Source organism: Drosophila novamexicana, unplaced genomic scaffold (genome assembly GCF_003285875.2).
Source record: "Drosophila novamexicana strain 15010-1031.04,08,12 unplaced genomic scaffold, DnovRS2.1 tig00000770-arrow-pilon, whole genome shotgun sequence".
Taxonomy (NCBI): Eukaryota; Metazoa; Arthropoda; class Insecta; order Diptera; family Drosophilidae; genus Drosophila; species Drosophila novamexicana.
The window spans coordinates 92,730-236,385 of record NW_020824821.1 but is presented as its reverse complement, the minus strand read 5'-3'; the positions used below and the strand labels follow the sequence as shown (position 1 = coordinate 236,385).

The following is a 143,656-nucleotide window of genomic DNA, read 5'->3' as shown; positions in this document are numbered from 1 at the left end:
TGTTTGCACATTTCTCTCATTTCTTTCGGGTAGTTTTTTGATTTTGTTGTTGTTGTTTTTTTTTGTTGTTGTGTTTGCTTTGCATTAATTTTATGGACCTTAACACAAGGCATTATACGCCCTGTTGAACGTAAGTGAATATGACTGAATAGATCCTTTGGCTTGTTTTATTATGTATATATGTCGATTGAATTGTTCTTCTCTCTCTATTCCACCCTCTAATTTGTCCCACAGTTTATCCAATAATCGTAAATAAAATGGCCTTGTAATAATTTTTGTATGACCCTCTAACGAGCTTTACGTAAGCATAACACGAATTGTGATTTAGGTCCTGCCACCCAGACCGTACACATATTCCCAGATTTGGGCCACCTGTTTTTAGATGGCGTTCATCTTGAGTGTTTTTGTCCTGTCGTCTGCTTGTATTCGGCTTTGTTTGTTTTGATACCCAACACCTAGGGAACTACTCCCTTCCTGTTCTACTATATTCATATATATATTCTTTTATGTTCATATTTATTTTTTTTATTTTTTCAACGCCGGATAGTTTCTTCTCGGTCGTATATTACCTACTAATTTGTAACAAGTTACCTTTGGTTTATTCCAGCTTTGCATTCGCTTTTATTTTCTTGAGCAGCTCGCAATAGATTCTTACTCTAGAAAACCCTCACCAGCACAATTAAAATTCAGTCAACCCCAAATCCTCACAGTCGAGTTGAGGCTAGGAGTCGTATCAATTGAATACAATTTCTATTAGGCTGAGCAGGAAAGGGCATCCTTTGTGTTGTTCTGGAGTGTGTTTTGTTGTTGTTGTAGTTGGGGCATTTTCTCTGTTTCAGCGTCAGCTTCATAAGTTGCATCGAGGCCCGTATTGATTATGAAATCACAAAAGCCTTAACACAACAGACCCAAAGCTGTTGCTTTTGTTGTTGTTGACCAAAGTACGTAAACGAGTTAACTTTAAATGTTGTCGCATAATTTGTGTGTTTTAGTTGAATGCTTGGCTGATTCTCGAGCTTAAAACTTGAGCATTTATCAAATGGGAAGTACTTCGAATTTTCCATAGCTGAAGGCTTCAAGCAGCAGGCGATTGGACAGCGTGGGCTCTACTCTAAGTCAAGCAACACCTAGTATATAAGCATATATGTGTGTAATATATTTATATAAATATATATTAAATAAAGGGTCCCATCAATCAAGTCAAGTGAAAATTTATAGCACTTTTGTTTGTTATTATTCGTTTATGCATGAGTTAATTAGAATATTGGCGTTAACCTTTCCAGCGGGTTCGTCTCGTTTGTTGCAATGCTACAAGATTTATGAGAGACCTCTCTCTTTCTATCTTGCCCTCTCTCTCATTCTCACTGTGTATGTGCATTAGACATACATATGCTGGCTACTGTCTGTGTCCACTGAGAAGTAGCAGCTAGTATGTGTGCGTGCGTGTGTATGGGCAATGCGTGTGTCTTTTAACACAACAAAACTTGGCATGAGCCTCGTACCAATAGTTTTGTCGGCTAATTTTGTTAATTTCCCTTAGTTTTCAATTTAATTACGCATTTTTGTGGGTTGATTTTAAGACAATAAACTTTTCTGCTTCACTTGGCTCAAAGGTTAGAGGAAGTGAGTTGGAAATATGAAATGATTTTTAACACTTAAAGGGTTGCAATATTGGGATATCACGTTATATGGCAAATAGCTTGAGCTTGTAAAGGTTACAAAGCTCTTCGGGAACGATTTTGTAAAGTACAAATACATATGCGACATTTTTTATATAAATTTATACAAGAAATTACAATTTATGCTATATTATTTATTTCTTAATCATGTCCTACTTTTTATGCCCTGAACCCATTAAAAATGGGAAAAACGGGTATAATATCTTTGTGCAAATGTATATAACAGGCAGAAGGAAGCATCTCACACCCCATAAAGTAAATATATTGTTGATCAGCATCAGCATCAATAGAGTCAACGAGTCGATCTAGTCATTTTCCTCTGTCTGTCTGTCTGTCCGTCCGTCTGTCCGTATGTATGAACGCAAGGATATCTATAGCCTTTAAGAGCTAGAGACTGTAGGTCCTCTTAGTGCCTGCGCAGATCGAGTATTTTCCGAAAATCGATAACTTACGCCGTTTCCAAGTAATCGATATAAATCGATATCGACATTCTGTTTTTTTGAGAAAATTGGCTAAATATTGAGAGCTAGAGTTACAAAACTTGATATGTTGCTTCTAAAATATTCTATATATATCAAGTATCTTGCATCTTATAATATATGTATGTATAATATATAATTATCGCCACCTCCCGTTTACCACCGCAGAGCTATAATTCAAGTTAATAACCCAACTTTTATTGCCAACCAATTTAAACCACAATTTATATGCAATTGATTTTTTCAGAATACACAAATATTCTATGGTACAATAAGATATACTGTTTCATCGGTTAAGAAAAACCCACAATTTTTTAGGTTTTAATGCGGAGACACACACATTTATGATCGGTTGCTTCGAATTCTATCAACAATTGCAATTGCGATTGTGTTCTGTGCTGCTATTTTAATTCGTTATTTTTTAAATATTATTGGTGTCGCTCTGTCGCGAGTTCGAGCCCTACGGGGGAAACTATTTTTTTTTTGGGTGGTGTGGCTGCTGAGTAGTAATGTGTTAGATGCGAGTTCGAACCCTGCCAAGGAACTTTTTTTAAATTTATCTTGATTATTTCAAGCGAGCGTGTTCTGCGAACTGCATTTGGTGTTGGAATAAGAGGGTTCAGGGTATTAGCTAGTCGGGAGCTCCCTCTTACTTCTTACTTGTTACTTTTATTACATATTTATATTGTGCAAATCCAACTTGTATGTAATCAATTTATTTTGTCTATCCAAAATTTGATTTTATATGGTTTATTAATTATTTATATTAAAATACCAGTTAAAAGTTCAACTATTGCCAATTCAAAGTTGAGTACTCCTATCCGAGTTAGTGCATTTGGGGGCACACGCAACGGCAATTCCAATTAGAAAATATGTGTCAACGGGCCAATAAGAGTTGCCATTCGCCAACAGCCGAGTGTCGAATGTTAACCAACGAGAGCTTAACAGCAGCCTAACAGCGCAGCGAACGCATGCGTAACAGTTGGCGCTCTCAGCCGTGCTGTTAACTCAGCAGCTGTTAGCACCTAACAGCGGGCGGTCGCTCTTGAAACGTGTATTAGTGTGTGAGTATCGAATTTACGAGCTGTCGAGACATTTGAATAATGCTGTAAAAAAAAGTGGCAAATTGTCAAATTGCTTGGTAAATGGCGAATGGCAAAAGACGCGGCTAATTTATGTCAATTAATACATTAAAATTTCATTGTGCCATGGCAAAAGCGTCGTCGGATGTAGCGATTTTATTAATTTCTGGCAATACAACTAAAAAGTTGTTGTCCATAGAAATTAATAACAAATATTTGCACAACAATTTGTTTGCTTGGGCCCGCCCGTGCGCTCTGGTCGGCGGCTTCAAAGGTTGTACAATAATAATAATTAAATATGTTTTCTCAAAACAGCCTAGCAAATCAAGAACAAGCCCATAAAAAAATTTCAATAAAAAAGGAAGCTTTAGAGACGCTAAGCCAGCTGCAGCCACCAAACAACAACAACAACAACAACATGAAGTTTATAGCGATTTCCGGTCTGCCTCTCTGTCTGTCTATGTGTGAGTGGGTCTGTGTGTGTGTGTGCGTATATGTGTGTGCTGCAAATGCTATCACAAATCCCCGCTAATAATTTGTCAATATTACGTGAGCTGAAAATTGAATAAAAAGCGTTTTTGCATTGAGCGCAAAAAAAGTGTAGCAGATGAAGCCAAAGGCAAAGGAAAAAATGCAAAGGCAAAGACCAGGAATTTCCCTAGAAATCAAATAAATTGTTACAAATGAGTGCAACTTTTGACTGTGGCCCCAAACTGAAACCCGCCAACACCCGTCTCACGCCAGGCCCTCTTACAGACAGTCAAATTTTATTTATGTGCTTCTCTTTCGATTTTTCATTTGCTAAGCTGATTTGCAACTTTTTGCACTCCTTTCCCCTCTCGCTCTCTCTTTCTTTCTCTCTCTGTTTTTTTGGGAAAACTTTGCTGCCCATTGCTGGAAAAATTTATGAATAATTCAGCATACGATGCTGCTCTTGGCCGCATTTTCCGGCACTGTTTTGGCCAGCTTGTAATAAATGCAAATGAATTGATGAAAAGTCGCGTATTGCGCTCTCTGTTTACATTTTTACTGATTTGATATGCGCATCAATGTCAGCGCGAGCGAGCGGAGGGGATAGCATGTTGCATATGCGTTTTTATATATATCATATGATCCATATTTTCATCATCAAGCGGCAAACAAACATTATTTTATTGTTTTATTTTATTTTCGGTATTTTGCATTTTCAATTGCGCAAAGAACTGAATTTCAGCAGAAGTTGCAAGCACATCGAACTAAGCGTATTTCAATATGATTCATTTATTATTCAACATTCGAAGTTCCTCTGGAATGCAACATATTTCATTGGCAGAGAATGTTTAACAAATTCTGGGGAAATTTTTAGAAACCATAAATCTAACTTAAGCTAAGAAAATATGCGTTGAAAGCAAAAAAAAATTCGACTTTAAATCCAAGCGAATAGAATTAATTGTCTAAAAATCAAACATAAATTCGTTTCAATTTTGTACAATAAATATTTGATCTAAGCAAACAATCTCTGAACATGTAAAATAAACTTAATAAAATGTTAAAATACAGTCAACTGCATTTATTTGCTTAAATTGGAGTAAACAAATGCGAGATATAATGATTCACGAAGCAGATCATAGGAAGAAGCTTTGGCCATGAATTGAAGCACTTGAAGTTGTCTTAGTTTCCAGTATTTAAAAATCCAATCTAGAAATCTATCACAATTGGAGTGAGTTCTCCAATGTTTTTCAGCTGATATTTGTGTTTTTCTCGGCTAATGTACTTTAAGAATTTGCATATTTTAATAAAAGTCTAATTGAAATATATAAATATTATTTTATATCAAATAGCTACTTTAAGGATACTTTTTAAAAAAATCAGCCATTTGTTTACTAAATACAATTTTTTTAAATAAATATTGTAATATATTAGCTAAGGCTGCTGTTGACTAATTTTAACAGGCTTACCAATTGTATTGTCTATGAGCTTTGCAATTGAAGCAGAATTGAATTCAAAGGCATTCATTGAGCTCGTTTCGATTGAAATGCGACTGAAAGAGCGCGCAGCTCTCCCTCTCTCACTCTCATTCCTTCTCTTTCCGACTCCCTCTCTTCACCACTCACCCGCTTGCAATCATTTTATCCTATAAGCGCCCACATTACACGCTGCATTGAGGAGAAGCTAAATGACCGCAAGAAACACACCTCCCTACGGCCACAAACATCAAACCATTAAGCACACCAGCCCCACTCCCCATAAGCACTGCCAAGGCCCTGCCCCCTCCTCTTCCCTTCCTTCTTCATTAACCCACCAGCTGGGTCGACCATGCCATGCACGCTCGGCAACTCTGGCATACTCTGCCGCAAAGTAGCAAGGCAGACTTTACTTTAGCTTTAAGTAGTCAGTCATCGGGCAGTCTGTGCGCTGTGGGCGTGGCACGTCAGCAGCAGTAGCATTCTCTGGCAGCTGAACAAAGGATTCTAAGCACACCCACACACACACGTGCACATGCAAGTGCAAACTGTTTCTTCTCTTGGCTCCCCTACACGCCGGAAATAGCTTGCTCGGCACTCGAACTGTTTGCATTATGATGCACTGCCTCCTCGGCACGCGGCACCCCTGCATCTCCTCCTGTCTTCATACCCTCTGCCCATATGTTTTATTCTACTTCCTGGGCTTCTGTTTTCGTTGGCGAAACAGCCGCAGCGAGTGGCTCGATCAGCAACTGCCCATTGGCAAATAGCAGTCAGTGCCTCTACTTACACACACACACACACACACCCTCTAGCTCTGCCTCCTCGCCCCGCTGCTGTCAATACTTGCAATGAGCCAAATGGAATTTGTCTTGCCTGCCACTGACGACATCGAGTGACGTACGGCAATTTGTTGCATGCTGCCTCAACTCGAACCTCAGGAAGCCTTTGAGCGGTAATAGCCTCAGATGACTTTCGCCAACTACTTAAAGCCACCTCCGCCACTAGCTTTGACAGGAGCTGCTCCTCCGAGAGTCTTTCTTTGATCCCTTTGGCATGTTTTGCCCACAGCGCAGCCCTTTTATTTCCCGCTGTAATTACTATGCATAATTGTTATTTCACACACTCGTGTGGCTCCCATTTTTGTGAACCGCAGTGCGGCGTATTTAGTGGTTTGTTTTTGTGTTTTCTTTTCTTTTCTTTTTTTTTTTTTTTAAGGCCTTTAAATAACATTATGCTAAAGACTATCTATATGCTATAGTATGTGCGTGTGTGCGCGTGTTTTGTGGTTTTAATAAGACTTTAGTTAATTGCGTAGATAAAGTTCAAACCTCCCAGATTTTGTTGAACTTTAAATGAATTCAATTTATAACTGTTGCTTAGACGACATCAAAAATAATTAAAAACAAGTAAGAGGTTCTAGTCGAGAGCTCCCGAATAGGGGATACCCTGAACCCTCTTATTCCAACACCAAATAAATTAATAAAAAAAAGTTCCCTTGGCAGGGCTCGAATTTGCAACTGACCGCATAACTTACTGTCGACTCTACTCAACAGCCACACCAGCAAAAAAAAATAATAATACTTTTCCCGGTAGGGCTCGAACTGGCGACAGACCGCACCACTTGCTATGCCTCTACTCAGCAGCCACACCAACAATTAAGTACTTTTGATAAAAAAAGGAACTAAAATAACATCACAAAAAAAGATGCAATTACCATGCTATTAGAATGCGAAGCAGACGCGCATGAATGTGTGTGTGTACATGTGTACAGAAATTCTTAAAGCTGCTGCCCCATTCAATTGCGTAGTTGCATATAAGTTTGGTTTTTCTTAACCGATCTTTATAAAATTTTCTACATTGTACCATAGAATATTTGTGTATTCTGAAAAAATCAATTGCATTTAAATTGTGGCTTAAATTGGTTGGCAATAAAAGTTGGGTTATTAACTTGATTTATAGCTCTGGGGTGGTAGCGGGGAGGTGGCGATAGGTATGAAATGAAAGATACTTGAAATATCTATAATATTCTAGAAGCAACATATCATGTTTGGTGGCTCTAGCTCTTATTATTTACCCAATTTGCTAAAAAAAAACAGGATGTCGATATCGATTTTTATCGATTGCTTGGAAACGAAGTAAGTTATCAATTATCGGAAACAAACTCGATCTGCGCGGGAACTCGGAGCATCTACATCTAAAATTTCAAGTCTCTAGCTCTTAAAGGTTCTGAGATCCTTTGGCTCATACATACGGACGGACGGACGGACGGACAGACGGACGGACAGACAGACGGACAGACAAACGGACATGGCTAGATCGACTCGGCTATTGATGCTGATCAAGAATATATATACTTTATGGGGTCGGAGATGCTTCCTTCTGCCTGTTACATACATTTGGATTTTGCACAAATACAATATACCCTTATACCCATTTTTAATGGGTTCAGGGTATAATAATAATGATATATTTTATATACTGGCTTTGTGCAAAAGTAAAGATGTAGTGTTGAAAAATGCCATCGCTTGAGCTCGAATTCATTTTCAATTTCATTTGCAACTTAGTACGAATACATTCCCGACGTGTTTCACACTTTTCGTAAAATACAAAACTTCTGGATGCAAAATGCAAGTAAAAGAATCCAAACTCATTATCAAATAAATATATAAATAACTGTAATAGAAATATCTTTAGATAATATATTGCAGGCAGCTTGATATCTCCCACGAAATGTACGTATCTTAAATAAATAAAGCTCGGCAAGGCCAGGTAATACCAGCTAGTTTATATATACATTCCCATTATCATAATCATCTGTCAGTATTTACACTCACAAATAGCAATGAAACAAGAATTCCCGCTTTAAAAGCTCAGTCACAATGTCGGAAAACTAAGTCCGAATTGACCGCATTTTCCGAAATTCTGTGAAAAAAGTGGGTGACCGAGCTCAGTGTAGAGTACCTGATACGAACTGTAACAGACACCGAAAGCAACAACTCAAACAGCAAATCGTTTGACTGAGATTAGATTTCGTGACTTGCACTTTTCGTTCCCATTTCCACGAGCACCACCCACTTTTACAGCCGCCAACCTTTCCCGCATTCAGCTGGTTTTGTTTATGGCTTCCTAAATACGAGACAATTGCGCGCTAACAAGAGAAATCATACGCCCCGTGTGACATGGCCGTTGTCATTTGTTTATGCTTAACTGTGTGAGTCGCCTGTATGCTGTCTCACTCTCCTTTTCTCGCACCCTCTCTTTCTCACATGCGCCCCATCTCTATCAGTCTGTGTTACAATTTTGCCTTTGGTATTGTTTGGCTGGCAAAAAGTTTTGTATTGCAAAACACAATCAGACGCAGATGCACTTTGGGGGCCAGGCCGACACAAGCAGAGCACAAAGTTTAAGACTCTTTGTGTCACTTTGCCTGGCAATGTGACAACAATAATAAAAACAACAACAATAAAACAGAGCAAAAAATAAACACAAATAACATAAACAAGCTATCAAGTAGCCTACAAGGACTACAAGTCACGCCCTGGCCTATTCTGGGTAGACCAAAACAAAGGTAAACAGAAACTCGAGCGCTGGAGCCCAGTCAAGAGATAACCAAATTTGTAAAAATATTATTTTACGATTTCTTTTTATATTTTCCACATAATTTTGAAAATCCTGAGACTGTTATAAGTGAAACGTTGCCAAGTAAATATTAAATATACAAAAAATATTTAATAAAATAAAATACATTTTCACGGACAAAATTTGAGCACCTAAGCAAAATATATTTAGTTTTTAGATTAAGTTTAAGTTTAGAAAACATTTTACGTAATCGAAGTGAACATAAGGAAACTCGAGAGAACAAAAAGTGGAAAATAATAATTCAATATAATATTTACTCAAAAATAAAGAAATAGTTTTATTTTAAAATAATTTTAATATGGAATGAAAATAGGGAAATATGTTGAAGTATATCTGGAATCACGACTAAAACATGCAAATGTAAACAAAAAACATATATGTTAAAAATAAATATGTAAAAATAATAATAAATGAATAAAAAATCAGTAAATAACTAAAAAAATATATAAAATCAAATTAGCTGGCTCGAGCCAAACAAGGATTTTAAAAAGAAAACTTCGCCAAATCTAGCACTAAAAAATATATTAAAATATTTAAAAAGGATTATTACGGCAGCTGTATTTTGTGGTCTAGGACAATTAATAATTATTTTTTGTGAATATTAAAAAATACTCGTTTCAATTTATTAATGAGTTTTAAGGGGTATCAAGAAAAATGTAATTTCTTTTCCGCTTTAAAATACGCGTTTTTCACTAGCAAAAAATGATATGAGTATATATTTTTTTTACTTTAAATGACCCTTAAAAAAGTGGCATAAAATTTTAAATTCGTTTTACAGCGTAATTCGATTAACTGAAGTGTTAAGCAGACTGCAAACAGCAGGGTATTAAAACCGCCGGCGGCAAACGTTTACAATACAAACTAGGCAGCTGCTGCTGCTGTTGTTTTTTCTGCTGCTGCTAGTTGTGAGGGTGCGGGAAAAGGGGCGTGGCCGGAAATGCATACATCGGCCGTGGGGTGAAAGTCGCCGTTGCAGCATAATAATGTCAGACAGGCGACGTCTTTTTCATGCTGTAAATTGCAAAAATGCAGCCAGCGGGTCACAAACACAAACACACACTCGCACACATGCACACTGGGCGAGTAAGTTGCATAAACACATGTGCGCCTTTTTGCAGGTTTCAAGACCAAACGGAAGCGAGCGCCGCTCTGACAAGCGGCATGCCACACAGTGAGCGGCAGAAGTCGCGCGGGGGAGGACGAGTGCCACAAGCGAAACAGGCTTGAAAAGGCAAGGTTTATGTACATTTAATGCGCGGCTACAGCAGCTACAGCGACAACAACAAGGAAACAGCACAATAAATCCAGGATACATTAAATAACACACAGCAATACACGCACACATACACGGAGACACACACACTTGCACAGTCGCAGAAATGTAGGCGGCGAGCGGTCAACTTTCCTTTTCGTGTCTATGCGCTTGTTTTGGCCACGCCAACTTTTTTTTGTAACCAGAGTGTAGTTGCTTATGTGTGTGCGTGTGTGTGAGTGGCATTTCCTGTTTGCTTCTGTGTGGGTGTGCTTGTGTTTGTGGCAGCGGAAGCACAACATGGCGCTGCTGCTGTTTGTGGCGCATCAACGTCGCTTCAGCCTGCTCATAATAATTTCTTATTTAGTGAGCGCCAGAGAGCAGCCAGGTGATGCGATACACACACAGATAACCACACACACAACGAAACACACACCCACACACACACTAATTTAGTCACTATGTCCAACATATTTTTCGCTTATTTTCGCTTGATTTTCCTTTTTTTATTTTATTTTTTTATATTTTTGTTTTTCGTGGTAGCACAAACTTGCCTCAGTGGCACACAAACACACACAGCCCCCGCTTCCCCTCACTCCGTCTCACTCCACTATTTGCCTAATTTTCGTGTGTCAGATTTATCTACCTTGTGCTCCTGTGTTTTAGTTTTTTCTGGATTACGTTTTTTTTTTGTCGCTTGGCATTGGTGTTGTGCACAAGAAGGTATTTAAATTCAAATTAAGCAAATGTCATGTTAAATTCAGTTGACAGGCGTCACCAGCGACGCCACCGCAACTCACAAAAAAACCTTGAAAGATCTAGACTGGTCTAAAATATATATACCTTATGGGATCGGAGATGTCTCCTGCTATGCTTTAAACATTTCATGACAAAGGCTGTAAAAATGTATCTAAATAAATTTTCGACTTAAGACCCTAAATTGCCAAATAGTTATATATACATGTATATACAAATATATAAATATTAAAACCTTTTCTAATATACTTTTATATTTGTGGAACAATAACAATAATTATTTGTAAAGATTCGTTAAAGTCTGTTGACTCTGGCCGGAATCAATTTTTCAATCGCAACTTTACTTTTAAATTAAATACAAGCAATAAAGTATATAAATTTAATGGCTAACAATAGAATTTGTATCAATGTGATGGAAAGGTCAGCAATCTGAATCCTCCTGCTTATGAAAAGCACTTAAAACTTCTTTATCGTGTGATAAAATCGTTATAAATTATACAGCCAAAAGTAATATGGTTAAAAAGGAACCCATTAAACAAAAAGTTATTTTTTGTTCTCCCTTAAAAAAAAAAGAAAATCAGCTCACATTTTGTGTTTGGCAAACTATTTAATCAGTTAAGTCATAATTAAATGCTCAAGTATGTTGTGTGTGTGTGTGTTTTTTTTTTTTTTTTTGCTTACGGCACGGAGGTGAAAATCTTCGTAAGATACTGATGGCCCGGGCCAACCGCATGCACGATTTGCTGACTCCGTCAGCACCTACGTACTAAACTCACCCCCACTCACACATCACATTCCCCGCGTATTACTTCGCGGGAATGGGTTGCCTATTTTAGGCAGTATCCATTATCATCGTCTCAGATCCCTCTGGATGCGTATTATGAGCTGGCTTATATTTCTCCACTTGTCCTCTCCTTCCAGCATGAACGCTACCAGTCCCTCCGGTGGAGGTAGAGAGCCCACTACCGTCTGTACCTCGACCATTGGTACAGCACGTGTTCCGGGTCTTCGTCTAGATTTGGGCAGTTCGGGCACTCTGGAGAGTCCTCATGCCTGAACCCATGGAGGTACTTCCTATACCCGCCGTGTCCAGTGAAAAACTGTGTCTCCTAATCCATTGCTCCAGATTGGGGATCAGTTTATGTGTCCATCTCCCCTTGTTCGCCGTGTTCCATCTCTCCTGCCAAGTTGCCATTGATGTTGCTCTCTCCAACCGGATGACGTCCATTGAGACAGCGTCTCCCGTGGCTATTCGGGCCATGTAAATTTTCTTCATTTCCTTGGCCAGTATATCTACTGGCAGCATTCCTGCCAATACTGTGGCTGCCTCGTTCGACACCGTCCGGAATCCAGAAATGTTGCGCAGAGCACTGAGCCTATAGGGGATTGACATCTTCCTTCGGAGGCCTTTCTGGCTTGCAACCGCTGAAGCCCATATCTGTGCAGCATAGAGCAGCACGGAAGCTATAACTCTCGCGAGGAGCAGGCGTCTACCTGCTTTAGGTCCTCCTATGTTGGGTAGCATCCTCGAAAGGGCCGCCTGCATTTTGGCTGCTTTCTGGCTAACGTAATCTACGTGCGGTCGAAAGCTAAGCGTGTTGTCTAACATGACCCCCAGGTACTTAATGGAAGCCTTTGACTCAATACTAACGCTGTCTACCTGAAATCTAGCAAACTCGACTATTTTGCGGCTTGTGATGAGGACCGCCTCTGTTTTATGGCCTGCCAGCTCCAGGCTAGTGCCACGCATCCAGCTGGCCACGATCCTTATGGCTGCATTCGCAGCTGCTTCGACGTCTTCTATTTCTTTGCCCACCACTACTAGAGCTAGGTCATCCGCGAATCCTATGATTCGGCATCCCTGGGGCAATTGCACTATGAGCACCTCGTCATACATTATGTTCCACAGGAGTGGTCCCACGACCGACCCCTGTGGGACCCCTGCTGAGACCGTGTAACTCCTGGCACCGTCATCCGTATCATAACTCAATACCCGATCGGACAGGTAGTTGGATATTATACGGAAAAGGGAGGACGGTATCCTTATTCGGTCTAAGGCTTCCAGTATACGAGACCAGCTTGCAGAGTTAAAGGCATTGCGGATGTCCAACGTTATCACCGCGCAATACTCCTTGTCTCCCCACCTCCATCTGGTTCCCTCTATTGCTTTAGCGGCAATATCTACCACCGCCTTAATTGCATCGACCGTAGACCTTGCCTTGCGAAAACCATATTGCTGTTTGGATAGGGCCTCTTTCTCTTCGACGACACTAAGTTGTCGGTCATACACAATCCTTTCCAGTACCTTTCCCGCCGTGTCCAGTAGGCAGATTGGCCTGTATCCCGAGGGTTCCTCTATTGGCTTGTCCCCTTTCGGTATAAGGATTAGTTTCTGTCGCTTCCATCTCTTAGGGAGATGTCCTGTAGACATCTAGTATATGTCTCGGTGAAGGCGTCAGGTTTCGTTAGCATTGCTAACTTTAGCGCTTTATTTGGCACCCCATCTGGTCCTGGAGCCTTTTTGTCGCCTAGTTTTTTTTCTTGCCGCTAACACGTCGTCTGCCGACACCTGCTGAACTAGCTCCGTGTTCAGTGAGCGGTTGGCTACTTTCAGTCGTGGGTGTTGGGGGAACAAAGCCTCAACTAGCTCTATTGCGAGCGTCTTCTGATATTTCTTCCAGCATGGTCTGGAATTGCCGCTGTTCCCAGCTTGGGGGTGCGTAGCAACTGTAAACGGTGATTCCATTAATTTTTGCTCTCACGAATCCGACGCTTGCTGCTCTGACTTCCTGGACCGGTGATTTGAGAGACCAAATGGCCGCTTTTCCACATTAACTTGTCACCCAGCCACTTCCAGCGATAGGCTTGTATGGCTCGCAGATTATTGCGACGTCCGTATTTCTCTCCCGTATTGATTGTGTCAGCAGGGCCTGAGCAGCCTCGCACTGGTTGAGGTTCAGCTGTGTCCACTTAATTTTCTGTTGGCCAGGGCGCTCCTAAACACGGGGCATCTGCCGCTGCCAGCAATGTGTTTGCAGTCGGCATTCCTTTCCTTACAGAGCATGCACTGTGGCTCTTGTTTGCAGTCCTTAGCCAGATGGTCCTTTCCTCCGCATCGTCGGCACAGGTTCGATCTGTCTAGATCACTTTTACAGTGTCTTGCTAGATGTCAAAACTCAAGGCATCTGAAACATCTGGTGATGTTAATCCGTTTGCGGATTCTCGAGTTGACCCAGCCTACTTTCAGGAAACGTACTGAAAGGGCCTTTTTCGCACTTGCAGCTGGCAGTCTTATCGTCGCCGTCTGTGTTTAGCCGTACGCCTTTCGGAGGCTGATATTCTCAGGGGCTATGTCCAGTATTTGGATTTGACCCCTCAGCGCCTTACAGATATCCTCTCTGGTCGTGATCTCGTCCAGGTCCTTGCACTCAACGGTCACTCGGTGGGACAGCGTCCGGACCTCTGCATTTTCGCCTAACGTTTCGCCTACCAGGTTTCCAAATGCTTTGGTATTCTCTCCCGAGTTGTTAAGCTGGAGAAGTAGGTCTCCTTTTTGTGTCCTCATTATCCTTGTCACCGCTTTTCCGAGCTCGCCCAGTTTTTCGTCCGCTTTAACTTTCCTCAGTATCTCTGAGTAGCTCGTTTCACCTTTTACCGAGATGACTATAGTATCCGGTCGCGCCTTTTCCTTGAGCAATCCCTTGCTGTTTTTCTTGATGACCTCCTTCCTTTTCTTGTGTGTGACCTCCTTCCACTTATCGCCATCCGCTTTGGGGCTCGGTGTCTCCTGCGCCGCTGATACGGTAGCCTGGCTACCGGCTGGTCCTCGGATTCGTTTTGTTTGTGGTGTCCGTGCTGTGGTTTGCTTCCGCTTGACGTCTATCGTCGTCCTGAACAATGTTTGGGATGACTGGTGCGTCCTGATGATCTCCTTGGCTCCTTCGTAGTGCAGCTGGATTGCCGCCAGCTCGTAGAGCACTCTGATGCTCTCTATAGAGTCACACATTGGCTGGTGGGTGGAGCGTCGCTTGCCATCTTCGAGCATGACTACCAGCTTTGAGATCTCCTGCCCAAGTTCTCGTAGTGCTGAGCTGCTCTTGTTTGCCGTTGTTGGCACCCGTCCTGAGTTCGTCTCTATCGGGGCGGCTGTTGGAACACCTAGTGGTGATCTCGCCATTCCGCTGTTGTTTGCAAAAGCATGACAGCTCTCCTTCATTTGTGGGGTTTCATTGTTACTCATTTTATTGGGTCCCAACTCCTAAGCCGTTGTCCTTGGTCGTTGTACAGTCGCGTTTAGATCTCATGGTTGTCTTTGCAAGCAGTCGTCTTGGGGTCGGGTGTTCAGAGCCAGATCCTCGTTAATCAGGAATATCACATCTGAACCTATACTGCCAATTTAATGGCGACGATTCGAAGAGCGTGTTAGGAGAGTTGCCATGTTTTAACGGGACGGGGGCGGTAACAGCATTAACCTAGCAGTCATTTCGGCCAGATTTCACTCCGCTTACTGAGATGCTAGAATACTGTCAGCCGTCAGCCCAGGGGTCCTCTTGTCGTGTAGGGTTGTCCAGAGTTTGCAACCTAAGACGTTACTGGTCTCAGTCTTAGTCGCCTTCTTGTATTAGCTAGGCGCGTCACGGGTGTGCAGCGCCTACCCAGGGGATACCTGGCCACTGCCAGAGGTCACGAGTTGTTTTAATTGCCCAGGAACGGAATCGATCAGGCCATTGCCAGGTTAATGGCAGTCAGAACCTTTTCGCCTACTAGAGGGATCTCTCCGAGCAATTACATCCCCGTATCATATCAGTCGCCTCGTACGACAAGCAATGACAAGCTGTGGTAGTATTCTGTGGGCCGCTTGCCACACGGCTGTGTGTGTGTGTGTGTGTGTATAAATATGTATGTCACCTACATTTGAGTACACATGAGCACCAGAAAGTCGTGTACTTAGAATGAACTTGGCTTTTAATGCGCTTGTGCACATAAAATTTAATTCAAATCAGATCATTAAGCGCCCACTTGACACATTCATTCATGCGTCGACAGAGACATAAATGAGCGGCCATTGTGGGCGGGGCGGTTAAAGCAAGGCAGAGAGAAGGGGTGTTGCAGAGCCAAATAGGAAGTGAGTCGTGGCATGATTTTGTTTTGGCAAGGAGCGTAAAGCAGAGTTTATGTTGGACATTTAAGCGCGGAAGTAACTGCCGCAACAAAAAGCAAGTAAGAGGTTCTAGTCGGGAGCTCCCGACTTGGGGATACCCTGAACCCTCTTCTTCCAACATCAAATGAATATATATATTCTATTTGAGCAGCTATATGTAAAGTTTGGGGACTCTAGCTCTTATTATTCACCAAAATTGCCCAAAAAACAGGATTTCGATATCGATTTGTATCGATTGCTTGGAAACGGAGTAAGTTATCGATTATCGAAAACAAACCCGATCTGCGCAGGCACTAGGAGCAGCTACATCTAAAATTTCATGTCTCTAGCTCTTATAGGTTCTGAGATCCTTCATACATACGGACAGACAAACATACGGACAGGGCTAGATCAACTCGGCTATTGATGCTGATCAAGAATATATATACTTTATGGCGTCGGAGATGCTTCCTTCTGCCTGTTACATACATTCGGATTTTGCACAAATACAATATACCTCTATACCCATTTTTAAAGGGTTCAGGGTATAAAAAAGAGAACAAATACAAAAATAACGAAAATAAACTAAAAATGCAGGAGAAAAATACTAACAGGACGAACAAGAAGAAGCAGCAGAAGAGCAGCAGCAAAAATTCAGACACATTAAATATGATATATTTGCGAGACGGCAACCAGGACACAAGATAAGTTTTATGGCTGGGGTGACCAAAATAAATGGGTATACACTCATAGGTTGCAAGAATTCATGTTATTCACGCTATTCACTTTATTTACGTTATTTACGTTATTCACGCTTCAGCTGCAAAGACGTTTTTCTTTTATGAAATTTAAATTTAGTTTACAAGCAATTATCTAGTCCAATTGGATTTTTCACCACATAAAATACTGAACACAACTGCAAAAGAGTTGTTGTTGTTAACATGGCATTCTTCATATTAATAGTCCTGGGAGTGCCTTTTGTGTTTTTAAGATTTATGATCTTAAGGCACATTTCCGATTAGATTTTATTTTATTATATATAAATCAGGAATATATCTGCTTTTAAATATCTTAGGATTGCATAAAAATAAATAGTATCAAAGGTTACTCAAGCTCAAACTAAACTGAAAGCCATCCTTTCTGCTTCGGGACAAAAGGGATTCGAATCTTAGACAAATGGCAGTAGCTGTTACTTGATTGAAGACTATTTTAATGTTAGGTAGCTTCTCTTTCTACAAAAATATCAATTGATTTTTTAACACTCAATTACTTTCCATTTTTATGTTATTATACCCTTTATGAGGGTATTTTAATTTTGCCATGAAACTCATAGACAAAGACATTATCCACCCCATTAAGTGTATTTTCTCGATCAGCATCAACAGCCCAGTTTATATATTCAAGTCCATCTGTCTGTCCATCTGTCTGCCCATCTGTCTGTTTCTATGCGAACAATCTTTCAGTTTTAAAGCTATCGTCTTGAAACTTTTCACAGGCCCATCTCTCCATCTCCGGCTAAAGCATATCATATAGCTGCCATAGGAACGATCGATCGAAATGTAGATTCTCGTATGACAAAATATTATGTTTTCCAATATATTTTCATCAAAATCAGCATTTACGAGCTTCACTATTTTTAGATAGTTGCAAAACCGTAAGTCAAATGTCAACACAAAAGTTCTTTATGTTGAACAGGCAACCTCTAGCTTTATAGTTCGAAGTTCAGACGCTAATATATTGTCAGAAGTAAGTGCCGCTCTCTTCACCTCTGTCAAATTACGTTTACTCCCAGATAGTACAATACGTTTGTTAAAATTATTGCTAGAAGTGCCGACCTTTACCCCGCTGTCGAGCCAACTTCTTTTCGCTATTTGCATTTCTTAGCACACTCTTATCCAATATATTAAAATGTTCATATTTTCAGCTACCAAGTCTTGTCACATGATTGGCAATCTGTCAAATTTGCAGAATATTTTAGAATAAATGGGATGAATGCTTGCAAGAAAAGTAAAGTAAAACAGAAAACTATTGCTGAGTGGACAAATTGCAAAAATGCTATTACAAACACCTACAAAACCCCTTTTCCATTACCAAATGCAGTAAAAACAAAAAAACATAAAGAGAAAGAAAAAGAAATATGAAAGAAGCATGGTATGGAGGGGACGTACAATGGGGCGAAAATCTGTGCAGCTGCCAAGAGCTGTTCACATCGCTCGCGTAACTTTATCAAAATCAACTTGAGATGCATTTTTGTGACGCCAACAAGTGTTGCACTTGATCTTTTTCTTGACACTGGCCAATGGCAAAGGAATGGAGTGTGTGTCCACACACGCATACACACACACCCACATGGAGGAATCGAGCACACGGCTCGCACCCGCCCACCCTTTAGGGTCAATTTTGCTGCAATGATGGGGAAATTTGTGCCAGCGCAAGCGACTTGCAACTGCCACAGATTGCAGCGAGGTAAAGATTGAAGATTGAAGATTGGGTCGAATGGAATTTAATTTTGTGCGAAACTTTGTGCAAATACGTTGCACAAGCAATACAAGTATCCGTATCTTGTGTTGGGTTAACATTGTGACCGATACGAGAACTTGGCCAAGAACAACAGCCAAGTCCATCCGGGACTTTGTCATCGCATCAGCTGTTTGGCCAGGACAAAAGGGAGTGCGGCCGTGCGAGTGCAAGTCAGAAGGGCAGCTCTCAACACTGACAAGGACGTAGATGGATAAAACCTAATTTTTTGCAAATAAAATAAAAATCAGCAATAGGAAACTTTATACTTTCAGTGTGCTGCCGAGTAGATGCCCTAACAAACTTTGCGATCGAAAATAAATAAAGAAATGAAATGATGAAGAGATACAAATATCGGATCTAAGCGATGTTATATCTGTGACCGAGATACTATTTTATTAAGCAGCTGTTTATACTTATATAAGTCTGTTTATATTTATCTATAGGTGATTAAAACTAGCTTTTCTAGGGCATTATTGGTAGAGCATATTTGGTCGCAGGTCAACGATATACAAATACATTTCTGCTTAAGGTTTCTTGCTTAAGATATTTGTGGCACGAATAAAGTTGTGCTCACAAAATCGCACTTTGCAGCTACTAATACATTTGACAACTATAGTAGATATATAAAAAAAGCTTTAAGGTATAAACAATAGAGATTTATAACTGGTAAATCCAGACAAACAATCCGTTAGTGTAAAATGTTCTACACACAAGATCTTTATATTCCGAGAATTGCTTCTTTGAGAGTTATACGATCTTGTGAGTTTACAGATATCCAAGCCTGTTATGCTATAGTTGATCATTGTTAAACAATGTATGAACATTAAATCCTATTTATAGACTCAAAACTATCCTTTTCTGTGTTAAACAGACTTTAAAGATATCTTAGTATACCCTTTAGAAGAGCATTGGGGCAATAGAAGCCAAGCGGGCGGGCAGCTGGCCAAGACACAGTGGCAAGACAAAGCCCGTCAATGGCAACCAATTGAACAAAATCATTTCAAATTGTCTCTGTGAAAAGTTTTTCAGCCAGTTGCACTTAGTGCCAATGTCGAAATCAACGAGTTGTATCTGATGGATTGTTGCCTGGCTGCCAGCTGCGAGTGCCGTTATTTATTGTGATCTGGCAACGTATCTGGCAAATCTGGCGCCGCTGGCAAATGTTGCCAATCCGAAATTAAAAGAAATCAAATGCCTTTTAAGCGGCCCTCACTCGCATTTGCATACGAGATCTTGAGGCGCAAAGATGTGGGGTGTTTTGCACGAATCAAATATATACTTATTCGTAATTTAAATGTTGTTTTGTCGTATATATTCGTTTATGCAAAGTCTACTTACTGGAAAAACAATCAGCTTTTTGCCTTCTCCCTCCCCCAATAAGCCAAAATATTTGATGCGCTTCGGTTAGGGCTCGCAACGCCACAAATACACACGCATGCACACTCATACACACACACACACACACACACGTACACACACACACACACACACACACACACACACACACACACACACACACACACACACACACACACACACACACACACACACACACACACACACACACACACACACACACACACACACACACACACACACACACACACACACACACACACACACACACACACACACACACACACACACACACACACACACACACACACACACACACACACACACACACACATACGGACGCACTTGAGCATATATAGGTATTTTCCATTCCGCACAGGTAATCGATTTTCGTGCTTTTGGCGAAATGCACAAAAGAACCAAACAACAAAAAAAAGAAAAGCGGACCGAAAAGCAACAACAAAAAGTAAAGCAACTTTGTTGTGTGTCGGTTTTCCTTTTTACCTCTGCTACTACTTCTCTTCTTTGTGCATTTTTGTTTTATACTGCGTATACTTAATATTTATGTTCAAAACTTTAAGCAGTTAAGAGCTCGTCGTGCTTTAAATATTCCAACGGTGTGCGTTGAAGTTCGGCAACTTGTTGATTTAGTTTTACCTCAATTTGGAGCACATACTGCTGTGCTATGCGACCCTTGCCGCATTAAGAAATAAATAAATAAAAGTAAGAAAAGGGAAAAAAACCAAAAATCTGCTTGGCATAATCACCATATCAGACGATATGGAATGTTTTTGATCTTCTCCCAACTAAAAAGCAGCTCAAAATTGGGTAACGCATTTTGATATTCTCGGAAAATTACTTGCGACAAAGTTTACTTTAGAGGAGGACAAATAAAGTGCTTGAAATATACAAAACGCCAGCTTTTAAATTCCTTATGTGAAGCAATGAAATATAATCAATGAAAGCAAAAACCCTTGGTTATGGAAAAATAATACATATATTAATAAAAACTAATCTCAATTACCAGGCATATCGGGGTCACAATGCAAGTGCTTCTGTTTATTCTTTAAGGAAATTAACAAACTGAGTAAATTTGTAAACCAGCGACTTCTCGTTTGTTAGTTCGATACGTAGACATCTCAAACACGCTGGTTCATAACGCCGTTGTATATTTTGTAATTTTTGAAAAGGATTTTGATATAAGCTTTTACCACAATATGTAAAGATGTAAAGATTGCAAATGCCTTTCCAATAAAGTTTGCATTCAACATATTAAGCAAACAAACGTCTATCATTATCTATTTGCCAGACTTTCACTTCCAGATCTTTACTTCCCTTTTTTTGACTCACCTTTAGTACAGCTAAAGCTCAATTTCGGCCGAATTGCCACTCAACGACTTAACAGATTATTGAAAGGAATAACAATTGAAAAGTGTCGAACACTGCGACTGTCCCGGGAATCGCACCAAAAATATCTCTAAAATTGCGTGTAAAATTATTCAAAAGTGCAAAGTGCACATGTGGCACGAACAAAAATCCAATTACGAGCATCGAACTGCGAATCGAATATTTTGACAAGTATTCAATGAATTTAATTTGAAATTTACGAACATTCAGAGCAGCTGGCTAACACTCTGACCCAGCCCCAGCCCCAGTCCCAGTCCCAAATTCAAGCCCAAACCCAAACTGAGCCCGACTCGACCCGGCACTCAGATCAGCGCCAGTCAATAGGCAGATGCAGACAGGGGCAGCCGAATGGATGCCAATGCCATTGGCAACGAACTTGCCAAATGCGCCGGCTGCAGTCGCCCTGGGTTCTGTGGCTAGTGTAAGTGGAATAAGAGGCGGGCGGGGGGAGAAATGAATTAGAAATGTATAGAACAGAAGTTACTCAATTGCCAGTTGGAGGTCCCAGCAGCAGCAGCAGCAGCAGCTATGAAAAATGTTTTGTGGCCATAAGAAGCTGCGAACTGGGAGCCGTTAGCTGGAAAATCTCTGTGCGAGACGCAGCCGGAAAGCAGGAATGATTTCCGGCCTGGCGGGCGATAATTCTTAGGCCATCATGCAATGGGGCGGGCGGTTGAAAACTTTTTGCAGCCATTGTGCCGGGTGTCAGTACAATGATTTCGCAGGCCCCCCAGCCCGAAGCACCCGCAAAAGGGTGTGACTAAATATGAATGATTTAAACAGCTGAGCTGCCACCTCACGGACCCACCGCCTAGTCTGCCCGTCGAATTATATTCACATCTTTTTATATCCTTGCAGAGGGTATTATAATTTTGTCGTGAAATGTGTAACGCATAAAGGAGACATCTCCGACCCCATAAAGTATATATATATTCTTGATCAGCATCAACAGCCGAGTCGATATAGCTATGTCCGTCTGTTCGTCTGACCGTCTGTCCGTCTGTCTGTTTCTATGCGAACTAGTCCCTCAGTTATAAAGATATCTTAATGAAACTTAGCAGAACTCCCTGTTTCTGTTGCACGCAGCACATATGTTAAAACCAGCTGGATCGGACCACTATATCATATAGCTGCCATAGGAACGATCTGTCGAAAATTAAGTTTTTGTATGAAAAAACATTTTGTTCTTCAAGAACCTCGGCGTTTATTAGTTTTACTATGCTCCTCATACATATGAAAAATCCTATTCAGATCGGACCACTATATCATATAGCTAAAATTAAGTTGTTGTATGAAAAAACATTTTATTTTTCAAGATATCTTGACCAAACTCGGCATTTATTAGTTTTACTATACTCCTCATATGCATGCAAAATCCTATTCCGATCGGACCACTATATCATATAGCTAAAATTAAGTTGTTGTATGAAAAAACATTTTGTTTTTCAAGATATCTTGACCAAACTCGGCATTTATTAGGTTTACTTTACTCCTCATATATAGGCAAAATCATATTAAGATCGGATCACTATATCATATAGCTGCCATAGGAACGATCGGTTGAAAATTAAGTTGTTGTATGAAAAAACATTTTATTTTTCAAGATATCTTGACCAAACTCGGCATTTATTAGTTTTACTATACTCCTCATATGCATGCAAAATCCTATTAAGATCGGACCACTATATCATATAGCTGCCACAGGAACGATCGGTCGAAAATTAAATTGTTATATGAAAAACATTTTGTTTTTCAAGATATCTTGACTAAACTCGGCATTTATTAGATTAACTATACTCCTTATATATGTATATACAAAATCCTATCAACATCGGACACCTATATCATATAGCTGCCATAAGAGCGATCGGTCAAAAATTTTTGATTAAAAAGCTTTTTTGGTTATCAAGATATCTTAACCAAACTCGGCATTTACTATTTTCCCGGTACTTCTCAGGTAGGGGCAAAGCACTTTGAGTATTATGAAAAGGTTGGGTCTGCAAGGGTATTAGATCTTCGGCGTGCCGAAGATAACCCTTCTTTCTCGTTTTCTTTTCCTTTCATATTTTTTAACACTTCTCAGTACCTTGCACGTTGAACATCAAATTTGAGCATACCGCAAACTTTGTCAAAATGTTGGGCAAAGTTTTCTTCCTCTTTTGTTTTCTCGACGGTCGGCTAAGAAAAATTATCACTATTGTTACAGATTCGTAACTGTACGGTAAAAATTTGGTTGTCATTTCCGGTTCCATGTGGTTTGTTCTGTTGCAGTTTTAATAGAAAAATCAATGACTAGTTTACCTTTATAAAGAAGTTGGAATTCAAGCATAACTAATTTCATATCATTTTTGGATATTAATAAGACGGAGAAATGTTTGATGTTAAGATTGAAACAGGCTGATTGACTAATCAGATAAACACAATTTTGTATAGAAAACAGAAATACAATCATTCTTGTTCAACAAAAATTATCATGCAGCACACACAACATACCCGTTGTCTTTGTTTATTTCGTTAATAGCAAATTTATGTTTTCAATATTTTGACTGATATCTTATACAACTGTGCAAACTTTTATTTCCATAGCTCTAAACGTTGATATTTCTTATCAACAATCGCTAGTTCATGCAGCAGCTGGATATCTTCGGGTACTCGGCAACCAGCCGTGAGAAGCCTCTTTAGCTCAGTGGCAGAGCACTGGTCTTGTAAACCAGGGGTCGTGAGTTCAATCCTCACAGGAGGCACAGATCTGGTTAATATTTTGTAAATTTATTTTAAGATTTTAATTTTTTGTATGTCAGAGTTACATTAACTGCATATTTGAGCGCTCAGAAACAAAATGAATTTTATTTATTTTTTTATATTTTTGAAATTCATTTCAATGAGTTTTATTTATTTTGGTTCTATTAAATTTTATTTTTTTTTTGTTTATATTTATTTACGATTTATCTGTTCGATAATGAATAAATTATGTGATGTAGATATTTGCCAGTGGTTTTCATGTGTATTGGCACTGGTATTTTAAACGGTTCACCATTCTTTAGGCGGCCTAAAAGGCAAGTCGAGAAGGTTTATTACAAGGTAGCAGCGGCAGTGGCTGCTCAGTCGGTCTACGTTCTTCTTTTTCGTTTAAATTCTTCCGGGACGGACGGGACTTCGAGGTCGTTGGGTATTACACTGTTTTTTACGCAATAGCGGGCCTTAACCAGCCTGCGCAGAGTATTATTTTGAAATCCTTGCAGAATTTCAAGATTAGAATTTGAGGCTGTGCCCCACAACTGAATCCCATAAAGCTTCACATTGGCCTTATATAAAACCACTTTGTTTGTCAAGTTGTACCCAAGTAGCCAGTTTATCTGCCGGAGTTTCAGGGTGAGCTGCTTTCTTTTGGCTTTAATGTGGGTTGACCACGTCAATCTTCTGTCTAGAGTTAGACTGAGATACTTGACTGTGTTTTCTGTTGGCAGCGTGTTGCCGTTTAGGCTAACAGAAGGGCAGGTTTTACGTCTTGTGGCGAAAAATATGTGTGTTGACTTGTCTTCATTTACCACAATATTCGATCTTTGGAGCTATGGTTCGAAGCTTGACACCTGAGCTTGCAGGATGACGGATGATCCGTCGACGGAGCTACAAGTGCAGTGTCATCTGCATAGGTGGCGATGAGCAGGTCATCTCTGTCGATAACAGGATGGTCAGCTGTGTTCAGTTTGTATAGGACTGGGCCCAACACGCTTCCTTGCGGAATACCGTCATTGATTTGGCATATTTCGGATTCGGCCCATTCGCTTCTCACGTAGAACGTTCTCCTATGCAGGTATGACCTAAGCGTTAAATAAAACGGGGCTGGAAGTAGGAGCTCTTTAGCTTGTGCAGCAATTCTGGATGCCGCACTCGTTCAAAGAAATGTTTTATATCTAGAAAGGCCGCTGAATTTTTAGTATTTTTAGCTTTATAGAAGTTTAGAATTTCTTGTGTTTTCATGTGACACTGTTCTGGAGTTCCGTGCTGGCTCCCAAATCTAAATTGATGATCAGGTATCAAGTTCCCCTCTTCCAGCAGTAGCAATAAGTGGTCTGAACAAGAATAATCTCTCGAGTACTTTCGACAGTATTGCTAACAAGTTGATAGGACGGTAGGAGGGAGGATCTTCTTCCTGCTTTCCAGGTTTATTCATTATTTTAATTTTCGCGCACTTCCTTTGTGAAGGAAAGTGGTGGGGCCTAATGGGGGCAATGCAGATGGCCTTAAGGAAGTCCAGAGCACGTGGAGGATGGAGCTTGATGGTGGCTGCGTCAATGCCGTCGGAGCCAGGACTTTTAGCTGTTTTTAAACTGGACACGACATTTTCGCCTTCTTCTTCTAGTATGGGTCGTATAGGCAAGTCCATTTGGCAAGCTGCATTGAAAAATAGCTGTGTGGCTATTACATCCGAGGCAGAACATATGTTGAAGGGTGTAAAAATACGGTCCAAATGGAATGCAAAAGTCCAGGCTCTCTCCTCGTTGAAACGACACCAGGAGCCAGATGAGTTGAGAATAGGTGCAACTCTTTTAGTTGGTCTCTTAAGGTATCTGGTGCCATTCCACAGGTTATGCTCTTGCCTATTAGGTTCAGCAGGTTATGTAGAAGCTCACGTGTTCACCAAAATTCTACATATAAGCATTGTAGCTTAAAGTAGGACCATGCGTCCTTGTTACTTCTGGAAAGGTTTAATTCTAACAGCTACCCTTGGTCGAAGCTGCTTATGCCAACAGCATTCCTCTGAATCTTTTTTTTTTGCCTTTCCGTGGATTGAGAAAATTCTTCTCGAATTCCACACTTGTGGTGGCAGACACTTGAGGTAGATTTTTACTCGTGGCTGTGGCCACACGCTCTAAGCTTCGCCGGCTGTTGAGTTGGCCAGTAGATCAGTATTCGGTTGGTGGTAAATTTCTTTCACGTGTCTTTAGACGACTGAACTTTTTAACTTGGAAAAATATTATTTGATGAGCTCTTAACTGCCGAAATTAAAAAGAAATCTCTCAATGCGTGCTGGCATAGAGTAATAAATCTGTTTATTACTTTACGGCCTTATAACGTGCTGGCTTCGTCTCAGCATCGGTATTCCAAAAAAAGCTCTCCTATCAACGGTATTCTTTAGTAAGCTTTTGATATTTAGCGTTGCCACATTAACTAATTAACAATATTCTCTTAAGGTTGCCATTTGAATGTAAAATATTAAGCTATCATATTCTGCGAAGACGACGCTTAGTTTTCAGTTGCTCGGTGACTTGCTCTGAGTGCAGATAACGATCTCTCCGCGGTTTCTGGATGTGAGCTGACCTGGTAGAGTACGAAGGAATGCAAGAGTGTGCAGCGTCATGTATTCTCCGTGTCAGAGTTTCCACAGCTTTCCCGATATCCTCACCAGAGTCTAGACTGATGGTGGGATCCAATGTCTCCTACAGACTTTCCTTGAACCTCTCAACATTTGAGTTCCTAGTTAGAAGCTTGGAGATTCGCTTGCTGGTACTTATGGTTAAATAAATACGAAGCACTTAAGCTGTGATTAGATCAATGTCATTCTCCCCACTTGTACTTGATTTGAGTTCACGCCATGGGAAACCGCGAATTCGAGAAGGTCGGGTACCTTCCGAATATTCGTGGACCAGTAGGTAGGATGTCTGGAAGAGAGAGTGGTGAAATGCTTAGCTTGGATGCTGGATAGCAGGGCAGTTCCCTTTGGGTTGCATAGCCTGGAGCCCCAATAGGTGTTTTTTAGATTGAAGTCACCCCCAATTAGAAACCCAATTAGAAACCTGCGCTTATCAAATTGAATCCATAATTTGATGAGAATAGCTGCACCGCCTAGAGTTGCCATTCAGGTGGTTTGCGAAAATTGGGCCACATCCGTTTATTTTAAAGTATATATCAACTTCAGGCCTACTTTTGCATAGGCCGTTTGTCCATAGAACCAACTTTAGACTTATTTGCATAATAATGATATAATAGTGCCAACATCTTTTGCGTCATCTGAGCAAATTGTGTTTGCATTAATTGCATCATGGCCTGTATTTATTATTTTTTAATTTTTTTTTTATCAAATTTATTGAAATGAATTTTATATATTTCTTATATATTGGCTGTATTCATTTTATTATTTATATTTTTTTTTGACACTTTATACTTATATATGAAATATATGAATTATATGAAATATATATATTATATGAAATTTGACCGCTGTTGAGACAGTTGCTGCCCCTGAGTAACATAACGAACAAGATGAACTCGGCCAGGCTATATTACATTTTTGTAAGCTGTTAAATATTTCAAATGTTATATATTATTATATTAATTTATATTTATTTTCCTTTATATATTTTAAATATATATTTATATTATATATTAAAAATATTTCTTTTTATTTTCTGAGTTTTTTTTAACAGCTTTTAGACTTCCCATATATCTTCATTTATTATATATTCAAATTTTACTCTTTATTTATTTACTACATATTTTGTTTCTTTTTTTCTTTTCTTTTGTTGTCCATTTCAAGAACAAACCCAGCTTAAGCCCTACACAACTTTTCCGGCCCATTAGAGCCCACTTAAGGATAACTGCAACTCCCCTTCTGTCCACCGCACACCTTACACTTTTGCCGCTGGCCTATTGGAGATGAAAAATAAAAAGTTTCTTCTGACAAATTATATTTAAATGAGCTGCATTCAAAAAGTTGCGAGCGTTTGGCCAAATTGACATGGCCAATGTCTTGGGCCCGACCAAAAAAAATATGACAGAAGTCGCCAAATTAAATATGCGAAAAGTCGAAGCAAATGCCAGTGAGAGATATTCAAAAAGTTTACATTCGCCCAATTCTAAACTCTTTTTCAGCTCGCTCAAAGGTACTTTTTGTTTGCTTGAGGGTTCCTTAGGTGAGGGGCTGCGCTATGGAGGGAAGCAAGAAAGAGAGAGAGAGATGCTTAATTTTGACATTTTACAGATTTGTTGCTTAAACGATTAAATGCCCGCTGGCTGTGCAGAGCGCTTAAATCTTTTCAGGCAAATGGACGGTGGGGATTGGGGAAAGGATATTCGGTTTTGAGGTTTTGTGTGCTGTTTTACGAAATGGAATTAAATTCCATTTTCAGCTTTGGGCAAAAGTTGTTGTGCGCATTTTTATTTACAACTAGTTTCATGTGTGTGTGTAAAATGCAAAAGAGTTTAATTTGCAATTTGTCGCCCTCATTCAACGCTTAACTTTTCATCTCACACTCGGGCGCCGCTTGCGGTTCCATAAGCAAATGCCGTCGGTTGAGAAAGCCATACCTTAACCAGCCCACCCTCTCCCCCTTTAAGCCAGACTGTGCGTTAAATGCAGAGAAAAGTTTCGCATTGAGGCGCCACTTGAGCTGGCTTCGGAGTTGCCGCTTGCCGCAGTGCCAAGTGCGCAGTTTGTTAAATGCCTTTCAACGCCGTGGTTAGCCAAGCGCAGACCTTGAAATGCAACGCCCGGCCCCGGCCAAAGCAGGCCAAAAACTCTTAGCGCATGGAGCCCAGTAGTTGCCAACGGCCACTCGGGCAGCTAACCAGGCGCACAACTTTTCTGTGGGCAGCCGCACATCGCCTGCAACCAACAACAAAAGTCATTTTGTAGTTACTCCGGACATGTTGATTGCAAACAAAATGTTTTAATTGAATAACATAGAACAACCACTTTTTTTCTAACTTTTCTACAGCACTTAAAGCATTTAAATGCCAATATTGCGTATGCTTCATTTTCAGTTTGATGATGCTTAAGGACATTTATTAGCTTTGAATTGGATTTGATTTTTTTATGGACTTCTAAATTTCTGAGAATTTGTGTTTATATTTTTTATTTAGGCAACGGTGCGTATGCCTAATATACGCATATGTTAGCATCTACCATATATAATATCATCTTTAATATACAAGTTTGTTGTTGTTTCTAAATTGCATAGGTTTGTTGAAGTTTTGATTAAATTTTTAGTTTTTTTGAAGGGCACTGTTAGAGCTGAGGGGCTAACCGTGCGTATACTTGAGTAGAAGTAGCACAGCATATTAAATGAAGTGTTTTTTATACAGTGGACATAATAAAACTTCATTTTCTCTATTTTATATATGAATCAATCAACCTTTTATATTGTACGTTGTCGTTGTTAATGTGTTTTCTAAGTTACGCATTTAGGCAAAAGAACAAACGGAATTAATATAAAATTTTGGGCTGGCATATGAATATAGAATACTCCATTCCTATTAAAAAAATATACCAAAATATAAAGTCGTATTCTTTATTTTAAAATTTACATACATATTTAATTGTTTTTAAAAGTTACATTTTATGAAAGCTACAAAATAGAGAGCAACAATTCCCGCTATATGTGCAATTAAATATTAATTGTAATTGTAATTGTACAACAATTGCAGAAAAGTTTCTCAGATACTTACGCATTCTTCAGCATTTATTTTAATTATTAAAACGTATTTAAAATACCAACAGGCTTTTGTCCGGGCAATTAAACAATTTAAATTAAATGAACCAACAAACTTGGCTAAATTAAATGCTCATGTTTATGTTTTGATTATTATTTTTGATATTGTTGCAACTAACAAATATCCAATTTGATAATTTAGTTGTGGCCAGCAAATGATTTGCATGCAAGCGAACTCCCAAGGGCTTGCGATCAATTAGGGTCGTAATTCGAATACAATTTGCAATTTGTGCCAATGTTAAATCCCAAAATTTAATTAAAATTTTAGCACACAAGTTTTTCAAATTGGGCTGCGTCTAATGAAATTGCTTTGAAATTTGCATTGATTGATGCCATTTTGTGATTTATTGTAGCTGAGACGAACTTGAGCTAAACAACAGGCGAATATCCTGAGTTCAATTAGTCGCTGAGTCTTTGTGGGTGTGTATGTATATTTGTGTATAGGTGTGTGTGTGTGACAATGTCAAATGTCGCACACACACGCACACTCAAACACTGACAATGTACATTTATTTTACTTGGTTTCATTTCGTATTTCTTTACATGCCGAACCACAATGATTGATGCGGATATGTTATCATCAAATAACTGTGACTCTTGTCAGATCTCGAGGGGGCTGCCAGAGGATTATCTACAGGGAGTGGGCGGAAGTATACCCATGTGCATAAGCCGACATATGTTCTGAGTGTGCGCGCGTGTGTGTGTGTCTTTTTGTGCTTGGTCAAAAACTCAATTTAAATTGTATTTATTTCCATTGTTCTGCACCAGTCGAGCGCAGTTGCCATTTCTGATGTTGGTTACTGTCAGGAGCTCATTAATCTGGACCCAGAGCTCGAGGGTGACTAACTATCAGTCAAACCACCACAACAACAACAACAACAACAACAACAACAACAACAATAGCAACAGCAACAGCAACAGAAGAGATATGTATGAATACATTGTATTCAAATATTGTACGTACACATTGATGAGTTATTGACAGAAGAATTGGAGGAAAAAGCTAGTTCACGGAACGAACCATGGATGAGGCAGTAGTTTCAAGCGTGAGCCGAAAAGACAACAAATTTTCTAAGGTTTCCAGCTGTGAGTCTAATGAAGCTTGCAATTGGTTATAATATCTTAAGGCCATAAAATATTTATCATATTAAAATTCAATTTTTAACCGATATTGGTTTGATATATATTAATAAGCTTGCCTACAGGAGCAAGGCCTCAATCGACTCAAACGCAATCGAAGCTGCACCCATCGTCTTTTCAACTTAGCTAACTTAGCCCTAGACACAACAGATATTTCAATTCCCTGTTCGCCACAGATCATTTAATTTTTAGTTGAACACACAAAAACAACTTGGATATACATAATTGAAAAGGAAACAAATGCTAATTAAATGTGAATCTAATTACCCAAAGACTTGAGGAACGGTCTGTCATCGCTGGTCTCCTCGTCGTCGTTGCCCTCCGAGTCGAATGCGTTGTCAGGAATATCGTAGAGACGTATCATGGGCTTGTTTGGATCCTTCATGATCAGATACTTGCCATCCGGCTGCTTAAGCACAATGTCAACCAGGCAACGCAGCACGCCCCAAGCATTATCCATATTCAGATTGATTTGAGTGGCAAATTCTTGTGGCTTGAACTGCTGCATGCCCAGGATGACATGACGCAGATGATCCTTGCCTGTGTAATGCGCTCTATATATAGGCTATATCAGAGTGTTATAATTACATTAGTATAATTACGATTCACACGCGAGACATAGCCCAGCTTGAGCTGATCGGAACCGGCGAGCACCGCCTCCACGGTCCACTTGGCCAGCTTGCAGGCATTGTTGCGCAGCTCGGAGGCGAGCACAGCCCCGCGTTGGCTGTCCAGCTTCTGGCGCCACTCGACGCTGTTGGCCGCCTTCGAGTCCCACTCGTTGAGCGCCTTGATGGAGAGGAACTGCAACTCGCCGGCGGGCGATTTAATGACGCCGTTGTGTTTGCAGCGCGCTATTAGAACCACATCGTCGCCCAGTTGCCATTGCTTGTAGCGATAAGCAACGGAGGCGAGCTCCACGCCGGGCTCCTCGAAGGGATTGGGCTCATCGAACTTGTGCTTCGGCTCCTGTTCGCCAATCTTGAGTACCTGCTGACTGAAATTGTGATTGATCAAAGTGGCCTCCAATGACAGGCTCTGCGGCGAATTGATGGAGCCTTCCTCATCCTGCGGCGGCTCCAGTGCCGTCTCATTGACCGTCAGCAAATCGAATTGGGCATTATCGCGCTTGTCCAGAAACACCTTGGTGCCCAGCTTCTCGATGACAATGTCCCAGGAGTAGTTGGAGCGTGTGCAACACATCAGCGTGGCAATTATATCATCTGTTGCAAAGACATTGCCCATGCTCTTCGAAAGACGGCGTATGATGGGATCGTCTATAGTGCCCGGCACATTGATGATGCGATCGATCTTCTGCAGCGGCCGCTCGTTCTTAACATTAATGCGATCGCATTGCTTATCATAGTACTCCAGCGTACCGCAGGTGACCACATCCACACCGTCCTTTATATTGGGCAGCGACAGCTTGAGCAAGCGAGGAAAGTCAATCTCCTCTATGGAAACCCAGTCGGACCGCACCACCACAGAGCTTTCGCGCAGACGCACTGGCGCATTGCGCATAAAGCGGCGACCCATGTTGCCCCGTCGCATGTCCCGTCCCTTGCCATACTTGTTGCCCGCCCCTGCTCCACCGGCACCTCCGGCACCACCCTGACCTCCACCTATGGCCGCATTGCCACGCACATTGCGACCGTGGACACGCACATTGTTACGCTGATTGGGACGATAGCGATTGCGTTGATAAGGCTTGAGCGAGCGCGGATTGCCGCCGTCGACCAGGTGAAAGGTGGCATCGTCGTCCTCATGGAAGTAGGCGTACTGGCTGTTGTTGCTGCCAAACGTCGAGGCATATTTGTTGGCGTACTTCTTCTCCTGCACGGGCATCATCCAATCGCTGATCTTGCCCAGGCGATCGCTCTTGCAGAATGGCTGATAGGGCACCTCCATGTCTGGCATATCGCAGGGTCCCCAGCCGAACTGGTTGTATTCAATGTAGGGCTTGATGAAGGGCGCGTATTGCGACATGATTAATACTGTTTAACCAAAACACACTATTGAAATTCAGATCTGGAATTGAATCCTTGATCCTTTTACTGAAATTATTCAAATTCGAGCTAGATTTATTTATATACGTTTCTTGATTTTTGAGCGCTACGGAAATTGTGATACGTTTTCGGAGTGTGACAAGGTGGAAATGAATACTCAAAATTGATTCAAGTAGGGCGGCTACGTGATGCAAAAATAACTCTTAATCGAAAAAATATATAGAACAGGATATACCCATAAAAATATATGGATGAAACCATGAAAATATTCAATATATGTATGAAAATTAAAAACCGGCTTTTTTTAAGTTGAAATAATTTTAGCTTAAATTATTACTATTACTATTAGATATTGTCAATAGGTATTTATCGGTTATTATGATCGATTATTCAGTTAAGAGCATCACAAATCGAAAAAAAAATTCGAAAAATTGCATAAAGAAAATGCAGAAAATATAAATTTCTTTATTTGAATTAATTGCATATTTGTTCCAGGCTTATTTAAATATCTAAGTAGCCAAACCTTCTAGTATGTCAAAACAAAAAAGGTCCCTTTTTTAACATAAATCAATAAATGAACTCTGACAAAAACGATGGTTGATTGTCTGACGATCTATCGTTGGTGCATAAATACAATTATACTGTGTTTATGTGCCATATTTATCTTTCTACGCATGTTAATGGCTATCATTTGCCAAGTCGGCGGAAACGTTTACCGGTAAGTGGCATATTTAAGAACCATAAAACCAGGCTGAAAGCAAAGCAATCATTTTTCTTTCTGCTAGGTGACACCGAGTGCTAAGCTAAATACAGCTGAAACCTTGCACCTAGCGATATATGGATAAGCAGAACCGGAAGCTGTATGGAAACTTGACACATAAAATCATATTTATATCTTTAATTAAATTAAATGCAACTCCCTATTGAAATATATACTTTTAATATAAATAATATATTCTAAAAATGTTGAGCATCAGAAAAGTATTTCTTGACCTTTTGAATCGCCTCAATAACAATTGTAGTTTAATTCAGAAGCACATCAAATTAGTACACTTCATAGGTCTAACGACGTTGTCATGAGAAGCGTCTAGTGAAAATCTGATCCAGGGAAATGTACCCAAATCCTTTACGAACACCCAAAACCCGCACATTTATTATTATAACTTTAGTCCTTTGGCCATTGTGTGGCATTGAATATGAGAAAATGAACAGCAGAGAAAATGCAGCACAATAGAAATGCGAGTACACGAATTCAAGCACATATACTCGGATACGCATGTGAGTACTCGTGCTCATCTGAATGAATGCGAATGTGAATGTGGATGTGAGAGAAGAAAGAGGAGCTGCAGAGCATAAACAGGAGCAGGGAACATCCTGCATTATATGCTTGAATGCGGCACGTTTCAGTTACACAGAATGTTGGCTGCTCTCGAGTTGGAAAATCTGGCAACAATCTCGTTAAAAGTAAAGGCCAAATTATAGTAAAACTAACAGATGGTAAAGGTAATCACATAAAGAGCTTGTTACATAACAATCTCAGTTGCCGGGGCAAGCGCAAACGGAAGCGGATATAAAAAAAAAACGTCGAGCGTGTGAATGTCTCCCAGGGGGTGGTGTAGTGTTAGAAGGGAGGCGTTCACTGCATATGTGCGAATGGACTTGGAATTCTGCTTCCTATTTTTTCGGCTTGGCGCTGGCTGCCACTCAGCTGGCTGCTAAGCTTTTGTCAGGCCGACAGTGTCATGTTGATGTGTTCATTGTGTGCCAGTGGCAGCTGCTGTTGCTTACAGTGGGCGCCCAACCTCAGCCCCAACCCCAACCGTCAATCCCGAACCTCTTAATCCCACCCCTCGCCCTGACACCCTGAGCTACAGTTAACACGCTTAAGCCACATACGCTCGGTTTGGCTGTGCGTGCAAGTTGGGTGGTTGAGTGGCTGCTCGCGTCTGTTTGTGTGGATTATAATTGCCATGCGGCTGTCAGTGAGTGCCTGCACCTCAAAATGCAACCGCTCTGCCAAGCCTCGCCCGCACGCAGCTGCGGCTCATGTTGCATATCATTTTTAATGCTAACCACATGCCACATTATGCAGCTGCATTGCCGCTGTGGTCGAGCTCCAGCTTCAGATCCTGCGCGGCTTGGTGGCGGCTACTGCTAGAGCTTCGGCTTTGCGGCCCTCCGCCTTCTAGAGAAAGTGTTGTTGCTGCTGCCGCCGCTGCTGCTGCTGCTGCTGCGGTTGCTAAAGGCACACGACGAAGAATAATGTTCACGCATAAGCAAGAACCTCTTCAGGAAGCGACAATCTGAGCACAGGTATCACTATCATTATTATATCCTGGGAAAGCTATAATCAAACTTTATAGAACGAGTTCGAAAGTGTATGCTCATTACTTTTATACGATTCCTATATTAATTATAATAAGCGTATTTTTCAATGAGTATTCAATAATAATGATAAGATTCTCAGCATTTTATGGGAGCTGACCACGAGCAGTCCAGCGTAGTATTTAATCTAATTAAAATTTTCGTAGAAACAAATTGGATTAAAAGCAGAAGAGATATACGCATACAGAGAAACCCGTGGGACGACAAATCTCTTAAAATATAAATGAAATGCATTTATATAAACTTAAGCCAAATAAAATGTATAAAATTATGCATTTAAATAATCAATAAACAGCTATTATTTTTATATATATTTTAAAATATCTCAAGAGCAAACGATTGGATTAAGACCAGACTCAAGCTAACATTTATATCGTAGCACACCATTCCCCATTTGGCTACTTAACTATAGGGTATATGCGTAACAGCAGCAAAGTGAAAAACCGCTTGCATACTTTGCGGCGCGCGCAGGCGATAAGCGACGCTTGTTGCTATTGTTATTTTTGCTGCTGCTTCTTCTGCCGCTGCTATTGTTGCTACTGTTGTTATTGTTGTTGTTGTTTCTGCTCCATTCGGTTGCATTGGCGCGGCTGCTGTTACCGCGTCGGCTGTTTTTGTTGCATAAAAATTAATATTTATGCGAGGCAACTTGTGCAAAGCACTGCAAATGCCATTGTTTTCATCTGCACAACCCTCCACCAACCCCGATGCCCTCCTCTTCGAAAACCGCCCCGTCAGCTACACGCGTGGCAAGGACGTTCCGGATGGCCGCAACTGCATTCTCAGCTCGTCAAGCGCAACGCAACGCCAGCTGACAGGACATACATATTTGTATGAAGGCATTCAATTACCTGCTCCAAGCCACCCCACCCTCAGCCCCCCACCCCCTCCATTGCATACTTAGGCAGGTGAAAATAACAGTGCTCACACCTCGTCAGAAAGTGAAAAGCCTCCATTTACCAGACCCTACGCTCCGCTGGCCCACTCACCACAGCCTGTCGTAATGGCGCTTAAATTGCGTATAAAAATGCACGACAAGATGCAAATGTAATTAATAGCATATTAAATGGACCGACCATTAATAAAACATGATTGATTTATGCGGGTAATTGAAGCTGAAGTGCAGTCAGGTGCACGACTAGCCCATACCCTGCAGGAAATAAAAAAAGTTTGTACTTGACAAACTTAATTTTAAATTGGCATTGGGTTAATTAGGCGAACAAAAAATGGTTAAGCAAGAGATTTACGAATATGTTTAGCTAGTCGAATAGGCAATATCCTGCAATAGGGTACGAAATAAAGGAAAATAAAATGCATAGGCTAAGAGCGTCAAACATAAATGGAGAAGAATAGTAAAAAGGATTCAACTTTAAAATTGTGTAAAACAAATAAAAGTTATGCATGCAGAAAAAAAGAGGCCAAGTCCAATGTATATATTTACTATATATATTAAAATTTACCTGATTAAAGCAGTAATATAAGTTAATTATAAAAAAACTAAAATATATAATAATTCTAATAATTTTAAGAATTAGAAACATTTTCGTTTAAAAAACTGTTTAAAAAAAAACTTTGAATTTCCATTCAGGGTAGGGTTGGTTACAGTATGTTCCAGAAATTCAAATTCAATTCGAAAGCAGGTGCTTCTAAAAATTTTAGATTTTTGCAGTTTGTTGTTAAAGAAATGCAAACAAGCTGTTTACTACCGATGAGAAGTGACGTTTAGTTTGGGCACAGGCTATGCGTCGTCCTGGGAGCTGGATCGTCATAAGCAAGCAACTCTCAAACCAATTGGGGCAAACAGATACAACTATAAGTTGTCGTGGCAGCTGGACCCTTAACTGCCTGAAAGTGGGCAATATCATCGAAAGAAGAGCCTGCCGTTGTCCTCGAACTATTAGGAGATACTCAAAAAGGAAAATGGAGTTGCCAGAGGGTATTCTCATTGGTTTCGGTAATCCGCTCCTGGACATAACCACCATTGTGGACGACACAATGCTGCTCGAGAAATACGATCTGAAGCCCAATGCGGCCATCATTGCCGAGGAGAAGCACTTGCCGCTTTTCGAGGAGCTGACCAATCAGGAGAATGTGCACTATTCGGCGGGAGGTGCCTGCCAGAATTCGATGCGTGTCTTCCAGTGGATAGTGGGCACACCCTTTCGAGCCCTGTTTTTTGGGGCCGTGGGCCGCGATAAGTTTGGTGATACAATTGCCAAGCGGGCGCTATTCGATGGCGTCCAGACCCACTATCAGGTCAAGGACGAGGCATCAACCGGCACCTGTGCGGTTATCATATCGGGTCAAAATCGTTCCCTGGTCGCAAACTTAGGCGCCGCGGCTTTGTTCAGTGAGGATTGGCTAGACATTGAGGAGAACAAGTGTCTGTTTGAGCGTGCCCAGTATTTCTATGCGACCGGCTTCATTGTCGCCGTAAACTCACCCAGCGTACTCCGCATGGCGCAGCTTTCCAGCGAAACTAATCGCTGTTTTGTGCTCAATTTCAGCGCTGTCTTCGTGCTGCAAACGCACAAACAGGAATTAGACGCAATTCTGCCATACACTAATATGGTTATTGGCAACAAGCAGGAGGCCATAGCATTTGCCGACACACATGAATGGAACACCACGGATATCTTTGAAATCGGTCGAAAGCTGCAAAGCCTGCCCAATGAAAATAATCGGCCGCGCATTGTCATGATCACTGATGCCGTCTGCCCGGTGCTCTGCTTCCAGGAGAACGATAAGGTGCTTGAGTACCCGGTGCCCAAGGTCGACAAGAAAATAATCGTGGACACCAACGGCTGCGGCGACGCCTTTGTCGGCGGCTTCCTTTCGCAGCTAGTCCAACACATGCCCCTTGACTACTGCATCCGCACGGGCATCTTTGCCTCGCAGCAGGTCCTGCGCATCGTCGGCATCCAAATCGACAAACTGCCCAAGTTTAGGGAGAGTTGCATTTAAGAGGCACATGTTCATCTTCAACCAAATTCAAGGGTAAATTTGTATCTATTTTATAAATGGGAGCACCAAAAATTGAAGTTGATTAATTTATAAAAGGAAGAAACATTTCACTTAGACAGATGTGTGAGTTGACTTTGACCATAATATTTTGCAAAACACGACTTTTTCTCTATACATGAACTCAACCTAGAGACTTGTAGTGCGATATTGATAGACACGACTAAAGATATATAAGGGGAAGAGGGAAAGTTATATGGGCCGAACCAATTAGATATCTGACAAACGATTAGGTATTTCATAAAAAATCTTAGACAGATCATTCCCATATAATATATGGATCTGATCCAACCGGATCCGAGATGGACAGACGGCTACATGAACTCGTCTGTAGATTTTGAATAAGAATATATAATCAATAAAGGGTCGCAGGTGCCTTTTTCAAATTGATTTAAATCTTGTTAAGTCCCACTCGAATTCTGGAACCTGTCTGGAAGCGCATTTAAGCTTCAGATATTTTTTATCAAAATATTTCGTAATTTTGTAAAATATATTTAATTTTTTAATACATTTAAATAGATTGCTACCTGCCTTATATTATATTATTAAATGTAAATCATGGTAGAAATAATTTCTGATTCAATGTTAATTAATTTTTAATGCAAATCCCTGCGTAAGCCCACGTTACAATTTAATAAAAAATAAAATAATTTCTGCGAAATTAACAATCATATTTTATCAAAAACGAAAAAAAACGAAATGCCTTAATTTCCTGCAACTTTTAGGGCACATAAACGACCCTTAAGCCTTGATGCAAGGCAGCGTTTTGTTGTTATATGTATGTATATATATATGTATATATGTGAAAACAAACGAAATGTTAAAGGGGTGGTGGGGCTGGGCGAGTGTGGGTATTGAGCATGTATGGTCCACTGAGCCGAGCGCAGCAAAAAGAAGTGGAGTACAAATATGCGTCGAATTTTTTGTAGCAATGTACATTTTACCACCCCCACCACAAGCTACCCACCCGCCCCCTCACGACACCTCGTACCACGTTACTTGTCGCGCTTTGCCTTCTTGCAGCCACACAATCCAAGTGCCAGCTGTTGACTTTGGCCTGGACAAAATATTACGAGTGGCAACTGAAGCTGAGGCTGGAGCTGGCGCACGTGCCCGTTGCTAGCGGGCAGCGGGGCGTGGCGGAGGAGGCGGCTGTCGCCCACTGATTAAAACGATGCGTCCAGCGTTCGCATGACAGCGATTTTTTCTCGTTAAATCCTTACACGTAGCTTCGTTTTTTAACACTTACCAGCTTGTAGCCTACCACCCTCTCCCACCCTCTCTCACTCTCTCTTTTCTCGCTTTCTTCGCCTGCCCACTTTGATTTCTTGCTAGCAGCTAGCAGCTCCAGCGCCAGCTCAAGCTTCATGCTATAATTTATGCATATATCCATTGTAATTTATGGCTTGATGCGCGCTTACTTCTTCTACTGTAGCTGCATTGTGTGCTCAATGGCTTAGCCATTTCTTGCCACATCCTTCCACTTGGCCAGGACACACAATTAGCCGGGAAACTGAGCAGCGGGACAATAGATATGCCTAAGCCACAATCAAACAATGCAGCGTCAAGTCACAAGTGTCTTGTGCTAACCCATCAGCCCGCCCTTTCGCCCCACATTCTAAGGTTACACACACACACACACATAATCACACACACATAATCACACACACATGCACACAGCTTTGCAGTGGGCAACTGCAAAAGTTTCTTGTGGCAAACAAATTTAAATAAAACTTTATTTGAACCAAGTGGCTGAAAACTTTTCAGATTTGTCATATGCACATCTTCAAGCTAATATTCCTTCACACTTAGTTGACATCCAACAAGTCGCTCGGAGTTATGTGGAACAAAGACAAAGATTCTTCATGCCATACTTTAGCAAATGCTTGGCAGCATTTTCTGACAACTTCTGCCAGAGGGCTTGCATAAAGCATCAAATTTTATACATTTTTCTTATGTATGTATATCGAAATATCTGTTGGCCAATTCAACCACCAAGTAGGGGAAAATTGTAGTTAAAGTTTGTCTGAAAAATATCAAAATCAACGAAATCATATAATTGCACTTCGCAAGCATAACGTAGTGTGCCTGTGTGACCGAGTTGGGTGGTTTGAACTTAAAACCGAGAAGTCGTCGGTTCAGTTTCAGCAACTATTTAAGATTTTGACCTTATATTTATTTAGTTTGTTCTTATTCACAAAGTAAAAACAAATAAAATGAAGTTCTTTATTTATAGGTTTTCCTTTTCATAAGGCTTTAAAATACATTAAAAACAGACAAGACATACATTGTTCACAATTTTAAAGTCATTCAAGGCATTCACAAGGCATTTTTTAAATGCTTCAACAATTACTTAAAATTTACGCATGATAAGAGTTCCTAGAATGCAATTACTTAGGCAGGCTTGTACCCAAGGCAAATTTCTGCCACTAAGTGGACCCCTAATTCGATTAAGTTCAATGGCAGACAAAAATGCAAAAGACGAGTAGGAAAAATAAAACAAGCCATAGGCGAGGCAAAAAATGGGTCGCTGGCAAATTACCAGGGGACCTTTGACCTGAGCGCCGCTCATAAAAATGCACAAGAGCAAAGGCAAAATCAAAGTGTATGATAAAACGTGGAGCTAAACAGTTAAAACGAACAGAGTTGAGATGCAAGGCCAACACAGACAGCAAATAGTTGCATTGAGGTTTGGCTCATAAAGATTACTCCTACGCACTGGCGACCTCAGCAGCGGCAACGACTTTGACTTTGACGGTGACAATTTTCAAATGCTGCTTGTAACTTTGCTCCAACGAAAACAGCTAAACATAAACACAACAACAATTGGCAGTAAGTGTGTGTGTGTGGCTGCTTTTGTATGGAACGGGATAAGTTTTCTACTTACTTTGTGTGCAGCGCTCTTGGCCCGGCGCAGACAGCCATTTAGCCCCCTGGCCAAGCCGTCTATTCCCCACAGATGTCGCCTGCGTCGCCTGCGTCGCTTATAGAGTCGTTCGGTATTCAGTCAAGTTCGCAACAGATCCTGCCCGGCACCGTAAAGACCTCAGACGCGTTTTGTCCTTGGCTTCCGTTGCTGTTGCCTGTCTGAAGTGCTGATTGTCTGAGACATTGCTGGAGGTTAACATTGAATCAGCACTTCCATTCCGTCTTTAGCTGCGCTTATGTGCGTGTGCGTGATTGTGTGTGTGTATAGATTATTTAAAATTATTGAATAATGGCAAATCGTGTTTCCATTGTTTTTTCATTGCTGGAAATTTGATAGTCACTCGACACTGATGACACCAAGGATTCGAAACATGTATGTGAGCATCCATGACATTAAAAAGGCTCTGCCGCTGACAGACGCTAAAAAATTGTATTAACTTAATTCGATTGCCATGTTCCAAATGTGATACGCGTATTATTCAAGTACTTTAACTTGATTGCTTCAGTTATAAAATTGTTAAAATTGTTTCAGTTATAACAATGGATATCCTCTAAAATATTGTGTGCCAGTGATAATTCACCTAATTGATTATGGATGTGCGGATGGGGCGTGTGCTAAATATTTGAAATTAACTTTGAATAAACTTCAGTAACTAACTGGCAGCGCTCTATTGAAACAGGCCAGATTATATTTCTTTAAATTTAAGAAATGAGATTCCGTTTAAATCGCTCAAGCTAATCTAGTTATTCAATTAGGGAGCCAAATTAAGAAATGTATATATAATCAAATATATTTAATTAAAAATATATAATATATGCTACAGATTTTTGTTGAATTTTGGCAGAACCGACTACGCACAAAATATTTTATAGATTTTTTTCGAAGAATCAAATCGATAAGCAGTTAATATACACACCCAAAAAAGTAAACATACAATTTGCATTTATGTAAATGCATGTTAAATAAGAGAAAAGAACTATAAAATACCAAATCTGTTTAAGCTAAACTTTAAATATTCTCCGTGAATTTTCGTACAGCTCTTCTTGTCTTTAACTATAAATTATTTATTTACTTATGGACGACACAAAGAGAGTTTCATCACAGCAAAAGAAAAACTTTTCCATAAGCAATCTAGTGCGATAATTTGCAGCAATAATATGTTTTATGAATATTTTTGTGCCAGTTCTTCTCCTTGTCTGCACCAATATAAAGCAAACAAAACTGACAGCAATAAAAAAAAGAAAAACAAATGTAAAGGAAACATCACGCTACTGGAAGAGGGTTGCGGGTTGGGTTTTATTTTCGAAAACTTTGTGGAACGCCATTTTGTTTATATTTTGATTGTCAGACAAGAATAAAAATTCGATGTCAGACGATAGACACAAAGCACCAAATACAAAATAAAATTCGTTTGCTTTACTGACTACAATAAGTAAGGCAAATGAAAATAGGAATAAAAATATCAACGATATCAAATTTTGTAGCGATTGTAAATAAGATAAACATAATAAACATATCTATACACATATAATATGTAGCTAAAGAGACATTTTGAGCTGCAGCTGCAGCGATAAACATGACTCGAATGCTACGAATTGCAAATTGCGCATACGCCATTCAAGTGTTGCTCCTTTTGGTGCCTTACCGCTGCGGTTGCTGCTTTTGTTGAGCCACTTGACGCTAATGGACTTTAAAGTGTGTTCTCAAGCGTTCAATACCAGATTTTCAACAGACAGTTGCTAAATTTAAAGTGCTCCGCACATTGTTGTCACACATTGCGCATACGCCCCATTGCTTCGGCAGCTGCCAAAACTCCCCTGATAGTCATATAAAGGAAGGCAATCGCTTGCAAATGTATATACCACCACATAATTTGCTGTGCAAATAATAAAATGTCCTAATTCGGAATACGCCAAATCAGGCACACACAGCCACACACAACAAAATTCTACACAGTGCTGCTCAGCTGGTACTTTGTTGGTTTTTTCCAATTTTGCAAATGGCTTTTATCGCCACACGCAAAGACCAATGCTCCCTGTGTATCCGTGTGTGTGTGTGTGTTAATTAGGAATATCAACAGCTCTTAAATATGCTACCGATTATCAGAACAAAGTTTTCTTGTCTGAGGCTTGAGGCCAGCTAAAACGCTGGTTTTTGCTCTCAGCTCATTGTTTCAACTCTCAAGACAATCGTTTGGCCCATATTTTTCGTCTGGCCAGTTGCTTAGTTTGAGTGGGGATAAATAATTGGATTACATTTATAATTTATAATAAAAATTCGAACTCTTCAGACAAGACTTTAGAACATAATTTAAGCATTGACGAATCGATTCCCAAATACTTGTAGCTACTCAATTCATTTTAATAAAACAATTTTAAATATAACAGTTTAGTAATACATTAATATATATATTATATTTCCGAAGAATTGTATAACAGTCAAGTATAATACTTTACTAGAAGAATATGCGAATATATTAGAACAATGAAGGAAAAAATCTATCGTGTCGCTGAGTAGTGTAACAATTTAGGTATAACAGTTAAGCTTTTCAATATAGTAGAACAATCTAGTAGAACAATGCAATGCTGCAAAGTTCAACAGACAGAAGAAGTAATAGATTGTGTATCAGAATGGTATAACAGTCAAGTATAACAGTATTATAACAGTCTATTATGACGGCATAGCTTAACAGCCAAGAATAGTAATAAAGTATCGCAAAATGGTACAACAATTACATATATAACAGTGTATATAACAATTAAATGCAGCAATCAAGGAAACAGTGTAGCTTAACTGCAGAGCAAAACAGCTAAGAGTATAATAGTTCAAGTAAAACAGTCTAGGCAAAAGTCTATTTTAAAAATAATCAAAAATTAGATCACAGGTCACTCAAGTTCTCCCTACTTCAGACTTATTGCACCTCTTTTTAAGCCAAGGTTTAAATAATTTGACAACAACTCTCAACGAACGAGTGGCCCATTTAAGCTCCATCCGAAAAGAACTGCAAGCTCCCGGTTCCAGTTCCAGTTTCCTTAGCCCAGTCATAAGTATCAAAAACACATTTGCGCGCATTACACGATGAGAAGAAAATGGGTGTGTAAGTGTGTGAAAGAGGGGGAAATGAAATGAAAAAAAAAAAATAAAGAAAAAAGGAAAATGGCAGCAAAAGAAAACCAAATGCGCATTTAGCAGAAATGAGCTGCGTTTTCCGAAAATTAACTTTCAACAACATGTGTTGAAATGCATTTATCTTCCGGACTCATAACGACCATGCCCCTTCCTACCCCATGTCTCAACCGGACACTAAAACTTCGTTTAACAACTGCAAAAAAGGTGGAAATTAATTTTTGCCTAGGGAGGGGCCAAACGTCGAGGAATTGCTGCTAGGAAAACCTGCCAAATTGTGCTAAATGAGCGCCAGTTGAAATTAAAAAACGAAATGGGCACACAAGAGCGCACGGCAAGGCGGCAGGGGACTAAGGGGACCCAGGGCAAGACGCAGCCGAGCTACCGTGGCGTAGTTGTAGCAACTGCCTGCAGCAAGTAGCTTCGCATTATGATTGCATCATTTGGGGCTAATTTGCATTTAAATACTTGGGCTCTGTTATTGTTCGAGTGCAGCATGGAAACTCTGCCACCACACTCTGTGTTGCAACTGCTGCAAAGAAGCCAGCGGCGCAGCGTGCCAGGGTGCCGCCTGACTTGGCGCAAAAGTTATGCCGAGTCAAGGATATCATGAGATTGTCGTGCACTCGTACCGGCCAACTTCAGCTTCAGTTAATGCGTTTGAATAATGAATGCAGGACTATTTTCAGCCGGCGTGCACCTTGCTAGCAAGCCTCCCCCCCAACGACCATTTCCATCACCCCGCCTCCTTGCAGATAACAATGTACAAACTGGCGCCGTCGCGCGGACATTATTTAGGGGGCCGTCCGGAGCAGAGCTTGGAACTTGCAACTGGCGGCCATCTGGCAGCAAAAACGCGTTAAGATTTATTGAATGCCAGATGAGCTATTTTTCTTCATTTTCTGATACCCTGTACCCATGGTTTAAATGAAGGGCATGCTGCAGTTCTTGCAGGCTTTACATATGCCGGCGGAAGATGTATGTACAAGCAATGTCGCCTGCCTTTAAGTTCCAAAGTATCCTGAAATTATCTCAATACACAGATTAAGCTTACATTAAACGATCGATAACTTGCACCCGTTATAAATAATCAATTCGTTTTGATTGCAAGAAACGGTTTATTTTATCGGAGATTATAAAGATTAGATATATGATAGTTTATGAGTACCTATGGATGCCATATATTTTCTCAGATGGTGAAAGTGTTGTGAAAGTGTTTATATTTTAGGAAAAGACTTGCAATATTTATAAGAACAACTTAGAGGAACGGGCTGTGCACAAGGTATCTCCCAGTTGGACACTCGTATATAAAGCACTCTTAGTTGATCTTTTTTTTTGTCCTCTGGCGCAGAGGAAACTCTTTGGCGTTAAAGACCTCCCCCGTCAGCCCTTCGTAGCAGCACCCCACCCGGCAACCCTTGTTGCCCCACAAGCATTGCACTTTTAATAACTTGCATAAAAGTTTTATGTCTCTCGCTGCATGTTCGGGAAAAACTTTGCGTGTGTTTGGCACTTGAAAAGTTTGGAGCGAGCCCGCGAGCACTGTTTACCGCGTCGCGTTTGGGGAGTATGCAAAACAAAATCGCTGGAAAAATAATCGCATCAAGTATTTAAACTGACATTAAAAATATTGAAAAACTCGATAAATACTTGTTAAGTCTGGCTGCGGGCAATGTTACCTCCAGCTTTCTCTCCCTCTCTCCCTGTGTTTGAATTGCTGCTGCTACTGATTATCTGTAAGGTGTACAATGGAGTCGCGTACAGCGCAGCGTACACGTGTTTATGTGTCTTTCCTTAACAGACTTTAAATAGATTTGCAACTCCTTAACAGCTCGCAACGCGCAATGTTTTAATAGTTCAGCTGTAGTTAAAGCGAAAATTTGCAAAGAAATAAAATTGTTTTAATGACAGTACTCAATGGGAAAGCAATACAAAACGCGTTCGACATAGATATTACAGAATATATTGATCAATGCTGGATCAAGAGCAAATCTAAGGAATAGAGAGTGCACTTAAAAGACTAGAATTCTAGATATATTAATTTGTATCAAGTAAAGACCGTTGGCGTTGAGTTATCTTAACAAGCCCATTTGTTTCAAAGACAGCTAGTTGATATTGTGATGCGACCTAGCCGAATGCGAAGAGCATATGTACTGCAAAAACAAGTATATATACCAAATTTCAAGAAGACAGCTGCCCAACTAACAGAGTTCACCTAGTCAGTTTAAGCTGTAACCACTTGGATTGTAGCCACTTGAAAGAAATATTAAATATTTGATAATTAAACAATTATACGCTTCACAAATTATGCGCACTGCATAAATGAAATCGATTCACTGAAATCGTATCATGAATAAATTACATTTACTTTCCAAATGGAATAAATAATCTTCCGGTTCAGTGCACACAAACTCTCCGATGCTCAAAGGTCTTTTTTCAGGAGCTTTTCAGTGTCACCGCTTGTGACTGCATTTCAATGTCTGATGTCAGGTGCTTAAAGGGTGCTTAGAAATGCATTTTGGTTCGCTGTCAGTACTCGTGTATTTAACTGTAACCTGTATCAGACAAATTCAATTCAGTTCCATTACATTCTATTCATTTTAATTAATTGAATTCAGTACTCCAATTACTTTTGGTAGCCGAGGAAAGTGCGAGGAAAAGTCATATATATTTGTAAATGTGTACGTGTAGCTGCTCTACCCACACCTGCACCCGCACCGCCACCATCACCCCTCGCTGACATGCAACAGGAGAAATTGATATGCCGAATTTGAGGTAAATGTTTTACACTTCAACAACAAGCTAATGGAAAGCTGTGGGTTTTTGGAGGATTTACCTGGGCAGGTGCCCAAATTAGCTTCACAATCAGCGTCCCCCCTCAGGCAATTGATTTGCCAATTTAGTAAACCAACGGAAATACACACGAAACGATGCGGTTCAGTGGGTCGTGCAATTACACATCGATTGAGACGAACAATACGAGGAATAGTCAAATGTACTGACGGATTTGATTGAAGGCCGGATGAATGAACGGATACATTGTCTATCACTAATATAACAAGGAACTCAATTAAATTTAGCATCTGATCCATGACCCAATTATAGGAAATTATAGACAAAAGCTATTAGTAGAAACTTTAATTGCCAGGAAGCGTACGTAAAAATAGATTATTGGGGAAAAATAGATTATATAAGATGCACTTTAGAAATTTTTCCCATAATTAAAGTTAATCCCACAATAAGCTCTTCTGCCAGGTCAAGAATGTCCATGGAGTAAACTAGATTTTAATAACAAAAAAGATAAAAACTAACGAATTTTCCATAATTTACTAGGTCACTAGAACTCCCATAAGAAATAATTTAATAAATTTATATAAAAAAAAAAAAAAAAAAAAACATCCAATAAATTTTCCTGTATTTATAAGCCATTTTGGATCGCATCTCATATTATGAATTTATCTTTTTATATCTTAAATAAAATGTTATTAAACAAATAAAACATATAAGTATAACTTTTCTATACCTCTTTTTAGAGTCGAGCTCTTATCAAAGTGGGTTCTTTCTACTTTTATAAAATAATATCTCTAACTACAGACAGTTATCGTTGCGCGGAAAACATTTGCCACTCGCACTCTTATCTACGAGTTCCTAAGTAATTAATGTCTTTGGAGACCCTATTTGCTAATTTTTTGTTCTCTTCTTCTACTAAAAATATTTGATCTAAACTGTGCAGTGGCAAAGGACTGGTCTTGTAACCCAGGGGTCGTGAGCCCAAGGCAGAAGTGGGAACCCCAATAAATCATTTGTAATAGTGATACCAACGTGTAGATATCTGAGAAACAATTTTATACTTCAATCAAATTTTCAAATATTATGCTTTTAAAATATTGTGTTCAAAAATTAAAAGAAATAAATTCACGAATGGTAGAGAACTGCAACTTCTATTTCTGATATAGATAGATAAAACGCTAATATAGTTGGAAAAGTTTGTATTCTTCCCAAGAAAAAGCTCATCTTAGGAATCTTTTTAATCAATATTTGGACATATCAAGTCTATATATAATAAACATTCTCGTTTAAATATTTGATTTTAAGTGAAATTTCTGCAGAAATCAGAATCTAAAGACAGAGCTGTGATGCCTTTGGTGGGACATGACAAGTCAATTGACAAACAACAATTTGATGCTTGAAAATGCGCTTAAGGCGATGCAATCGAGAGGATGCAATAATTTGTAATGTCGACTGCCGAATGCTGTTGTTGTCCGCCCACTATAAAACCAGCAGAACCCGCAGCACCACGGCACCACAGCACCACATGCAGCGCTTCAAGCTGACAAGAAGCATGTAGCATCCTTTGTGGCACACAGACACAGACACAACCGCATCCTGCTGCCATATAGCACAGAGCAAAAGGTCCTTTCATGACGTCCATATTCACAGTTCATAAAATTGAACCACTGGGCGGGGCGAGGCGAAGCGATTGCGACGGCGGCTCAGCAAATCGAAATAAAAATTTATGTGCACATGTTTGAATTTATTGCCCATCTTTGGCCGAAGAAGCGACTGCCTGGATATGGGCGCACATATGTATGGCTATGCGATAGCAGGACTCGCTACCGTAAACAGGACTCCGGCGTTTGCGTGTGTAAATGTTATTCAATCAAATGTGAAATCATATGAACGATTGCGTTCCACTCATAAACATTTTATTTACCTTTAATTTCGTGCGAAGCGTCCTTTTGTGATGCGCCCGTGATTTAATGTGATTTAGCCTGCGACCCAAAGTCCCCAACCCATCAACCCCTCGAGCTCCTCCAACTTAACATGTGTCAGAATTATGGGGCAGATCTCCCTCGCTACCTCTCAACCCCCCCCCCTCCCCCCCTCCATCAAGCAATTGTTGAATTAAACGCGCGCGATTTTTACGACTAAATAAGATGCTATTACGTTCCTGCGCCCTCCCTTGCAAGCGGCATTTGAATGAGCATCCCTTCTCCGGTTTATTTGACTCAAAATGCCAATTTCTGTTTACCCAGCATCGAATTGTATGAACGGCGCACACATGAACTTGAAAGTCGTTAGTCATAAATAAACACAAAAAAATGTTCTGTTCGGCTCCTGATTTATGGAACTTTACATATATTTTTTATATGCGAAATGTTCGGCAAATCACGAGTGACAATTGTTTTGTCGGGCACTTTATTTGTTTAGTATTTTAGGCAGTTCATATTTAATCTATTTATTTATGTTAGGCGTTTGGAAAGGGCAAGTAATTCATATTTTTATTTTGTTTGAAATTTATGTGGATTGAAGTAATAAGGGGCTTCTCTGCATAAGAGAATGTATGCGACTTTACTCGCATATTTTATTTATTGATTACAAGGTATGAATATATTTTGTATGATTAAGCAATTCTCCTGACTTGTCTCTAGTAGGTAGTTTTTGGGAAACGAGAGCTGATCTAGTTCCGAACTCGTTCACGACTAAGCTATGACTTATCGATTATATATATTTTATTAGGGCGATGAGACTGCCACAAATGTATCCCTTATAGAGATTTGTTTAAAATTATTGTCAGCAAAAAATATATTGCCGAATGTCTTAAGCTGTTACCTTGATATTAATATAATACAAATAGTATAAAGTAATAGAAAAATAATAATAACATGGATATAAGTAATGTTAATAGCAATGCTAATATATTTGAATAATAGTATTTTTAATACCAAAAGGAAGTGTCTAAATAAAAAATAATAATTAATATTTAAATAAAAAGTCTGAATAATAAATAATAATTTATATTAAATAAAAAAAAAACTATTTATAGCTCTGTATATATAAAACTGATTGTCCTGACTGATTGATTGGCGATCAACGCACAGCCCAAACCGTAAGAGCTAGGAAATTTTCACTGTAGTTACCTTATGTGATAAAGGTGCACGTTAAGTCGGGGAAAAACGTTTGTATGAAACTTTTTTGTTTACTCTCCGATCGGCCTCAATCTCAATTTTAAAAATTCTTTGTTTAAATTCATTTGAGGGATGTTTCGCACTTTTCGGTAAATCTATCACTTCTTGGAGGAAATTTGTGTCATTGACGTTGGTGGTGACTGAAGTTTCGCGCTTAAATTCATTTCCAAGGATCCATAAAAAAATCATTTGAGGCTTGTTTCACATTTTTTGCAGAGTAAAAGCATTCTCGGTAAAAATGCAATTCAAATATATTTTTGATGTTTTAATTTTTTCCAATTTGCTTAAAAAATATTTTTAAAGCTTTACATCCAAACTAAATGAATACGTGTTTTAACGATTTGGAAAATTTCAACCGCAACAGTGGTAAATTGGCGGAAAATGTTTGTATGAAAGTTGTTTTTTTTATACCCTGAACCCTTTAAAAATGGGTATAAGGGTACATTGTATTTGTGCAAAATGCAAATGTATGTAACAGGCAGAAGGAAGCATCTCCGACCCCATAAAGTATATATATTCTTGATCAGCATCAATAGCCGAGTCGATCTAGCCATGTCCGTCTGTCTGTCCGTCCGTCCGTTTGTCCGTATGTATGAACGCAAGGATCTCAGAACCTATAAGAGCTAGAGACATTTTAGATGTAGATACTCCTAGTTCCCGCGCAGATCGAGTTTGTTTCCGATAATCGATAACTCACTCCGTTTCTAAGCAATCGATAAAAATCTATATCGATATCCTGTTTTGTGGGCAATTTTGGTAAATAATAAGAGCTGGAGTCACCAAACTTGACATATAGCTTCTAAAATAGAATATATATGCATTTGATGTTGTAGAAGAGGGTTCAGGGTATCCCCTAGTCGGGAGCTCCCGACTAGAACCTCTTACTTGTTTTACCGTATGATCAGTCAAAATCAATCAAAGCTTTTTGAGAACATTTATTTTATCCATGCCACGGGCAAGGCCGGGCTATACCCGCTTGTATATTTATATTTTTCAACTTTAATCTTTAATATTAAATATAATTGGGAGTCAATATAGAGTTATTGCAGCTGATGCGAAGAATGCAATAAATATATTCACTCGCATTTATAAATGTCCATTCAGAAATCATTCACAATTATGTATATTCGGCTCAACCAAATAGTTTAACGCATAAGTACACACAGAAATTCGTACTTATGTAGTATATAATGTTCCATTAGAGCTATTGAAAGCTCGGCTCTTGCCTGTCAGATGAAAAGCCATGGCATATCCTTTGAATTTTCATTACAGTCAAGTTTCTGCCATGGAATAATCTGGCAATTCAATGATGCACTTGAATAGTTTTGGTTTCGCTTTTCTTTTTCCTCACTTTTTCCATGATTCCTTTTTTCCACGTTCTGGACTTTACATTTTTTTCTCTGTTAATTTTGCGGCTGTCGAAAAAGTTGTTGGAGCGCACCTTTATTTAAATGCCTCAGCCAAAAGTTTTCTCAAGATATTTGCAAACATCTGTTTCCTGGTTGCCTGCACCCGCCCCTTCGCCTTCCCCCTTTGCTTTTCCCTTCGCCTTTCAGTCTAGTTCATCGGCAGAGGTAAAAATCAAGCTGCAGCTTGGGCAACATGAACCAAGTGCAGCACCAGCAGCTGCCAGCAAAATCGCTGATGATAAAGTCCAATGCGGTCTCTCCAAAGGCTTAGCACAGCGACAATTCTCAGACATTCATTTGACAAGTTAGCCGTCTTAAAATACCCTATTTTTCTGGGGTATATCCGGTGGGAACATAGGGTTTTGAGGTTACCAAAAAATTATTGTCGAAATAATTTATTAAAAATATGCGCTTTGTTTATTTAAAGAAAAAAAATTAGATAAAACTTGAAATTTTCTTAATATGATTTAAAATGAGGTTTACAAAATTAACTTTTTTCTATATATATACGCAGTCTTCCTTTAACACATTTTCTCTGCATCCACATGTTGGGTATCTTTACAGTCGACTACCGTAGTGTTAGCTCACTTATCCATAATCATTTCCTTACGGCATGAATATAAAATGTTCTATTCAGTTGGCAGCTGCTGTTGTTACTTTTATTTTATCCACGGTTTTTCCTAAACTTTCTTACTGTGTTTTTGTCACAGTGTACCGCGACACAGCCTTCAGTCCGTGCCGCTTCCTGTGCTGCTCGGACTTTCATATTAGCTAACTAGCCGGGTCGGGGCTATAGTGTATTTTATTCTGTTTAGCTTTGAGATCAGCTCAGGTATTCTCTCTTCCGCTTTTTGACCATATCTCTCGCTCTCCCTCTCTCTCTCTCTCTATGTCTCTCTATATCTCTCTCTCCTCCTTCTCTCTGTCTGTCCTAATGCAAGCTATTCACATTCTAGTCCGCTGCTGTCCCACCTTTTGCTCGGTGTGTTATTATGCTGCCAGTTTTTCTTTTTTAGGTTTTTATTTACCTTGTTTTTTCTACATTTTATTTATTTTTTTTTTTGGGTTTCCTGTAGTTTGCACACAAGTTTTTCATTTGTAATTCAAGATGTCAGTCAGTTGGGAGAGCCAAAACTTAATTAAAGTTCCGCACTTTTCCTGTGCCCAGACGCTGCACTCTCGCTGCTGCTTCTATGTCCGTATGTATTTAGCTAGACCCGTTACGCCCACCCGGTACGCCCACTTTTCCTCGGTTTGTCTGTCGGCATTTTATATAGCTGGGTTTCTTATTTTTTACTGTACGCTGTACCCAGTGAGAATGCTCAAAAAGGGTATAATGTTTTTGTGAAAATGTATGTAACCAATTCCGACCGTATAAAGCTTATATATTCCTGATCAGGCTGATTTGAGAAACTACAAAGTCTAGAGACATGATATTTTAAATATAATAGTTTATTTTTATAATATCGATAAATATCTAATAAGGAATTAATTTATCCAACATATCTATAAGATATGCCAAACTTTCTGTGTGGTGGTGCTCGTATAGTCTATAGAAGTTATAACTATTTCACTTTTTAGATAAGCTGCACATTACACAATGATCGGACTACGAGCACCAACGAAAGAGGCGAAACCTATTTCATCGATAGATGCAGGGTATCTGCTAGCCGGGCACAATCGGTTAGAGCACTCTTGTTTATTTTTTTTACATTTTTGGGTGAGTGGGTAGTTTTGAGCTGGGTTTATCTTGCAGCTGCACCTGCTGCAAATGGTCGAATATTGCGACTTTGTTTCCATGCTTGGCATACGCTTTAGTTGGCACACCCCACACCGCCCCAACCTCCCCCCCCCCTCTCACACTGCTGCCATAGTCATGTATGTGTAATTTTATGAGCTTATTTAATACTTTTCAGCTCTAATTTGGTTTTATGTTCATTGCTTATAAGCCATGAACAGATTTCAACTTGTTGAATTAACAAAGTACTCGGCGAGTCGACTACAGTTTTATGTCTAGTGAAATTCCCCTTTGGTCAGCTCCTGAGGTGGTTTTTGAACATTTGGGGCCATTAGTTGGCACAGTTCTCGCCACATGCCGCAGATCAGTTTCACTTAGCAGCTGACCGGCTAAACATCGCATTTAATTAGCCAACCAGCCAGAGGACAGAGAGGAACAGAACGTTTTACTTGTTCATTAGCTATGCATTGAGTTTTGGTATAGCCAACCCCATCACATGAGCTGGCATCAACGCCAGAGCAACTTGATAACTCACATATAATTAGCATATGAAGAAATCCGACTATCTTCACAGCATTTTGTCCTTTTGAATGGACCTGATGGGTTTTCTGGGCAATCAGGCACGTGGAAAATTTATTAAATTGGCCAGCTTTGGTCCCCCTACCCCCCTCCTAAACATGCAGCATCTGTTTGTGCACATGCATGTAAATTTAATTGAATTACTCGTACATGCGAGTTGCTTCTGTGACCAGGACCTTTACAAATTTCAAGCCAAGGAATATCTCACAAAGTCAACTAGAGGCAGCATTTATGCAGATGGGTAAGCAAATTGTTATTCAGGGCATATTTAAAACAATTAAGGGAATGTTCAAAAATTACAAACGAAATATTTTATAACATAAAAACATAAAAAAAAACTTATGATTATGGAAGATTGAAAAAAAAGGCTTTGGATTTGCGAATTTCAAAAGTCAACAATTTTGTAATTTGTGCTATGAAATGTGATTAAGAGGGGATCATCTATATATAATTAAGAATGTAGATTTTTTTTGATAAAAAAAAATCAAATTCAGTTTCCAATTAAAAAATAAGTTCAGCTGCAGAAATATAGTGAGTCTTAACTATGCTTAAACTATTGAACTTCATGAAAATTGGTTTAGCTTAGACCTAGTTTTTAGATTCAGAAGAATTTACAATAGCTTATTCTTTTAAATTAAAATGCTACCACGCCTAAAAGATTAACAGATAAATTAATTGATAATAATAGAGTAAATGTATGAATTCTTATTTATATTATAAGTTAAATTTATAATATATAATTTAATATTATAATTTAAATACAAGTCGGATTATTTCTCCATCGAGTATACGCAACATAAGCCCAAATTTACGAACAAGTGCCAGACGACGCAGCGCTTGTTGTTGCCGCCAGTGCTTGCAAAACCTGCGCTGCATTTTTATTAGGCCCCCAAGGTGAGAGCCGACATGAGGAAGAGACAATGTCAATGCCAACGGGCTGGGACATCAGAGTGGGCCAGAGGGGAAATGCCGAAACACAAAATGTCAAGTAGAAAGAACTACAAAATAATCCACTCGTTCGCCGAGAGCAAACACAAATACAGCCAATGGCCCGGGGGCGATTGTGGCTGAGAGAAGGGACGCGGGGCGAATAACGAATGGGGCGCGGGGCATTGGTGGCAATGGGGCCAATAACTAAATCAGTTAAGAGAGCTGTTGGCGTCCGTCGGAGGTCGAGAGGCGGCTGCTCGCCAAGTGCTGCCCCGCAGCCCGCACAGCCCTCACTTTTCAATGATTCGCATTTCTCTTGGTTTTTCTTTTCTTTTCGTTTTGTACTTTTGCATTTTGTTTTGGTTTCATGGTTTATTTCGTTTTTCCCTTGCTTGCGAAATTATTTATGCATTTTGCATTTTGTTCTTTACGTCGAGCGTTTATTAGTTGCAATTTGCTTGCGGTAAAAGTTGTTCGCCAACAAGTCGAACAAATTAAATAATTTAAACAAAGAAAGTTGCGAAAATGGGTAAAAATAAAGGCGGCGGCGGTGGAGGCGGCGGCGGTGGAGGAGGAGGAGGAGGCAGCGGCGGCAATGTAAGCAATATTTGTGTTATGCAACTCGCGTTTTAATTGTGAGTCTAAAGATGTCATCGTTAAAATTAGTTAAAGACTCATTCTGATATAGACTAAGACATGAAAACCTCAGACTATATGGATATATATGTACGTATAGAAAATGTACCCATTACAATGTACGGCAAATAAGTTAGAAATAGTTTTCCTAATCATTTTTTAAATCACCTATAAATAACTTTGTCTAGACTTATTTTTAGAGGATACTTTACGAATATCTATAAATAAACCTATTCTAGACACAAACAATATTGAGGATACTTTACTTATATTAAGACCTTTTTAGAAAATATCTGTAAACTTATTCTAGAGTCATTTATAGAGGATAGAGTATCCGTTATTTTTATTTATTTATTTAAATTAAATGTATTTTTAATCGACATGTATTTATAAAAGTCAGACAGCAGGAGCTGCCAGACGGAATATACAGATAGATAGAAAAACAGCGGAATAGACAGATAGACGAGCAGCCAGATAGAGAACTACTTAGACGGACTAATAGTCAGACAGATTAACTGCCAGTTATATTTGTAGACAGACAAAAGACTAAGTGATCAGAAGATAAGAACAATTGATGTTTAGTCCAAATGGTATTTTAAATTAACATAAATTCAAATTTGGTAAAGTTCTCTACCTCTTTGATAAGCTCTCTAAGATCGAAGCTTAAGAAAAGCAAAACGGGCAGAAAAACAAAGGGATCGACAAAGAGCTGATTTACTGATCATGACAATGTACAGAAATACAGAAATATTAATATATGTTTAATCAATTTACAATAAAATGCATAAAGGTCTGCATGAATTTTATAAGAATGTTATAAGGACTATGCACTACTTTGCTTTTGATTTAATATGCTAATTAGAATACAACCTAATTAACATTTTAAGCTCGATGATTCCAAAGTTTCATAAAGCTTAGCAAGATAATAAGCGCAGTTCTCTTGAGACACACGCTAAGTCCATGAAGAATAGCACAATTTATGTACTTACCTGTTGCCATTGCTTTTTCTTTATAAATCTTTATTATTATTTGCACTTTTATCACTTTTGTGTAATCCTTTTTTATGATTCCTGGTAACAGAAAAAAAGTGGTGGTGGTGGAGGCGGCGCAGCAGGTGGTGGTGGCAAAAACAAAGCAGCTGCTCCGGCCGCAGACAAAGCTGGCGCCAAGAAGGGACCAGAGCCCAAGGCAGGCGGCGGCGGCGGCGGCAAGAAGGGCGGCAAAAAATAGGACATCACATTGCCAGGAAAGCGCATTAAATTAAATATTAGAATAAATATGTATGCAACTATTTTTTTTAAGTTTAAAACGTGATATTAAACGCGAGAGTTTTTAATAGCCGACTGTAGTTAAATTACGTTATTTGGCTGCATATTGCAAATTGTTTGCATTTAAAGTTTAGCGCTCGGAATGCACTATTAACACACACTCACGCACACACACACACATACATACACACAGCTGAGTGCAGTGGCAGCTGCTGCACGGCCTTCCGCTTGGCTGAGCGCGTTTCGTGCTCTTCACTTGGCCACTTCATTAGACGCATCTCAGCTGTGGCGGCCAGTGGCTGTTGGCATCGATGGCATACGCGTTCCTAGCGGAACCACTCCTGGGACATACCAAAGAATGTGGCGGCGCTTGACTTGGATTTGTTGTTGTTGTTGTTGTTGTTGATGCTGCTGTTGCTGCTGGCGCTGGCGCTGGCATCGCTTTTGCGCCCAAGCGGCTTGCGCGTTGGTGTCGTCGTCCCCTAAAGCATTTCGAAAGATATACGTGTTATTAATGAAGTGCGTAATTTTTGTGATTAATCTATTCATTTACGGCGCACACGGTGCACAGATTTATGGGGCAAAGCAATAAACATGGAAGCAAACATAATTAGAGTTCAATTTATTTGCTGAAACATGCGACTAAATGTGTGCAAATAAACAACAGTCAGCGGCTATAAATTAACATTTGCCTAACGATTTGATTTCAATAATGGACCAATTCATTAATTAGCCTTGAAGGTACACTCTCACGAACTCACACACACACTCACGCTCACACACCCGCAGCAGAAGGAGAAGTGTACGGCAGCTGCCTAGTTGCAAGTTTTTTGGTTTCTGTTTCGGTTTCTGTTTTTTGGTAACAGGCAAAACTTTCGCCGAGCATTTATAAGTGGCAACTGCTGCTGCTGCTACTGCAGCTAATTATAATTTATTTAACGGCAGTTTTGGTTTATTTATTGTTAATTGCGCAAATTTGTGAAACGCTCTTCAGCTTGAAGATGCATTTACGCAGCTAATCAAATGCATGCTAATGAAAGTCCAATATAATTATAAAACAGTTTTCAAAATGAAATGAAATTATTTGTATTTTAAAATAACCAAAAATAATAAAAAGGACTAAGCATAAAAATAAACTAAAGGTAAGTAAAATGCCAACAAATACAACAGCTGGGTTATGTTTTGGCTAATCTACGACGGAAACGTAGGAAATTCAAAGCAGTGCAAATAAGCAGTTACTTTTAACACATTTAACATACAGCAAAGCAGTACAAGCAGTACAGCAAAACTGTTCACATTTCAGTCAGTGAAAAATTACTGTTCACAAAAAAAAGTAAAATGTAGATTTAAAATACAAAGTTGAGGCTTACTAAAAATCAAATATTTATAACGTAAAAATTCAAGCAAAAAATGTTAGAGCTGACGAACGATAAATAAGCAGTAAGCCGACATATGACAAATTCATTTTTAATCTATCTAAATATATAAAACCCCAATAAAAAATAACAATCATGCAAAATTGTTAACATATCTTGCGTACACAATGCCTACCCAAAAAGAATATACGATGATAAATTTTAGAAAGAAAACTACAATTCAAAGAGCGCCTATAAAGAAATATATATATAAAGATGTATATACCATTACGATAAGTTAGGGACAAAAAACAAAAAGAGTTATCTTCGACGTGTCGAAGAATGTATACTCTTGCAAACTTATAGGAGATGTACGGTATCTGTGCCTATACTGAAGTTTTTCTTGGCTCGAGTACAAAATTCGACCTTCTATTTTCAACAGTCTTTATTCTACCCAGGTAACTCCGTATTATTTATTGTAGTATGTGATGTATATAGTAGTCCCATATTAATGAAAAAGACTGAAATATGGCAGTTTATAAAACAGCTGAGAGCTAGGCGGACCGACAGACTCAGATATGTATATAAAGACGCGGTTGATACGAGCCGCGATATAGTTCAAAGTTATAATACCCTCTGCAAGGGTATAATCAAGATACAAATGCAAGTTCTCGTGTAATTCTTTATAATTCACATGGGTCGAGGACTTTGCATTTGCTATATTCCATATTTTAACAGCGCGGTAAAATATTTTCAATAAAAAAAAAACTTACCTTATCCAGCTCTGAGGCAAGGGATTTGCGCTCAGCTTGAACAGCTGCTGTTGCTGCCGCCGCCTGCGGCATAACAATGGGCAACAGGGGAAACCATAGCGACGTGGAGCCAGTGGAGCTTAGACAAAGCACATTAGGGTCAGCTTCATGGGATAGAGCGCTGCCACTGGCCGCCTGCGTGTTATCCTTCGACGGCGTCAGGACGCCCAACTCGCCATGCAGACGCGCCGTGGAGCGTGATACCTGAACTGTAATATGCTCGGCGCACAGCTCAAAGTCAAATGGATCGATGCAGTCGCGCAGGCTGCGTTGCAGCGCATGGAACTGTTCATAGAGGCTGCGCTCCTCGCGAGTCACGCCGAACACATTCTCCAGAAACTTGAGATCAAAGTACAGCTGCAGCGCAATGTTCTGGCTGCTACGCGTGCCCTCCGCAGCAGCCAGCTGTTCGTAGTGGGCCAGGAGTTGGGTGAGCAGCTGTTGATTGAAGGCATGCAGCACTTTAGGAGGCAACGTTTGGGGCACAGCATCGTTTAGGGCTTGAATCAACCCGTGCAAATACGTTTGCAGTGAAAGGCGTGGTTGGCTAGGTATGCGTATGGTGGACTGCACATTCTGGTCGTGCTCCTCATCGCGCTGCTCCAGCGTCTGCGTTTGCCAGAGCTGCACAGAAATGGAAGGTGGGTTAGCTGGCTGCAACAGGAACTTGGGGCAACTTCAAAAACTTACAGCAAAATCTCGCAATACAACATCGTGTGTAATGGGATGGGGCAGCTTCTCTGCGCAGTTGTGCCTGGCCAGAATGTCATCGACAATGTGCAGCCACAGCTGCAGCAACTCCTCCTCGAACTGGGCACACAGCCGCTGCCACTGTTCGACACCGCCAGCTGTCAGATTGCCCGCCCATTGACGCCAGTTGCTGGGCTGGCAGAAGCAGAGCTTCAGATGGGGGCACAACTCTATCAGCGCGAGTGTATTGCGCAGCGCTTGCAGCAGAGCATGACGCTCCTGCAGACGCAGCGCCTTAAGCTGACGCAAATATTCCGTCATCTGTTGCTGTGCCGTTTCTCGTAGGAATTTGATCAGCGCCAATTTGTCCTCGGCTCGTGTTGTTTGCTCCTGCAGCAGCACATTCAGCTCCTGCACTATGGCAGCCAGCTGGGCATCGAAGTGGCCGCACAGCGCTATGGTCGCCGTTTCGTAGCCCTTGGTGCGATTCGCCAAACGCTTGGGCTGATCGCTGAGCGCCGCAGCCAGACTCTGCGGCAGGTCGTCGCTCTGCTCGCGCCAGATCTGCAGCGGTGCTGGCGGCGTGCTGTTCTCCACCAGCTTAATCACCTGTTCGTAGGTTTGCTGCAATGCCGCCGACCAGCTGCTGCGTATGATCTCACGCACACGCGCATTAATAAGCGGCATGTATTTGATCCGGTAGAAGTCTAGTTGAGCCAGCGGCAGCTTCAGCTGCTGCTCGAGCTCGGCATAGCTGCGATTGGCCGTCGCGCCTGCTGCCAGCTTGATGTCCTGTATGGTCTGCATGTTGCCGACTAGCGCGAAGATTTGCTGCAACTGCTTGGCTGCCAATCTGTCTATCTGCGACATCCACTGACGCAGTGCATCGCTCAGCTGCTGCGTCTCCAATTTTGGCGTCTCGAACTGCGGCTTATAGCCGGCTATAATGTCGGGCAGCAGATGCACCAGCTGCCTCTCGCTACTGTCCATGCGGCTGATGCTGGGCGGCGAGGTGGGTAGGACGCACTCCGCCAGGCGCACAAAGAGCAGGCCATTGGCTAAAATGAGAGAAATATGTTATTAATTATGCTTCCAATTTAACAAGCCTGATTCTTAAGTCAATAATATACTTTTACAAGGATCTTTGAAAATGATTTTAGAAGACATCTAATGAAAACCAAATAGAAATGGACTGTTATCAACACGTAGAAGGTTAAATACCCTTGTAGAAACATAGTCTACTTTTTTCAGATATATGAGGACAATAGTGAATCATTCATTCAATTAGTCAATCAATCTGTCAGGCAATCAATCGAGTCAATGCCGGCTAAATTAATCTAGTTCTCGGTTTGGACTGTGTCTGTCAAACATTCAATCAGTTCATCAATCGATGTCAGCCATAACACATACATCTAGTTTCCGCCGCTCACCTAGCAGACAGGTGTCAAGGAGCTCAATGGTGCCGTTGAGTATATGCAAACTGGCCAGAATGCGCTCCTTGACACGCCTCGGCTTATCCTTGTCCGCATCGCTGCTTTGGCTCTGCAGGCAGTTCACGTATGCCGTGGTACGCAGCTGCAGAAAGGTTTGCAGCACCTGACTCAAATCGCATTTGTCCAGCAGGAGCAGGCTCAGCATGCAATCGACGGCCATCTCAGCGCTGAGCTGTTCCCGCTCCAGCACTGCGAGCACCGACTGCTTGATGGTCACATGAAACGGACGCAGGATTTCCCATTGTTTCAGGGCGACGGGTAGCCGTTGCATCAGCGCATTTTTCGCGTCCAGCTGGAGCCCGGTGCTAATGTGCCGACTGAATATAAAGAGCTCGGTAGCTGCATAGAACTGTTCCCGATCAATGTGCGTCCAGATGAGCTCCGGCAGGCTGCTCAGCAGCTTGATCTGCACCATGGTGCTGTAATAGTTGCTCAGCTGTTTGTTGGCGGTCCGCTGCTGCAGCTGCACCTCGGCGGCTGTGGGCGTGGTCTGAAAGCCCAGCAACTGTTGTTCGTTCAGACTGCGACAGTTGCTCTGGACGCAGTGCACCTGCTCGATGAGCGTGCCGGCCGATGTTTGCATGGCTGCTATGGTGTCGGCTGCCTTAAGCAAGTCCCGATAGCGTTCGCTGAGATAAAGCCGCAATTAGTTATGTTGCGCTGGCTGCCCAAAAATGCCACATCACGATATGGTCCCAAGACTTACCCGACCATCGTACGCAGCTCTTCGCGTTTGTTTTCCACCACCGTTTGGATTTTCTTCTGCACAGCATCGATCTCGGACACGCCGTGCTGCTCGAACAGCGTGTCCACATTTAATTGCAGTAAATCGGCGCTCATTTATTCTTATTAAACACTTAATTATAAAATTATTTTCGGCTTCTCAATTCTTTAACTACGATAACAACTATTGTGCAAGTCATCAAATGAGGTGGTCGGCCGATAAGTTGCTCGGAACAAGACTATCGATAAAAATAGCTGCTGACAGCTGTTTGACATACGATTATTTATGGCGGTTGCGCGATTTTTTCAGTCATCGCCCTCAGTTTTTAAAAGCATATCGCTCTTAATGCACAATATTTTTGTTTACTATTATTAATGTATTTAAAAAAATTGTAACTGCTTTGCAATAAGTAATTGGCAATGCCAATAGATTGTGTTTCTGAGAAGCCTTCGTGGATTTCGTTTATATTAGCCGTTTGATGATTATTTATGGCAGTTCTATATAACTTATCGCCCACCAACTTAAAGTGGAGATGGCGATAGAAGCTCGACTCAATTGTTAATATCTTATTTGTTTATTTTAAATGCTTTGCATTACACAATTAGCAATCACAATGCGCTGAATTTCGGAGGTGCCCTCGTAGATTTCAGTGACGCGGGCATTTCTATAGTAGAGCTCAGCGGGCAGATCTGTTGTATAGCCCATGCCGCCCAGGATTTGGATGCACTGATGCGCACAGTAGGTGGCCGTTTCGGAAGCGTGCAGCTTGGCCATGGCTGCCTCCTTGGTGATTGGCAGTCCATGGTCCTTAAGCCAAGCGGCGCGCCAAGTGAGCAACCGAGCGGTCTCAACGCGTAGCGCCATGTCCGCCAGCTTCTGCTGAATCATTTGCAATCGCGACAGCCGCTGCCCAAAGGCTACACGCTTCTCCGCATAGTCGACGGCCAACTCGAGAGCCGCCTGCGCAATGCCCGTGGACTGTGCGGCAATGCCTATGCGACCGCAGTCGAGGGATTCCATGGCGATCTTGAAGCCTCCGCCGGGCGTTCCGAGCACCTGGGATTGCGGTACGCTCACATCATCGAGCGTCAGCTGGCACGTGGAGCTGGCCCGCATGCCCAGCTTGCTCTCCTTCTTGGCTACGGACAGGCCGGGCACATCCTTCTCCGTCAGAAAAGCTGTAATACCTTTGTGCTTCTGGGATTTGTCAATGGTGGCAAAGATAAGTCCGCCGCTGGCCTCCTTCGAGTTGGATATCCAGGCTTTGGTGCCGCTGAGCTGGTAATCCCCGTTGGCATTAAATTTGGCTGTGGTGCTGGCGGCGCTGGCATCTGAACCACTGCCCGGCTCCGAGAGCGCATAGAAGGCTATGTGGTGGCCCTGGGTGTAGGGCACCAGAAACTGTTGCTTCTGCGCCTCCGTGCCATGCTGCTGCACTGCGCCTAGATACAGATTGTTCACGCCCATTACAATAGAAACGGCGCCATCGCCGCGCGCCACCTCCTCCATGCCTATGGCGTAGGCCAGATAATCTAGCCCGGCGCCACCTGCAAGTAGTCGTCGTTCAGGCTCTGCACAATCTCTGGACCACGTGCTCACCGTACTCCTCCCGCACAGCGACCGACATTAGCCCCAGCTCGCCCAGGCGGCGCACCTGTTCCGCCGGATGCAGTTCCTCGCGATCGTGGCGTCTCGCGTGCGGCGCCAGCTCCGCATTAGCGAAATCGCGGCAGGTCTTTTGCAGCATTTGATGCGTTTCCGAGAGCGCCGCCAGGGAGGCGATGCCTCTGCCGCCGAAGCCGTTGCCAGTGCCAGTGCGTTGACCTACAAAGCCGCAAAGCTTCAACTAATATTTTTGTTATTGTTATTAGTTTTCTTATCTATTACCAAGCGCCCATGCGCTTCTACAGAGCTTTTGCATTGTGTCCAAGCTTCAGCTGCGTTGCGTGTGGAATGCGAACAAAGCTTTTGACGCCGTCTGCTTCGGGCAACAATTCGTCACACACTGAAAGCCTTCGAGCAATCGTAAAGAATCAGCAATCCATAAAAGCTTTTATATACATTGCAAAAAGCTCTGACATCAGTTGAAGCTGGCGCGTGCAGCCAGAGGCGGCGTTGTGGGTGTGCGCCAGGGGCTCTGAAGCAGGCAGCACTCCTGAAGTCCTTTGAAGACTTAGGTACAGCCCTGAGAAGAAGAAGAAGTTGATCTAATATTTGGCAGTTGCGTGAAGATCTCGTTAGATTTGGTTAAGCTGTTCTCCTTATTGTAATTAAGTGGGAAAATATACCGGTTAGGTATAAATAAACAAATGAGAGCCAGTTTCTTTTTAACGATCTTGTTTTATTGGCAAGCAGTAGAAAGCCAAACGTCTTATTGGAATTGTGTACAGTATCCCTGATTATAGGCTTATAAGAAACTAACGAGATTTACAAATATTTGGTAGTTGCATGAATATCTCGTTAGATTTTGATAAAGCAGTGGTAAGCTGTTGTCCTTATGGGAATAAAATAAACAATTGATATGCAGTTTCTTTAAACAATCCTGTTTTATCGGCAAGCAGTAGCAACGGGTATTTTCGCCCTGATTAGGCCTATAAGAAATTAACTAGTTTTTCTAACAGGAAACCGCATTTTTGATTGTAAACACAAGAGCTAACGGTTATGGGTTGGTACCTTGCTAAATATAATTTCAAACAGATGAAAACCCTTTTTAAGGCGCCACTGTCCTGATTAATATACACTGCGCCTACTTCAAGTTGATTCAAGTTTGCATATTTGATTACTTCTTTGTGTTGAGCTTTTCATGCCGCATGCGCCAAGTACTCAATGGGGTATACACCACTCACTAGCCATATAGATGCAGCTCTCAGCCTAGGGTATCTGGCTAGTCGTGCACAGCATCACATGTAAAAGTGTTGTGCTGGGTAGAAAGTTCAGCTGCTCGAAATGGAAAGCGGTTCAACGCTTCACGGAAACTGTTCGCACCTGACGACAAACTTTGCAATGCAAATTAAAACGCGATTGAATGACATACGATATGCGAAATCCAACACACCCACTTTTGCAAAGGAAATGTATATAGCTGTGGCTATTCCGTAAACTATTTTCATGGATAATTAAAAGAAACAAAATCGATTTTCAAATCACAAATAACTTTCAATGGGAATAGCCTAGCGCTTTGGTATGTACACGCTGTTGTGTGGTATATTTAAGCCCACCAAATTTCATTCAGATCGGACTATAAACACCGAAGTTAATAAATAATTGCCATACATAGTGTGTGAGACAGTTAAAGAAGAAGCATATGAATGTATAGAAGGAAGTGTGTAAGATTTGTATCGTCAGCTCTGTTCGAGGTTCAGAGTATCTCATTGTCGAGCACGGCCAACCAAAGTAGTCGTGTTAAGTATAAATAGGAATTATCCCAGTAGGACTTCCATTCCAACTCAATAGCTCGTAAATGTGTATATATATTTAATTTAAAGGCAATCTATAGATTTGAACACAACTGCGGCAACAAATAGGTTCAAAATTATTTTGACTGGTTTCTTTTAAAACGTTTCCAAAGCAAAACTTTACAAAAATACCAACATGAATTATCTCATACAGCGCGGCAAGATACGCCAGCAGGCCATCAACGTGCCCGAGGGTCTGCCGGAGCTGCTCTCCGACATAACACGCGAGGTTCTGCGCTGCCAGCCGACCAAGGAGTGTCTCTGCCAGTTCATCATAGACTATTTGCACTCGGTGATTGTCACGCGCGAAAAGGCCCTGGGTGAGCTATATCCTACATAAATGATGTATATATGGCAGACTACCTCGTATTTCCCGATCCTGCCCTCATTTTTCGATCGTTGAAAATTTAGATCTACTCACTACCTTGAACTCGCGCGTCTTAGTTATATATATATGTTAGATATAATTTCAATTTGAGTTTAAAAAAGGCGCCAAAGTTCCGGGCGGAATTCCCAAAATCGCTAACGCACACGCTCGGACAAAACCTAAAGGTCATTGGAAATGAGTTCGAACCAGTAACTTTACTTTCCACTAAAAAAAACAGGTGGATTAGGGGAATACTGTGAAATAGCTCTCAAATGAATATTTATAAGGAATGAGATGGTAGACAAAAAGGGTTCAACAGTATTCCGGTTTGGGCTGTTGATCACCGACAGTTAATCAGAACGAACGGACTTGAATATATATATATATTTTTTGACAAACATTTTTCGCAGTGGCTAAAAGCATATTGGATCGCGCTCTGCGCCAGGTGGACAGCATTATATCCGATTTGTGTGTGTGCGATTTGTCCAAGGAGAAATCGGATGAGATGGCCCAGGTGATGGAGGATTGTTTCCGCAATTTCCTGGAGAAGCGTCGCTGTGAGATGCGTCGCGGCAAGGAGACGATTAAATTTGCCGACATTGATATGCTCGAGGAGCTGATCAGAAAATGCCATTTCTCCGAGCAAGAGCTGGACGCCTCACGACCAGCCATTGAGAGCGCCTACAAGCGATTCGTGGATGCGTACATGGCCGCGGGCAAGGACTCCCAGGGCACCGAGATACTCTATCAATACTTCCGCGATCGCGAGCTAAAACGCATTGAGGAGCTGATGCGCAGCCAGGCTGCCATCACCATACAGGCCGCCTTCCGCGGGTATCTGGTGCGTCGCATGATGGCGCAACATGTCTGTGTGTGCACCTGCATGCTCGACGAGAAGGATGACGATGAGTACATGCGCATGGACAAAGCTGCACGCACTTTGCAGCGCTTCTTCCGTTGGGTTCTATCGGTGGGTTGTCGCTTTAATTTTTAATTTTAATGGATATCAGCTAATACCTTCGACTTTGCCCTACAGCGCCAGGCCATAAAGCCGGTAAGTCTTGTAGATGCCATACTTTGTCCTGTTTTTGACCTCCAAGCTATCCTATTAGATCGAGGATCCTTGTCATGAAAGCGAAACTCCTCACTCCAAGGGTGAAGGCTCACCGATTGCTACAGAAGCCACAGCTGCTGAGACAGCTCCCGCCACTGCCGCTGGCACAGCCGCTGGCACAGCCGCTGGCACAGCCGCTGGCACAGCCGCTGGCACAGCCGCTGGCACAGCTGCTGGCACAGCCGCTGGCACAGCTGCTCCTACGGCAGCTCCTACAGCAGCTCCTACAGCAGCTCCCTCCGAAGCTAAATTGAAGCCCGCTGCAGAGGAAGCTCCCGCTGAAGAGGCTCCACCTGCACCTGCTGCCGAGGAAGTGCCCGCTGCCCCAGCTGCCCTAGAACCTGAACCTGAACCGGAACCGGAAGTGCCCAGGGCCGAAGAACCTGCAGCGGAACCAGCTGCAGCTGAGGCAGCACCACCAGCTGAGGAAACCGCCGCACCACCGCCAGATGAAGAGGCGCCACCACCAGCACCAGCTGTAGAACCAGCTGCAGAGGAAGTACCACCAGCCGACGAAGGAGCTGAATAGTATTTTTTTTTTTTTTTAATGTTTCCTTTTTTTAACCGCATGATTCTTTCTGATTCCCTTGGCCTTTGGGGTTTTGTGATCTTTAGCTTGTAAATTAGTTCAACGTGTAATTGTATATATTTAAAATGTCTTGAGGATAGCCGTCGGAACAGCCAGAACGATTAAATGAGAAGGTTGCAGTTAAAGTTTATTCTTATTTAAAAAATTTTTACAGAATCTTCCATTTGGGTCTGAAACAACAACCTATAAGTCGGAATAACTGGCTGTCAAAATTTCTATGAAAAAGCGTCGGACCAAAAAGCGAGAGGTCGCTGGTTCAAATTCATCAAAAATTTTCAATTATATAATTGTTTATTAAAATTGTTATCCACATTTAATTAAATAATTAAGAAATTTCAAAAACAGATTGGACGTGGCCTGGTCTACTTTATGCGATCCTGAAGCCAGTTGCTGAAGGTGGATACTCTTGTGTAGACATCGGGCGATATGAAGAGTCCGCACACGACCAATCCATAGGACACCACTCCAACCTGCTTTAAGCCGTTATCGTTGCGGACCAGTGGACCACCGGAGTCACCCTGTGTGTGGGACTTTCATCTTAATATACCTTTAAACCCCTTTCCTGCAGTTGCTTACCGAACAGGCGCCCCTGAAGACTCCTCTGGCACAAATCTCGGTGTCTGAAACATCTGCCATGCCCATATCTCGACACTCTTGATTCGTAAGCGTACTGTAGCTCATGCGCTGCAGCGTATTTGGATAGTTGACGCTCTCTAGGAATGGAAAGGCGACCGGCAAACGCAAGCCCCAACCTGTCAGGGTAACTGGCTCGCCGCCGCCCACAAACTCTTTCGAGGCAAACTCAATGGCCGCCACGCTGACATTGTTATAGACTAAAGGAGGTTCAATGCTGAGCACTGCAATGTCGCTGGTCACTAGCTCCCTGTAGTCGGGATGTATGTCATAGGAGAGCACACGAGAGCGTGATCCGCCTCGATCGTCCAGATTGCGTATGCCGGCAACAACGGACATGCGCATCGCATTCAGTCCCTTGCAACAGTGGGCGGCCGTAAGTATGCGGTTCGGGGCTATAATCGAGCCGCCACAGAAGTGCACATGTCCGTCGCGAACTCTGTACTGTAGCGAGACCTGGTAGGGCACGTAGTCGCCATGCGGCACATCCGAGCCGCCCACGACTCGTGTGGGCGTAAAGCCGATGGTCCGGCGTGCTGCTGGCAAGTGTTGTAAAGTATTGAATTGTTTCGTCCATTTTTCATAACCTCAACTTACAATTGGAACGCGCCGTGGCGCCACCTAGCATCAGAGCTGTCATCAAAACTAGTTCGACTATAGACATGCTTGGTCTGGTTTCTGCTGAAGTTACGGTCTATACGGCAGGCTATTTATAGGATTGAAACCCACCTCCATTGGGTTGCATTTGCATAGATAACGCAGCGGTTATGCCATTTATTTTGATCTTGAAATTAAAAATTTAACGAGCTTTCATGGCGGTAATTGGCATATGCTTCAAACGTCACCCTAACCCAGAAAACAAATTTTCACAGCTGTCTGTGGGCTAGCTAAGGCGAATTGCATGAGGAATTGTCAGAGGGGGCAAATAATTAATTGGCAAGACTCCAAGATCTAATGGCTCAATGAGCAGTTCTCGTCTTAAGTTTCCTCTCGTACTTTTCAGAGTTCGTTGTCAACATTTTACATTTCTTCACAGAGCTGCATACCAGATAAATATTGCCGTTGGTTTGGTTCACTTAAAACAGTCTTTTTACTTTTATAAACAGAGATTTTGGTTGGAACCTGTGTCAATATTTCCTATAATTTTGTGCGCTTCTCTTCTATATAGTATTGTTTTGTTCATAACTTGATTTTCGTATATTCTAACATTCTACTCTTTCTCTCAGTTTAGTCAAGCAGAGCAATAAATTCTCGAAATAGTTTTATATTATCTTTCCATTAATTTTGACCTAATACGTCTCACATTGTCTTTGGATTTTAGATATCTTTTTATGCTTCTCGCATTAGCATTCGATAGCATAAGTAGGCCAGTTCTCAACTTGGCTCCCGAATGCTGGTCTATAAAACTGAGTTGTCACTATATCAGTCTGCGGCTCACAAAATCAGCTCGCGAATTTAGAGAATAACTAAAGAGTCTAACCCATCCCAGCTCATAAGCGACATTATGCATAAGTAATAAGATGCCATTCAAGTTGGCCACAATTCCTTGACACTGATTATATCTTTGGTCTGCAACTGGGGTATTTTAACATATTTCGGGACAGTATTATTTTTGCCAATCAGGAACAAATAGATTTTAATTTTATTATATTATATAATTTATTTTACTCTATTTTCGAGTGTATTGTACTCCACGGATTGCGTCATGCTGTTCGGGAATTCAATTATGTGCTAATATATGCACATATGCGTCTTAACATTTTAAAGCATAGTATAACGAGAAGTAAATATTATCTTTGCTATGTGGAAGATTAAATACCCTTTTGGAAATATTGGCTTACGACTTTGCAGACATGTGGATGAGTTTCGTAAAGATATTTTAAAAACAAACAATATTTTGTCACATTATAAAAATAACTTATCCTTCGACTGCTTCATCCTTTATTTGATCTGATCTGATCAAGAGTTTATTTATACTTGATGCATATATATCTCCTTCCAGCCTTCTACACAAATAGCTTGCCCAATGTATCATACTCTTCACAAGGGAATAGAAAAATAAATACTAGGGAATAGAAACAACTGTAAGCTTTTAACGGTTTCATGAAACTGGGAATCTCGCCAGCATTCAGTTCGAAAGATTTGAGATTGAAATTTCGCAATAAAAATAAGCATAAATAAATTTTGTTGGGTTTGAAAATGGAGATGTTTCGTATAAAAGGAATCAGTTAATTGATAGTCATAGCATTTGCGATTTAGACATGAAACTGTGCATAACGCTTTTTTGCCTAGGTAAGAATGCTCAAATAAACACTTTTGAATAATACAAATTCCTCCTCCTAGGTCTGGTCCACTTGGGCGGCATCAGTTCTGCCGACACTTACCAAGAGGCGGCCGGCAGAACAATTGCTATTCATGTGCCGGATCAGAGCTCATCGAGTGGAAGCTACAAAGGAGAACCAAAATACATTCCGCCGGTTTATCTCTATCCCCCACCTGGAATTGATTGTAATTGCCCGCCGGGTCCACCAGGGCCGCCCAGTCGTCCAGGTAGACCGGGCAGACCCGGAAATCCGGGCACTCCCGGCAGTCCTGGTCCAGTTGGACCCAAGGGTGATGCCGGTACCCCAGGCGAGCCTGGCGAAAAGGGAGACAAGGGAGATACAGGCGATATAGGCCCACCAGGACCCACGGGTCCACCAGGCATAAGTTTACTTCGCCTGAATGGAGATGCGCGCTTGGTGACTCTGTCCCTAGACGAGGGCTTCGATTCGCTTGAGGACGAAAACAATTACTCTATTGTAAAAGGCATACGAATTGGAAAAGAATCCAAGCACGCATCATTGGATGATAAAAAAGATACGATAAGATTAGCCTGCAGAGCTCTCTGATATGCAGGATACAAATTTTTAACTGCTTTCTGTTAGAATTTTTGCACTGCTTGACTAAAATAAACAAAATTAACTTGAAACCTGCTAAGAATAATTTGTTCGATTTTATTTGCTTATATTGTTGCTTATATTATTTTATTATTACTCTATATAATATATATAATCTATGTATACTCGAAACAGAAGGAAGAAGTTCCGACCCTATAAAGTATTAATTCCTGATCGACCTTCAACGAATCGATATCAGGCACTGTTAGCACTAAAAAACTTAAGATTTCGAGGTTCTCAATTTTTTAAGCGTCTAACTCAAGTTTAATTCAATTTACCCAAAGCTCATTCACGAAATCGATCAGTATCGATTTCCAGACTCGATTTTTTGAACACATCTCGGGGATTATAACAGCTAGAAACGGCAGTATTTAGTATGTACGTTTTTAAATAACACAGAATATAAAAACTTTTGAATAACTGTTGCATTTTCCGATAGAATTCCCCATGGGATTCCCTTTAGAATTCCCGACTACCATCCGAACACTTCTCTTGTTATGGTTATTATAATTATTTGGGAGCCGTTGAAAAGGCAATATATACTAAACACAGACTAGTTAACTCTCTTAAGATTTGTATAACTAAGAATCGTATGGGAAAAGCTTGCATCATTACTTAATATACGACAAGTAAACAAACATAAGTCATCTATTATTTACTAGAGATTCATTGATAATGACTAATTTTATACATAATTTATATTCATATTTGTTAGAATTACTCATTTTAAAATTATAATTTCATTGAGGCTTTTAAAAGCTAGCCCATTCTCTGTTTTCATTGAGATCTGACCTTTATCTAGGTTATTAGGCACGCGACTTTGCATTGTTGTTGGACGAATCTTCAGTTCATTAAATTCAATCTTTATGATCAGTTTGTGAAGTTAACAAAATAGATAACAAAGAACTAAAAGCTCGTGTAACTTATTATGCAAAGTTCATAAATATATATATTCAAATCAGCAAAAGTTACTACACATTCTCATTCTTTGGCAAACTAATGACGTTCAAGAGGTGTGGGCTTAACATCATAAGAAAATATATAATTACATAAATATTATTTTGATGAACTAATGCCAAAAATCCCCATGTTATTATCAAAACATTTGGTTTAGATTCCAATCGAGTTGAGCCCAGAGCATATTTATACATATTAATTGTGGGACGATGAGGCGACCATATGTGGAGGTTGCTATTAAAAGAACAGTAAGATAGTAAAAGATGACGATTAAAATAAGATATCTTGACGTATATTATGCTTAACGGTTCCTTCAAATCTGGATTTCAGAAAGTGATCTCATTTGTGTGTATATGTTATGCATATCTACAACCGATCCATTTCTTTGCTATAAAAGAAAGCAATTACTTGTCGATCCCAGCAAATAAGTTTTAGCCATGGCACAGATCGCTACGCTTTTCTGCCTAAGTAAGTGGCCTTTATCTTTGATATAATATTTCCATCCTGCAATCTCAACCATTTCACAGCACTGGCCATCTCTGGCGGCATCAGCTTGTCCACCAGAAATCAGAACAACAAAAATGCTGGCAGACATCTTTCAGTTCAGTTGCCGGTACCTACACCCGCTCCTGCGCCATCTCCGCCGAATGTGATTATCAAACGGCCCGTTCACTATCACCCCCCACCACCACCACCGCTGCCACTGCCACACTTCTACCCGCCACCGCCACCGCATCATCCTCATCCCTCGACAAAGTGTAATTGTCCGCCCGGGCCACCTGGACCACCAGGTCCTCCAGGACACTCAGGTATGTATTCCTGACAATGACAATCTTAAGCCTCTAATCTTGCAATGCAATTGTATAGGCGATCCAGGAAAACCAGGATATCCAGGGTCGAAAGGTGACAAGGGTGATGAGGGCGAGAAGGGTGAAAGGGGCGACAAAGGAGAGAAGGGCGACAAGGGCCACACCGGTGCGCAAGGAGCTCAGGGACCACAAGGTACGCAAGGACCTCAAGGCCTTCCTGGAGCTCCAGGTCCACAAGGTTCTCAGGGACCGCCAGGCTCCCAAGGATCCCAGGGAACACCAGGCTCACCAGGATCTCCAGGTTCGCCAGGCTCTCAGGGACCTCCGGGACTACCAGGCTCTTCGGGATCTCCGGGATCACCGGGAGCGCCAGGCTCACAAGGACCAGCGGGACCGCCAGGACCTCCAGGACCACCATCGCCCACATGGCCCATACCACCACCTCCACATCATCACCAACCGCCGCCAATCATTTACCCTTACCCTTTACCGCCATACAACGGACATCAATCTCATAAGGGAGACCATCATCATCATCATCACCACGACCATAAGCCGCATGATCATCATCATAAAGGAGAGCATCACTCACATGAGCATGAGCCGCACGATCACAATCATAAAGGAGAGCATCACCCACATGATCCGCATGACTCGCATGATTCTCATGATCCGCATGATCCCCATAGGCTTCACAAGCCCACAAGGAAACCTATGACAACTGATCACGAAGTAAGGAAATTCCATACCCTGGAATCTGCTCAGCCTGCGCCGCAAGAAATTTCAACAGATTCTTCTAAAACTGAATCGGAAAATTTGCAGCGAAATGAAGAGGAGAATATAAATAGCGAAGAAGTCGAAGATAATGCTGTGGAGGCGCCTGAAGAGGATGCGGCGCAAATGAAAGATTCTCTGAGGCACGACTCCGCAGAAATAAAATCAGATGCAGCCGAACAGGCTAAAGAGAGCGATGAAAAGTTTGAAGATCAAGAAGACGAGTATGAAACGAATAGCGAAGAAAACAGCGACATAGAGAACTCTGATCCCGCCATTGAAGGCTATTTAGTTCAGGAAAGAAGTGGAAATAGACCTTTGATATTATCAATAAGCAAACGTCGCGATCCATTTCATATATATAGAGATTTCGTAGATATTTAAACAAAAACGAAATAAATGTGAATTTGTATCTTAAATAATTTTCTTCTGCCAATATTTAAGCATAATCCGCACTGCTTACCGGCAATTTTGCGTCAGCTTAAAAGTATGCAGCAAAAATCGCACTATATTGTGCACTGCTTGCGTTCTTTTTATACTGCTTGAATTGAGCAACTGTCTTAATTTAATGAATTAGAATTTATTTTGTTAGCTTTCTTTTAGTAGTAAGGGTATGTGTCATGTATGGTATGGGCATGCACCCGCCTAGGCCATGCGCTCTTTAATCCAAGCATCAAACATGGAGACGCGAGTGTACACATCGGGACTGTTTGAGGCGCAGAAGGCAGTGCCATATGAGACGACGCCCACCTGCTTCAGCGACTCGCCGTTGGCCATAACCAAAGGACCGCCCGAATCGCCCTGCACAGGAAGAATAAGTCGAGGAGTGATTCAGTCAGATTTAAAATTGTCCAGCCCTTGGCTACTCACATTGCATGCACCCTTGCCAAAACGTTCCAGCGCACAAATCTCCGTATCCGTCAGCTGAGTCATCGTCTGCTTACACTTAGCATTGTCGAGCGTCTTGTAGGAGAGTTTCTGGAGTATGGTCGGGTATTTGGCAAAGGGTCCGGTGCCAAAGTGAAACACAGAGCCCCAACCGGTAAGCAGCACTTCCTGATCAGCTCCAACCAGCTCATTGCTGCTTACATCGATGGTGCCCACGCGCTTGCCATCCAACTCAAAGGGTGGATCAATCTTCAGTATGGCTATATCGCTGGTCACCAGCTCTTCGTAGTGCTCATTCATCTCGTACGACTGCACCAGGGCGCGAAAGCCGGTGTTGTCATTAAGATCACGTATGCCCGCAACCACGCTGATCCGGCTCGCATTCTGCCCATTGACGCAGTGCGCCGCGGTGAGCACCCGGTTGGGCGCTATTAAGGAGCCACCGCAAAAGTGCCGCATTTTGCCGCTGCGCGTTAGAAACTGCATGGACACCTGGTAGGGCACATACTCATCGTCGGGCACATCGTAGCCGCCCACCACTCGCTCCTGCGAGCTGCTGTCCGCCATCTCAAAATAGGCATCCACTGTGTGTATTGACTAGGTAAGGCTGCTCATTTGTTATTATATTTCTTGCACTTACAATCTATTACGTTGCCCGCGGGGTTGCCAGCTGCGAGCTGCAGCAGACCGAGCAGTAGCAAGACCAAATTCCATCGAGCTTCCATGTTGTTCTTGTGCTTTGGGATTAGAACCCTCTACTGTTTGGCTTCGACTAAGCATTGGGGTTTTTTATACATTGTATTTGGGCTCATTAGAATTTTATCGGGGCGATAGCTGTGGGCGGTCTGACCGCATAGAATAGTTAACAAGGTCGTTCCATAAAGCAAGATAAGCTTGTGAAGCTAGCCAAGCTTAGGGTCTGATAACTGGCAGCTCATAAAATGTGACATAGTTTGTTTGTTCTTGTTAAAACCAGCTGCGATGACGGCTTCGGTTGCAATCCAGAATTTCGTTTGATTCAAAATAAAAACTTTGGAATAAACCGTTTTCAAACCTAAACAGTTTTCCCAGCCAGTTCAATGGAATTGACTACCGCATTTAATCAGAATTTTGTGCCAGGGCGAGAACAAAGCCTAATGAGTTAACATGCGGATTAACCTGTCAGGGCGAGTCGGTGAGCTCACATGCAAATTAAAACCGGCAGCTTAATATAAAATTCACCAAGATTCAAATCCTGTCACGTTGTGCGGTTGTGTGTTGTGGGTGGTCCAATTAACAAATACCAAAGGCGGACGCAACTGAAGTATGGCGCCAACGGCACATCCTGGCCAAAAAAAAAATAATAATAATAAAGCCATTTGAGGATCAAATCGGTTCAGGTAGTCAGCGCCAAAAAAAAAAAACAGAGCCAACAATTAACACAGTAGTCCAAAGATCAAGACCTCAACATGCGATTCCAGGAGAAGCTAAGACCAGCCAGAAAACGTGGAGGTGTGCATAATTAATTTTCGTCGCTGCCACACACTCTGGCGAGGCACAGCAAAATGATTCATTAGCCGGCCTCCAATCAGGCCGGAACTGACACATGGCAGGGTTTCGGAGATAGCCCAGGTCTGTGGGCCCGCCCAGGTTCGCAAGTTGATTTGCATCGAACATGTGCGCCCCAGCAACAGATACAGTCTGAAATGCAGCCGGAAAGGTGTTGATTGCTCAACTGGCTGCGGTGCTCCAATTGCCTGTGCCGAGCACCCGCCCTACCCTCAATCCCCACAGAGCGCCACCCATGCTCCGCTGTCTACAATGAATTAAAAGAAATGTTCGCAGCCAGCAGCAGCAGCAGCTTGTTTAATCAGAATATTTAAATTATTCATTGATTAAAACTGCAACCAGATCAAGCTGCAGCCACTCAACCTGCCTCCGACTGACACCCCCTCCACTCTACCATCCGCGCTGTATGTTCCTCTGTGCTGCTTGTGCCACTTGTGTCTGTGTCTTGTCGTTTCAATTTGGTTGTAGGTGTTGCTGCAGCCAGTCTGTAGGTGCCATTCCCAGGAATTGAAGAAACCGTCTCCACCTCCCCCAAAGACCAGCTCTGCTAAGCGCTGGCTGTCTGTCTGCGCGCGAAATGCCACCCAAAATGAAACACACAAGAAGCTGCCCACAACAAAGCGAAAGCGAATTCAATTCCTTGTCATGATTAATGCATTTGCCAAGCAACTCACTGAAAGGGTATGCAATCAGTGCTGCAATTGAATTTTCTAAGCAGCCGTTACAAAGCAAATGCAATTGTTCAACAATTGTTAAAGAACAAAGCATATTTAAGATTCATGCTAGGCCACGGCCCAGGGCTAAAAAGGATTTGTTAAGCCTGGAAACTTCAAGTGTTCTATATTTCAATTTGATTGCATGCAATGTATTGGGTTTTGGTCGGCTCTAGGTCCTGATCTTTAAAAAATAAGAATACAAACAAATACCCACAAATATTTTGAAAGTAACATGAAAGCTGAGTTTTCAGAATTCCCATAACTCTATGGCAATTATGAAATATATTAGACTGAAGCTTTTAGGATTTAATTATTTGATATGATAGAATTTGATATAATAAAATAAAGTATGATATGAGATTAAAAGGAGAATGGTAACATATAGCTCGTATTATCCAACTATGCTTGAGATGCTGGAAAAACAAAAGATTTTCATATGCAAAACTGTTGCGATCGAGTGTTCCCTAGGAGTTATGGGAGATTGGAGATAATATGATGTGATATGATGCTACTGAAAGATTCACATATTGCTCGAAATTTTCAAGTATTTAAAATATGTATATATTTACTACAAATAATCATGTACTACCAATTGTTCTATTGGAAATCATATGATATTATCGATATGATATGATATTAAAAGATGTATAAACCGTAATTTTAAAATGTGCTTGAGATATCTTGGAAAAATATGTTTGGCATATAAAATGTCAAGCTGTAAAATATTATTCCTTTAAAAGCTATATGATAATGAGAAAAGACAGACAAATATATTTTATATTTACTTTAAAAATATGTATATCATGTCTATGCTTTGGACCAGGGCACACAAGTAAAAGGCTCCAGGAATATATATTTCACAAATATTGAATTCTCACATTTCACTTCAATCTGAAGTTCCTGACTTGGTCGCAGTGGGACAACTGCTGCCGCCCGCTGTTTGGCTGTGCGTGCCTGACAATCATAAGAGATATCTTGCAGATGAGCTCGCTGCAATCATATTCTCTCACCGGGTTGACAGAAGCGCCTACCTGTTGTCATCAATTAGGTAACAAGCACACGCGACCGATAAATATTACGAGGAGCGAGAGTATCCAGGGTATCCAGTAACCCGGCGGAGTCTCCTGGCTGCATATCTACAAATGGTTCAAGCTGCTTGCTGTGATCTCAGATCTCTTATCTGATTTGTAAATAAAAATGTTTTTTATTTGGACCCATCGAAGGGGCTCTTAGAGTAAGAGGCTGAGGGATCTGTTGCAGAGGGGAGGGGTGGGGGGGGGGGGGGGGGGGGGGGGTTGAGCACTCGACTGCAGTCATAATTTATAGTGTGTGCATATGGCAGGCTCCTTGGACGGGGGCTGCCTGGGTTGGCGCACCTCGTGCTGCTAGCAAATTAAGTACTAAAATAAACGACCAATTTACTGATTATGCAAAACATGCAATTAATTTTTTTCCACTCTGCCAACATTTATTCCAAATCTTCCATGCTCGGTATTAACTAAAACTTGTTGTTGTTTTGTTGTTGTTGTTGTTGTCCCGCGAAATTGTCGTAACGAGTGCGAAAATTAATTGCCACAACAACAAGTGGAAAATTTGAAAATGCGCTGACTAACAGGCATGTAGAAAATGCCAGGTCTTATTTATTATCCATAACTTTAGCTTGACTAATTTGCATATTAGGTTAACTAATTGTATTAGAAATCGAAATTAATTTTACTCTAATTGAGTTTGTGTTTTAATAGTATAGAGGGATGTCCCGACGAAAGAGGGGCAGGGGGCCCCTGTGACCGAAACGGCGATGAAGGAGAGAAGCAGCTTCGATCTAAAAAATGCTCTCATCATTCAGCTACGTTTGTCAATCAGTTGAAATCATTTAAATATTGTCAACAAATAAGACATTAAGTAGTTATAAAATTTTCGCTTTAAAATATTATCTTGAATCCTCAAAGGGAAATACCAATTCAGAGCAGAGCACACGTGCAGGCCGCAATGAAATTCCCAGCTCCAGGCTGGCTACTGTTTTTCGAGGGTCCAGCTTGACGGCCGCCAAGTCGGGTCATAAAATGAGCGGCTTTGCTTTTGAGAACCGGGCATATAAATCAGATTGAAGAAACAGAAACAGGCAATAAAAGTTGCAGTCTGAATATTTTGTGAGGCCCTCTTCTGGTGGCTGGCCGGCCACACGCACAATTCCCTAGAACTTGGCCATCGAACAAGGCCGACAATGAGGCGGGCAATCAACCAAAATGTCATAATACTGATGGCGTTCCGGCGGTTCTGCCGCCACGGCGACGACCACAGGATGCTTATCTTGTTAACACCGTGCCCGCAACCCGACTGGTCCAACACAAACCTAAAATCGGGTAACAAACTGACAACGGATCTGCAGAAATGCTTATGAAATGCAGTTTTTATACGCTTCTGGAGGGTATTATAACTCTGTAATGAAATATACATACATTACAGATTCCGTATAAAAATCCCGAGCCTATATAGCTCATTTGCTTTTTTGCCAACTAACTAGTTGGGTTTCGTAATTTTCTTGCATTTTCCGTCTGATCCAACATATTACATAGCCGACGATTGAAAATTAAGTTCCAATATGAAGATCAGTTTTATTTATCAAGATATATTTCTCAAACTAGGTATTTATTAGCTTGTCATATCAATATCGAACTACTTTAACTTATAGTTTCATAGAAAGAATTACACAAAAATTCAGATTTTGCATGGAAAGCTTAGCAATTACGAGCTTTACTGTTCTTCAAGGGTATTTAATCACCGGCCTGTTAGTCTTTCAATTATATTTCTTTTTTTTTTAAAACAAGCATTTTATTCGGGTTATTTGTTGGGAATATGCAACTGAATTGACTGAAATGAATGAAGAACTATGTTGGAACTGAAATTGAAGTAAGAATTTCGAAAATATGTTTATGCGTCTTTCTGGGAATAACCCGATAAACTCGAAAACCTAAAGAACTTGTTCCAATAAGAGACATAATTATAGTCAATATAACTGAATGTGATCAATCATTTTGTAAAAGCAATTAATCCGCGAATCGTGTCAACTGGCAACGCGTTTAAAGCCCTGCTTAAAAGGCTAAGCCCCAGCTGGGCCGCAGGTGTCAGTGCCCGCGTCTGGCCCGAAAGAAGCATGTCAAGAAGCTTGAGTACAGCTTCCTAACGTCTTTAAGCAATTAAAGCCACAAATAATGCGCGAGGCGATAAATTTTGTTAAGTGCGTTCACATGAAAGTTGTCAAAAAGCGTTTGAGAAATTTTCACCGCGAACGCCACATAAAAAATAAACCTAAAAAAATCCTAAGACATGGCTTGGGATGTTTATCAAACACCTCTGCCAATGCGTGAGGCCTCGAGGTGTGGCACCAAGCATGCCGCACGGATCCATGCTACACGCAAGACCCAGACCCCAACCCATAGAGCAGAGACAGACCCCATACTTGGAACGACGACGACATCGTCTGATAGCCAAGCGATAAGCAACATTACCGTACAATTTTCAATTAACACGAGGCAACTGTAAAGAGCTCTCGGCCCAGGTATGCCACATGGCATTCCGCATGGACCGATAGCCCGTGCCTTGACTCTGCCACCACCAGAGTGGCGCTTCCAGGCAAAGCCTGAAACGGCTCCGCAGCTTTCCTACAAATTGTCTAATCTCTGCGCGCCTCCGACTCCAGTCGGGCCTGGTCAGTCTGGTGATGGTGGTGCATCGATCTCTGGTAGTGAAAACTTGTCGACCAGCAGGCACCACCAGACCAGAACTGGCCACAGTAGACAATTTATCATTCGAGCTGCCGCCTAGTGGCGGTCGTAAAAGCTCTTTATGGCTGCTTCTGCTTCTACTTCTGCTGTGGATCGCTCCAGCCGTATCCTATCCACCTAGCTCCATATACTTTTTCAAATGTCTCTTAGGCAATTGGTTTTTTTCGTTTGCTTTCGGTGTCCACGCTTCAGTTTGACAGTTTGCATTGAGCTGTCGCTCGTTTTATGCTTGAAATGATTAGGGGTGAAGGCATTATGCAACAGTAGCTGAGGCTATTTCAGAGAACGTATGGTCCCCCCTCTTGGGCTTGATACACTTCACGTGTTCCAGCGGAGGAAAAATGATCGTCAGAGCTCTATATTGTTTAGGGGAGCTCACATACCATGTTTGATAACTCTAACATGTCCTGTCCCAGAGTTGAATTAGGTGCAGCCAGACTTAAGAGCCAGCAGAAATTGTTCTTTATTAATATTTAAATCTCATTTTCTTTGGGTTGGTATCCTTGCAAAGTGTGTATTAGGAACAATAATTCATTACCAAATACTAAATTGCCCACCTGTAGCATGCGTAGTTCCTAAGTTAGCAGGTTTCAGCCGGACTCAGAATACCATAATTCAAGGTGACTCGGAAGAAAGATAAATACTATTCTTAAAAGAATAAGAATAGCTTTAAAAATCTGCTAACACTTCTTATTCTTGGAACATACATTTGATTTGCTAGGGTTCGACAGACTTACTTCGATAGACTTATTAGAAACCTGCTAAATTTGTTATAATTTTGTACTGAAGAAGTCATATACTCAATTTACCATCTTCAGATCCTGTAGTTCCTGAGTTAGTTGAGTCCAGTCAGATTAAAAAAGTCTGTATTAATTATAGTTGCGTCCAGTCAGATTAAAAAAGTCTGTATTAATTATAGGCGGTACAGTAGGCAAGAATACATTCAACCGTTTGTCAGACTTTTATTTTCTCAGACTCTAAAAATTTTAAATTGTAGGCAATGTCTGGGCTTTTAAGACTCGGCTACGGTGGTCACCTGCTGAACCTCTGCTTTGGCAGCAGACAGAACAGGGGCGCCTTTTTGGAGCCACCCATATGGATATCTCGGGAGCTGCAGCGAAAATACTCTCATAATTGTGAGAAATTCACAGTAGTTATGGTGCGGCATGGGGAGTCCGAGTGGAACCAGCAAAATCTCTTCTGCGGCTGGTACGATGCCCAGCTGTCGGAGAAGGGGCGCAAGGAGGCGAGTGCTGCGGGCAACGCCATCAAGGATGCCAAGCTGAAGTTCGACGTGGCGCACACATCGCTACTGACACGAGCCCAGGACACATTGCAGTCCATACTGGAGGTGACGGGACAAAAGGATATATGCATACAGAAGACGTGGCGTCTCAATGAACGCCACTATGGCGGGCTGACGGGACTGAACAAGTCGGAGACGGCCAAGAAGTATGGCGAGGAGAAGGTTAAGATCTGGCGACGCAGCTTCGATACGCCGCCGCCCCCAATGGAGCAGGATCACAAGTACTACGAGTGCATAGTCAAGGATCCCAGATATTGTGATGGACCCAAACCGGACGAGTTTCCCAAGTCCGAATCCCTCAAGCTGACCATCGAGCGCACTTTGCCCTACTGGAACGATGTAATTGTGCCGCAGATAAGGCAGGGCAGAAAGCTGATCATCGCCGCACACGGGAACAGCCTGAGGGGCATAGTGAAGCATCTGGATCAGATTTCCAATGAGGCCATTATGGAGCTCAATCTGCCCACGGGCATACCCTTTGTCTACGAGCTGGACAAGTGCATGCTGCCGCTGGCGCCCATGAAATTCCTGGGCGATCCCGAAACCGTCAAGAAGGCCATGGAATCTGTGGCCATGCAGGGCAAGGCAAAGTAGTATGGGGACAATCAAAGGTTACGCACAGCAGCCAAAAAAAATTGCGATAAATACAAGAAAAAGGTCAAAATAATAATTCTTACCCAATGCACTTGCCTGCCCCAATCTATAGCTGAATCTGTATCTGAATCCGAATCAGAATCGAAATCGCAATCACAATTCAGAGAGTAAGCGAAATAAACGCGAATGTCAAGCAGCAAATAAATTTATTTGATTTTAATTGACAATGAAAAGTCAACAAAGGCTGCAAGACAGCTCCTCTGCTGGATGTATCTACATATATATGCATATAGCTATATATATATATATATATATATATATATATATATATAAATATATCTCAGAGTTAGCTGGCTGCAGGGTAATAAGTATGTCTCAGTCTTTTGTCTTCGGTCTGCAGTCTGTTCAGAGCCAATCCCAGACTTATTTCAACGTCGATTTTAATTGTTGTTCGGGTTCAGTTGGAATTTCTGTTGCGCGACATTCAAATGGGTCGAATTTTAATTTGTTTAAATGAAATACTCATTTAGGTTTTATTGACAAACAAATTGAATTGATTGATCTAAATGAATTTATGCGGTCAGCGACGAACGTCTAACAAATGCACGATCCCGCTCTTTCTCTCACTCTTTCTTGCTCTTTTTACCCCCACCTTTACCCCTATGCCATGCACAAGTTCCACACTCACAATAGCTTATATTCATATTCATATTCTTATAAGTCAACACTGAAAAATTTTTGAGTCAATGTTGCTTCTGGATATTAACTTTAACTGCCGAAACAACATGCGTCAACAACGGTTAGATTTCTCAGACAACTTATTAAACAGTGTGACCATATTGATTTAATATGGTCTGGCCAGTGATCGAAAAGACTAAAAAAATAAGAGTATGATACGAGATTCCTATAGGTTAAACAACAGTTAAAAATATGGAAAATTAAATGGATGATTCAACTTTATATTTATATTATAAATTTGAAAAACATAATTCAAATAGTTATTCAAGATAAAATAATTGTTAACCCCAATTCAAAAATTTTGATTATGCCATTTCTTCCGTTAAGTCTTCTTTATTAAAACAATCAAAAATAGACAAAATAATTTTAAATAATTAAAAAAATATATACAACTTGTTGCAGTATTGCAGATCATTTAGTTTGTTTTTCCACTTGATCTCCGGATAGGTTTTAGGTATTTGGCATGCACAAATCGAAAAGCGTGAGCTCCACATTATTTGAACTTAATTATGTAAAAGAAAAGAAGAGCTCTAGGTGCGCATCTTTGGCATCTCTTGCGCGAGTTGGTTCTACTACAAATACGAATGCAGCATAGAAATTGAGGGAACATAAAAATGTTTGCACTTCGTATTTGTCGCACATAAAATCTAATATCGAATTACAAGAGCTTGAGCGGAGACCTAGTCGCCACGGTTCGGACAACGAGTTTCATGGGGCAGCAGGCCGCATGCGGCATTTGGCATGCAGCAGGTCCATGCAGCGTGCGTGTCAGCGAAACTTTGTCTGGCCGACTGGCTGGCAGGCGTGCCCCAAGCTACAAAAGCTGCTGCCCAAGGTCCCGCTGCCCCGTCTGTGGCTGCCCATAAAGAAACTGAATTGAGTTAAATGTGCGATAAATTGCTTTTTGCATTTATCATGGTGCGCGCAGAGCGGGCCAAAAGCTGGAGTCGAGCCAGACCAGGCCAGACCAGCCCCGACCCAGGCTACAGGCCAGACCTAGGCCTAGGCCCAGTGCCGGGTTGAAGACGCTGCCAGGCCAGGCTGCCAACGGCTGTGGCGAATATTGAACAAGATTTTTAATTAGCCGCAAAAAAAAAAAAATGAAAACAAGCAAATATGCTCCAGTCGCGGGAGCCCGGCTAGGAGATGCCCTAGACCCAGCGCCAAACTGCCGACACAATCCTTAAATAATGACATTTCTCCAGCTTATAGAAAAATGTTTGGATGTATCCAAAAAGTTAAATATTACCATTTAGTATATGATTGCTATGAGATATCGATAAAGAAGATAAGATTCCTCTGCGTTTTGTATAGAAGAATATATATTATATATAGAATATATATTATATTATATTTATATTTTGCAAAATCCGAGATCACGTAGATTAACCCAGTTCGTTGTTTTCATCAAGAACGTACATATACATATACTTTTTACAGTCGGAGCTGCTTTCTTATGCCTGTTACATATGCACGTGTGCACAAAAACATTATACCCCTTTTCATCACATTCAATGACTTTAGGGTATGAAAGGAAACGAAATAATGAACAGTAGAAATGAAGGCAAATAAAATGTGAACCACAAAAGAATTTATCGCTTATTCGTAGCCTGGGCCAGATCCTGGCTAAGGATCTTGTTGATGTAGGGCAAAAAGCTGGAGACACACGTATAGACATCGGGCTTGCCCTGTGTGCAGGTGACGCTGCCATAGGACACAATGCCCACCAGCTGCCGTGGACGGCCGCTGGCCGTCAAGATCAGTGGACCACCCGAGTCACCCTATTGGTCGGAAATGCCAGTAGTCGAATTAAGCAGAGCAAATCTTCAGTCTAACGCGCAGGCGCCCTAGCCGGGCGCTGAGAGTGCTCAAATCTCGTTGGGTGTGACGCGAAAGCCAACGGACGCATTCCTCATTCGAGATGGTCTGATAGTTGGTGGGTGTTATGGAGCCCCAGCAATGTCATTGTTGATGCGCGGACTCATAGTATACTGCGGATCCACGTGCTTGGCCACAATTCTGTGCCGATGGCGTCCATCCAGCTGCCAGTTGACTGTGCCGCCCAGCACGCTCGAGTTGCCCACCTGCAGCTTGTCCACGCAATGCGCCGCCGTCAGGACATGCTGCTCGCTGACGATGGAGCCGCTGCAGAAGTGCCGCCAGCGTCCACGGCGCAGCATCTGCATGGAGACCTGAAACGGCACCGATTCGTTCATCAATTGGCCACCATTGATGCGGGCTGCACCCAGCTCTCCAGTCAGACCCTTTACAGACTCGGGAATATTGCCTGCAACTGCGCCTGCTAGAATCAGACAGAGGATAATCCTGAAGAGCAGTTGATATTTTGGGATCATTTTGTCAGTTTACACTTTACGAATGTGTGCGTATCTGTAGAGCTGTATCTTTTATACGGCATCTTCAATTGGGGCTTGATAAATATGCCTGAATTAAGAACAAACAAATGCTTGCAATTTTTTGTTGCATAAAAATAATATTTATCCTCACACAATATATTTTCATATGCATATATATCGATGATTATGAATAGGGGCATGGTTAAGAAATTCTCACCTAAGGTAATCATATAAAAGTCAAGTTTATTTACACGAGTTCTAGGCTAAAGATATTTTTATATTTGCTGTAATCAGAATTAGTTCCTCAGATTTAAATAAGAAATCGATAGCTCATATTTTTTATAAAAACAAAGTCCAACTTTCATATATTGCTGAGCGTCCTCACGGAGTTAAGGAATCAAGCCCCTGTGAAAATAGATGGCAGTAAATGCCTTTTGAATTCGAAATTAAAATATCATAATAATTATATAGTGGAATTAATTATATATGGAAAGATATATAAGAGTAGCGAGCCCATGTTCAAGAACTACCGACATATCTGTAGCCATCGATCAACTTTCTAAACGTATATCTTTAATTATCTATCAGGTTCCGTTGCGCCTAATCATATTTCGTAATGAACTTTTCTTTTTGCCGAAAAAAAATGAAATGGCGCTTACAATTACGAAAATTTCAAGTGACGCGTGAGAAGGTCAAAAGTTTTCCAGACGCAGTGAATGTGGCCAAAAGACATGACGGGAAATTGAGACTGGAAGCGGCAGCCGCATAGAAACCTCGACCGCGACCGAAACCCCAACCAAACAGTGGCCAGCGTTGGGGCTACTGCACAGCTGCAGTTGAAATTGAGATGCAGTTGCAACTCACACACACACATACATACACGCACACACATGCAGCACGTTCATGAACTTTGCTCGGTTAACCTGCGCTTGTGGTTCCTTTTGCTGTTGCAGTTGAATTTCGGCTCGCATAGCTTGTACCCGTGGCAATTTAAGCACCTGGGGCTGCTCGCAGGCTCCTCACACATGCGAACTGAACTCATTTTCCGTTTTCCCTCGGCTAATTTGATTTGTCTTTGCGTAAATTGAAAATGAGCCTCTCAAGGATTTCATACACACATTTACATAAGTAGTGTAATTTCAAGCAGCTGCAACACTTATGTGCTCATATGTGCTCCATTTCGAGATTGATTTTACAATTTGAAATCAATGCAAATTATGAAGATTGCATTTGGAACTGTAACTGAAATTTGGTCGGACCAAGATTAAAGACGAATATTCAATATAATGAAGTCGTCAAAATGTTCTTCAATCAGAACTAATTGAATTACTATTATATTCAACTGATTTTATATTATATTATATGAAATTATTATCATATAAATAAAAAAAATATAATCATAAATAAATGTTGTTTTTAATATATACATATGTTAATAAATGGTAGCTCAAATTTTTTTTATTATATTTAGAATATGTTATCAAATAGAAGACAATAGAATATAGGTAAGGTCCAAAGTTAAATTTCTGAGGTATACAATGGACTCAAGTACATTTTATAATTGTAGTCAAAAAATATAATAGTGTCTATGACTGTGCATAGTCTTTATTTTTATATATTTTTCTAATGCCTGTACTTTAGATATAGCATTTATTTGAAGTTTATTCCAGAGAATACAGCATATAAACTTAGAAGAAAGCGTATTTATGAGTAGGAGTACCTGTGAGATGCATATTTACGAGTGTGTGTAAATAACAATGTACGTATCTATGAGTATACCAAACTGTGCGTATGAGTACATATGAGTATTCGTATCTAATAGTATGCATATGGGTGAGTATTGTGCTTTTCTATGAGTATGAGTATTTCTGTGTAGAAATCTATGACTATACGTATCTTTGGTATATATGAGTATGCATATATGTGAGTATTTGTAGCTATACGTACACATAGTTATGCGTATGCGTTTCAATGAGTATGCGAGTTAATTCCAAAGTTTATTAAACGATGAAAAAAATTATTATTTTTAGGGAAGCAAGACTTCCTTTATTTGATGGTAATTTGCAACTAAATAAACTTAAATCAATTCTAGCCCTAGTAACCTGTGGCTTAGCGGCAGCGGCGTTGGCAGCGGCGTCGCTGCTGATGTTGTTGGCCCGTTGGGCAATTCTTCTTGGAATTTTCGGCGGTTGCCAGTCGGCGCGTGGAGGAAATGGCACAGACACCAAGTCAGCATTTTGCTGCACTTCTTATGAGGTGTTGCAATGCTTCTTATTGGGACTGTGTGAATTTATTTGTTGTTAACTCTTCCCCCTTTAATTTAAGCTTGTCCTCAAGCGATCATCAGAAGAAAGGTATGTTGTTGAACCTGAGGTTATTGGCATCTGTATTTTGTATTTGGATATGTGCTGGTTCTTTTCTGGGTCTCTCTTGTTCTTTGTTCAGTTGCAGTATTATATTTTTCTTATTTTTCTTCATTACGTGTAATACACAGGTAAGAAGGATGGCAACTGTGAACAGAGTTATGAAAGCGACTCTATTTGCTATAGAGTGCGTCTGAAGTTTTTGCATGTTTTTTATGTTATTGATGTGCAATTCTTCAAGTGCTTCCAGAGAAAGAATCTTAATTCTTTCGTTTTCTATTGGGGTTATTTGTATTGTGGGATTTCCTGGGGTCATAAAGGTGACCTCTAGGTTGCTGAACTCTTGGTTGTTGATGAATAAGGTTTCGTTCCAGAAGTTAATCATGTAGGTGCCCCTCACACGTTTCTTCTCTTCTTGCCATCTAATAGTGCCGTTGAAGTCGTTCACTAGTATAAGTCCATCGTCGATTTCCTCGATCTCCGGGATATGATCTGCATTGCTAAAGCCACAGAGCGCTTGCTCTCCACTAACTAGCTTAGGTATACAATTATTAGTATTCAAGTTTACAATTTTTGATTTGTTACAAATTTTAATATTATTGTATCTTTTACAATTGTTGTTTATGCCATAGATTGTTTTATTACAATGAAACAGTTCGTTAAATTCTAAATTTATTATATTGTTGTTTTTCACTACTGGCTTTATTAAAGTATTTTTGCATTCTATTTCTTCTAAATTTGGAATTTTTACAACATAAAACAGAGTGGTTCCATTATGCAAAATGGATACATCTGCGAATTCTAGCATTTCTTCAATATTTAAAGGTGGCATGTTACTTTTTTTTAAAATTATCATTTACTATCTCTATTTCTTTTTCGCCAAGTAGGAATGTGTTTATTAAATTCAATTTCGCCCATTGTATGGCGTACTTAATATTAATTATTTCTTCTTTTATGAGCCTAATTTGATTTTGTAGGCTAATAGCTATCTCATCACTTATGAGAGATTCCTTTCTTATGCTATTGGTTAAATCATTTGAGATTTTCGTGAGTTTATTAATTCGCTCTTCTAATTGCCTGTTTATGATAAGCTGTTTATTGTCGTTTTCTATAAGTTTGTTTATGTTGTCGGTAAGCATTACTAAGTCGTCATTGTCCGGGCTGCCGGCTACAAACTTCCAAGCTGTGCCTATAATGTTGATCGCTCTAGTCTTACGTTTATGAAAAAGTGATATTGTGTTGAAAGTGACAATAGCTTGCGTTATTTCGTGCCGTAAAGTGTGGTATAAAGTATTGGTTCTTAAGTCTTTTTCGATGTAAAAAAGGAGATTATCTAATGCGTTTTTGATCTGTTCTAGCTCTATGACTTGTACGATTCGTGTTGTCGATGTCTGTAGTTTCCCTATTCCTTTTAGAATTGTAATTGTTTGTGCGTCTGTGTAGTTCAAGATATCCAAGTGTCCTTCTGTTGCCTTTATTGTCATCACTAATAGGAATCTGTAATTTTTATGTATTTTTTATGTTGCTTTTATGTATTATTTTGTCAGTTGTTGTTAGTACGGTTGTGTTTCTATTTTCTTTAACTATTTCCTTTTTGTATCTGGGTGACAGTTTGGTACCTAATCTGGTATTGACTTTGACGAATATTTCTTGACCTGGTATATAAGTTCGTATGTCGTTACGTTTTTTGTTATGATTCTGCATGTCGGTCGATTGTTTCTGTTTGAGTCTGTCAATGTTCTCCTGCCTAGCTTTTTCGTATTGGTCTGGGTCTGTAGTCACGTTTCTGCCGAAGAATATGTCTAATGGTCTCTTGTTAGTTGTCGAGTGTATGGTGTAGTTGTAGTCGTATATTGATTTGTTAAGTAATTCTTCGAATGTTCTGTGTTCCTGTTTTCTTTTGTTGCATCTCATAATATCTGATAGTGTTGAATGAAATCTCTCTACCTGACCGTTTACTGCGCTTTTGTAGGGTGGTGTTTTATAAACTTCTATATTTAATTGGTCCTGCATCATAAAAGTGATTGAGGCTGAATTAAGGGATTTTTCGTTATCTATTACAACGGCTTTAGGTACACCAAAATAAAAAAGGATTTCATGAAGTGGGTTTTTAATGTCTTCTATTGCCCTAGATTTGATTATTCGTCCCTGAGCTAATTTCGAAAATTTGTCTACTGCCGTTAGTACTAAGTTTTTTTCTGTCGTGTATATGTCGATGTGGATTGTATGTCCTGGGTATTCGGGGATTGGTGTTTCTTTGAGTTTTGGGTTAGTGGGATGCCTATCGTATTTTTCTTCTTTACAAACCTGACACTGTTTAACTAATTCTGTTATTCGTTGCTTCATTTTTGGGAAATAGAATCTTTCGGACAATTGCATTTTGTTTTCTAGTGCGTTGCGGTGGGCTCTGTTGTGTGTAACCAATATCTTCTCATCTTGTTCGGTTTCATTTGTTAAATCTTTTACTTGAGACTGTGTGAATCTAATCTTGAAGTTACTAAAATGTTGGGGATATATCTGCTGAATTTGGTTCATTATTTCTTCTGAGGTTATTATTCCGTTGATTACGGATGGGTTTAGATGAGCTTTCAGTATTTGCGTAAGGTCGTGTTCTGAGAAATGTGGTCGAGTAATCGTATGCCTGTGGAATGTTGGGAATGGGATATGGAATTCGTAATTTGTTTCGTTGGCTTTACTGAGAAATATCTGGTTTTTGAATACGTTAATTGGAGCTTCTATGCTCGGAATTAAGTTGTGGCTTGAACTGTCTGCACTGTGCTGGGTGGAGGCTACAGATCCAATATTATTGATCTCAGGGATACGTGATAGCGCATCGGCTACAATGTTATCCCTACCTGGCTTATAGAGGAGTTCATAATCGAACTCTTCTAGGTAAGCTTTCCACCTCTTTATCCTAGCGTTGCCGTTCCAACTGCTAAGAGAGTGGGTTAAGGGTTGATGGTCGGTGTATATTTTTACACTCGCTTTACCGTAGAGGTAATTCTTGAGAGCTTTTAAGGCCCAAATTATTGCCAACATTTCCCTTTCATTGGTGGCGTAGTTCTCCTCTGTTTTAGATAGAGTTCTAGAGAGGAAACAAATGGGTCGCTTGTTCTGGGATAGGACAGCCCCAATAGCAAAGTTGGATGCATCTGTTGTCAGATGAAATTCTTTGCTGAAGTCCGGGTAATGAAGTATTACCTCATTTGAAACTAGGGAATTTTTTACTTTATTGAATGCTTCGATCGCTTCTGAGTTGAGATTAATGAGCTTTTTAGCTGATTGGTTTTTGGACACACGTCCATCTTCCCCTCTTAAAAGAGAGGTAAGGGGCTTTGCCAACTTAGCGAAGTCTTTTATAAACCTCCTATAATAGCTGGCGAGGCCAATAAACGATCTTAAATGTTTGAGTGTTTTTGGAAGTGGGTACTTCCTTATTGTCTCAATTTTGCTTGGATTAGTTTCTATACCCTTGTCTGAGATGATAAATCCCAGGAATTCTACTCTGCTTTTAAAGAACTCGCATTTGTCCAACTGACATTTCATGTTGGCTTCTTGTAGAGTTCTGAATATGGCGGCAAGGTGCTGCGCATGCGATTCATCATCTTTGCTAAAGATAATGATATCGTCAATATAAATGAAGCATATTTTTCCAATATGCTCACGAAGGATGTCGTCAAGAGCTCTCTGGAAAATTGAGGGCGCATTCTTGAGACCGAATGGGAGTCGTGTAAACTCGTATTTTCCGTTGTTAACGGAGAAGGCAGTTTTTTCTATGTCTGACTCCTTAAGGGGTATTTGATGAAAGCCACTTTTCAAATCTAAGACAGAGAAAACTTTGTTATTGCCTAGCTGTGCTAGTACTTCGTTGATTTCGGGTATAGGGTATTTGTCAGCGGTAGTTTCTTTATTTAGTTTTCTGTAATCTATAACCATGCGATATTTCTTTTGCCCTGAGGCATCTAATTTTTTCGGAACAATCCACACAGGTGAATTGTATGGGGATCGGGAGGGTCGGATGATTCCGTCCTCTAAAAGTTCTTTAATTTGGCTGTGTACTTCGTCTTTTAAAGACATTGGAAATTGGTAAAATTTTGAATATATGGGGGAATTGGTTTTTGTTCGAATCTCTGCTCTGACGTTGGTTGTGTATGTCAGTTTTTCGTCCGGATTGGCGAATAAGTGTGGGTGCATTTTAGCTAGTTGATTAAGGCTATTTTTTTGTTCGTTTGTCATATGTTCTGTCCGTGGTATTACCGTGTTGACCGCCTCTATTTTTTTCTGTTTAATTGGTATGCAAATATTGTTTTTGATTATTAGTAGATTCTTGCTGCTTTGTATCACAGCATCTAGTTCCTTTAGACTGTCGTTACCTAATATGGCGTCGAATGATTTTAAGGTGGGTAAGAGAAAGAATTTTATTTTTATGTCGTTTCTATTGAAAAGATTAGCGAACTTGTGGTGTGTGATTTTAATGCTTCCGCCGACTGTGACGGCCTCAAAGGGTTTTTCGTTTGCGATAGGTTCGGACACAAATTTCGGTTGGACGTAATTTCTGTTTGATCCTGTATCTATTAGTATTTTGAGTAATTTTCCGCTCCCCATCTTACATTCTATGTAAGGAAGAGAGGAGCTTTTTATCCTAAAAAATTAATGTCTGAGAGTTCGTATTGGGTATTTTGTCCGTCATCTGATTCTTCAATTTGTTGGGCGTATTCGTTTAATGGCTGCTCGTATTCAGTCTGCTGTTCGTGGTTTATCATTGATTGTACGTATTCTTCCATGGTCACATAGTTGTCAGTGTTTTCTGTCTCGGTCTGTTCTTCTCCTGTTTGTATGTTAAAATTTCTTTGTTTTTTGTCCGTGGCGTTTGTTGGAGGTGGAGGTCTTTTCCCTACTTCAAAATTGGGTCTGTTCATGTAATTTATCATCCTCGTGCGGATGCTTTGGTCCACGTCCATTGGCTCTGGACGTGGTTGGGGTTTTGGTGCAGAAGGTCTATTGGGTGCGTATACTTGTTGTGGTTGTGTCTGGTAGGTTCGTTGGTTGGGGTATTGTGGAATCTGTCCGTTATTGTTGTAAGTCGGTGGTCCATGGTTTGTATTGGTTGGCCAAGGTGTATGGATCGGGAGTTGGGGCCTGAAGCTAATAGGTGGTGGCCTAAAAGTTTGGACGAAAGGAAGCTGAGCTGTTCGGGGTGGCAGTGTAGGTGGTGGTATATTTCTATTTGGGTTTCTGGCATGTGTCTGTTGATTTCTATTCAAAGCCATGTTAGTGCGATAGCTTTGATTCTCTAGTTTTAAACAATAGTGGAGGGCTGAAGGTAGATCTGCTGGCTCCTTTATTCCAAGGATCCGGGGTAAATCTCCCTTCAAACCTCTAATGAAGGTATCTAATGCTTTATCTCTGTAAATTTTTGTCATAAGGGTTTCAGATTCCCTATTTAATTCCATGCAGCCGACTTTATTTAATATCAGCGACAAGTGGTTATAAACAACCTGGTAGAATTCTTCTACTGTTTGGTTGTTACCCTGCACTAACATTGTCATCTGATATTCTAATGTTCCCAGATCTCTTTTGTCTGCGTAGTGCAGCGTGAGACATTTGGAGATAGCGCTCCAATTAAGGGGAACATTATACGACTCGAGGGCCGTGTCTGCATTGCCAGTGATTTTGTTTCTCACTGTATGCAATATGCCAAAGTATTTTGGCGAACCTGCCTCGGCTGCATAGGCGGAGAGTATACGATCTACACTCTTCTTCCATGAGCTAAATTCCGCTGGATTACCGGAGAATTCTCTGAGGCTTTTTACAATGTCCGGAACTCTGTCTAAGTCATTCAAATTGTGGTTGGCAGTTATTGTTTGGTCGTCTACGTCACTAAACTCTCTAGAGGGGTTGATTAACTGCTTTACTAATGTCGGCAGTTGTTGTGTCAAAATCTGGCTAACCGTGGCTGCTATTATCTGCTCTGCGTTATTCGCCATGACTCTATTTTGTAAATGTTCGTTTTGTCTGTCGATATGTCGTTGTTGCTGTCTGTTCAAGTTATGTCCGCCTACCTGTGGTTGCTCTGATACTATTGGGGGCCTAACTAAATTGCTTTCATTAGCCATAAACGAGATATATTACTTATTTTGTATGTTTTAAGATGTTTTCTAAGTATATTTAAATCTAGTGTTAATTTCTTACTCTATATTTTAATTGAATTTTTGATAGTTTTTATGTTCTTTTTTAAAACCAGTGGCTGGTTTCTTCCTTTTACTTTGGAGGGTCCCTTGGGAGTCGCAAAGTTGGAAATAGTTTATACTACGTTCGTAGTCTTTATATTTGTTTATCGTTTTACACTTTTTTATCTTGCTTATTGTTGTTGTTGTTTGGTATTTTTTTGTTCTTATAATTATATTTTGCCTTTGTGTTAGTTTTTTGCTTGTTTTCTTTTTCGTATTTCACTTAATTTCTAACTTACAGTACTATTCCTGATGTGGCAACCTCCCCTGCCGGTCCGGATTTCATCCTTTTTGAAGCCTTTGGGTATCTACTGGGGATCCTGCGACCAGTCTTCGTCGAGAGTATCCTGCGGGCGGGCCTTACAGAATGCGTTGTCCACCGATGGGCCAAATTGAACAATTAAGTTCCAATTGCCTTTCGCGAATTTCACCAACCGTTGAATTTAATCACCGCGAGTTGCACTTGGTTTTTTTTTCGCGTATAACCGACTAACGCGTACGTAGAAGCGTTTTGTTCTTTTGTATCGCGAGCCGGTCCCTGCTCGGGCGCCAGTTAATTCCAAAGTTTATTAAACGATGAAAAAAATTATTATTTTTAGGGAAGCAAGACTTCCTTTATTTGATGGTAATTTGCAACTAAATAAACTTAAATCAATTCTAGCCCTAGTAACCTGTGGCTTAGCGGCAGCGGCGTTGGCAGCGGCGTCGCTGCTGATGTTGTTGGCCCGTTGGGCAATTCTTCTTGGAATTTTCGGCGGTTGCCAGTCGGCGCGTGGAGGAAATGGCACAGACACCAAGTCAGCATTTTGCTGCACTTCTTATGAGGTGTTGCAATGCTTCTTATTGGGACTGTGTGAATTTATTTGTTGTTAACTTGCGTACTTGTAAGTATGCCTATCTGCGAGTATTCCAATTTATGAGTTTTCACATATGTGAGTTTCCAAGAGTATGCATATCTTTGTGTATTCATTTATAAGTATGCATATCGTTGGGTATGCAAATCTCTGAGTATTTGTGTGTGTCATTATGCGTATATTTGGGTATGAGTATATTTAGCAAACAAGAGGATACTTTTATTTTGTCCGACGAATGCTTATCAGCATTAAGAGAATAGAAATCATTATATAACTTTGAATTGAACTTTATCAAAATCAAAAAACATAAATCATTTATAATTTCAACTTGAATTTTCGCAAATTGACCTCAAGCTAGTCAGTCACTACAAGTAAGAGGTTCTAGTCGGGAGCTCCCGACTAGGGGATACCCTTAACCCTCTTCTTCCAACATCAAATCTATATATATATATATATATATATATATATATATATATATATATATATATATATATATATATTCTATTTTAGAAGCTTTATGTCAAGTTTAGTGACTCTAGCTCTTATTATTTACCAAAATTGCCCAAAAAACTGGATATCGATATCGAGTTTTATCGATTGCTTGGAAACGGAGTAAGTTATCGACTATCGGAAACAAACTCGATTTGCGCGGGAGCTAGGAGCACCTACATCTAAAATTTCAGTCTCTAGCTCTTATAGGTTCTGAGATCCTTGCGTTCATACATACGGACGGACGGACGGACGGACAGACAGACGGACATGGCTAGATCGACTCGGCTATAAATGCTGATCAAGAATATATATACTTTATGGGGTCGGAGATGCTTTCTTCTGCCTGTTACATACATTTAGATTTTGCACAAATACAATATACCCTTATACCCTTTTTTAATGGGTTCAGGGTATAAAAAATGGATGTGTGTCCCGTTTCCAGCTGTACTCTATTAAAGACACACAAAGGCCTCAAAATTTTCTTCTTCTTCCACAATTACTCATGCTCCCAGGGAAGCCACCCAAGAAATTAGTCGAACTGGTCAGCTCACAGGCTTAATGCAGCGAGTGCATCACATAGCAGAGTCCAAACTTAAGAAAGCAATTTCAGATGTGCCCAGGCCCGCACACCTGTGTACCTGCCCGCCCCACACCTAGAAGCCGGGCAGCTGGAAGTGGCGCTGCAGACGAGCATCGTTCATGTGGGTGTGTGAAATAGGGCTAAGAGCAAAGAGCTGGGAGCTGAAAGCTCCACGAGTTGCGACTGCGTGCTGGACAGGGACTTGCCAATAGGCACAGCGAGAAACAGGGCGGGGCGAGCGGGTTGGGGGCGTTACGGTGTGGGTTGCATGGCACTCAGCATGCGATTTCATTTTGATAATAATGGCAAAGTCAAATAATTATAATGATCATGATTACAATCATCGATGCGAGCAGCGCTGTCGAGGCGGAGGCTGCAGCCGAGTATGAGACGGTGACTGAGACTTAGACTGAGGCCGAGGCCGAGTCTGTGGCATCATCAACGCAGCAACTTGGCCAAATGACTAAGCAATTTACCGTTTTGTATAGATTTCAAACTCATGCACCCATCTACTACTCCCCCTACCTGTAGCTCTGTCCCAGTATCATCCGCTGCCCCTGACCATGGCCCTGGCTGTGGCTGTTGCACGGACGGCGCGCATCTTCAATGAAATTTCAGGTCAATTGTGTTCTGCGGCTGCGTCTGAGTCCCAGAACCCGCCTGCAACTACTTTGCCAGAGCGAGAAGGTATGCGAGTGCGAGAGACGTGAATCGAATACGAGTCAACCGCAAACGCAGCTCTTGCCAATTTCTATTTTGGTACAGCATTCTAGACAGTATTTTGTGTGAGCAGTGTGTTTGAATACCCTCCTCGCTCCATAGGGATAGTTCGATTCATGGCGAAACTTGCAACATTCAATCCATTAAAGTTTTATTTAGACATATGCCACACTTCGTATCCTCTAAAATATATAGATACAAAATGTAATGCTCGAAAAATGTTTATATTTTCAATTAACTTTTGCAAAACGAGTTAAACTGTATGCTGGTGCCAAGCTTAGCAGCGTTATCTTTTACCAAAAAAGTATTTAAATTCTTAATCATAACATAAAGAGCCCAGTCAATGAGCTATGTTGATCTGCTTATTTTCAAATCTGTCCCCCAGCCTTAAAAATGTCTAGATGAAACTGGGCAAATGACAAACTTTTGTTTATCGCATGCTGTGCATGAGTCGAGGCCCGCTGGCTTGGGACTATCGGTAAACTAAACAAAATGATGTTTTAAAAATGTTCTTGGTATCACGATAACTTAACAAAGCTCAACATTATAAGTTAATATACCACTAATATATGATATACATAGGCATCAACATCGGGAAATATTATACTTACTGATATAAGTATCATTTATAGCATAGCACCAATAGAAATCAATGACCGTACACCATTTTTTTTTTCTAGTAATTTAACATACCTTAACTTTATTGAAGAAAAAAGATCTTCAATATGTTGCTTACAGCTAATTAAATTACATTATCGGAGTACTAAATGATACAGCTTTTATAAAACAATATACATGCTTTTCTATCTAAATTGAGCCAAGAAATATATCTAGCATTTGTATCTGATTGTGGGTGGAAGGGTATATTATGTGCAACACTTTCCCAGTTAACTGTTTTGTCTGGTTTTTTATTATTATTATTTTCTTGTTGCACCCATCCCCCCTTCCCTACGCTCTGAGAGCCCGCTGCGTAGGCGCTTTCCACAGATTAATTGAAGTCATAAGCAATTGTAAACTTATCGCTTTGGTCTTTGGACGGGGCCAGACGCTGGTTGCGAGCAGCAGTCGGATAACTTATTTCGCGTCTCTTAACTATTTTCATCTTCTTCTATATATATATATATATATATATATATATATATATATATGTGATACGCTTGTTTTGGGGACAGACAAAAGGTGGGACTTTCGCTATGTTTTTCTATTAATAAGCCCCCAAATAATCATCTCTCTGAGAATGGGGCATTTTGGAGCTTTCTGTTAAAAAATATGTGCCTTTGGTCATAGAGAGATTTATTTGGGGACACGATATGTAAAGATTATTTCTGGGACCGAGTCTTCAAAACTGACTTTAAATACTTTGCCAAAATATTATATATAATCATAATCCATTAGAAAGCTTATTTTGGGGACAAAAATTTAGAGTTGCCACCTGGTCCAAAGTCTTATTGGCTAAAGCTATTTTTAGGGACAGGGAACGGTGGAATGAATTGGATGAGTAACGATTATTTCGGGAACACTATATGAGACGTCCTTATTGGGGACAATGTCCCTCAAATAACTCTAGCGCATATTACCGAATATACAAACATTTTAATATGGAATTAGAACACGGAAACTTTTACTTACTCCCATTTGAGTAAGTATTTGAGATTTTTATTTTTTGTTTACCGCCAACCCATTAAAAATGTATGAAAGTGGTATAACGAAGTTTTGCTTATTTAGCAGTGTAAAATAAATTTAATCTATATCTATTATTAACGAAATAGTGTCGATTTAGACACGCCCGTCACTCCATTTGTCTGTCGGATCAATATTAAACGAAATTATTGATCATCATAAACTTGTATGAAAAGTAAACATGCATATTTTATATATTTTGTTATAAGATTATTTTATTTTATTTTTATTGTTTTAAAACATTACAAAGATTTTTTCCTCCCCTCCGCTTTTCTCTGGTTGTCCAGAAAAGTCTTTAGTTGAGCTGAAGTGCGGCCGCGAAAACATGGATTCTCATTTATTATTTGGGAACATTTTTTAAGCGATGGCAACTTTTCCAATGTTTCTAAATTCCCAAATATGTTTTCCAGTTGCTTGCGTTCGCCTGGGCCCCATCGTACACGGCGCGTTTTTCCAAACGGTGACGCTGCAATAAAAAAGTTTATTTATATAAGTAAATGAATAAGTTTTGATTTGTCATGCCGTTAGTAATTGATCTGTTAGAGATTGAGCTCCATAAAAGTGAAGGACATGAGCTTTAACCGTGGGACTCTTTGTATTGTTATATTAAGTATTATACTGAAATTGATTACTTGTTGGCTATTCCGTAATACTTACTGCTTCGACGTTTTACCATTCTTTTGGGAGGCGAATAATTTGCGTCATCTGACGTACATACAAACTCCGGCGGCTCTTCATCATTTGATTCATTTGAGCTTTCTGAATTATTAATTTCAGCTGTAAGAAAAAGTACGTTAAAGCATATATAATTTTTTTAAATATTTTGTTTGTTTGCTTGAGGTCCGGGTTTGTTTAAATAAACAGTTGAAAAAAATTTAACTTAATATATTGCTTGCAATAAAATTAGCAAAATATTAAATTAAATAGTTTTGAACTTCGGACTAGCCATACCAACAAAATATTTTAATTATTTTAAACCATCACTAATTTCTTAAATAGTGAAAGTATCTTCGATTGTATCGAAGTTTCGATTCTTGCAAAAATTCTTTTGAAGTATTCTTCTATAGCATTGCAGCTAGGACTAAATAAATTAACTCACTGTCGGGATTAGCTTCTACAATTTCAGCATTTTCCTCTTCCATGTTCATTGCTGACATAAGTAATTGCGAAACTTGGGTCATCTCTGCTACAGAGGCAGGAACACGATAGTAATTTTTATGGATGTCTTTATGGTGACCCATAAAGCTCGCCAAATAATCAATTTGAATGTCCTTAACATTAGATAAAGAGGTATGTGTGGCCAATTGCTTTCGCAGGTTTGTGCCTCTAAGGGATTCAGGGCAACGTGCACCACATTCATTTGCGAATTTTTCTAGTATTGGACACGCACGAATATATTCTTTTCTTAGTGGCCGCGGGTTTGGCACACTAAAGATATATGTAGTTGGTTTATTTATTGTGCGTTTTCCATATTCCAGAATATTGTCTATGCAATAACGATCCCATGGTGTAAAAAGAACTGGAACTGTACGGTTTTTTTTGCCACGAATAATCACCCTGGTGAAATTTTGAGAAATGTTTCTCATTTTGGCAGACATGTCTTTATACAGATTAGAATTAGCTCTATCGTCGATGTCCCCAATAGAATGAGCAGTTCTGTAACTCTCAAGAGTAAGCCTTTCCAGTTCGCCAACTCTGCGCCGATTGAAAATAAGCAAACTGATCAAAGTGCTCTGCTTTAACGAGGTTAATGACAAAACGTTGAATTTGCTGTTTAGCTCATTCAAAGCTTTAGCGGATAAATCATGAACAAAATCATACAGTAATTTTATGTCCTCCACAGTAGGTATTAATACTTTGACAGCTCTATGTTTTTTTGTTTGATCCTCAACAGCTCTTTTATTTATGTTTAAATTTATTTCTGTTTCCCACAGAGATAAGAAATCATTCACTAATTTTTTCCTGCTATCATCGCCATCTTTAATACTCTGTGCTCCTAATATTCTCGCACATTTTTTGACCAAGCATGTTAGTGTTGTCGCTGCAGTGGGCTTCATAAAACTCAAATTATCGTAATTAAACTCAGCAACAGAACGAATTCCAGAAATCACGGCATCATAATATTTAGGGCAAATGACATCTTTCAGCTCTATCACGTCGGGGCATTCCGATTTTATCGCGATTAAAAGGCGACTTAGATAACGCATATTTGCCCTTATCATATCGTGCTGTACTTCCGTGTGTTTCATGGCTTCTGAATTTCCGAACAATATTATTAGATGATCATACATGATTGTCCTACTGATAACATCGTCATTAAGGACAGGCATTATTTTATTACGCAATATAATATTTGCAGCACTATGCATATAGCCTGTAGTGCCTCGTCCAGATTTTAGTATATCCCGGTTGCCTTTTTTATGGATATTACTGCTACAATTTTTTATGTGATTCCGAATAGTTATCTTTGGAAAATAGGCCTTACATCCAGTGCAGCAAACAAAATCTAAAGCACCTCTTTTTGAGTTTTCCCTCAATTGACGAGGCACTATAAAAGTCCCTTCATTGTAATTTGCATCAGTGTTATAAATGAAATCGCCTTTTTTTCGTAAAGCGTCAAGCAATTTTATTCTTTGCTGGCTGCCTTTTGGTAAACTGCTGATCTCTCTAACTTGTGGTTCAACCTTATGTTTAAGTTCTATGTGGCGTGCAAATTTTGTTTGCAAAGTTTTACAAAATATGCAAAAGTGCCGTTTACATTTTTTCTGGTTCTTAGCAATTGGGACAGTAATTTTTCTAACATCATACAACGGTTCCGTTGGTTCGTAAGAAACGGATGTACTATCCATAAATGACGATGATTTATCTGGGAAGTATGTCATGTCTGAAGCAGCTGACTCCATCGTTATATTGGAGTTTAAAAAAGTTGAGTCTACTGTGCAATAAAAATATATAAAAAAGTATGGTTAGAAATTTATTACGTACACCTATTCAGATGATGAGGAAATAATACTTAATATATTTGCAAAAAAAAAAAGATTGTTTCTCTCCGGGCTACCTAGTATTTTTTATTGGAAGCTTTAAGAGGATTGACGTAGAGTTTTTCATGAATATATTTTAAGAGAAAATTGTCTAAGTATCCGTCCACTGCATACAACATTTTCTTCTGGCAAAATCACTAAATATTAATTTTTATTTCTTGTTTTATTTTTTCATATTTTAACACAATTATTTAAACAATTGCCAATACTTTTGTATCTATGAAAATATGCAAATCTAATGTTTTTTATTTGTGAGGGTTGAAGCAACTAAAAATGTTCCTTTTTAAATGCGATCAAATAGGTTGGGTATATAAAACAACATATAAAAAACATATGCAATAAAATAATAATTAAGTTATTCTGTAATTTTTATTTTTTAGTTATCAAATTAACATCCTTCTGCTGACTTCAGCAGTTAAACTAGTTCCCTTCTATGACAAACTATGAAATTTGCACTCACCCTGTACGCTGCAATCAGTTTGCATATCTGCTCTTGCATCCAGACTATTTTGACCAGCGCCTATTGAAAAAAATGAGAAAATATTTGTTGTAAAATAATACTTATAACACATATGTATGAAAAAACAAATATAAGTTGAATTAAATATTTATCCTTACCTTTGGCGCCCCAGTTTGTGGCCATATCTTCTCCAACATCAGCACTTTTTGGATTATCAGCTTCTGTAAAAATAAAAAAAAAAATTATATTTTTTATAAAATTTTTAGCGAATTTGTGCAAGAAATCCAATTATTTTTATAAAAGCTGTCGGCATGGCTAAATTTCATAATGTTTTCATTCTATAGACCCGTAATTTTATAAGAACAAAAGTATTTGCATTTTTTCATATATATAGTTTTCATTTTAATATTATTTTTGATATGGTGTTATTTTTCTTTGTCAAAATGCACATCTGTAGGCACCGTAATTTTAATCTCAGAAAATTTATTAGAAAAAATTGTTTAAAGATCAATTTATTGTTTATTTTGCAAAAATGACCGCCAAGAAGTGTGAAACCACCGTAGAGCAGCGAAAATATATTAAATTAAATACATATAATAAATTAACGCAAGCATGGCAGATCCTTTTAAGAATTTGCCGAGCTATTGGACAAAAGTAAATCAGTTATAGACGAGCGGCACAAAATTGATCCAAATGTTTAATGAAAACTGATGCATTTAATGACAAATCGAAAATAAAATGGCAAAATCACTAAACAATAATTTTTATTTTTTGTTTTATTTTTTCATATTTTAACACAATTATTTAAGCAATTGCCAATACTTTTGTATCTATGAAAATATGCAAATCTAATGTTTTTTATTTGTGAGGGTTGAAGCAACTAAAAATGTTCCTTTTTAAATGCGATCAAATAGGTTGGGTATATAAAACAACATATAAAAAACATATGCAATAAAATAATAATTAAGTTATTCTGTAATTTTTATTTTTTAGTTATCAAATTAACATCCTTCTGCTGACTTCAGCAGTTAAACTAGTTCCCTTCTATGACAAACTATGAAATTTGCACTCACCCTGTACGCTGCAATCAGTTTGCATATCTGCTCTTGCATCCAGACTATTTTGACCAGCGCCTATTGAAAAAAATGAGAAAATATTTGTTGTAAAATAATACTTATAACACATATGTATGAAAAAACAAATATAAGTTGAATTAAATATTTATCCTTACCTTTGGCGCCCCAGTTTGTGGCCATATCTTCTCCAACATCAGCACTTTTTGGATTATCAGCTTCTGTAAAAATAAAAAAAAAAAATTATATTTTTTATAAAATTTTTAGCGAATTTGTGCAAGAAATCCAATTATTTTTATAAAAGCTGGCGGCATGGCTAAATTTCATAATGTTTTCATTCTATAGACCCGTAATTTTATAAGAACAAAAGTATTTGCATTTTTTCATATATATAGTTTTCATTTTAATATTATTTTTGATATGGTGTTATTTTTCTTTGTCAAAATGCACATCTGTAGGCACCGTAATTTTAATCTCAGAAAATTTATTAGAAAAAATTGTTTAAAGATCAATTTATTGTTTATTTTGCAAAAATGACCGCCAAGAAGTGTGAAACCACCGTAGAGCAGCGAAAATATATTAAATTAAATACATATAATAAATTAACGCAAGCATGGCAGATCCTTTTAAGAATTTGCCGAGCTATTGGACAAAAGTAAATCAGTTATAGACGAGCGGCACAAAATTGATCCAAATGTTTAATGAAAACTGATGCATTTAATGACAAATCGAAAATAAAATGGCAAAATCACTAAACAATAATTTTTATTTTTTGTTTTATTTTTTCATATTTTAACACAATTATTTAAGCAATTGCCAATACTTTTGTATCTATGAAAATATGCAAATCTAATGTTTTTTATTTGTGAGGGTTGAAGCAACTAAAAATGTTCCTTTTTAAATGCGATCAAATAGGTTGGGTATATAAAACAACATATAAAAAACATATGCAATAAAATAATAATTAAGTTATTCTGTAATTTTTATTTTTTAGTTATCAAATTAACATCCTTCTGCTGACTTCAGCAGTTAAACTAGTTCCCTTCTATGACAAACTATGAAATTTGCACTCACCCTGTACGCTGCAATCAGTTTGCATATCTGCTCTTGCATCCAGACTATTTTGACCAGCGCCTATTGAAAAAAATGAGAAAATATTTGTTGTAAAATAATACTTATAACACATATGTATGAAAAAACAAATATAAGTTGAATTAAATATTTATCCTTACCTTTGGCGCCCCAGTTTGTGGCCATATCTTCTCCAACAACAGCACTTTTTGGAATTTCAGCTTCTGTACAAAAAAAAATATATTTTTTTTTTATAAAATTTTTAGCTTTTTGTGCAAGAAATGACTTTATGTACCTTTGTATGAGTGTATGAGAATTTAACTTTTCGTGTTAATTTGCCTTTGTACATATCTGTTTAACGGAAATTCAACAACATACAATTCAATTCAACTCAATTTAAAATACACATACAAAAGTACATAAGTTTACATAATATGTATATGTAGAATAGCACATACATATACATAACGATCATCACACGATTTCTCTAAAAAATATAATATGCACTTGTACATGCATTAAACATTTGACTTACCATTTAGGCTTTTGAATTTCTTTTCCAGGCGAGATGCACTTGAAGCTTTATCTATAATAAAGGCCTCGTATTTCGCGCCTTTAAATTTCGCGAAACATTTTTCTTTTTTTATTACAACTTTGTTTTGCGGTAGTATATAATACTCCCCACATTTTACTAAATAAAACATTTTTTATAACTTTTTTAATTCGTCGCTCAAAAACTTCGAAATTAAAATAACCGCACGGGCGATTGCGATTAACCGGAAAAATGGTTTTCCTAGAAATCAATCGATAATTCCCAAAATAATCGTAAAATCGTATTGACTCATTCTATTCAATTTATACAATAAGATTATGTGCGTCAAGTTAGCGGCGGTGACATAGCGTCGATTTGTGGAACTTGTTATCGGAAAAGGAATCGCTCAATTTTAAATGCATTTATTTATGTTTTTAAGCACACAACCTAAACAATGTAAATGCAGAATTGAAAAAAATTAAATTATATACTGTCTAGATCTATTTCTTTTTGAATTTTAAATTATAATATGGTTAAACCAAGGGGTTGAAAATTAAGCTTTCCACCATTCTTTAAATATCTTAACTTAGATAATGGCCCCGAAAACCGCATATACGTGTATATTAATCGTGATTAAGGTCTATAGTTTCACCTAACCCATTTTGGACAAATTATAAAAATCGATCAGCACGTTTTAAAAATATTTGTAAAACAGTGCTAATACCATACAAAATGACCGTAAAAAAATAATCCTTGCACTTGAACCCTAATATCTTTTCTCAGGGATAATGCACGGTATACCAACTTAAAGATATATATTTAAGAAAGCTTTACGTAATAATTCTAAACAAATCGATTAGCCAGTTTTTTAGAAAAGTAAATAAAATGTTAACACACCTCATGCTGTTCATTTAAAAGGCCTAACGAGCTATGAGTTTTAACGGAAACCGAACCACTGCTTGGAATCAGCGTTGAACAATGTTATACAGTATTGAGAGGGAAAAAATTAATTTAAAATATTAGTATATGGGAAAGAAATACAATAATAAATGACATAATTGGCATTTTACAATAAAACATTATCTTTATTAAAATATATTACTACGTAATAAGGCAACTGTGTATTTATACACAGCATTATAAAAAGGTGTCAATATTTCAACAAATTTTCATTTATATTTTTTGGTTGTTTAATATAGATCGCGAATTATCAATCATTTTGTTTTTTATATAAAAAAAATCGTACAGCGAGTTTTTAAAAAAATTTGTATGTTTCTACTTTTCCTATTATACCCTATGTTAATGAAAAAAACTAGCTGGCAATAATTACCTAACATTTTTATTCATCAATATAGCGGTAATTTGCAATTCTGCATTTAAATTTATTAGGTTTTGTGCTTAAAAACATAAATAAATGCATTTAAAAGTGAACGATTCCATTTTCGATAACAAGTACAAAAAATCGACGCTAAGTCACCGCCGCTAATTTGACACAGAGGAGGGCGATTTGAAGAAAAAGCCAGCCCGCAAAATGCAGCAAGTGTCCGAAGCTGAGCCCAACCAAAATGCATAAGTAAAATTCTTAAATATGAGTGCCCCAATACCAACTCCCAAATCAATCCAGCTCTGTGCCAAGAGCAACAAAGCAAAATGCATGAACAACACCTCCAGAAAAGTAACTGAAAACACCCCCGAATCAAAGCTTAAGAAAACTAAGCATCAATTGAAGCAAATGATCGCGATATAGATTTCAAGCGTGCACAAGCGCTTTCGAAGCAAATATATTTGGAGGCGTGCAAAAACTGAGGCAACAAGCGGAACTAAAGGAAGAAGGTGAAGCCTCAGCATCGCCACAGCTGTCGAGCTTTAACAATCACAGCGTGGATGGAACTCGACGGCCTTGTCTAATGATCCGGCTTGGCACGTGCCTTGGAAAAATCAGCGAAAAAGCCAATTAAACGTGCAGCCAGCACATCACAAACGATGTTTGATCTTTGTTCCTCCGATTCCGCTACGGCATTTGGCACTTGCTGCAACCAGTCGGATGGCAATGGCGACTATACTGTGGTAACATCTACAACTAGCTGCAAGCCACCTGTAACCGTCACCAAAAGCCTAATGTCCAAATATTAATCTAACAAAAAAAGAATGCGCATAAAGTAACGCCATCCGATCGGGCGCAGCTCGAGAAACTTTATGCTCACCGAGGCCGCCCCTCATTTGACAACTGAAAGCGCGCAAGTTTCTTAAGTGTCACTTAGGCAGTAGCAGCTTTGATGGTTGCTACTCGATTTATTAATTATTATTATCTGTAATGTATTTGTCATTTTGAGAACACCCGAAAATAGTACAATAAGCGCTACTGATGACTGTAGAATTCTTGTGTGCATGTACATACATATGTATGTGTATTATCTATGTATGTAAATATATATCTTATCTACGTTAATCTATGTAAGTATATATATGTACATATATACACAAGAATAATTAAACCAATACATACGTATGTATGTGCATATGTACTTACCGTCTAAATAGGAAAGCAGGTGCTTCAATCCAAATTGCTTAAGGAGCTCTCGAAGCCTTTGCTCCGGCAATATAGCTTTTTTATCCGCGTACATTTCTACGTCACCGAACTCTTTACTTGAAATGGCACGCGTTGGCTTCAGCAAAAGAATTAGAAACAAAATTGAGAGAGCGAGCGCGTGCCAATTCTTTCTCACTTTTTTGGGCTGTCCAACTTTTCAAGATTTTTAAACCTTGAGTTAACTTTTATTCTTCTTGATTTTTTAAAGCTTACATTAAGTACAAATGCTGCATCAAATACATTTTTTGTACTTGATTCAAGAATATTAGTACTTATTCTAAGACCTTTCAGAGCTTCTATGAAATGAAGTACGAATTATACTTAACTCAAGAATTTTTAGCTCGATTCGAGCCCAAAAAGTGTGGTTTTTTTAAAAAAAAAATTTTCATTACTGCTGAAGCAAACAAGCTCTGCTAGCGCGAGCTGAATTTGGTGTTGGTAGAAGAGGGTTCTGGGTGAATACCCGCTAGGGAATAGCGGGAGCTCCCTACCATTAATAAAAAAACTATCTCATTTCATATAAACTCTTGCACACCGAACTTATTTTCATATAATAAATACTTTTAGACTTTTGACTCTGAAAATATGGAACAGCTATTCAAAAAAGAGGTACATATAAATATTCACTTCCAAATAAAAATATATAAATATATCCTTATAAGCCATGTATGTACATATGTTCGTATTATTTTTCAAAGTTTTCGTGTGCGTTTGTTAAATTTTCGTTTCATTCCATTAAAACATGTTTGTACATTTGGTTATATATGATATATGTAGTTATTTTAAGGACATTGTCCCCAAAAGGAATGTCACATATAGTGTGCCCGAAATAATCGTTACATTAGAAATAATTCCACCGTTCCTCTGTCCTCATAAAAGCTGTTGTTTATATATATGTGCGGTGTTGCCACATCGATGGAATTTAATTTTATATTTTTCATAAAATAATCAATAATTGGTTAAATATGTTGTTGTTCATATATTTTAAACATATATTTAACCAGTAAAAATGAGATTAACTTAACTGGGGTCATAAATACTAAACGGACAACTAAAGAAAAATCATAGAAGTATGGGTCTCCAAAATTGACTATATGCATAATCTATAAAAATTAAAAAAGGACTGTAACTTTTTTTATAAAATCTAGATTGGCTTAATGCTAAGTCAATCTTTATCGAAAAAAAGTATATTTTCAAACCATATATAATTCATATCCAAAAGTTATGTACTTTGCTTTGAAAACGAAAATGTCCTCAAAATTAACAGTGCACCGTCGATTTTTTCGGGGACAGTCCCCGATAGTGGCAAATGTCGCTGAAATAACCTCCTTACCCAAAAAGTGCCCCCAAAATAGGCGCATCACATATATATATATATATATATATATATTTGTATTTTATGTTGCGGCTTTGACGATTTATCGATTCGCAGGCAGAAGTAGAAGCTGAAGCAACCGCAATGACAGTTAGCTTTGTTGTTGCTGTTGCATTTGGTGTTGGCGTTGCTTAATTTGTTGCTATATTTGATTGTGGCACACTTTGCGCAATTATTTGATTGCGTTTCTATTAAGTACCGATACAGTTCAAGAGTTCAACAATCAGTAGCCAATGGCAGCTCATTTATGTTATTCCGCTCGAGGTTAAATTCCATTTGCTCTTCAGCTTGAAGTTGAGGCAGCCACTTACTGCCGTTGGAGGCACTGCAAACTAATCAAACAAACTCTTTAATTGAGTTGCTGCACTCGGTTGTTGCCCTACGCTGAGTAACAAAACGGAACTTTCGTTAAAATTTTGGGACTCACGGGTGGAAAATAACACCCCATCAAGCTGGATTCTCTAATTAATCAAATGCTATTTGGACTGAATTGCGTAAGAGTAGTATGCTAAACACAGGAGAAGGACAACGAAACAGGCACGACAGGCTCGGCCTTGAAATTAATTTTCGTGCGGGCCCGGGCCTGTCCCGAAAAGTACGATAAGACATAGATCCATATCTGAATATTGAAGCTGATCTTACTTCTTGAACAATCGATATAAATATCTACTTCTCAAAAACTATTTAAAATGAAGCGGTTGTTATATAAAAAGTCTTGAGAACAATTCAAAATAAAACGAATAAGAGGTTCTAGTCGGGAGCTTCCGACTAGAGAATACCCTGAAACCTCTTATTCCACCAACAAATAAATTACAATTCTCTAGCTCTTATAGGTTCTGAGATCCTTGCGTTCATACATACGGACTTACGCACAGACGGACGGACAGACGTACGGACAGGCGGACGGACAGGCGGATATGGCTAGATAGACTCGGCTATTGATGCTGATCAAGAATATATTATATATATATATAATATATATATAATATATATATATATAATATATATATATATAATATATAATATATATATATATAATATATATATATATATATAATATTTATGGGGTCGAAGATGCTTCCTTTTGCCTGTTACATACATTTGCATTTTGCACAAATACAATATACCCTTTTAAACCATTTTTAATGGGTTCAGGATATAAAAAAACATGTGTATAAGAAAGTGTAGTATGTTTTTTGTTGCACGCTCCTACTGAGCCGGGCTTTGAAATTAAAACCCCCGCCCGCCTCTAGTAGATACAGCTGCGAAAGAAAACATACCACCAAGAAGCATTTAAATTGAGCACTGATTTAGTTACTCTAAGATTCTTTAAACAATGTCAAGTCAAGTTTTCACTCCTATGTTACGTTATTATTTTTATAATTTGGCCCAAATATTAATCGAGGGAAAAGAAAATCGAGGGGGCGACAGTTGCAATTAATTTTCAATTAAATCCGCAACAACATTTTAATTGTTTGTCTGCGGCAGCAACAGCAACGAGGCGAATGAATAAGCAAACATATGTTCGGGGAATTGCTAACAATATTTACACGCCAGTTAGGCGAACGGGGGGATCCCCTCCCCTTACCGCACCCCACCTTCCTCTCACAATCCGCCTCAATCCTTACGTCCGCAATCCTTAGCGGAAGCCCAACAGATTTAGATTAAGGCTTGCCGCACGAGCTGAAACTTGGCTTTGAGGCACGTTTAGTTGCAGGGCACACACAATAAAACACAACACACACACACACACACACACACGAACACCCACTGGGCGGCTTTGCCATGAATTTCAATTCGCGTCTTTTCATTTATGCTCGCATGCGTAAGCAAACTTTCAAGACGGCAATAAAATTCGCTCTCTAACGCTGTCAAACTTCCGGAACCACTAAATTCACGTGCTGTGTATTTACATATGTAAGTGTGAGTGTGTTTGTATGTGTGTGTGTGGGGGGGGGGGGGGGGGGAGCATGCGTGTTGGGGGTCGCAATAAGGAGCTGCTGAAGACAGGCAGCTGCTGTTTGTGCTGCCTACTTCTGCGACTGCCTGTCACATTTCCATTAGCATTTGCCATTTAACTCATCAGCTATGCATGTGTGTGTGTATGTTTGTGTGTCTCTGTGTATCATCTTGCTGCTGCGTCTGTTTAGCACATTTATTGCCCATATTTTGACATCCGGCTTTTATCCTTTCGCTCAATCTCCATTCTGATGCGCCATAATTGCAGCCTTTAGCGACAGGCACAGCCCAGCCATATATCATATGCATAAATGTGTGTGTGTGTGTGTGTTTGTGTGTGTGTGTGTGTGTGTTTGTGTGTGTGCGTGTACGTGTGTGTACCGAACCATATCCAGGCAAAAGTTTATTATTGCCATTGTTGTTATTGTTATTATTATGCTTACATATGTTCTGCGTTTTAATTATTCAGCCACTTGGCAAGCGTTGAGCGTTTAAAAAGTTTATCCTTTCAGATCACAAAAAAAATACATCCATGGAGTAGGGGAGTTATAAATTAAAATCATGTCTAGGGCTTGACTAATGTACTTGCAGCACTCGTATATGCTCTTAAAATCACAACTTGTCTCTTTAATTGTGCATCGCCTTTCTATGCGATTTTCACGAGTTAAAGCAACATAAAATGTTGATTCCTTCAGATTTCAAAACAAATTCAACTTTCAGTGCATATAATTGATATACTTTTCTTCTTCTTTTTCAATTGCACTTCACCCTTCTATGCGATTTTCAAGAATTTGAAAAAGTGTATCCTCTCCGATCTTTAAAGATATTTTTCCAAAGATATATGTGCAATGCTTAGTGAGGGTGCATAAAGTAATAGTGAGAGCTTTCTGCTGACTGATATAACTGATCTGCTTTAAGACTTTCCACTTTAGTTATTAATTGCAAATCGCCTTTCTACGCGATTCTCCTGAGTGGTATTTACTGGAATTTGATATCTCATGGGAGGGAAGCAGCTTACGATAGTTGGCAACAAAGTATATATATTCTCGATCAGCTTGACTGTCTTAGAATATGTTTGAATTTATGTTTCTATACCCTGAACCCATTAAAAATGGGTATAAGGGTATATTGTATTTGTGCAAAATCCATATGTATGTAACAGGCAGAAGGAAGCATCTCCGACCCCATAAAGTATAAATATTTTTGATCAGCATCAATAGCCGAGTCGATTTAGCCATGTCCGTCTGTCTGTCTGTCCGTCCGTCCGTCCGACCGTCCGTATGTATGAACGCAAGGATCGCAGAACCTATAAGAGCTAGAGACTTGACTACATTTTAGATGTAGATGGTCCTAGTTCCCGCGCAGATCGAGTTTGTTTCCGATAATCGATAACTTACTCCGTTTCCAAGCAATCGATGAAAATCGATATCGATATCCTGTTTTTTGGGCAATTTTGGTAAATAATAAGAGCTAGAGTCACCAAACTTAACATATAGCTTCTAAAATAGAATATATATATGCATTTGATGTTGGAAGAAGAGGGTTCAGGGTATCCCCTAGTCGGGAGCTCCCGACTAGATCCTCTTACTTGTTGTATATGAAAATCGAGAAATTTCATACTATGGATCTTACAGTTAGTCCAATCGTAAATCTTAGGTATTCCATCTAACCTAAAGTTGATCAATAGCCATTCGGGTTAGTTGCTGCTGCAATCATTAGCAACTTTGATAAATTGATTTTTGTGGCAAATTTGACAAATTTGCTAATCAAACAAAATGCCAGGAGATTGGAAAGAGACAGAGGAGAGCAGCAGAGGAACAGCTTTGCCTTGAACAGTTGAAAGGTGTTTTTAATTACACAAAGTAGTTGACAAGAGGAACAATTAGAGGCCGACGACGACTGAGCTCTGGCTCGGGGTGACATTTAACCAAACGGAAAAGTGCAAATATTGTCAGTTAGTCCCAGATTGAATGGAATGGTTAAGGCAAAGGCAAAGACAGAGGGAAAGGTAAGACGGGCATAAACCCACACAGAACATCATTAGTGTCTCGCTCCGCCGCCCCTGCCATTAGGCATCAGGGCATCAGAGGGATGCTCGACTTTGTCTTGAGAGTTGAGAAAATTGACAGCCGAGTCGCAAGGCAAACAGCACAAATTTCCACCAGGTCTCCGGACCGCGACCAGCTTTTTGGCTCTGTGCAGATTTTCTAAAACTAAAATAATTTGCTAATATTTGCACAGCAACAAAGTTGAGATGCCGCGCGCGCCACATCATTAATTATTTCAGGCACAAACCGAGCCGAGAAGAGACGAGACGAGGCGAGGCTCAGTTTCAGTTTTGGTCTCGGGTTCGAGCTGGTGGAGGAGGAGCTGGCGTTTGGAAACGTTGCTGCTACTCTATGGCACCGGTCGAATGCCTCTCTGAAAGGTTGTTAATTAATAGAAATTCGCGTTGGAATTTCACAATTTTTGCATTCGCATTTTCAACTCCACATGGCATCCGTTTAACGTTAATCTATGGCCAGTTATATTTATGATTCACAACTGGTATTTTGGTATGCGCCAAATTTTCAAGAATTTTTAAAATTTAAAGAATATGTGTAAAGGAATAAAGCAGTTGATATATATTATGTATATATATTATGCATATATATTATGCGTATTATTATATAATTTACCAGAAATATATGCAAGTTTAAAGATATTTTTAATTTTATAATTGGTTTTGTTAAAATTTCATAAATTTGACTAATACAGAAATAAATAAAATTCTAGTATATTTTTAATTTTTTTAAAAATCGCTCTCAATATATTTTTTTAACGAAGAAAAGTATCTATTAATTGGGTTTTCAAATTTCAAATAAGAATCCTATTATCATTTATATTAATCCTATTTGACAATTCTATCTGTTTCTGAATGATCTTATATAGATAGATTATATATCCCATAACTTTTTTAATATTTATGCCCATTATTTTTTGCCCTGTATTCAACATAAAAACATTTTTAATTATTTTAATATTCTAATATTATTTTCAATCAACTTTAATTTTCCATTGCTTATTTATATGAACAGAATATGCTAACACTTTACATCGCTGTTAAGCCAGCCAATTGGCAAACTGCTCACTGTTAATGTCACATAAGAAACGTTTAACTTGACGAAACTACCGAATTGCTCATTGAACTCATGCACTCAACAGCATTTACACTCACTCACACTGGCACACACATACCCAGGCACACTCGTTCGCTCTCATGCTCAGCCAAGACGCCGCCCCTTTCGTTGAGTGCTTTGCTGAGCACCGCAGCTGTCTGTGTGTGCGTGAGAGCGAGTGAGAGAGAGAGATAGAGAGAGAGAGAGAGAGAGTGCAGAGCAGCGGCTGGCGCTCATTTTTTATTTGCTAATCAAATTGTGTGCTACTCTAACCTTCGGACCTGCACTACGAGACCCCAGCGCTCCAATTGTGGTGACTTTGTGTGCGTGCGAGCGAGCGAGATGGCCGCAGTTGATGAAAGACGCATGCAGAGCGAATTGCCGAGGAAACACGCGAAATGAGAGATTTTCCAGTTGGGAGGCGAACTGGCGACAGCCAAGTGGAGCACGCAGCATGCTGCGTCTAACGGTTTCTAGTCGAATCTTTGTTTTTGTGGCATATGCTTATCAGTCGGTCCGCTTATCACGTTGAGTAATGAATTTCTCGTGTGCCTTTGTCGCCGGGCTTCCTACACATATATACATATATTTTATTATTTCGTATTTTTCGAAGCAGCTATTAAAAAAAATATTGAGTTCTTTACAGTCAGTTGCAGGAATTTCAATAATAAATAAGAACCGTTTATCAGCAGCAGCAAAAATCCATAAAGATTAAAATCCCCCGAAAATATACACAAAAAAAAAAAAAGAAAACATGATAGACTTTGTGTCATAAGCTAGCAACAGATAATTCCGAATTCAATGAAATCATTTTGCTATATTTAGTTGCCCTCTCGAGGGGCTTCCGAGGTTCAACCATGTAATTAATAACTTGTTGTGCCAATACCCCTTGAACCCCTTAAACAAATAGCCCCTGCGACCCTTGCCCAAAGATGCTGCGATCCATTCATCAAAGTACGATTTTATTTTGGGTTTGAAAAACTCGAAAAAAGTTAATTTTTGTTAAAGAGTTCATAAAGAGAAAGGGATGATGCTGATGAGGCACAGACAGGACGCGGAAAGGGTCTCACCCTTATTGCCTGTGTTAAAAGCGCATATCCTTAAAGATCAAAGATGCTGGTCCATTTGGCCAATATGTGACTGGGGTTAAAAACCAGAAGTATGTTCGCTTTTTTTTCTGCTTTTTTGGATAAAATCTTGAACTTTCTTTATTAATTGCCGCTGACATTTTGTCAGAGGCGATTCGGGTGATCTGCTTGGTTCAGAGGTGACAAGCGGTATGGTCCAGTTAAAAAACAGCTCTCCGCTCTCAGAGACAGGAAATGATGGACAGTTGACCGTTGGGAGGTCGGGTTTCTTGCGAAAGCCAGAAGCTTATATGATAATAGAAGTATTTTTTGAAGTTTCTAGTAACTGCATTTTTAATATGAGCAAGAGTCTAAAGAGGAGCTCTTTTTATATAAATTAAAGAATGGCAATTTCTTTAATTTCAATTTCAACTATTAAATATAATTTAATTCAGATTTATTGAATATATTTTTTTAAATTTGTCTTTTGGTTTCTTTTTTCTTTTAAATTGAGGTTATTAAATTGAATTAATTCAATTTATTAAAGATTTTATTTATTCATGTATTATTGATCATACATACATATATTTATTTTATAAATATGTATGTTGATTTTATTTTAATTATTTTAATAGCTAACTCGAGGTACAAGCTTAATTTAGTAAAATAAAAGGTTGAAAACATTTTTATTTTAATATTCATTCTCCGATAAATACTTATTTTTTTAAATTTTTTATCAGCATTTTAAATATTATTTACTTTCATTTTCATTAAGATTTCATATGTTTTAATGTTCATGTTAAAATCGAAAAGGTTGGAAGTATAATTTTAACATTTAAAACATATTGAAAAATGTGAAAATATTTTGGTTCCATTTTGGGTATCTGTACTTTTTGTTTACATAGCTCACCTAACACACACCCCACAAAATAAAAAAAAACACAAAAATAAAAATTATTTCAACACATAAAAATCGAATTAGTCACAGCAACAGATAAAAATGATAATTAATGATCTTTCGGCGAATGCAGAAATGTGTGTAAATGCGTTGAATTTCGCGCACTTTTCACAGCGTCGCCTCCTCCTTCAGGCCGAAAAACTGGGTGTAAAAATGAAAATATACAAAAATGCGAAAATATAACTAAAAATGCGAAATCCAAATGATTCGCAGTGCAAAATGCATTGAAAATTGACAGAAATAATGTCAAGCGTAACGAGGGAAATGGCAAAACGGGCGGAGGGGAATAGCGGCACATCAAAATCAAGCCTGAACTAGGGCATAATATTTTTTTTTTGCATATGTGACGAGCGGTCGAAAATGCATTCGCATAGAAAATTGTTGCCGCTGCGCACCCCGAAACGACAGACGATCGTGTCTGTGTGCGTGTGTTCAATGCTGACCTTTGACCCTGTTTCTTAGGCTTTGCCAATATTTTTGCATCTTTGGCTTTTTGCATATGCAGCAGCCGCAACAGCCGCTGCCGTCGCCCTTTGAATATTTCATTGCATCCGCGTTGCGGGCAAACAAATTCATTTGCTTTCTTCTTTCTTGGCTCGAAATTGGGCTAAGGCTGAGGGTCCGGAAAATGGCAAATGGAAAATGTGAAATGGGTATGGAAATGTGCAGGGAAAAGCCGCGTGGCGTCGGGCAGCGCCCATTTTTTGCACTTCACAATTTGTTTTGTCTGCATTTTCTACATATATTTTTTTTAGCACCTTTGTCAAGTTGACTTTATTATTTTTGTTTACGCATAATACATAAATATTTATTGACAGCTCGAAGCATAGGCGCCCGAGAAGAATGGGATGTAGACAATGGAGCTGGAGCATTTCGCGCATTTTCTTTAATAATTTGTAGGAATAGTGGAATCAAGTTCGCGCCTAAATGACGATTTTCTTGGTCTGTTTGGTTTCGTACAAATAAGATTAAGGAAATATACAAAATAGAAAATATAATATGTTATAAATAGATCATATTTGAAGAAATTTTGGATTAAGGAACTGAATGATGTAAGAAAATGATTTTTCTGTATATGAAAAAATCTTTGCTTCCATATGAGCTGATGTATATTATAGTGACCCGATTTTAAAACGACTAGGCTCAAATTTCAAGCACAGGCACAGTCAAGCTCGGAATTCAATTCTGTCCAAGTTTGGAATATCTTGAAATGAAATTATGCGTTTTATTCAACAATTTATTATTCGCTTAACTCTTTTTATGTGAAATATATATATTTCTCTGTGAATAAATTTATATATTTATTCGTGAGATATATATTTCTTGGTGATATTCGTGAGATATATATGCATATATATATATATATATATATATATATATATATTTCTTTTTGAAATACAAGAAATATATATATATATATATATATATATATATATATATATATATATATAGTATCTGTATGATATTATATATTGATATATATATATGATATATATTGATAATATAATTTGTATATGATAAAGGTAAGCTGAAGCTTTAAGCAGCTTAATGTTGCTCACGTTATTTTGAAAAAAACTATATTTTTCCAATATATATATATATAAAAATTGTTTCTATCTAAAAGACTCCAATATATACTGCCCGCAAGAAAGTCGATTCTACGCCAAGTTTTAACAATTTATCTTTAAAATAGAGACAATTATTTGCATAAAACAAACAGACATGTCTACTGATACCAATCAAAAACTCATATTTTTTACTTAAGTTTCTTTGTTAAGTGGTCTTTCTATCTGGAAGACTCTAATATAAATATTCTGCGTGTAATAAGAAGGCGGATCTATACCAGGTTTTAACAAGATATCTAAAGAACATCTATTTAAGCCAAAGAATACACACTTCATAAAACAATTATGAGATATATAAAAAATTGGTGCAACCAAAATTTCAAAGAAAATATTAAACAATTATTTGAAAAGATTTAAATATTATTTATTATATTTAAAATACATAATAAAAGTAGAGGCGATTCAAGAGCTACAAAAGGCACAGCAGCAGCTATTTTACGGAGGAAAAAAGAATTGCTCACATATCCTGCGTTATATTTTATGATAGGCATCACTTCGGGTTTCTATATCAAACTGTAGCATTCGGTTTTATAACTCTCATATAAAGTAGAGCTCCCATTTCGCATAGATGACAGCCGGAATGTCAATCGAATTGAAGGTGCCAACTGCCCTTTGTCAGCCCCTTTTGGCACGCCTCATAAAAATAGCAGTCGCCGCCACCAACGCCGAAGACAGGGGCAGGAATACCGCTCTCTCTCCCCCTCTCGTTCTCTCCCTGCATCGATATTGGTGCTAATTGAATTGGGCAAGTATCGGGATGTGTGAAGCAGCGCAGAGCGGACATCTGCCTTGAATTTGATTGCACAAACGTTGGCACAATCAAACCTCATATGGTTTATGTCTTGAGATATGTCTAGTGCGATACGATTGTCTTGCTTATAAATGCTCTTGTGGACTGTCACGCATAATAAGACTCGACGGCGGCAATTGCGATTTCATTTTTATGATTTTCTAATGAAAAATCACAACTGAAGATCTTTGAGCTTCGGACAGCAGCAGCAACAGCAGCAGCTGGACAAATAAGCGCGTAGAAGAAAACCAACCCTTCGGCCAAAGTAAACAACGGTCCGGCATTGACCTTAGCTGACCTCAAGCATTACTTGCATTTGCATAGTCCGTTAAGTTTTAGACAATTACAATTGTGGAATTCTTGTTCGCATGATTTTTACAAATTTTCTTACATTTTTTTGAGGAAAAAACTTTATTTATTTTTGGACGAAATGGGGGAATTTTTTAATGCATTTTCTTGAAGCTTGCAGGGTGAGAAAAACCCAAAAACGTAAAACCGAATATGCTACGTATGCCTATTGAACCATTTGATTGAAATGTATACTTCGATTTTCGTTTTATCACAGATCCTAAGTTTCTCTAGAGGCTTGCTTCATAATTCCTTGATTGACATTTCGCTGGCACTTCCATCAAATTTCATTTCTATTATGTTTTTCTCTGTTTTCTTGTTGTATTTTATAATTGTATTTGACAGAGTTGCAAAACAAGATCTTCATTTTTTTGTGAAGGGTCGCGCAAGGGTCGCAGCATCTTGAGTTTTTTTTTTGGGGTTTGTTCATGAGATTTTTGATGCATGAGGCCGGCAGCTGCCCTTTGCTGCACACACAAATAAAAGTTGACATTCGACTTATAACTGACATTTGACCAATGGTTAGCTGGGTTAGCAAAGGGTTGTCTTTAGGGTTGCCCCTGCTGATGCTGCATGGTTAGGATTGATATTAATGAGGTTAGCATCCAATGAAAATAACGGTCATTGTGTAGCTAAGGGTTAAGATCTCTTGCTCTCTATCGCTTTCTAAGATAATTTTCCCAAAAAATAGAAGAATACAAAGTCAGGAGTTGCCTCTAGTGGTGCAAGCTTTAAGGTTGGATCTAAAGAAAGTAACGGAAATTGTGAAGCTTATGCATTTAAGCTCGTTAGCTCTCTCTTAGGCAAACGGACTACAAGACAGTCGAACACACAAACAAGAGTTACTCTAGGGTTATCGCTCTCATTCTCATTCATTCATAGTTAATAATAATCAAATTAAGGTAACGCGAATTTCAAAAAAAAAAAAAAACAAGTAAGAGGTTCTAGTCGGGAGCTCCTGACTAGGGGATACCCTGAACTCTCTTCTTCCAACATCAAATGCATATATATATATTTTATTTTAGAAGCTATATGTCAAGTTTGGTGACTCTAGCTCTTATTATTTACCAAAATTTCCAAAAAAACAGGATATCGATATCGATTTTTATCGATTGCTTGGAAACGGAGTAAGTTATCGATTATCGGAAACAAACTCGATCTGCTCGGGAGCTAGGAGCATCTACATCTAAAATTTCAAGTCTCTAGCTCTTATAGGTTCTGAGATCCTTGCGTTCATACACACGGACGAACGGACGGGCGGACGGGCGGACGGACGGACAGACAGACGGACATGGCTAGATCGACTCGGCTATTGGTGCTGATCAAGAATATATATACTCTATGGGGTCGGAGATACTTCCTTCTGCCTGTTACATACATTTGGATTTTGCACAAATACAATATACCCTTATACCTATTTTTAATGGGTTCAGGGTATAAAAAATTTAACTACAAAATGAAGAGTTGTCGCTAGGATTGCCGCTAATGCTGTTGGCGATAAAGAGTGCAAATTTTGGGGCTAACAAAAAAGAAAGTATAAATATTTTCTGACTCTCTCTCTCTCTCTGTCGCTCTCCCCTTATTTCCCTCTCTATTCTATCTCCAGCTTTTTCCTAGCCAAATTACCTAAAAAGCTGGCTAATCAAAACATCTAATAAAGTATCATATGGCGCATAACCGAGCAGGATTCTGTTCATTTTTATTTTTTTTTTGACTGCACAAATTGCTTGACAAAATTACAATTGTGGCTAAAGAACAATAAAAAATAAAAAACATAGCAAATAACAGAAATGGGCCTACTAATGTTTTGCGGTTTTTGATTTCCAAAAAATAAAGGATGCTCACCAAAGGGCTGAGCCTTCGAAATTGATACCGACGCGAGATGCGGTCCAAAGGGGTGGCAATTGTTGCCACACGAAAAGTGGAAACTGTAGTAAGAAAATTGAGCCTGGCAAGAGTATCGCATTACGGTCCGCAGATTGCAATCTTTAACCCGCCGAGGGACGGGTTGCCGCGTGCCTAGACAGACTGAGGCCTTAAGGCATTATCTAATTACCGCATTAGTCGCCGGCTAAGAGCCGGCCGGCAGCTGCCACGTGGGTGTGTTGGCCACGTTGCGGAATACCAAATAGTTAAAGCCCAGTCGCATGGTTTTGATGTCTTTGTCAGCAGCAGCAGTAGTTGGCAGCCACAGGAAGCCCGCTGTTGCCGGCAAGGACAATGGTCAATGGGCAACACCTACTGAGGCGGCACTCTCTTGTTGCCATTGACTTGATTTACGTGCTGACGAAAGGACCACAGAGCGACCTGTGACACAAGAACACACATACACACACACACACATTGTGTTCTTGTTGTGTCTGCATAGCAGAAATAATTGCCCATATTTATGAGCATTTTAGCCTTTTATGCTAGCATATTTCCTTTGCCAATTGTGCATTTATTACCACATTTCTTTAGCTAGGACAACTATTTTAGTTTCTCTGCCGACGCCACGCCTTGCCACAACCACGCCTCCATATCACAATTGTTTTAGGCCTTGTTTTTGTGGCACATGAACTTCCTTCCGTAAGCAATTTCATGCTCATTTTGTGGGCGTTCAAATTGGTTTATTGTCCTCGGGGCCAGATGCTCAGAGCCAAAATGAAAAAAATAAAAATACAATAAGACGAAAACTGTACATTGGCCAGTTGACCAAGGCGTAGGTCTAAATGTTCAGGTGATTAGTGCTCTGGCTTCTGTTTGATCACTCGTCCTCTTGTTCTAACCTGAACCCATTGAACATGTTTTAAATAGGGTGTTTTAATAGTCTTGGGCACTTTATTTTCGAACTATGAAAAACATTCGTCTTTTGTTTTAATTATAAGGCCGGGAGAAGAAACTAAATTTAAATATAAAATTTAAATTCGCTTGAAGAGCATTTTAAAGCAATCGGACTCGGGGCTAACAAAGCGAAGACTTAACTGGACTCGCCATAATGTAAGGATCTTCTTTAGTTAAAATTCATGTAAACTATAAATAATATAATTAAATATTTACTTCACTTTAGTCTCACTGAAAGCTGTAAACCTCAAGCAGCTTATTAGATTCTGTTTTGATCAATTCCTTGCTACGCAAAAATGAATATCTAAACAAAACGATATGTAACAAAAAGTGTTTACCCAAATATAAAAAAAAAAACAATTTAAATTATAAAGTGCTCTGTTGCTCACTTCTAATGCCGCTCGCTGAACCCTCTGCCCTCTGCTCCCCAGTGTGTTCAGATTTCAAAGTAAACCAGCCCAAAATATTATTTTACAAGAGCTGCTCACATGAGGCTCGGGCTTAGGTCTCCTCTTACCGGTTGCTCTCAGATGCTGAGCCAGGAGATCAACAAAAAGTTTAACCCCTTTTAATTTGGCCGGTCACTTTTTATTGTGGTCAACAAATGATTTATTTTCCTCACCACAGTTTTTATTTTTAATGAAAATGTTGCTACACATGAGCGAAAACTGTGATTACAAAATTAAAATAAAAAAAAATAGTGCAATTTCACAAACAAATATATTAAAATGTCAAGCAGGCAAATGTCAATACGCGGGGTTGCTTCGGCACAACATCAATTATATGATTATACGAACATGTTTTTTTTTTTTTTTTTTTTGTATATTTCTCCTACTCTGTTTTTTTTTTGTTCTCCTCTCTTCGTCTGATCTCTGCCGCAGCGGCTTTCATTTAATTGTCGCCAGCAATTTTCAGGGGAAGGGGTGGGGGGCGGGTAGCGGGGTTGGGCTTAAATGCATTTTGATTTTGCAACTGGCTTGAAGTTCGTGATCCGCGAACTCTTGACAATCCGCTTGACATTTACAAGCCGCCTGCACTTTTGGTTTTTAATTAAATGAAGCCCAAGCTGGCTGGGTGGTCTACCCCCTCCCCCCCGCCACCACTCCCTCAAACTCTGTCTCTCACTCTTTCTAGGTCTGCGCCTTGGGGTCTGCCGTGGGGTCTGCTGATTATCGACGCCACCGCTTAGATCTTGCCGTCGATTAAGCTGCTTAATGCCATTAACATGATTAAGTAACTGCCTGTTAATGATTAGAGTGAAGCAGTAACAGAGGGTGGGGGCACCCGCTGACAGCCGTTTGGTGGAAGGAGCGGCTTTGCACTCCGGGAGCGGGAGCTTTGCATTCAAATCAACTTGGCGTTCATTCATAATTCTCTTTATACACAGAAGTTTTGCGCGGCAGCTAATTGAACAATTGAACTCTGATCGCGCATTCATAATTATAAATGTGAAGTGAATGCATATGAATGGGAAATGAATCGACTAGCGACTAGTCGCTATCTTCTCAGTTTAAGTCGCGCAAGTTCCGGGGTTCAATGTTTTCTTCTCTTTTTTAGGCTATCCTGTTGAACGGGTCGTGCTTCATTTTAGGGTGGTTCGTGTCAAAGGTCAAACTGAGCGAAAACTTCCCATGGGTCAGTTAATTTTTTCGTGCATAGAAAACTCGTTTTTGCGCCAATTTCAATTACTTTTTTTTTGGTATTAAATTTTAATATGACCTTTGAACTTAGCCAAGGCCCGCTTGAGTATAAGCCAACACAAATTTCCAGTATTATTTTTCTGTTTTTTTTTTTTTTTGGGTGGGAAAGCGCCTCGAAGCAGCTGTTTCAAGAATGCACAACTTACAACCAGAAATTTTGTCAGTTATCAGCGCGGCCATAAAGCAAAGTCTGTAGCATGTGTAAATTTATTCAAGTCTATTTGCATTTAGCGGCAAGATTTTTAGTTGAAATCTTAACTACTTCATACCAAAGATATGCACCAGCTGACGCAATCCACAGACTACTTTCTCACCAAATTTATTCTTATGAATGAACTCACTTGAGGCCCTCTGGGCTCCAAGAAAGAAATTAACTAACAACTAGACCTGAAGGAAGTGCGAGTATGCGTAATGCAGTAAAAAACAAACACAGAGTCTAAAACACAGAGACCCAAACAAGATCTTCCAAGTTTATCAGCATGCAAATATTTGACATCATAATAGAACTGTGCAGTGCAACTGGGTCGCCGACTGAATAATCGGATGCGCCTTGGTTTCTAAACGAGTATATGCACAATCTGTTGTCTCTGGAGAGCATTTCGTAAATACCAGAGGTGAAAAATGTTGTGGGAACTGTTGAAACTTAAGTCTGAGAAGCGAGCCAGCGGAAGTTTCAGATGTGTGTGGACATAAAAGTGGTTCCGTTCAGGAATAAATGTTTTATTTCAGAAAAAATATACATATGCAATTATATCATGATAAGCCAATAGAGTTTACAACTAGGGTTCTTGAACAAAATGTTAATTTATGTAATTTATTAAAACAATGAGCAAAATTATATTTAGAAAAAAATTTCGAAAAGGCTTTCAACAAATCAAAAAGAAAAGCAATTTAATCTTAGTCCAAGCACGTCACGCTGTCACATACCTAAAGAGCATATATACTTTAAACTAACTTAACATTGTTACCATATAAGCTGAGAAAGAATTCTCATTAGTCCCTAAGTTTTTTTTAAACTTATACTCTAGTCACACAGTTGTCACTGAGAGCTAATTTATAAATATATAATGCATATGCATAAGTATTTCGTTGACATTCCTGAATAACAACATCTGTGTCTGCAATTTTGTATTGAGAATGTGTTTAGCTTTTAATGCAAATTTAATTCCATACGATACGCCGGGCATCCGGTCTTCAATATGCATATTTTGTCAGAGCTATTTATACGATTTCTTGAGCATTGCATTTCTTGAGTCGGTTAATTACTTCCTCGGTGACGTTTTGAAATGTAAATCGCTGACATTAAGCGGGGAAAAGGGCATTCGATTGACCACTTGGCGAGTAGCTGGACAGCCGTACCGGAACCTGGTTATTTAACACTTTCGATGCAACCCTCTCGTATCGAACTCGTAATTGCTGAAACTCAATCATTTTCTCACATTGTTTGGCTTTGATTGCCTAGCGGTTTCGAGTTTCTATTCTTTTTTCTTTTAGACGAACCTGAGCGACAGTTGCCAATATCGAAAAGGGGTGTAAACATATCATGGTACGGTCAATAAACGACCCTCTAAGGGTTGCAGCAATAATATTTAATAGCAATTGATATAAATATTGAAAGTATTATTGAGTCATAATTGAGAGCGAAAAAAGGGGTGCAGTTGATTCGTGTGAAATTTCAGATATTGGGCTGCTGATAAAGAGAACGCAGAATCTCTATATTATAATCTTTTAACTAGCTTATCTGAAGTTATACTTAGTTTGGGGTTTTGTAAATTGAGTCACTTATTGCTGGCCGGCAATAAATAAAATTTGAACTAGTCAATTGGAATTAAAACATCTCTTTCTTCGTGATAAGCCACAGTCATAACGCTTATCGACTGATAATTGGAGCTGGAAACAGAGCATGTCTTTGGCAGATAACAGGCCGATCTCATCTTACAGTTCACAAAACTCGTAAATAACTCAGCAGCAGCGCATGCGATAGCAAGGGATTTCTCTTCGTGATCTGAAAAGTTCAGTTAATGCCCCCACATCCTCATCCTGCCTGTCGGTGTATAAAAAAAATGGCATATACTTCTCACGGAAATGTTTTCTCTCTGCACTGTAACAAATTCCAACGAGTGCACGAAATGCACGCCTTCGAGCGACAATTCCCTCGTTTATAGTTAAATGTCGTGGAATCGATTGGGTCTCCTTCATAAATTGTAAACCTCCACGGCCAAATTGTCGTAGATCCTCCCAAGGAATATGACATTTATTTTTTTATTTTTAATGCCTGTCCAGATGTTTTCTTAGCATATTACCATGTGTCGAGGTTTTTCCTTATTTAAATGTTGTCGTTGGAGTTTTTCTTCTCACACTCGTGTAGCTAATTTGTGATTTCTGGTGTTTTCGGTATTGGATTCTTGGTTGCGTGTTTATTTTACGGTTGCTTTGTCAACTATTTTCCGGCTATTGATTTCATAAGTTCCTCGTTGTTGCAGTTGTTGTTGTTGCTGCTTTATTGACACTCGAGTGGACGGATGACATGCAAGAATGATCTAATGATTTATTGACATGTTTACCAAACTGCGGTTAGCGGTTAGAGGTAGTCTAGGTTTAGTAAATTGCAAGAGAGCTGAGCTATGCTAGCTTCGACTTGATTAACAAGCAAAGAACATTTTTGTTTGGTATCTTCTATGTAATGGCGATATGTTCTCTTAAGTTTAGAATATCTTCTTTTTATTTACTATTTTCAAATCTTATTTATATTGTGTATTTTTCTCTTTACTGCTAAATCTGTTCTTTAACTTTTCTATAAAACAATTTTTATAGGGGATATGTGCATATGCTGTCTTTACTTTTCATAATCTTCAATTCGATTTTTTATAATAAATCCCCTTTTTACTATTAAAAGTAAGACCTTCTTTTCTTTTATGATTTCTCTCCGCATGCTCACTCTCTCATTCAGTTCGATCCTGTTCACTTCATACACCTGTTTGAGCCAGAGTCTAACCTGCCTATGCAAACACATCCTGTATCCGGGTCACCAGGAAATCCTAATACTCCAAAATCACGTAAAATATTTAAATATTTATCTAGCACAAAAGAATACCATACCTAAAAGTCACTCGAAGAATAGAATAGTATGTTACATGCCACAACTGCTGCTGGCCTTTTCCCAAGGATATTCAACTACACGCAGGCATGCGGGGAAAATGCATTTTCCAGCCGAGCTGGAGGGGTACAAGCGCGTTGTGCGCAGGCGGCGGGGCGCAATGAGCGTAATTCGAACACCGCGAGAAACGCGGTGCGGTAATCCATCGTGTATCACAGATTTCCAATTTGAATTTCAAGCAACAATTTCCCACACTTTTCTCAAAAGATTTTCGGAACACAAAAAGAACAGAGAAATTAGTCAGTTTATTCTTAATTAGTTTCTCTGTATTGAGTTGCAGTGAAATGTCGCAAAACAGGAAATGCCTGCAAATCATTGCATATACCAAAGGCTGACCCGCTGTGAAATGCTGCCAGGTGTGGCGCACCGTGCACCTACTGCTACCTGCAAGTGGCAACCGAGCCGAGCCGAGCCCTGGGCACATGCTGTGGTTTTGCCCTAATTGCACTCTGTAAGCGAGAGGTAAACAAATCACGCCAAACAAAGCAAGTCAAGTGCTCGAACCCAACTGATCCGTGGCTACCTGCTGTCAGGATATGTGCTCGGACTACTGCTGCCAGTCTGCGCAGTCAGTGTTCGGTTTCACCTGCCGTTTGTGGACACAGGACATGGACACTGGACAAGGGCTGCACTTTTAGCACTCGTTTTGTGGTTTTGCGCACATGTGCACCCACCAACAGAGATATATATTTTTAAATACTTATAGCCCATGAGTAGTCTCCAGCGATCGCGTGCCAGAGTCTTCTGCTCGACTGAGCTGACCTTAGGCAAACCAGCAAAGGTTTGCCTTTAAATTAATTAAATTTGATCCAATCTCGAAGATAACAACAGCTTAAGACCCCAAATTTGTTATATAGATTCTCGTTTAGTATAAGCATATCCAGATTATTTCACTCTTAATACGCCCGGTGACTACATAGTTATTAAAAGAGGCCGTTCTATGATCAGCAGACTTTACTATAGACTCCCCCTTTTCGAAGCTTCCTCTTGTTGAGAATTGTTAGCTAACATAATTTCCGAACACAGCTCACTCACCTAGCTAGAACCTAACAGTTCCCATGTCAAAGCACATCATTAGCTATCTATAAATAGTATTTATTACACGACAGGACTAACAGAATTTTCCCACAAGCCCATGCATAGACACAGCCTGCAAGCATCCTGTCAATGCCTGGCGCAGGAAATGATCTTTTGATCCGGAAACTATAAAATTGGTTTGTGGCACAACAAAATCTGTGTGTAAGTGTTTTTTATGTAACCAGGCGAGTGGCACGCAAGCACCAAAACAAACGTTGAGGGAAACCACCTGCGAAAGACGCAACCGCAGGGGCAAAGTAATATCCAGAACAGGGGCTGATTACTAATGGCGAAATTAGGCGCAGTTCGAGGCAACGCGGTGGGTGTGGCGGGAGGGGAGGGGAGTAGAGTAAGTAATATACTATATATATAATAAGCAATTAGTGCTTGCTTTAAAATTAAATTTTAATTGGAACTACCGACTTCTGGGGTTGGTTTGGTGAGAAACTTTGGGTAGCCCGGCTCCTAATAAAAATAGACATGTTCTCAAAATATGCCGCCTCTGACAGTTGTCAATGGCAACATTTTCGAACATTTTGAGACACTTTGAAAATATCAATTTCTCACCTTACAGAAATGAAAAAAAAAAAATGAAAATCACATACCACAACGCTAGGGCTTCCACTGGGACCTTCGTTTGCATTCGCTTGGGGCGATCGTATTACCACGCAGCCTAATCCGCTTGTTGACAAAATAAATACCGAGCAAATCGAAAGGGGTGAGTCCCGATGTGTAGGGAGCCACTTGCTTGCTTGTAATTAATTGCCTTCTGAGGAAGACTGAAATTTATGCGCGTCAACAACGATTAGGCGGCAAATGAAGCGGGCAGACACATGCCAACAGGCCTCTGCAGTTCCCGATCTAGTTCAAGCTGTGGTTACATATTATTTTCATTAAATATTTGTAGAGCTTTGGTAACATTCTCTTATTAGAAAATCACGTGGAACACATAATATAAAAGATCATCGTAAGGAAAAACTAAAAAGCTTGCAGATAGAATTTTTTCAGAAAAGTAAGAAAGTATGAAAAATGTTAATTGTTTATGTACCTCTGAATTCATAAGCTGTCAATCCTTGCTCTGAATATGCATAAGCATTTTGTTTAACTTTTCGATTGTAAAACCACAAGAAATAATATATAGTACCATATTACAAAAGATCTTATATAGAGGTAAGTAACTTTTTTAAAAATATATATATTTGTCAAGATCTTCAGATTTTTACTACTATTTTGGATTGTTTTTTCTATAGTTTCTCCTATATTCATGATTATATGAGTGGAGATAGTTTAAGGTGCAGAAGATATATCTAGTAGATACTCGAATATTCAGAGCTGTCCTATACTTGACGCTTAAAAAACCCCACAGGATATGCACGTGAGGGAAAGCAATAAAGAAAATTAATGCACTAACCGATAGCCGCTCGGCATCAAGTTTGTAAAGACGACCATTCAAAGCGTTGAGAAAATCTCGGCGCGTAATTTACGTGACATTTATCGTGCGCTGGCGAATAAAATGGAAACACAGGACATTCGCCAAAACGCATTACACGACTAAGCTGTGAATATCCTTTAAGTAGAGGCGAAGCTGGGCGACCAAATGGAGCTATATATATTTTTTTTGTAACCCTTTGACGTCTGCCAACATCCCTGGCACTCTTGGGTAGTCCGCCTGGCAATTGGTGAAGTTTTCGCAAACATTTTGCACGACTTGGCAAAGGAATGGAGATAAGCTTATGTGAACTATTGCCGGGCAGATAAACAAAAGCAAACACACACAGAGGCACACACAGGCACACACACGCACGCGGCACGCATGTCCTGCCATCCGGAGATCGGTCAAACTTTGGAGTTTGCGTAAATGATATCCCGTGGCGAAAGGATTTCCTTTATAGGCCGCTGCAGACTTTACCAACACTCAACAGTCGACGACGCCTCGATTGTCTTTCGGCGGCAACCCTTTGCCGTTTGCCGGCATGTCCTGAGACGCGGCCGGCGTCTGTTAATGTCCTTTTTGCATATTACTTACTCGACTGCTCACAGTGGGATGTTTGGTATGTTGCGATATGTTGTTGTGCAGCATTCCCATTATGCTATTTATCATAATTTTTCAATTTAACACCGTTCCATAGAGCCACAGGCTCCAGGGACAGTATGTGCTGTATATCCTGTCCTGGCCTATTCTGTCGTGTTCTGTGTATGTGTGTGTGGAAAGTTGTCTCAATGTTTACTTGCGCAAACATCCTTTGACAAAGTTTCAACCATTGTCCAGTTGCTTTGTAGGCTTAGCCTGTACTTTTCGGATTTTTGCATTCTCATCCAATCGATTCATCTCTCTCCTTTGCTAGCTGCCAATGTGTTTGCCCAGCGCCTGTTATCCTTATATGCCATCCCAGTCATATCTGCAGCCGCATCTGCATTGCATCCAGGTTTCGATTCCGCGTTAAGGACTTTTGTTATTAATGAGCATTTTGACACTTACGTCTTGACATTTGCACAGCTGCTCGTATGTCATCAGACTTTCTTTCGGTCATTCCGCAGCAACTGTAACCCCAGAGATAGTAATATGGGATATGGCATCAGCAAAAGGTCAACAGACTTCAGTTATTTGAATAAAAGGATAATTATGTTTGATTTTCTTAAAGGTCACCGAATTGATCTCGGGGGTAGTGCTTAGTGTACTTACACTAATGTTTGCCAAGCTAAATGTATATAATATCCGTTTATTGAATACAAAGATGTTTCTTCTCATATAGATTGAGATGGTTGCGAATTTTAAAACCAACGAAATATGATGCAGAAATAAAATAAATTGTATATATACATATATAAGCAGCATGATTATCATACTCTAGCTGCATTGTAAATATGTAAAAAAGTATCATGTTTTTGGGCAAACGTATGTAATATTCATCTCAGTTGAGTCTCAATAGATACGTTCGACTGTTTATCTCATTGCATCGACCTCGGAAGCAACAAAAGCTAGAGATTTGAAAACACTTGGATTTTTAAGCATAACTCGGGGATCATAAGAGTAAACACAGATGGGTAATATTATACAAATTGGTAATCTTTCACTTTTTGGATACTTTCAACCATTTTCCCCGAAATTAGAAAAATTTTTTTTTAAAAGCCACAGACCTGTGTTTTGATGTACACATACTTTACTATGCTATATTTAAGAAGTTTGTCAAAAATGCCTTTCGCAGTTCTAAGGGAATAAGAAGCACTGACCTTGCGTACAACTCGCAGCAAGCTGTGTGCATCAGTGTGTCTGTGTGTTTGTTTGTATAGAGGAAAGCTAGAATAGCTTGCCGTGGCAGCTTAGCTTTGGATTCAGGGTATCTGCTTATTTAAAATAACTTCAGACTAGAGCTTCAATTTCTAAGAATCTGACAAATAGTTGACCTTTGCTTGACAATTTTATTTATAATAAACAATGTTTTGCTTTTTTAATTTTATTACTCAGTTCGTACTTTTAATTACTTTAATTACTAAGTTTTACTACTCTGTTAAGGCTCCAAGTGCAATCAAATTAAAACATAAATCCAAATAGGCAAAATAAACAGACCGTTCAGACACATAGTCAGCGCAATACACCCGCTCTCGCTTGCTCAACGCCTGCCCAATTTCAGAATTGCAACGCTGACCAGTGTCCAGTCTCTCGCCAGGCAGCTGTCCACGCAAGACCACCCCATATATATTTATAGAGACAAAGAGGGAAGTGTGCAACGGCATCCAGAGCTGGCTGTACCGGTCCCTGTCCCTGTTTCTGTACCGTACCGAGACACAATCCCCGTGCGGTATGCGTCTTTGTGCGGATTGTTTGCCTTCAATTTGACTACAAACCATAATTTATCTTTTCAGACGTGTTGGCTCGCTGGTCAGCCGATGCGACAATGCGAGGCAGCCAGCGTCAAGGATTATTGATTATGCAAAGTGCCCCGAACCGGACAATGGCGAGAAAAACAAAAGGCTTAAGCAAAGAAAAAGGATGCGAGCTGTGTATGTAAAAAAAAAAAAATAACCCGAGAAGGAAAAATCAGAGAATGCACAAAATGAAAGGGTTGCAAACTGGACATCAGAAAATTATCCGTCCAGGTATATACCTCAAGGAATTCCCGAGGAAAGTATCCCCTTACGGGCCCAGCGCGTGTGTTTATGGTTATTAGAGAGATAATAGTTTCTGACATTGACCGTTCGGAACTGATGCAACTGATGGACTTCGCCGTCTCCCTGGTCAGTTTCGCTATTTTGGCATGGTTAATTATTATCCGGCCAGTGGACGTAGTGTGAGAAAGTTGCGCCTAATGATCCACAGAATCCGTCGCCTGAAAACTGTCCATTGCGAACTGGGCAAACGGCCAGAAAGGTAAGCGAAAGGCTTCAGCAAATAGCAGGCGTTGACGGCTGCTGACGGATTAGTCCCATAATTAATGATGCCATTTTCACAAATTGACCAAATCAATGGAGAGCAAAAGCTATAAAGGGGCTGGCCAAAAGGTCGCCTATTGTGCGCCTAAGTTATTAATTCACTTTCCCACAGCATCTAGTTATTTTTGATACGCCCCATTTATATGGATCACTTACCCGGATTTCTTTGATATATCAAAGATCTTATAATTTCAGAATATATACGGTTTCTTCCTTTAAATATTATTTTTCAGCTGTAAAAATAAAAGAAATAACATGATATTATAAATAATAATAATATAAAAATAATATATGCTATTAAAGATCGTACTTTTTGCAAGTCTTATTAATTATTAATTATACCCTGAACTCATTAAAAATGGGTACAAGGGTATATTGTATTTGTGCGAAAGCTAAATGTATGTAACAGGTAGAAGGAAGCATCTCCGACCCCATAAAGTACATGTATTCTTGATCAGCATCAATAGCCGAGTCGATCTAGCCATGTCCGTCCGTCCGTCCGTCCGTATTTATGAACGCAAGGATCTCAGAGCCTATAAGAGCTAGAGACTGAAATTTTAGATGTAGGTGCTCCTAGCTCCCGAGCAGATCGAGTTTGCTTCCGATAATCAATAACTTACTCCGTTTCCAAGCAATCGATAAAACTCGATATCGATATCCAGTTTTTTTTGGGCAATTTTGGTAAATAATAAGAGCTAGAGTCACCAAACTTGACATATAGCTTCTAGAATAAAATATATATATGTATTTAATGTTGGAGGAAGAGGGTTCAGGGTATCCCCTAGACGGGAGCTCCCGACTAGAACCTCTTACTTGTTTTTAACTTCACTTAAGTGCATTTCCCGAATGGAGGCATATTTAGGAGCCTTTGTTACAGCAATTCATGCATTGCATATATAAAATTACATATTCATGTGAAGTAGGCAGATGATGATTCTCAAGTGTCCTAAGCATTATCCTTTTACGCCTATTGTCTGGGCAACAAAATGAGGCTTAGCTGCGAAAGGCACTACTCTACATAAATGAGAGTTTATTTGAGATTAGATGCAAAATATTTGCCGCTGCTTTAATTATTTTGGATTAATATTTCATTAATAGTTAATTATTATTTTTTTAGTAATTTTATTATAATTTAATAATTTGTATCCTTTTAATTGTTATTAAATATTTTAATGATTATAATTATGATTATTATATCTATTTTTATTACAAAAATAAATTTTGTTTTAATACTGATTTTATATCCGAAAATAATATCATTATATATCTAATATTTATTATAAGTAAATATTATGATTATTATTATAATCATTTTAAATAGTATTATTAATTATACTGATCTTTTAATTATTTTTAATTTATTTATTTTTTAGATTATATTTTATCAAATTTTTAAGAAATAATCTGCTGCTAAATATTATTTCTTACAAAAATTCGTTAGCTTCTGTATCCAGTACACTTGTAAAAATAATTAAAATAAATTTTTGATTTTATTAATTTGTATTAGATCATTTAAAAATAGAGGCTTAGCATATCACATGGAATGCTGTAGGATTTCCAGTTAATCAACATTTTGCATATTCGTTATTTTTTCACATTTCAATAGTCCACTTTGTCAAACCAATTCAAACTAATCTAATCGAATCCCAAGCAGGTCCCTTTTTTCATATACTGCAATTGTGTTTGACGCTGCACATTTATGGGGTCTTTCAGTCGAGTGTCCCAAAACTATTTAAATTTTTATGTGCCTTCGGGATTCGGAAGGAAACTGTAATTCAATCGTTATTCCCGACTTGCGGTCAAACAAAAACTAGAACTAAAAGAAAAAGAGTGTGAGAGAGAGAGAGAGAGAGAGAGAGAGAGAGAAATTGAACGGGCGTCACATAAAGTAAGAAGAATTACGGCTAAAATGGCTTAAGGAAAAAGATTTTTCGAGATAAATGGGCAGCCGGCTAATATCAATATCCTTTGACAAGATCTACAGAATAGTCAAGCTGTGCTCATTAAACGGTATTTTTGTGGCCAGCCAGAGTGCTGCCCGCTGCCCATTGTATCTGAGAGTTTGCATCTTGTTAGCAGTGTGCGTGTGTGTATATATGTGTGTGTGGGACTGCGAGGGTGCACATTAGACAACATTTACAGCTTCCTTTGCGACAATTTGCGGTTGGCAAAAGAGAAACGCAGAGCAGCCAGCGAAGCATTCCATACCATCCCATCCCATCCCATCCATCCATCTATGCCTTAACTGCTGCAAACAAAAAGCAGCCTTTGTTTGGATTTTGGGTTCGGAGTTTGGGCTCGTGGGATCGTGCGGCTCCTGCAGCAGCCGTTTTAGCTGAAGTGCACTCACAGCCTGCCATCTTCTGAGCGCATGAGAGGAGCTGGGGGTGGCAGCTAATGTGCATCTAATATGAATATGTATCTATTGTCTGAACTACTCAAAATGAACGGCTTTGTTCGGTAGCATGGGAGTCAGACACACAGAAAACAAGTAAGAGGTTCTAGTCGGGAGCTCCCGACTAGGGGATACCCTGAACCCTCTTCCTCCAACATCAAATGAATATATATATTATATTTTAGAAGCTATATGTCAAGTTTGGTGACTCTAGCTCTTATTATTTACCAAAATTTCCCAAAAAACAGGATATCTATATCGACTTTTATTGATTGCTTGGAAACGGAGTAAGTTATCGATTATCGGAAACAAATTCGATCTGCGCGGGCACTAGGAGCACCTACATTTAAAATTTCAAGTCTCTAGCTCTTATAGGTTTTGAGATTCTTGTGTTCATACATACGGACGGACGGACGGACGGACGGACGGACGGACGGACGGACGGACGGACATGGCTAGATCGACTCGGCTATAAATGCTGATCAAGAATATATATACTTTATGGGGTCGGAGATGCTTCCTTCTGCCTGTTATATACATTTGGCTTTCGCACAAATACAATATACCCTTATACCCATTTTTAATGGGTTCAGGGTATAAAAATGTAGCTACACTCAGCAAAAACTAGCATAGAATGTGTTGTGTGTTCTAAATATTTGACGTATCTTTCATTTCAAATTGTAAGCAAATAAAAAATAAATTGTTCAAAAACCTATTCTATTTGAAATACGCGTAAATTGTATTTATTTAAAATATAAAAATTTTAGATTTCTTGAGTTCAGAAGTTTTTGCTTGGTTGAAGAAATTGGCGGTATATGCTCGAAGTTTTTTTCCAGTGTATATCGAAAGATGCAGCTAGTATAGGTTTAGCTATAGAAACATTCATGCCGCATGCCCAGTTGCCTGATTAACTTGCAAAACAATTACATTATCAATGGCAAATTCTCGACTTGGCAATCGATTCGCTGCCTTCATGCTCAACTAAGCAGCGCTGGTGGGCGCCGTCTTTGGCTGTCTTTAATCTCAATCTCGGTTCAGCGTAAACCTAATTGAAATTGTTCACCCTAAAAATTGATGTCACCAAAGATCGGCAATGCTGCACTGCACATAGATCAGGACCAAAAGTTCAGCATGGAACTTACTTTACTTATAGGCAGAGTTAATCGAGGCAGAACAGGAAAACAAAATAAAAAAAATATATAAAAAAAATATCAGTAAAATATATTAAAACAAATACAAAAAACAATCACGCTCGCCGTTACTATCTATAAGAATTATATAAACCATATGCGATTATAATTAACAACGCGCGCAAATGCTGATGCGTGCGTCTGATAAGACAGAGATACAGTCGGTCAGACAGACATATATATGTACCATAAAGCCTAAATATATATTTTGTATTAATAATAATAAAAATTGAGTACCATTTAGCTGCTAATTATGAGCGTAGATATTTTCTTATAAACATTTTATTTATATTTTCTATGTAATTTTGTTTACATTTTCAGACAGACAATTGACAGCCTGTCATAAACAAAAACAGACGCAGCACCAGGGAAGTGCTGCGTGTATGTATGGGGAGGGAGGGGGGGCGGTGAGTAGGGGGAGTGGCACTTTTGAGAGCACTTTTGATGAAACGGACGCGCACAAGTCGCCACTTAAAAGCAGGTCAATCGACCTCGTCCAGCATTTTTTAATGGGGCTTATCAGCCGTTCAAAAGAAACAAAATGCTTCTTATCAACAAACTGTCTGCGGCAATAGCAACAGCAACAACACTTGAGTTGGCAGCAAATCATAAATATATATATGCATACATAGTATATATAGAGATGGGGATATTTACAGAAAAAGCGACATGTTCTCGCCCCCCTTGTAGTACTATTTGAATTATTTTGCTTGTCTGGAAAGTTTTTGTTGTTGCTTCCATTTTAATATTTATAAATTGGTTTTTAGGTATAAGGAGTCAGTAAATAAAACCTGATACCACAAATTGTATATATATGTATATGTATATGTGTATATATATGTATATATATATATGTTTATATATACTTATATATATATATATATGTGTGCACTTGCCCAATATAATAGCAAAATATAGGAACATAATTTGGCATATAAAACTAAGTTAATGTATGCATTAGGATCTCTAACATGAATTTTGAAGCTCTTTAAAATTATTCATAGACCACTTTAGATCACTCTAGGATCTCTTAAGTATATCTTACTTCATCTTTTTTAAATTTGTGACTATTTGAAAATGTATCTTATTTATATCCAATAACATTGACAGCTTTAAAGTTCGAAATCTTTTCAATGTCCTTTGGTACAGTTAAGCCAATGAATATGCAAAATGTAAAATAAAAGCCCCAATGATTTGATAATATTTAAATATATTTGCCTAATATAATATAATAATAACATTACCCTGTTTGTCAGATTAATTCACATTAAATCAAATCAATTGATGTCTAATTTTTTAAACACCGAATAAACAGCTAACGTGGGGGCTTACTTCCGCATTTGATTTCTATTAAATGTGTAATAAAAATGCGCTATAAGCCGTTGTCATGGGAACTTGTTAATGTGTTATATGTAATATATAGAAATGAAAAAGAAAATGCCGGAGTGATAAAGACAAAATAATAAGTAGACCGTCGCCATACCCTTTCCACCCTTAACAGTTGCCTGCTCGCTGAAAAGTTTAAGCGATTAGCGCAATTTAGCGAAAATAACACGTAAAATTGAGCGCTTCAACGCCTTCTCAATGGCACTCAAAATGCACACACACTCACGCACAGTGTGACAAGTGCCAGAGATAGTGAGAATTGGCAAGGGCTGTGCCCAGGGGCGTCCCTGCTGAGCGCGGGTTGAGTCGAGCTAAAAATGTGGGAAAAACTGAAAATGTTGCCGTCACTAGTCGCACGCCCACTCAACAGTTCGCGAGCAACCCTCGGGCAGAAGAGTGTTAAAAACCTTCTAAACAATGGCAACAATTGTAGATCCTCACAATCGGATTGCTATGCTAATCGTTCTATTCTCAAGCGGATGCGTAAAACTCAATGAGCATTCGAGAGCCAGTTGAGAAAACCCTGTCAGTGATGTTTTTTTGAGCTCAAACCTGGGCTTAGGGTTGCGGGACAGTAGCTGGAGTTGGAAAGAAAAAAAAAACAAACAATGAGGCAGCGCAGATCTCGTAATCCTTTCAATGCGCCACTTAAGCCGATCAGGCGTGGCAGACGGCAGACAGAACAAGATCAAAACCCTTGCACCCGTTTAAACCCTATGACCAAGGTCCGGACCCTGCGCGTGCAGCAGCCTCCGTAGTCATTGTGGACCATTCCGTGTGTGCGTGTGGCTCCTTAACCCATTTATGTTCGAAACGAAGTTGGCTCGACAAATTAGGGCACTCAGCATCAGCATCGGGGATCGTCTTCTTCATCATCAGCTTTGTTCTTTTTTGGGCTATCATTGAGCTCGGGTTTGTTTGCATTTTAATGCTTAAGATCAAAATGTTTGCACTGAAGGGTTGATCTTGTTCAGCGCCTTCTTTCCTTTATTATTTTTTTTTGGTACATTTTATCGCTCTGTTTTGCCATTCTCCTGGTTTGATTTATATGCGTCTGCATTGCCGATCTTGATTTGGGATGCCTGAATGCTCAGGTTCTCGGCTGCTGTCTATTTAGTTTGACTTTTGCACTCTCATCTTTGGTCGGGTTTCCTTTTTGTTTTTTTCTTTTGTCAGGCTACACGTGCCAAGAGAACTTGCATGATGCTCGTTAAATATTAACTGAAGTGATGTAAACTCTGTTTGATGAAGTCAACAATATCTATACATGTTTTTAGATGCTCCAAATCCTATTCGAAGCTTTTCAATATAAAGTTGATCGAAACGTTTTATTATTAGTATTGCCCGTGTGGACGTTAAAAAACATTTAAAATTTTTTTTTCCATTTTGTTGAGAAATGTTTAAGTTGATTGTTTTACTACATTCTATTATTCTACTTCTTTAACAAAAAACAATAATAAGAAAATGTAATAAGAATAAAATATAATGTATGTTAAAGACAAAAAATGCCTAATTTTAATATTCAGAAATGTTATTCTATGATCAAATTATATTTGTGCCTTTTTTTGACCTCGATCTGATCCCTGATCCCTTCCTCTCTCTTTCTCTTTCACTCCTCAGGAACATATCCTGTGTAAAGCATAGAACTGTCTCTACTATCTCTATCTCCCTTTATGTGTCTCTCTTTATCTCCCTGTCTTTTTTCTCTCTCTCTCTCTCTCTCTCTCTCTCTCTCATGCTCACCTTTCTTGCCGAAACTGAAAAGCTTGCCTGTAGATCTTCCGTGTAATCATATTCTATTTCATAATATAATATATCCTTTTAAGCTAATTATTCAAAACACAAACCTAAGCTGTACTGTAAAGCTTCCGCGTGGAAATCTTTTGATTGATGTTGGCATTGTTTTGGTTTGTCAGCCCCGAAAAGTTATGCTACGCAATTGCGATTCGAATTACACCTGGTTGCAGCGATGTGGAGACTTAAAAGGGGCGCAACAAAGGCTGTGCGGCCATTTCAATTATACTGCCGAAGCAAACAGATTATTTTCATAAATTAGACTTTATTAATCATTAAGAAGACAGGCAAGAAGTAGATCTGGCCTGGCTTGGCCAAGCCCATGCTCAAACAGGACAGTTGAAGGACAACGAGTTGAACCTCCATCCATCCATCCCTTTACGCTCAAAGGATATATTATGCGGTGGTCAGCTTACAAACTGGACATTGGTCAGCGCATTGGTCAGTCACGCACGTAATTTTCGCTTGTCCTTTGAGACGCGTACAGGATACCCAACGGGATCAAAGGTCAGCACCGTACTTTTGAGCATTTCTTCTCACAGTACAACTCGTCGTACTCGTCCTAGCAAACAGCAGGAAACTTAAGACATTTTTACGTTGAATTTTAATGATTTTTATATTCAAATTAGCTTTGCGCGTCGCGTCGAAAAGTGCGCAGTTTTTTTCTTTGCTGCTTGCCTCGTTTGCCCACTTCTGGAGGTAGGGGAGTGTCCGAGTCCCAGTTGTCCTCATAGGTCAAGCTGCGCGAATATATTTTCAAAATGGCCCTGGTCCCATGTGCGGCTCGCATTGTTACAATTCCGCCAGAAAGGGTCAATGCGAAAAGGGCAACATTTCATGTGCCAGGCGCATGTGTTGACTACTTGTCGCTGAAGCCATTTTGTTGAAATGTGACCAACCAGGCCGCTGAAGAGTTCCAATCACATAGAAATACTTTTTACATACATTAACACGTTTTACTTATTAATTAATAGTGGTAAGCTTTAAAAAGCTCTGCTTACTTAAAGCTTTGTGAACAGTGCTCTTTTGTGCTTCCGCTCACGTAATCATTAGATTTTACGCATTCCCCTTTGTACTCATCCTTAAACGTTTAATAAGCTGCTCTTCAGCTGGCCACATCGTTGACCGTAACCCTTGTGGCATGTAAGTTCCGTAAAACTAATTATCTAAGCAAACAACCGGCGCTGTTCACTAAAAACTAAATTTTTTTAAAAAATACCAGCGAAAACCTATTTGGGTAAACCTTGGCGGACCTCAAACGTTGACTCGTGTGGCTCATAAAAATGGTTTAATTTATAACTTCATAAGGTTTTTGTTTCTAGAGCAGCGACCGTCCAAATGATTTTTCATGGCTTTTAATGGCTTTTTAACGGCCTGCGCGACGTGTTTGTTTTAATGGTCACATCTTGACCAGCACCGTTGACACCTGCAGCTCAATTTGGTGACAACTTTGGGTCACTGTGAGGGGGTCTTTGTTCCAAAGATCTTGCTAATTTGCTCACAGCTATGCGGCGCTCTGAGTGCGTGTATCTGGCGGATGCAACTGCAAACACAGCTTTTGTTTGTTGTGCTCGACGAACTGCTTTGAACTGAACCGCCGACTGCTGCTGCTCTTCCCTGGAAATATTTACAGGTAGTGCACTTCCGGAATTGCTTCTGGCCCTAAAAAAAACAACAAAAACAGAAAACGTTTGTTCATCTTCAATGAAGATAAATCTCGTTAGGTGTGTTCGCTGGAACAGGCAAGAATCTGTCAGATACGAACAGATACAAGCTTGCAGTTGTGTTTTGGTTTGAAATTTTACCTATTGACACCCAGCAGCCGCATCTCGCTCTGCGTTTCGCTTGACATGTAAATTAATAAACTTCCTGACCACACAGTATCCTCTGTGCAGGATAACAGGCGCGTAACAGTCAATTATTTGCCTGCGAGTGGCGTATCCCGTTTCTGCTGCCAGCATCCAGTTTCGCCGTGGCATCATCATTATTAACACTTTCCACGACTCTGCACAGCACTTGAACTTCGCTTTCAGCTATTGTAGCTCTTGTTGTTGTTATTTCTGTTGCTTTTGTTGTTTTTGTAATTTCATATAATTACACCATCAAGTTGACTGATGACACAAATGAATCCTTGTCGCTCCCTTACAACACGATCTGCATAAATTCATAATTTTTCTACTACTTCGCGGCTGGCCGAAAACCGAAACCCTTTTTTTTAGGTTTAGGGATAAAGGTTTGACTTTTACAAAACATATTATGGGTACACCTAAGCTACCCTCTTAAGTAATAGTATTTCTTTATGGACTAAGCGCAATTGAGGTATGTATTTATATAGAAGCGTTTGAAAGATAATATCTACCTACATGAAGTTATCTACAAATTAAGAAATAAAAATGACTATTATATTCAATTCGGAATCTTCATCGCAATTTGACCTGTTATCTCTCTGATTTAAGGTAACAATAGAGGAAACAGGATTTTAATACATACTTAAGAAAAGTTATCTCAAAGTTAAGAAAGAAAAGAAGAAATTTAAAAAATGTATTTAAATTTCCATTAAATTCTCTCGGATTTAAGGTAAAAATAAGAGAGAAACGTTTTTTGAAAATCTAGAAAGCAACCTAAGAATTAGAGAATTTGAAAACCTGCAAAAATTATTATCAAAGAAGTATTTTTTCCTGGAAATGGAGAATTGCGAACTCTTTTTATACCCAGAACCCATTAAAAATGGGTATTAGGGTATATTGTATTTGTGGAAAATCCAAATGTATATAACAGGCAGAAGGAAGCATCTCCGAACCCATAAAATATATATATATATGTATATATATATATATATATAATATATAGCACCAATAGCCGAGTCGATCTAGCCATGCCAATCTGTCTGTCTGAATTGAGAATATTAGGTTATTCAAATTAAAGCCTTATATCTTAATTATAAGCCGAATTCCGAGTCGATATGAGATAAATTAGAATTATATAAGAAAGTTTAGGTATTCACAGTATGTTTTATTTCAAGACATTATAATCTAGATGTAAGCAGAATTTACTCACGAAAGCACGTTTCGACGCTTTGGCAGAGGGATGTAATTCAAGTTAAATTAAAGGTTATGCGGATGAGATGATATTGTAAGTGAAAGGATTCACTTCTTGCTTTTAACCAACTCCGTAATTTACGGTCTTTACAAAACTTGAATTTTAAGAGCCAAATATAATTTAAAATTACTTTCTTGTAGATAAAAAAAATGGTACAAAGTGCATGTCGGGTGCTGGACGATTGTTAAGAAATAAACCATATGGTGTTTGCTCTGGGCTAATGCGTTTTTGTGTCCCACCTCTGGCTGGAGTCGATCTGTCATAAGCCACAATTCGAATGTCAAATTTGTGACACTTCAATTTCTTGCAAAAAAAAAAAAAGAAACTAGAAAAAAGGAAAGTATAAAGGAAAAAAGAGACGAGCCAAATGTGCGACAAATGAGCAGCGCGCGCGTTTCCTCTGGCAGCATTCAGGATGAGGCCAGGCTGACGGAGGATGGGCATGGGCATGGGTATGAACTGGAGTGTTGACTGTGTGTAGGTGCAGCCGTTGCTGGGCAGAAGGACATGCGCCTGTCACTCGCGCGTTGTCATGCGTCAAAATGAGGAAAACACACACACACGCGCACACATACAACTAGGCTGAAGAGCTGAAGTCAAAGCAAACAACATGAAATGGCAGCACAGGAAAATTAAATTGAAATTTTCAACGCAGAGCAACCAGGTTGCCACAGTTGACTCTTTTGATAAACACACACAGGCACACACACACACACATACTCATACACGTACATAGGAAGATATCATTTTCAGGCTGCCTTTTGCTCATTGCAAAATGTTGATTACAACTTCCAGCGACAATAACACACACACACTCAAGGCACACGGCGACACATGAGCCCGACATTTCCGCCTTTGAGGCCGCAGCCGCAAAAGAACATGCGCCAAAAAAAGGGAGCAAAGGAAATGAAAAAATTTACAAAACGCGATTCGCACAGCGGGAAAAGACACAGGCTAGACTGCTAGACTAGTAAATACCCTGCAGACAAAAATCAAATATGTTTACATATGCTATAAATAGTATAAATTTTCTTTTATTCATTTCAAATTCAAGCAAAACATAGCTCAGTGTTCCTTTTCAAAACTGATTAATCTCATGTAATTATTTATTTAAAAAATGTGTGAGAGTTATTTCATTAATAATATTAAGCACTCTCCAGCGGCAGCTTTCATACCCAATATAAAAGTGAATATACCCTATACATCAGGATATACAAATAACAGTATCCATGTCTGCCGGGGCTTGGCTTTATTATATATTTTAACTGGAACGCGTTGCCAAAAGAAAACAAGAGGTTCTAGCCGGGAGCTCCCGAATAGGGGATACCCTGAACCCTCTTCTTCCAACATCAAATGCATATATATATTCTATTTTAGAAGCTATATGTCAAGTTTGGTGACTCTAGCTCTTATTATTTACCAAAATTGCCCAAAAAACAGGATATCGATATCGATTTTTATCGGTTGCTTGGAAACGGAGTAAGTTATTGATTATCGGAAACGAATTCGATCTGCGCGGGAACTAGGACCATCTACATCTAAAATGTAGTCAAGTCTCTAGCTCTTATAGGTTCTGAGATCCTTGCGTTCATACATACGGACGGACGGACGGACGGACAGACAGACGGACATGGCTAGATCGACTCGGCTATTGATGCTGATCAAGAATATATATACTTCAGGGGTCAGAAAAGCTTCCTTCTGCCTGTTACATACATTTGGATTTTGCATAAATACAATATACCCTTATACCCATTTTTAATGGGTTCAGGGTATAAAAAGGCGCGTCAACCTGGAGCATTGACTTCCCACACAAAATGGCGGCGCTCGTCACAGAGCTTGACTTTAAGAGCTGTTGAAAATGATGTGGAAATAGAATTCAATTCAACTCGGACGCTCACCTGTGTCTGGAGCAGAACACTTTCTGCAATAGAAAACACAAAACAGGACACTTCAAGCGAGGCGACGCTTAAACAAACAACATTTTAATATAGTTGAAAATGAGGGAGTAGAAAAATAAAAACTACAAATCACATTTCCTGCGCAGCGTCAACTTCCTGTTTGTTAAAAAAAAAACCTCCGAGTCACTTTTTCACACGGCGCTGGCGTTGTCT

At 39.5% G+C, this 143,656-nt stretch overlaps 11 protein-coding genes and 1 non-coding gene across 20 annotated transcripts; 5 read left to right on the top strand and 7 right to left on the bottom strand.

Moving 5' to 3' along the window:
- Positions 1-23,928: 23,928 nt before the first annotated feature.
- Trnat-ugu lies at positions 23,929-24,000 on the top strand. Its single transcript has one exon. It is a non-coding gene; the product is annotated as a tRNA-Thr (tRNA).
- A 7,060-nt stretch (positions 24,001-31,060) lies between these two features.
- On the bottom strand, positions 31,061-33,022 carry LOC115763839 (eukaryotic translation initiation factor 3 subunit D-2). Its single transcript, XM_030706599.1, has 2 exons — positions 31,491-33,022; positions 31,061-31,428 (listed from the first exon to the last, which is right to left on the bottom strand). The coding sequence occupies exons 1-2, from the start codon at positions 32,872-32,874 to the stop codon at positions 31,148-31,150; spliced, it is 1,665 nt and encodes a 554-aa protein (XP_030562459.1). The 5' UTR covers positions 32,875-33,022; the 3' UTR covers positions 31,061-31,147.
- Positions 33,023-36,897: 3,875 nt separating this feature from the next.
- On the top strand, positions 36,898-38,503 carry LOC115763830 (adenosine kinase). The gene has a single exon (XM_030706582.1). The coding sequence runs from the start codon at positions 37,020-37,022 to the stop codon at positions 38,241-38,243; it is 1,224 nt and encodes a 407-aa protein (XP_030562442.1). The 5' UTR covers positions 36,898-37,019; the 3' UTR covers positions 38,244-38,503.
- A 15,348-nt stretch (positions 38,504-53,851) lies between these two features.
- LOC115763737 (putative glycine-rich cell wall structural protein 1) lies at positions 53,852-56,903 on the top strand. 2 transcript variants are annotated; one of them, XM_030706437.1, is made up of 2 exons: positions 53,852-54,291; positions 56,697-56,903. In XM_030706437.1, exons 1-2 carry the CDS (start codon positions 54,062-54,064, stop codon positions 56,878-56,880), a joined length of 414 nt encoding a protein of 137 aa, XP_030562297.1. In that variant the 5' UTR covers positions 53,852-54,061; the 3' UTR covers positions 56,881-56,903. The 2 variants fall into 2 exon arrangements, with proteins under 2 accessions (XP_030562297.1, XP_030562298.1); XM_030706438.1 differs by lacking the exon at positions 53,852-54,291 and adding an exon at positions 55,556-55,706 and having other exon boundaries at positions 56,697-56,868.
- Positions 56,904-56,932: 29 nt separating this feature from the next.
- Positions 56,933-62,127, bottom strand: LOC115763736 (conserved oligomeric Golgi complex subunit 1). Its single transcript, XM_030706436.1, has 5 exons — positions 61,941-62,127; positions 61,172-61,863; positions 59,742-60,799; positions 59,013-59,675; positions 56,933-57,366 (listed from the first exon to the last, which is right to left on the bottom strand). Exons 1-5 carry the CDS (start codon positions 62,072-62,074, stop codon positions 57,211-57,213), a joined length of 2,703 nt encoding a protein of 900 aa, XP_030562296.1. The 5' UTR covers positions 62,075-62,127; the 3' UTR covers positions 56,933-57,210.
- A 409-nt stretch (positions 62,128-62,536) lies between these two features.
- On the bottom strand, positions 62,537-63,983 carry LOC115763744 (short-chain specific acyl-CoA dehydrogenase, mitochondrial). 2 transcript variants are annotated; one of them, XM_030706448.1, is made up of 3 exons: positions 63,846-63,983; positions 63,558-63,782; positions 62,537-63,505 (listed from the first exon to the last, which is right to left on the bottom strand). In XM_030706448.1, exons 1-3 carry the CDS (start codon positions 63,877-63,879, stop codon positions 62,538-62,540), a joined length of 1,227 nt encoding a protein of 408 aa, XP_030562308.1. In that variant the 5' UTR covers positions 63,880-63,983; the 3' UTR covers position 62,537. The 2 variants fall into 2 exon arrangements, with proteins under 2 accessions (XP_030562308.1, XP_030562309.1); XM_030706449.1 differs by lacking the exon at positions 63,846-63,983 and having other exon boundaries at positions 63,563-63,630.
- Positions 63,984-65,426: 1,443 nt separating this feature from the next.
- LOC115763848 (tropomyosin-1, isoforms 33/34) lies at positions 65,427-67,601 on the top strand. Its single transcript, XM_030706617.1, has 4 exons — positions 65,427-65,733; positions 66,191-66,750; positions 66,817-66,834; positions 66,893-67,601. Exons 1-4 carry the CDS (start codon positions 65,550-65,552, stop codon positions 67,421-67,423), a joined length of 1,293 nt encoding a protein of 430 aa, XP_030562477.1. The 5' UTR covers positions 65,427-65,549; the 3' UTR covers positions 67,424-67,601.
- Positions 67,602-67,845: 244 nt separating this feature from the next.
- On the bottom strand, positions 67,846-68,780 carry LOC115763879 (chymotrypsin-2). Its single transcript, XM_030706655.1, has 3 exons — positions 68,714-68,780; positions 68,060-68,652; positions 67,846-68,001 (listed from the first exon to the last, which is right to left on the bottom strand). The coding sequence occupies exons 1-3, from the start codon at positions 68,778-68,780 to the stop codon at positions 67,846-67,848; spliced, it is 816 nt and encodes a 271-aa protein (XP_030562515.1).
- A 5,460-nt stretch (positions 68,781-74,240) lies between these two features.
- LOC115763878 (chymotrypsin-1) lies at positions 74,241-75,208 on the bottom strand. The gene is made up of 3 exons (XM_030706653.1): positions 75,124-75,208; positions 74,466-75,067; positions 74,241-74,396 (listed from the first exon to the last, which is right to left on the bottom strand). Exons 1-3 carry the CDS (start codon positions 75,206-75,208, stop codon positions 74,241-74,243), a joined length of 843 nt encoding a protein of 280 aa, XP_030562513.1.
- A 6,258-nt stretch (positions 75,209-81,466) lies between these two features.
- Positions 81,467-82,464, top strand: LOC115763849 (phosphoglycerate mutase 2). The gene has a single exon (XM_030706618.1). It carries the CDS (start codon positions 81,533-81,535, stop codon positions 82,430-82,432), a length of 900 nt encoding a protein of 299 aa, XP_030562478.1. The 5' UTR covers positions 81,467-81,532; the 3' UTR covers positions 82,433-82,464.
- Positions 82,465-84,762: 2,298 nt separating this feature from the next.
- LOC115763877 (chymotrypsin-like elastase family member 2A) lies at positions 84,763-85,524 on the bottom strand. Its single transcript, XM_030706652.1, is given in 3 exon segments — positions 84,763-85,075; positions 85,077-85,128; positions 85,131-85,524. Coding segments are annotated over 3 exon segments (759 nt in total).
- Positions 85,525-97,952: 12,428 nt separating this feature from the next.
- On the bottom strand, positions 97,953-105,065 carry LOC115763831. Of its 7 annotated transcripts, none has more exons than XM_030706583.1 (9): positions 104,250-104,477; positions 104,092-104,151; positions 103,176-103,238; positions 103,018-103,077; positions 102,103-102,165; positions 101,945-102,004; positions 99,543-101,378; positions 99,101-99,220; positions 97,953-98,909 (listed from the first exon to the last, which is right to left on the bottom strand). In XM_030706583.1, the coding sequence occupies exons 1-9, from the start codon at positions 104,272-104,274 to the stop codon at positions 98,686-98,688; spliced, it is 2,511 nt and encodes an 836-aa protein (XP_030562443.1). In that variant the 5' UTR covers positions 104,275-104,477; the 3' UTR covers positions 97,953-98,685. The 7 variants fall into 7 exon arrangements, with proteins under 7 accessions (XP_030562443.1, XP_030562445.1, XP_030562447.1 ...); XM_030706585.1 differs by having other exon boundaries at positions 99,543-101,375; XM_030706588.1 differs by lacking the exon at positions 99,543-101,378 and adding an exon at positions 104,624-105,063 and having other exon boundaries at positions 98,828-98,909; positions 104,250-104,312.
- Positions 105,066-143,656: the final 38,591 nt, after the last annotated feature.

What these genes read in the sequence shown, in the direction of transcription:
- LOC115763839 (XM_030706599.1), bottom strand. Translation starts at nt 32,874, where the DNA reads ATGTCGCAATACGCGCCCTTCATCAAGCCCTACATTGAATACAACCAG. An exon ending in CTATGTCTCGCGTGTGAATC is followed by an intron (nt 31,429 to 31,490) that starts GTAATTATACTA and finishes CGCATTACACAG; the next exon opens with GCAAGGATCATCTGCGTCAT.
- LOC115763830 (XM_030706582.1), top strand. Translation starts at nt 37,020, where the DNA reads ATGCGTCGTCCTGGGAGCTGGATCGTCATAAGCAAGCAACTCTCAAAC.
- LOC115763737 (XM_030706437.1), top strand. Translation starts at nt 54,062, where the DNA reads ATGGACCTGATGGGTTTTCTGGGCAATCAGGCACGTGGAAAATTTATT. An exon ending in GGCAGCATTTATGCAGATGG is followed by an intron (nt 54,292 to 56,696) that starts GTAAGCAAATTG and finishes TCCTGGTAACAG; the next exon opens with AAAAAAAGTGGTGGTGGTGG.
- LOC115763736 (XM_030706436.1), bottom strand. Translation starts at nt 62,074, where the DNA reads ATGAGCGCCGATTTACTGCAATTAAATGTGGACACGCTGTTCGAGCAG. An exon ending in GAGCTGCGTACGATGGTCGG is followed by an intron (nt 61,864 to 61,940) that starts GTAAGTCTTGGG and finishes GCTTTATCTCAG; the next exon opens with CGAACGCTATCGGGACTTGC. An exon ending in TTGCCTCAGAGCTGGATAAG is followed by an intron (nt 57,367 to 59,012) that starts GTAAGTTTTTTT and finishes GAAATGCTTTAG; the next exon opens with GGGACGACGACACCAACGCG.
- LOC115763744 (XM_030706448.1), bottom strand. Translation starts at nt 63,879, where the DNA reads ATGCAAAAGCTCTGTAGAAGCGCATGGGCGCTTG. An exon ending in TAGAAGCGCATGGGCGCTTG is followed by an intron (nt 63,783 to 63,845) that starts GTAATAGATAAG and finishes GCGGCTTTGTAG; the next exon opens with GTCAACGCACTGGCACTGGC. An exon ending in CGCTGTGCGGGAGGAGTACG is followed by an intron (nt 63,506 to 63,557) that starts GTGAGCACGTGG and finishes GACTACTTGCAG; the next exon opens with GTGGCGCCGGGCTAGATTAT.
- LOC115763848 (XM_030706617.1), top strand. Translation starts at nt 65,550, where the DNA reads ATGAATTATCTCATACAGCGCGGCAAGATACGCCAGCAGGCCATCAAC. An exon ending in CACGCGCGAAAAGGCCCTGG is followed by an intron (nt 65,734 to 66,190) that starts GTGAGCTATATC and finishes CATTTTTCGCAG; the next exon opens with TGGCTAAAAGCATATTGGAT.
- LOC115763879 (XM_030706655.1), bottom strand. Translation starts at nt 68,780, where the DNA reads ATGTCTATAGTCGAACTAGTTTTGATGACAGCTCTGATGCTAGGTGGC. An exon ending in CGCCACGGCGCGTTCCAATT is followed by an intron (nt 68,653 to 68,713) that starts GTAAGTTGAGGT and finishes ACTTGCCAGCAG; the next exon opens with CACGCCGGACCATCGGCTTT. An exon ending in TCTTCAGGGGCGCCTGTTCG is followed by an intron (nt 68,002 to 68,059) that starts GTAAGCAACTGC and finishes TCCCACACACAG; the next exon opens with GGTGACTCCGGTGGTCCACT.
- LOC115763878 (XM_030706653.1), bottom strand. Translation starts at nt 75,208, where the DNA reads ATGGAAGCTCGATGGAATTTGGTCTTGCTACTGCTCGGTCTGCTGCAG. An exon ending in CGCGGGCAACGTAATAGATT is followed by an intron (nt 75,068 to 75,123) that starts GTAAGTGCAAGA and finishes CAATACACACAG; the next exon opens with TGGATGCCTATTTTGAGATG. An exon ending in TTGGCAAGGGTGCATGCAAT is followed by an intron (nt 74,397 to 74,465) that starts GTGAGTAGCCAA and finishes CTTCCTGTGCAG; the next exon opens with GGCGATTCGGGCGGTCCTTT.
- LOC115763849 (XM_030706618.1), top strand. Translation starts at nt 81,533, where the DNA reads ATGTCTGGGCTTTTAAGACTCGGCTACGGTGGTCACCTGCTGAACCTC.
- LOC115763831 (XM_030706583.1), bottom strand. Translation starts at nt 104,274, where the DNA reads ATGGCCACAAACTGGGGCGCCAAAG. An exon ending in CACAAACTGGGGCGCCAAAG is followed by an intron (nt 104,152 to 104,249) that starts GTAAGGATAAAT and finishes TTTTTTCAATAG; the next exon opens with GCGCTGGTCAAAATAGTCTG. An exon ending in CACAAACTGGGGCGCCAAAG is followed by an intron (nt 102,005 to 102,102) that starts GTAAGGATAAAT and finishes TTTTTTCAATAG; the next exon opens with GCGCTGGTCAAAATAGTCTG.